The 138783-nt window shown below is 46.3% G+C and overlaps 31 protein-coding genes across 31 annotated transcripts in view; 14 read left to right on the forward strand and 17 right to left on the reverse strand.

Annotated features, from left to right (window-relative positions):
• The window catches only part of EV420DRAFT_1278684 (uncharacterized protein), a gene marked incomplete at both ends in the record, with an annotated part of 462 nt that extends 8 nt beyond the window's left edge, over window positions 1-454 (reverse strand). Inside the window, one exon of the mRNA XM_060468102.1 lies at window positions 1-454. This exon is cut by the window's left edge and continues 8 nt beyond it. Coding sequence (XP_060323956.1) covers window positions 1-454 — 454 coding nt within the window.
• Window positions 455-664: 210 nt separating this feature from the next.
• Window positions 665-1528, reverse strand: EV420DRAFT_1650053 (uncharacterized protein; the record flags this gene model as incomplete). The annotated part of the gene is made up of 1 exon (XM_060478398.1): window positions 665-1528. One exon carries the CDS (start codon window positions 1526-1528, stop codon window positions 665-667), a length of 864 nt encoding a protein of 287 aa, XP_060323957.1.
• A 7445-nt stretch (window positions 1529-8973) lies between these two features.
• On the reverse strand, window positions 8974-10593 carry EV420DRAFT_1119424 (uncharacterized protein). Its single transcript, XM_060465910.1, has 6 exons — window positions 10394-10593; window positions 9650-10335; window positions 9440-9591; window positions 9331-9392; window positions 9224-9284; window positions 8974-9165 (listed from the first exon to the last, which is right to left on the reverse strand). Exons 1-6 carry the CDS (start codon window positions 10470-10472, stop codon window positions 9135-9137), a joined length of 1071 nt encoding a protein of 356 aa, XP_060323958.1. The 5' UTR covers window positions 10473-10593; the 3' UTR covers window positions 8974-9134.
• A 2907-nt stretch (window positions 10594-13500) lies between these two features.
• On the reverse strand, window positions 13501-14525 carry EV420DRAFT_1485619 (uncharacterized protein; the record flags this gene model as incomplete). Its single annotated transcript, XM_060470257.1, has 4 exons — window positions 13501-13706; window positions 14165-14202; window positions 14334-14478; window positions 14513-14525. 4 exons carry the CDS (start codon window positions 14523-14525, stop codon window positions 13501-13503), a joined length of 402 nt encoding a protein of 133 aa, XP_060323959.1.
• A 1364-nt stretch (window positions 14526-15889) lies between these two features.
• On the reverse strand, window positions 15890-16129 carry EV420DRAFT_1214663 (uncharacterized protein; the record flags this gene model as incomplete). The annotated part of the gene is made up of 1 exon (XM_060466387.1): window positions 15890-16129. A coding segment is annotated over one exon (240 nt), but the record flags the coding sequence as incomplete, so codon positions are not given.
• Window positions 16130-19648: 3519 nt separating this feature from the next.
• On the forward strand, window positions 19649-20288 carry EV420DRAFT_1485621 (uncharacterized protein; the record flags this gene model as incomplete). The annotated part of the gene is made up of 5 exons (XM_060470258.1): window positions 19649-19669; window positions 19843-19875; window positions 19938-20029; window positions 20066-20177; window positions 20211-20288. 5 exons carry the CDS (start codon window positions 19649-19651, stop codon window positions 20286-20288), a joined length of 336 nt encoding a protein of 111 aa, XP_060323961.1.
• A 9461-nt stretch (window positions 20289-29749) lies between these two features.
• On the forward strand, window positions 29750-31336 carry EV420DRAFT_1341258 (Metalloprotease). Its single transcript, XM_060468936.1, has 8 exons — window positions 29750-30031; window positions 30088-30169; window positions 30228-30477; window positions 30526-30681; window positions 30734-30806; window positions 30858-30962; window positions 31015-31116; window positions 31175-31336. Exons 1-8 carry the CDS (start codon window positions 29765-29767, stop codon window positions 31211-31213), a joined length of 1074 nt encoding a protein of 357 aa, XP_060323962.1. The 5' UTR covers window positions 29750-29764; the 3' UTR covers window positions 31214-31336.
• A 237-nt stretch (window positions 31337-31573) lies between these two features.
• EV420DRAFT_1485623 (uncharacterized protein) lies at window positions 31574-32458 on the reverse strand (the record flags this gene model as incomplete). The annotated part of the gene is made up of 4 exons (XM_060470259.1): window positions 31574-31936; window positions 31988-32134; window positions 32178-32307; window positions 32355-32458. 4 exons carry the CDS (start codon window positions 32456-32458, stop codon window positions 31574-31576), a joined length of 744 nt encoding a protein of 247 aa, XP_060323963.1.
• Window positions 32459-35460: 3002 nt separating this feature from the next.
• EV420DRAFT_1580089 (uncharacterized protein) lies at window positions 35461-36337 on the forward strand. Its single transcript, XM_060474607.1, has 2 exons — window positions 35461-35705; window positions 35783-36337. The coding sequence occupies exons 1-2, from the start codon at window positions 35505-35507 to the stop codon at window positions 36329-36331; spliced, it is 750 nt and encodes a 249-aa protein (XP_060323964.1). The 5' UTR covers window positions 35461-35504; the 3' UTR covers window positions 36332-36337.
• Window positions 36338-36749: 412 nt separating this feature from the next.
• EV420DRAFT_1769013 (Metalloprotease) lies at window positions 36750-38211 on the reverse strand (the record flags this gene model as incomplete). The annotated part of the gene is made up of 8 exons (XM_060481000.1): window positions 36750-36791; window positions 36840-36941; window positions 36998-37099; window positions 37162-37240; window positions 37290-37423; window positions 37499-37755; window positions 37814-37895; window positions 37945-38211. 8 exons carry the CDS (start codon window positions 38209-38211, stop codon window positions 36750-36752), a joined length of 1065 nt encoding a protein of 354 aa, XP_060323965.1.
• Window positions 38212-41760: 3549 nt separating this feature from the next.
• On the forward strand, window positions 41761-42696 carry EV420DRAFT_1119769 (uncharacterized protein). The gene is made up of 6 exons (XM_060465911.1): window positions 41761-41885; window positions 41937-42139; window positions 42197-42278; window positions 42334-42357; window positions 42406-42525; window positions 42578-42696. Exons 1-5 carry the CDS (start codon window positions 41861-41863, stop codon window positions 42411-42413), a joined length of 342 nt encoding a protein of 113 aa, XP_060323966.1. The 5' UTR covers window positions 41761-41860; the 3' UTR covers window positions 42414-42525; window positions 42578-42696.
• A 3565-nt stretch (window positions 42697-46261) lies between these two features.
• EV420DRAFT_1485627 (uncharacterized protein) lies at window positions 46262-47320 on the forward strand (the record flags this gene model as incomplete). The annotated part of the gene is made up of 3 exons (XM_060470260.1): window positions 46262-46819; window positions 46866-47229; window positions 47271-47320. 3 exons carry the CDS (start codon window positions 46262-46264, stop codon window positions 47318-47320), a joined length of 972 nt encoding a protein of 323 aa, XP_060323967.1.
• Window positions 47321-48746: 1426 nt separating this feature from the next.
• On the reverse strand, window positions 48747-50298 carry EV420DRAFT_1650062 (Metalloprotease; the record flags this gene model as incomplete). The annotated part of the gene is made up of 8 exons (XM_060478399.1): window positions 48747-48788; window positions 48837-48938; window positions 48994-49095; window positions 49158-49236; window positions 49286-49441; window positions 49498-49750; window positions 49809-49890; window positions 49945-50298. 8 exons carry the CDS (start codon window positions 50296-50298, stop codon window positions 48747-48749), a joined length of 1170 nt encoding a protein of 389 aa, XP_060323968.1.
• A 2437-nt stretch (window positions 50299-52735) lies between these two features.
• On the reverse strand, window positions 52736-54832 carry EV420DRAFT_1730078 (ammonium transporter AmtB-like domain-containing protein; the record flags this gene model as incomplete). The annotated part of the gene is made up of 6 exons (XM_060479901.1): window positions 52736-53687; window positions 53734-53964; window positions 54014-54406; window positions 54460-54523; window positions 54572-54754; window positions 54827-54832. 6 exons carry the CDS (start codon window positions 54830-54832, stop codon window positions 53227-53229), a joined length of 1338 nt encoding a protein of 445 aa, XP_060323969.1. The 3' UTR covers window positions 52736-53226.
• Window positions 54833-59887: 5055 nt separating this feature from the next.
• On the forward strand, window positions 59888-61505 carry EV420DRAFT_1752502 (Metalloprotease; the record flags this gene model as incomplete). The annotated part of the gene is made up of 8 exons (XM_060480406.1): window positions 59888-60154; window positions 60209-60290; window positions 60349-60601; window positions 60658-60813; window positions 60863-60938; window positions 61001-61102; window positions 61158-61259; window positions 61308-61505. The coding sequence occupies 8 exons, from the start codon at window positions 59888-59890 to the stop codon at window positions 61347-61349; spliced, it is 1080 nt and encodes a 359-aa protein (XP_060323970.1). The 3' UTR covers window positions 61350-61505.
• A 1245-nt stretch (window positions 61506-62750) lies between these two features.
• On the reverse strand, window positions 62751-63796 carry EV420DRAFT_1315550 (uncharacterized protein). The gene is made up of 2 exons (XM_060468658.1): window positions 63492-63796; window positions 62751-63442 (listed from the first exon to the last, which is right to left on the reverse strand). Exons 1-2 carry the CDS (start codon window positions 63732-63734, stop codon window positions 62894-62896), a joined length of 792 nt encoding a protein of 263 aa, XP_060323971.1. The 5' UTR covers window positions 63735-63796; the 3' UTR covers window positions 62751-62893.
• Window positions 63797-67137: 3341 nt separating this feature from the next.
• On the forward strand, window positions 67138-69273 carry EV420DRAFT_1752505 (uncharacterized protein; the record flags this gene model as incomplete). The annotated part of the gene is made up of 9 exons (XM_060480407.1): window positions 67138-67371; window positions 68080-68108; window positions 68194-68295; window positions 68361-68379; window positions 68401-68613; window positions 68637-68726; window positions 68829-68861; window positions 68924-68995; window positions 69196-69273. 9 exons carry the CDS (start codon window positions 67138-67140, stop codon window positions 69271-69273), a joined length of 870 nt encoding a protein of 289 aa, XP_060323972.1.
• Window positions 69274-70858: 1585 nt separating this feature from the next.
• On the forward strand, window positions 70859-71256 carry EV420DRAFT_1650066 (uncharacterized protein; the record flags this gene model as incomplete). The annotated part of the gene is made up of 4 exons (XM_060478400.1): window positions 70859-70873; window positions 70936-71016; window positions 71068-71124; window positions 71185-71256. 4 exons carry the CDS (start codon window positions 70859-70861, stop codon window positions 71254-71256), a joined length of 225 nt encoding a protein of 74 aa, XP_060323973.1.
• Window positions 71257-71912: 656 nt separating this feature from the next.
• Window positions 71913-72709, reverse strand: EV420DRAFT_1485635 (uncharacterized protein; the record flags this gene model as incomplete). Its single annotated transcript, XM_060470261.1, has 5 exons — window positions 71913-71961; window positions 72018-72202; window positions 72330-72431; window positions 72536-72606; window positions 72655-72709. 5 exons carry the CDS (start codon window positions 72707-72709, stop codon window positions 71913-71915), a joined length of 462 nt encoding a protein of 153 aa, XP_060323974.1.
• Window positions 72710-78497: 5788 nt separating this feature from the next.
• EV420DRAFT_1650067 (uncharacterized protein) lies at window positions 78498-82706 on the forward strand (the record flags this gene model as incomplete). The annotated part of the gene is made up of 6 exons (XM_060478401.1): window positions 78498-78854; window positions 78951-79479; window positions 79759-80363; window positions 80415-80480; window positions 80637-81251; window positions 81612-82706. 6 exons carry the CDS (start codon window positions 78498-78500, stop codon window positions 82704-82706), a joined length of 3267 nt encoding a protein of 1088 aa, XP_060323975.1.
• A 5222-nt stretch (window positions 82707-87928) lies between these two features.
• On the forward strand, window positions 87929-90668 carry EV420DRAFT_1485637 (uncharacterized protein; the record flags this gene model as incomplete). Its single annotated transcript, XM_060470262.1, has 11 exons — window positions 87929-88232; window positions 88368-88472; window positions 88494-89157; window positions 89329-89584; window positions 89605-89642; window positions 89805-89828; window positions 89956-90087; window positions 90152-90245; window positions 90328-90340; window positions 90387-90444; window positions 90614-90668. The coding sequence occupies 11 exons, from the start codon at window positions 87929-87931 to the stop codon at window positions 90666-90668; spliced, it is 1743 nt and encodes a 580-aa protein (XP_060323976.1).
• A 2357-nt stretch (window positions 90669-93025) lies between these two features.
• On the forward strand, window positions 93026-94555 carry EV420DRAFT_1650070 (uncharacterized protein; the record flags this gene model as incomplete). The annotated part of the gene is made up of 3 exons (XM_060478402.1): window positions 93026-93766; window positions 94256-94334; window positions 94383-94555. 3 exons carry the CDS (start codon window positions 93026-93028, stop codon window positions 94553-94555), a joined length of 993 nt encoding a protein of 330 aa, XP_060323977.1.
• Window positions 94556-103671: 9116 nt separating this feature from the next.
• Window positions 103672-105126, reverse strand: EV420DRAFT_1485640 (uncharacterized protein; the record flags this gene model as incomplete). Its single annotated transcript, XM_060470263.1, has 6 exons — window positions 103672-103757; window positions 103941-104040; window positions 104090-104295; window positions 104327-104491; window positions 104592-104750; window positions 104832-105126. 6 exons carry the CDS (start codon window positions 105124-105126, stop codon window positions 103672-103674), a joined length of 1011 nt encoding a protein of 336 aa, XP_060323978.1.
• Window positions 105127-122117: 16991 nt separating this feature from the next.
• On the forward strand, window positions 122118-122976 carry EV420DRAFT_1485642 (uncharacterized protein; the record flags this gene model as incomplete). Its single annotated transcript, XM_060470264.1, has 3 exons — window positions 122118-122740; window positions 122789-122863; window positions 122916-122976. The coding sequence occupies 3 exons, from the start codon at window positions 122118-122120 to the stop codon at window positions 122974-122976; spliced, it is 759 nt and encodes a 252-aa protein (XP_060323979.1).
• Window positions 122977-124951: 1975 nt separating this feature from the next.
• On the reverse strand, window positions 124952-125247 carry EV420DRAFT_1650081 (uncharacterized protein; the record flags this gene model as incomplete). Its single annotated transcript, XM_060478403.1, has 2 exons — window positions 124952-125025; window positions 125079-125247. The coding sequence occupies 2 exons, from the start codon at window positions 125245-125247 to the stop codon at window positions 124952-124954; spliced, it is 243 nt and encodes an 80-aa protein (XP_060323980.1).
• Window positions 125248-125310: 63 nt separating this feature from the next.
• Window positions 125311-127345, reverse strand: EV420DRAFT_1650082 (uncharacterized protein; the record flags this gene model as incomplete). Its single annotated transcript, XM_060478404.1, has 9 exons — window positions 125311-125740; window positions 125791-125917; window positions 125972-125996; window positions 126051-126157; window positions 126206-126600; window positions 126648-126672; window positions 126793-126977; window positions 127033-127214; window positions 127268-127345. 9 exons carry the CDS (start codon window positions 127343-127345, stop codon window positions 125311-125313), a joined length of 1554 nt encoding a protein of 517 aa, XP_060323981.1.
• Window positions 127346-127423: 78 nt separating this feature from the next.
• EV420DRAFT_1650083 (uncharacterized protein) lies at window positions 127424-128314 on the reverse strand (the record flags this gene model as incomplete). The annotated part of the gene is made up of 3 exons (XM_060478405.1): window positions 127424-127633; window positions 127685-127897; window positions 127952-128314. 3 exons carry the CDS (start codon window positions 128312-128314, stop codon window positions 127424-127426), a joined length of 786 nt encoding a protein of 261 aa, XP_060323982.1.
• Window positions 128315-130361: 2047 nt separating this feature from the next.
• On the reverse strand, window positions 130362-131130 carry EV420DRAFT_1650085 (uncharacterized protein; the record flags this gene model as incomplete). Its single annotated transcript, XM_060478406.1, has 4 exons — window positions 130362-130833; window positions 130891-130971; window positions 131004-131067; window positions 131124-131130. The coding sequence occupies 4 exons, from the start codon at window positions 131128-131130 to the stop codon at window positions 130362-130364; spliced, it is 624 nt and encodes a 207-aa protein (XP_060323983.1).
• A 614-nt stretch (window positions 131131-131744) lies between these two features.
• EV420DRAFT_1730084 (uncharacterized protein) lies at window positions 131745-133153 on the forward strand (the record flags this gene model as incomplete). The annotated part of the gene is made up of 7 exons (XM_060479902.1): window positions 131745-131774; window positions 131821-132027; window positions 132078-132339; window positions 132631-132648; window positions 132691-132839; window positions 132863-133036; window positions 133078-133153. The coding sequence occupies 7 exons, from the start codon at window positions 131745-131747 to the stop codon at window positions 133117-133119; spliced, it is 882 nt and encodes a 293-aa protein (XP_060323984.1). The 3' UTR covers window positions 133120-133153.
• A 558-nt stretch (window positions 133154-133711) lies between these two features.
• Window positions 133712-134453, reverse strand: EV420DRAFT_1650087 (uncharacterized protein; the record flags this gene model as incomplete). Its single annotated transcript, XM_060478407.1, has 3 exons — window positions 133712-133835; window positions 133884-134331; window positions 134381-134453. The coding sequence occupies 3 exons, from the start codon at window positions 134451-134453 to the stop codon at window positions 133712-133714; spliced, it is 645 nt and encodes a 214-aa protein (XP_060323985.1).
• A 393-nt stretch (window positions 134454-134846) lies between these two features.
• On the forward strand, window positions 134847-136064 carry EV420DRAFT_1485646 (uncharacterized protein; the record flags this gene model as incomplete). Its single annotated transcript, XM_060470265.1, has 5 exons — window positions 134847-134973; window positions 135028-135126; window positions 135190-135485; window positions 135537-135895; window positions 135944-136064. 5 exons carry the CDS (start codon window positions 134847-134849, stop codon window positions 136062-136064), a joined length of 1002 nt encoding a protein of 333 aa, XP_060323986.1.
• Window positions 136065-138783: the final 2719 nt, after the last annotated feature.

Consider the following 138783-nt stretch of genomic DNA (forward strand, 5'->3'; position numbering starts at 1 on the left):
ATGTCATGATACAATCGATTGTGCTTACAGAGATATTGCACAAGTGCCAAACCTTTTTCTTCCAAATATAAAACAGCGTCTTCAAACAGGACTTTATGGATGGACGTGGACCTACGAAAATCACGCTAAGCATATCCTTTATATCGGACGGTGTTCTGGGCAACACGCTCACAGTGGAAACCAAATTAACATCATGAGCACAAGTGTTACCATAGAATACTTGAGGCTGCGCTGGATCAGGAGAACCATAAAGATGAGAAACATGAGCAGTACATCGATATATCGAACAAACCATCTCCTCCACCCATGTGATGTCCTTAAAGTAGGCAGGTAAGGCTCCATGGAACAGCTGATTCCTGATCGCATATTTGGGTAGACGCCTATCCTTCAGCTGATTCTCACAATAAACACACACATTAAACAGACCATCGACGCAACCAGATGGTTCCACCATGCAGCCACATAACATGGGATGCTCGACACATTCAGGTCAATGTTCAGCATCATCGACTGCCAATAGATCCAAATGGAACTTCTCAGCGAAAGTCTCATTCACTCCTGCAAACGGATAACACTTAACAGTTAAAGGCTCGCCCTTAACAAGATCCCTAGAACATACCGCACATGGAAAGGTGTCAGGCCAACATGTTTTCTCTCTAAAATCTCAAATACATCTGTTCTTGACATCCTGGGGCACAGGCAAAGGCCAACTCTCTTTTATATTGTGAAAGTGTGCTGCCAAATTATCAGTCTCCATGTTATGCTGTTCTGCCATCATATTTTGATGTCTTTCACGGCGACTGTGGACATGCATTGGAGGAAGTAATATGCAACATAACTGAACACCGTACTCTACCTCCAGAAGATCAAACAAGGCAGTTTGCGACTGAAGGTCCACAGAAGCTATGTAGTGATTAAGCATGTCGGCTATAAGGTATCCAGGGGTTGTGATACCGTCGTCCCATCTTTTCTGAAGGCTGTCTACCAAGAAATCTATATAATCATCTCTTGAAATCTTGCACCAACAGAGACACCTAGTGAAATGAAGCAAGTCGTTGATAGCCTTTAACATGGTATTGGTTATACGTGGTAATTGAATCCCTTTCTTTTTCACGAATGATGAGAAGTCCAACTCGAGATCACAGAAGAGATCATTCAGCTCACAAGTGTCAGGAGCGTATGACTGCAAGCCCTGATGCCAACGGATAATACCTGGGAACACACTATCACCAAACCGTATATGGAATAGTTCGAACACTGAAAACCGACGCCGATCACTTCTAGCAGAGGCACCAGCCAGCTGACTATGGAGGTCAAAAACGGTGGAATCAGGCATGACAGACACTTCAGAAGCGTACGCCATGAAAGAGGCAATTACCGTCTTAATCACTGAACTGCGTTTTCGTTCCGTTCGAGGTACGGGAACAACACTAACCATCTCCTCAACCATAGAACAATCCAGAGAGCCAGACAAATGGTGCTCGTTGGCATATATCCAAGAGGGATTGGTCTGTTCCCCAACAAACATTTTCTGGTCATAAGTCCAAGGATAGAATGTTGATGCCTCAATCTCGGATCTAGGAAGTTGAATACGTCGATCCAGAGCAAGGCTTTCCACAATGAACACATCACAATGATCATGACATCTCACTGTAAATGTCCGACCATGAATGGGTATGCATTCTCGGAACATCAGACACAACCATAGGCAAACACTAGTAGGTGTAGCAAAATGTGCACGCTGACTTGGGATTTTTGGTTCATATAAGGACTGTATTTTATCATTATATCCTACATACATAGTATCACAGGGTAATTTATCAAAAACAAACAGATGCATGACGCTACGATAGGTAAACAAATAAAGCAGAGCTGTAGCCTGAGGCTGATATGGATAAACCGCAGAGCAGGGCTGTGGAACAGACAGAAGTTGATGCAGGGCATCCGCAGAGCGTAAAAAACGAGCAGCAATAGGGACTGCAAGAGAAGCACAGACCCATAAAACGAAAAGATGATGAGGGAGAAGGGGAAAAAGCACGTCTGCCAGTGAATCGCTTTATAAGCATGCCATCAACAGTTTTCTGATGAGATCAGGATATAAAAAACCAATAGGGAGAAGTCGGAAAGACAGAGTTTTTCAGCCACAGTGGCAATCAATTTCAGCCACCCGGCATGCCAGCCGTAGCATGCCGCATGCTCGCCAATCACCGCAAATTAGCTAAGCCAACCCGGAGTATAGCCCCTGTCCAGACAGTTTGGCACTACTCACGACCAGTTACGGCTTTCTATAACCCTCTGTCATTTCCTCATTCTTCGGAAAGAATCGGGGACCAAACGATGAGCTCACAGGTACCAGGGGTGACCATATTCTCAGACCCAGTTGCTGCATTAGTCGTCGAGCTTGATGGCCGGGACATTGCCATGAGGACCGGGTCGAGGTTCTCCTCGGAGAAGCCAGCCATGCAGTAGCGTTACCAGAGTGGCAGAACAGTGGAAACAGCAGACGAAACCCAAAATCTTGCCTGCGGCGCGAAGGGGGTGAGAGTTAGACTAGGATTCCCAGTGTGTCACGTGAAGTCACACTTTTTGTGTGAATTGCCGGCCAGTTCACAACCGGATCAGTGTGAATTCCCCTATTTAGGTTCACTTAAGGTTTCTGGGTCTTATAATCATCAAGGATAGGAGTACTCGATCGTAACGGCATGATAGACTGTGTTGTGGAAGGAGGATGCGTCGAACCTCAGGTGCTGCAGATGCTCTGAACCGCGACTTACAGGTTTGAGTGTCTCTGGGGAGGATCCTGGTCCTTCGATCCAGGAATTGAAAAAGCCCTTGACTAGTATGCGCTCAGGGCAATTATACTTGCATATGTAGCTCCCCTGGCACTATGGGCAGACAGTCCTGCATCGCAGGAGTAAAATAATCACATCTGTTTTATGCCCCTTCGAAGTCATCCAACTCCGTGAGATGCGTTGGCCTAAGTAACCAACGATGTTCACAGCGGCATGGGTTCTTCGCGGTCTACGATGTTGACTTGTTTGTCAACAACGGCATAGAAAACATTGGCTGTTCCCTTGATAGGGACCATTTGCCAGTGCGACGACTACTACTACTACTACTACTTGCGTAAAACAAGTTTTAAACCCATCTTAGACAGGCGAGACCGTGACTGACACCGTGACACGACGCGATGTACGACGCGTCGATCACCGCGTGGTTGATTGTTCGCGAATGATCTAAATACAGTAAATCTCCCGTCACCACCTTCACCGCTGTCCAAGCACTTTTATGTCCCGTTGTGGTTCTTCATGGTCCAGTAGTCTAGGACAACCTCGTAAAGCCCAATTATTCTTTTCTTCTGATGGCGTCGCTGTTGAGCCATGTTTAAAAAAAACCTTTCACAGCAACGTGAGTATCTTATCTTGTTACGGAGAAACAGGGATAGATATATAATGTTTCTGTGTTTGTTGTATTGTTTTAACGCTTAACATTCCTCATTTTAGCCCATATCACACAGAAGCAGGCGATCCTCCCTCCAAGTATTCTGCTATTTACGAACGGACCGTTTATGCGTTGCTCGAGGTAGTCAAAAGATATTCTCCCTCTTCAGTTCTTTCTCACACAATATATTATCTTTGATACTTGCTGTAGGAGGGTCTTCACCGAAGAAGATCATAGGACACTTTCTTCCGATCTGCACCTTTAGCATCGGGCCGTATGACTTCGATTTTCATCCTCGGCGAAACCGAGATCCGGGCGCAGAATCCCGACCTTCATTACCACTCCCGGCCCGTGGAGGAGAAAGTTGTTTTCTCCGAGATTGGCTCTCTATGTTCGGTAACTGTTATGGATATTGGGTATCCACTGATTCGGTGCATGAGTCAACACATGCCCGAACTCAGCCTTCTCGGTCCTAGTAGTGACTCGCTCGTACTTTCTCTTACTTTCTCTATTCTTCGTATTGATACTGGAATATTATAGAACATTGTAGAATAATAATCACTCGAACATTTCCTTAGTATATAAACTTGTAGATAACATTGTATTAGAGATACTCAATCAATCTACCACTTTCAGGACACCTTCACTGCGTGAACCCTCAGTTACGCCTAGCGCTTACTGAACAACTCGTTGGATATGCCTAGCGCTTTCTGATACCAACCCGAAGGTTACGCTTAGCGCTTGCCTTCACCCATGGCCCGTAATAGCTTCGCGCTTACAGGCTTTCTATATTGGTAATTGCTTCGCGCTTGCTGATTTCCTTTATTTCGCAAACTGGACCACTCAGGTCTCCTCACGAACCCTCGCCGGAATCCAATATATTCCCTAACAACGTACATCATTCCTAATTAATCTTACCTCACTTCGATCACTACTCCTCGCCTCGTGCTCGCATCTCCGGATTTCGGCAGATCCATAACAGTAACCCTTTGTGCTCTTTGATGTAATCTTGTTTCATGTCCCGTGGTTACTCCGTATGATGAGGATACATATCATGGGTACGGTCCCTAATTCGATGATAAATAACTTACGCGAGATGAAAGTTGATATTTTTATCCTCAGCGACGTCCATGCCTGTAAGCACACCCGATTACATCGTTACATGGAGAATCTCATCCTCGGCAGACTCTCTTTGAGTAACAAGTCTGGTTCATAGGCACTGAACAGAATTTCATCGCGCTGTAAACATAGGAATAGCCTCCGCGCAATGCTCCACCTTCCCGTCACGCTCAGCCTCTCATCTCGGCTTCTGGTGGCTTTTCACTCGAAGTGCGACATCCCACTGACGAATAGTTGTCAAGCCGGAACAAAATCCTCTGACGTCAACGACCGTTGTATCTTCATCCCTGGGCGACAGTGGAGGACCGACATCATTAACATGTCTGTTGACTGCACGGTGTCAGCGCGAAGGAGACGGCCTTCGCCAGGAAAATAACCTGCGTGTGGTATTTATTATACCTTGGGGTGATAATCAAAGACAGATCCATTATTATCTGTGTTCCTGAATATTGAATATCGGTCTTCTTCCGGTCCATTACACCGGACCGGATGAATGGACCATCTAGACTCACCTCGTTCAACGGTGTACGATGTACCCTTAGTCTGTGCTACGGATTTATTCGCTATCCCACGTCAAGAATTATCTAGCGTTCTTCCTCCGCCACGAAACAATAACAACTTAACTCAGCCAGACTCAGCCCTGATTAATGATTCCAAGGCAGCTTCCGAATCTTTTAATAGCACGGTGGATATTCTAAATATATCCGCGATTCTTCAGGATCAGACAAGTTGTGCCAACATTCTGATAATGGTGAGTACGCGTGTATATACTGTTTTATATGGGAGAAACTTCCCTAAATCAGTTTCTTGCCGATGGATATGTTATCCGAAAGCAGTATGCTTGGGAGATGGTTGATTTATTAATTGCGCATTCATCTGATTGCGCATATATCCCAACTTCTGAAGCAGCATATATATCCACTTTCTGCGAGTGTGTTAGGAAGCCTGCCGCAGTTCAAGGCATAAGGACGGCTTCCGCGTGCCGTCTTTTTCCCTCGTGATCTTCGAAAAGAGCCCATTCTGAGGTCCGCTGTGATTTACGAATATTCCAAGTGGGTCATCTTGGGAGACCGATCGTTGCTTCGTGGGTTCCGGGTAACATCTTTACAAACTGTTTACAATTAAGTGAAAGCCAAAACCTTGACATGGACAGTCTGAGTATGGAGGCTTTGTCAATGAGAAATAAGCTTGGTAGTTCGTGGTAAACCAAGTTTTGGGACTTGTCAGATGCGAAGGGTACTACGGAGTCCTCGGAATCCTTTGTCTTGTGTAAACGGGCGGCGTCCTTAAGATCTTGTTACATGCCCGTAGAACCTTGTTTCTGACAAAGTGGAATCTTAATTCAGACCACTCTCCTCTCGCTGAAAATGGCATTAATGGTAAAATTGTAATCATCGTCTCTATTATGTGTACGACCCTCACCGTCTTGACAACTAATACCATCTTGATAGGGGTTAACAATAGCAAATAATCACCAACCTGAGAATCCGCAGCTGATGACCAGTCGTAATTCTTGTACGCAGTCTAGAGAGTACGTTCATCTTCATACTCTTTTTTATTCGAATTAATTTACGCTGAAAGAAAAAAGATGGCCACACGGCGCCTTGGACCAGATCTAGCCAAAGAGTTTACAAATCGTACTTCTCCCTATTATCTTCAGGGCCAAGGCCTGGACGTCAAACCTAGGCGCTTTCGCGTTATCCAGGAAATGACCGACTCCACATACGCCACGGCAACGTAGATCCCATTCGTTCCCCGTATTCGAGTTATTGGGAGGGAATTTCTGACATGTGCTCAACGCTGACCGTTTGCGGTTTTCTGTCGGTATGAGACGCTTCAGTCAACCCATATCTCTATGGTCTTCTCGAGCCGTCACCAGTAAATCTTGTGTCTTAAAAGCTCCGCGGTTGCGATCTACCGTAGAAATTCTTCAGAAGATTTATTCTCCGTCCTCAGTACGTACTAACCGATCTTCCAATTCTGCCGGATCTAAAAATAGTAGGTACTACACATGCTATTTGACGACTTTTCTTGGCGGCCTTCTAGTACCTGGGTCTCAGAGCCGTAGCCTCGACTCTCTGCATCCATTCGAAGCATTCCTAAGCTTCTTCATGGGTAATAGATTCAACATGAGTCCCTGGTCTCGGACAAGCTCGGGGTTTCCACAGTCACGATTATGAGACCCTTGTATTGTAATCTTCTGGAGCATAGTTACTTTTGCTTTTTCCAGTTTTAATTTTTTAATTCCAGGAAGAATAACTAATACTGTAGAGACTAGAATCATCCAGAGATGCATTTCCTGCCTTATCCTTCACTCGCAAAAGGTACTTGTTGCCGACAAATCCGAGCATCTTCTCGTGGTACTAATTTATCTCTGGAACTTTTCCCTTCGCAGCAAAAAGAACCGCTGCGTATCGAGAGTCTTGCTATGGAATGAACTCCTCTCCGTAGGCACCATGAACAGTTACTAGCTTCATCGCTAACTGAGAAGTTAGAACCTGGAATTCTTTCCGAAAAGATAGGATAGTTACTATCCATCTCTGTTCCATTCTGCACTGTGTGTTTCTCCAGACTGTGCGTCATCAATAGTCTGCATATGTTAACTAACCTCCAAGGTCATACGAACGGCATAAAGGGCCATTGGGTACGTAGACTACTGCGTTGTGCAGCACATTTAACGATCGATGTACCCGCTGTCTTGTTCATTGACATGTTTTCAGTGCATTCGCCTCGTGTTCCTCATTCTAGACACGGTTTTCTTTTCTCGTATTCTTTAGAAAGAGCTCGTTCCGACGACTGCGGTGATTTACGAGTATTTAAAGTTGGTCCTCTTGGTAAACCGTTGTTTCGTGGGTTACGGTAACCACCTTACAAGCTGTTCACAATTAGGTGAATGTTAAAACTGACATGGATAGTCTGAGTCGGGAGGCTTTGTGAATAAGAAAATAAGCCTGGTAGTATGTGTTAAACCAAGGCTTCGGATGTTAAGGGTACTACAGAATCCTAGGAATGGTGAGACTTGTATAAACGGGTGCCATAAGCTCCTGGCACACGCTTGTTTATAACGAAGTGGATTCTAGTGGAATTTTAATTCAGAATACTCTCCGGAATCTACACTCGCAGAAAAGAAGGGCATTACTGATAAAGTTGTACAATCGTCGTCTCTATTATGTGTACAAGTCTCATCGTCTCGACAACTAATGCCATCTAGACAGGTGCTAACAATAGCTCATGTACTAAAGAATCACCAACCTGAGAATCCGCAACCGATAACCCGTGGTAATTCTTGTGCGCAGTCGATTGTACCTCCATTCTCTATAATCTTTCTTTCGAACTGATATACTCTGAAAAAGGGAGGATAACCTCACGCTACCTTGAACGAGATCTATCCAAAAGACTTTACCAATCATATTTATTCTATGGCCTTCAATAGTCTTCATGCTCAAATTCTGGTCGTCAACTTTAGGTGCTTACCTGTTAGGCCTTCTAGTATGAGGAGTCTAGGAGTTGTAACCTCGACTTTCTGCATCTGTTCGAAGCACTTCTTCAATAGGTGATCAGAAAATTCAACACGAATTTCTAATCGGTGTTTCTGTTGTGAAGGTTGTTCATTGACATGTTTTCAGCGCATTCGTCTCGTGTTCCTCACATTGTATCGAGGCTTACTACAATTTTGTTCCTTGTCTTCCATCTAGACTGGTTCCCACGGTTTGTTTTTTCATGATTCGTCCGGGCAGATTGCATCAGGCGTCGTTGAATCCAATTGCCGCACGGGTGACGTGAGCTTCGCTCTCTCGGACATAACATTTAGCTGGAGCCTTACTAGTACTCGCTGTAGGGCAAATGTTTCGCGTCAAGCGTGACCATGGAAGAATCAGAAATTAAATTACCGTAAGCAATACACTTTTGCTTTATGCTATTTATCATGCATACCTCCTTCCTTCTTTCCTCAGCGCCTCGAACGCGTTTTGTAGGTGGTTGTAGGATACAATAATAATGAAACCCAATAGATTGATAACAAAAGAAGCGGGGATCATCTGAAGGAAGCCTATCACTCTTATCAATGAGGCGCGTTGTCATTGCACAGCTGGTTAATTCCTGTCAATGATGGGACATCAGTTGCAAAGTAATGAAACAGATATCACCGACAATGAGGCGAGTCGGAATGTGTTCGACCAAATAAATGTATCATGCTTGAACTCAGTGGATAATGAGGGAAAAAAAGATGTGACGGTAGGTGATCAATCCAAATAAGTTGTCGAAATTTCTCGGTCCGATTGCATGAAAAATAACCCATCCTATCGCTCGCTCGACTATCCGCAGAAGCTTGGCTCGGAGCCGAGAAGGTAAAGACTCGATGTCATCAAGGATCGAGCTAAGTAACTGAAATAGCGATTGTTGCAATGTCAAACAGCGAGAACTCATACTCCTTAGTAGCTTATCGTCCCCTGAAAGGAGCTCATGAAACGGGAAATGTGACGAACAGGATTAGCTGCAGAGCCTGAATGAAAGAAAAGTAAAGAGAATACATCTTTTCATTCTTTATTGCCACATTTACCTCACAAAACTCATGTTTATACATAGTCAGAGAAGAACGCGTGATTACTGTGTCAAAGTCGCATCAGTACGAAATAGAACCGAAGAAGGGAAAGAAGAGACGTACTCTGCATTCAAGTACGCCCTCGCGAGGTTCGACTTTGCGAGGGACTTGCACGCGGTCTCACCTACAAGCCATCAGCTGATGTAGGTAGGTACGAATGATCGGCATACCGTATGCGTAATCATCAGTTCCCAAAATCTCGGGGAAGTGCGTTCCCTCATGGATGATTGTGCTGTTTATTATCAGGAAAGAGTAATAAAATCGAAGAGTCGGACGTACTCAGCTCGACTGCCTGACCCGGTAGCAGGACACTCCCAGTAGTATCCGCACAAGTACACCTTGCCGTAAGTCAAAGGATAGACATATGCATACGTGTCCGAATCAGTACACGAGCAGTCGTATGTCCAAGAAGCGGGTTCCGAGACGAGGCCCTACTCACTACCGTCAGACTGGTCCGAGAAGGAAGTAAAAAGAAGGAAACAAGTATACCTCGAAAGCGCTCAAAGTACCCTTGTACCGGCCCGTCGCAAACGTGCCGTACCACGTCGTCTGGGTGGTCGAACCACTCGGGTTAGCCTCCAAGTGGTCAATGCTGGCCTGGGCTATGACAGAGCTATCGGAGATCGCCTGGGCATTAATACTCTGTCGGGACGAGGAGCATGAAGTGTAACTTGCACGCTTGCTGAGGGAGCGCGCACTAGAACGTCCATCGGAAGCTCCACCAAGGGAAGAGGATGAGAGCGTCGAAGAAGAGGAAAGTTGGCCGGAGAGCATGATAGAGGCGGGGGTGACGTGAGCGCCAATGGTCGTCAGGGTACCATCATCTTCCACGGCCTGGATGGTGGACAGAGGGGTGATGGTGTACCCACTTTCCCCGGTGTTGGTGAAGTTGTAGAAGTTTCCTAGCTCATGCGTAACGGAAACAGATTCTCCGGGCGCAAGAACGGTGAACGCGTGGTTGGCACCCTTCTTAGCGGCAACTGAAGGGATGTAGCGTACAGCGACACCCGTGAAGTCTGCAGAGATCCCAGCTGAGTTGACGACTGTGAAGGACTCCGTAGCCCATGAATTGAGAACGGTACGAGGGTCGTTGAGGAGCTTAACAGTTTCGTCGCCGTCGTTGACAATAGTCGTCACTACTTCGAGAGTAGAGACGTCCGAGATGCTCGCCGGGGCTGTCAAGGTCTGCTCGTCAGCGTAATGGAACGTGGAACGGCGGAAAAGGATACTGACCAGAGGTTGAGATGGTGAGAGACTTGATCGCAGAAGCGACGCTAGCGAAGGCTAAGAGTAGTGCAGGAAGGTGGAACATTGCGCTGACGCTGTTATTACCTCTGCAGAGGATGCTTTTATTCTACTCAATGACTTCGAGCCAAGCTTTTCGCCACAAGGCAGACTATCTGTCGCATGTGGGTGAAGACGTTCCTCCATGTGAGAACGGACCCCAGGTCTTAGTGTCGATAAGAGATGGCGTTGAGATCGGCGTTGTTGCGGGGAGAAGATTGAACGCTCATTCTTGCGTAAGAGAACCTGGTTATCGAAGCAAAACGGGAAGTCATCGAGGGGCTCGTCGCACAGGAAGGCCTACAGATATGTGTTTGGGAAGCAGGCCGGGTGTGTGAATAGTTGCCGGCGGCATACGTGTTGATATCACGAGACAGAACAGAGCTGAATTATGGAAAGTAGAACCTCTGGGATCATACGATAGGCACGCATGCTGCACGGCCTGGGCATGATGACGATTGTCGAGCTTTCTACAACCAGATCGCGTTATCGTTGATGATGAAAGCCCGAGAGCATGTGTATCAGTATCGAAGGCGTTGATGAAAAAAAATGTCGCCAGGGCATCTGAAGGCAACTCGAACATGGTGCGCATGATAAGTCGGTGATTAACGAAACCTAGGACTAATAAGTAGGATAAAGTATCGCCACTCCTTCCACAACGCAAGAGCGTGGAGATTTGAGTCATTCAAGGGACGAGAATGGCGTGACCGGCTAGCAGGTAGAACTTTCTGTGAGCTACGAAGTTTGGTCATTCTGTTAGCGACGATGATGATAGACAAATACCAGCAAAGCGCTCACACCATCGAAAGGACTGCCCATTCTTCTTCTTAAACGTCACTCCAACAACCAAATCTTGGATGAAGAGCCTGATAACACCTGGATGTCAAGCCAATTATTGCTTTCTTTCAGAATGTCATGGAGGTAACGTACATTTTGCACCAATGTTCCTAGGAGGGGCGACGACGTTCCTGACCACTCTGTATGTTTACAGAAACCAATAAGAGAAGTTGAAAATGACCGGTTAACCGGGACCGAGGCACATATATGCTGCGAAAACAAGGTTCGATGAGAAGATTGTCGGACGATAGACAAATTGAGGCATACGTAGTCATCTTGAGCAATAATGAGAGGGCGCACGCGATGATAGACCTTTCAAAAGCAATTTCTTGTTCATCCAGAACAAGATACCTGCACCAGGGCTTATCAGGACGTCGACAGTGAGTATGGAACAGCATCGTACGCAGCAGCCTTGGTCGAAATACGTTCTTTACAGCCCTCCGGTATCGAGGTAACAGAGGTATGGATTATCTCAACGCATGAGAGTGCACAGAGAAAGAAAAAGAAATATAGCGCCTAGGGACGCTTTTAGTGGGGGAGGGAGGAAAGATCATTTTCACTGTTTAGACTCGGAGGAGCATTTCGTTTACACGTCCAAACAAGACCAATCCATTAATACACGTGACTTACGCGCCGGGGACCCGGGACCAGGGTAGATGGGCATTAACTCGGGTTGTCGACGTGTGTACCATATCACTATGGTAAGGTTCCTCTCGCGAAAGGGGAACTGGTGGCTGATTTGCTTTCCCCGAATCTTACTTGACATACCGTGCGGTAAGTGACTCATCGCTCGACACTTTAGTACCGACTAACAGATAGTGGGAACACGATATTACCAATTACTGGCTGTGTCTCTTATCGGTGCTATCCCGATTCGCTAGTGATCTCTTATGACTAACCAACACTTGCTCCAATACCACGTTCGATAGTTACGTTTATCCATCTCGCGGCAACGACGAATCAGCCCAACGACTACGATGTACCGTGACAACGTATATACCGCGAACTTGGCTGGGAACGATATTCTTCTGTTACTGATGTTACTGATGACTTGTAGAAGTCTGATGATGCACGTATCAGACGTCCGATACGATAAAGCCGAACTTTGTGCTTACGATAAACACCAACGAAATTGAGAACGGCCCGTTTGTATTACCGAATGTACTAACACGACTTTCTGCTTCATTACAATGTCGCTAAGCTCGACCACACAATGACCCGACGTTTCAATATCCTGGATTAATTCAACACGAACCGTTCTAGCCCCGTAGAAAGTATCATCAGGACTTCCAGTCCACATCTCAATTATTTATACGGTCGTGTAATATCTCTTCCCAAGAACTATCAAAGTGCGCTACGATGCCTGCCATCTATTCCGCAGCCGTCGTTCAAAACACGGACACTGCTTCCGTATGTTATTCTTGCTCGCGCAATCTTTGGAGACGCCTGTTCGGACGTCCGGATGCTTCACATGTCCGAATATTCAACGTCAACATCATAAGTCGCTGGGAAAGATTAGCGTATCGTGGACGCCAAGGTACGGTCTTATAGGTTCTTCAACCTGATTCTCTCCTCCCCGTATTATGTGTACACCCTCACCGTCTTGGCGACCAATGTCACTTTGACAGGCGCTAACGACAACCCATTCCCGGAGGAATCATTGTCCTGAGAATCTGCAGGCGACAGCCAGTTATAACTCCGGTTTGTAATCGCGAGAATTTATGTCCATTCTAACCGTTATCTTCCAGATGCTGACGACTGTGAAGTCATAGAAGTGCTTCCCTTTTCTTCGCCTGCGGTGCATGTTCTTCTGGCGATTTCCGTATTTCATCTCCGAAGGCTTCGGGGGAAGGTGACCACACCCGCCTTTCACTAAATCCAGTCAAAACCTATACAGTTAGTGTGAATGTATCCTTCAGCTATGGGGGCTTCCGGGGTTATCTCGGGAAGACCGTCTGGATACAAGACACGCCACATGGAGTTTTAGAGTTTAGAAAACCGGCAGATATCAATGATCGAGGGACGTCAGAAACTTTATTCCGGCCACAAATTAGGAAAGGATTTTCGGTTCAAGTGCTAGCTTTTCGCAGATTTTTGTATGTATACCTGAGAGCTTTTCTTGCAACCTAAATTTTCGTAAACATTGCCTCGGTCAACATCACCTTCTATGCCGTGTCTAAGCAACTTGGCGGTTGCGATCTAACCAGGGTATCAAGTCTTTAACACAGTCCCATGCCAGCTTTAAGTTGCTTCGCATGCTGGCTACCGCGAGAACCGCATCTGCCATCGTCGATAATCTGGAGACGCTGTTTCCCTTCTTGATCTTGGCTTAGACGTGAGGTACGCGGTGCTATAAATGTCGAAGAGGGATTGCCTGCTATGGTGGTGTTCAGGACGATCTTTGAAACTGATTCTCTCTGGAAATCTGTTGATTAATTTCGGTGCTAAGGAATACGGCTGAAAATGCCTATCTGCGTTTCATCAACGGCATTTATGTCCGATCTGCGGTGGAAACAGTCCACCAGATGAGATACAAAGATCTCCAACTTTTCATATCAATTTTCACTGCATTATGGTGAGACGCATTACTATTCACATGGAGTACCAAGTGTGAGCTTCCCTTTGAACTTTGTTTGTACGTATCCGATACGGCATACATCATAGAATTATGTCCATCGGAGGTATCTTTCATTTCGTTGGTCTTGAAATTATGTCTACCCCAGATGATATAGACGTCATTGCGCGAGATCGCACTCATAAATATTAATATTCCACCGTAGTGCAAAGCGTTGGGTCACATGAATCACTTTTGATTTACGTGTCACTCATCCACTTTTGCGTTCCTTTTTCAATAGGGGAAGTAGCAAGAATACTGGCACTTACATACGCTCTTCAGCAATGTTTCCTTGCTGTTTCCGAGCCTGAAAGAAGTCCCAGAGACAAGGTTTTAGCTTTCCACGTCCGTGGGAAGTGTATCTTTATGGAGGATATTACCTATCGCGAAGATTCAGCGTCTCGCAGTTGTGGGTGCTCTTAATCTCGGACAACGAACTCCGAGCCGGAGGTTTCCGGTTGTGAGGCCTTCGCGCCTAGGATTACCATATATCTTTCATTTTTCACGGTAACATCTGCATGTGCGGCCTGGGATACTCCCGCGACGCATTTGAGGCGACCCCACGTTGCTCTTCCAAGGACACCTAGTGAAAAACGGGTGATCTCTAATTTTCATACGATGTCTGGACATTCTTGAGAGTAGTCTTACACTAGGTATGACATAACATAACTACAGAACAAATGACCTTTGTTTATATACATCATTGCTACCAGTTTCAACAGACCCTGACTGGATCTGGGGTATTTTCCGACGCCGTCGATCTCCGAGTCCCATCCTTCTTACCCCGGGACCCTGGATATCAATTACAACCAGCCTGCAGTCTAATCCAGGTCTTCAGCCATGGGATTCAGGTACTTATACCTCCGTATTGCGTAGAATCCAACAGCATCTACCCCACTAACTATCTTGGCTATGAACACATTTCCAGTTCGCCATTCTCGCATCCTTCACGATTCATCGAGACTTATAACTTTATTTCGTCTCTTTACCGTCTAGGTCGGTTCGCGCGTCTTCTTTCATGACTCGGCCGGGAGAGTCGTTGAAGGCATCGTCGAGTCTACGAGTCGTATGGGAAACGCCAGTACAGTTCTCTCGAAGAACGAGTCTTTTAATTGACATCCTACTTTGTGCAGGGTATGCAATTGGTCGTCATCAACCGTGACAAAGGGGGGAAAATAACCTTACCGTAAGCAATCCGCTGTCCTCCTACTGTTCCTGCCAACTGTGTATTCCCGTAGCGCCTCAAGCGTGTTTAAAGGTTTGCGATAGGACATGATGATGAGGAAAGCGGCTGACTTTGTCGCAAGGAACCTCGTAAAAATGCTCGCCATGTATTATCATACCTAACTTCTTGTATTACTGGCGTCGTATACCAATTAAATGTAGATCGCCCGCTCATGGCTTCCGGAAAATAAACACAATACACATCGTCGAGGTTAACGCCACACAATAACGGCATTGGCGTTCGATGAAAGCCAACAAGGGTGGAAACTGGAACTATCGCATCATCCACCGAGTCGTCTTTAGCTGTCTTATGCTCTCGGGTCCAGGATCGTTGTCTATGCTCTTACGAGATGTGACTACATTAAGAAGCAATATTCTATACTTTCGTCCAGAGCGTCCATCGAGGAATAGAACTTTAGTAAGAACTTATGTTTCGCCCTCGAAAGAGCCAAAGGCGGACTGCAAGTATCTCCGCTCTTTTTGGTATTAACGTCGGCGGTTGCTAATTATCAGAAGAGGGACACAACGTGCGCAGCTAATAATATTTGTAATAATGAGAGAAAGCTGGTGGATGGGTACAGCCCCGATGATCATTGACTAGCATTTGAGGGCCATCGCATGCGCGTGGCATATCCGAGTCCTACTCCATAGTCCTTCAGATCGTGGTATTCTGATCTCGCGAGTTTATCTGGGCTAATGCTTATACATCTATTCCTCACGTACAGGTATGCAACACACTCTCTACCATCAGGGAGCGTTTTCACATTTACATCTACTAATTGCCCCTCTAGTATGCACGACCTGTCATGAATAATTCCGTCATTGTACCATACCTTTTCGTGTTCGTCTGTGTACCTTGCAGTGAAATGGTGCACTCCATGATATATTGCCCCTGCCATAGCGTATGTGGCAGTATCTCCATCGACGATGGCATAGAACTTATCCTCCGCTGTGATGTCAACACCCTCGACCTGTACGGGGATTATGACAGGGCAACGCGTGAATGAAATTATGCCGTCGTCTTCTACGCATGCCTCATCGGTGTGGACTTCCTGATGCCGTGGTGATCTGCCGGGTGCAATACGTGGGTTGTATCAATTTCATTAGGCTCGTCTGCTGCTGCATCGATCGATTGTGCTGGATGCAGTGTTTGTGATTGGCTGAATCACGCCGGTAGGAGCATGGACAAATGCTTTCGTATCCCATTCGAATTTCGAGCAATCCATCGGCTGAAATGGATCTATGGATGACCATCTCAAAGACCTCTCCACACGCGGCGGCACGAAAGATGATCCAACTAACTGTGCACTGGAATCGCTCTGAGATCGTAACGTTTTTCACCGTGCACGGAAACAGATAAGATTCCGGGCCTGCCCACAAACCATCCCTCCCGCACCCCTCCGCTCCTCACCAATCACGAGAGGGCACACCCACCCCATCCATCTGTGCTAATAATAAATACGACCCTCCCTCCCCCCCTCATGCCCTCGCCCACAGACTATCCCGTCTCTGCGCCGACTCCCCTGGCACGCATCCTCCACTGCTCGTTCATGCCTGCAGTGCATGTATTAGCTGCATTCAAAGGATTGTTATCGAGGCAACGTACCTTTGTGTATGCTGCATGCGTTGCGCCATTCCATTCATTGCTCTTAGGATTCTACCTCACCCTCACCCTCACTGTAGTAATGAACATTGGCTTGATTTTTCACTACCTGAAATGGTATCGTTAGTCAAATACAAATAGAAACATTGGGGAAACTCTTACTCGGTACATTTATCTCACTATATCCGTAGTCTTATTGTTCTAAAGGTCATCGTTAGCATCAAGTCAACATGCAGGTAAGGGAACTTTAACGTACTTACCCAGAAATCTCACCACACCATCAACAGAATCTTGCGACGCACGAGTCAGCCGCGCAGGGAAAGCAGAACATAAATACATATACCGTGGTGCTCCCGAGGAACTCATAAACCCATCGATGCTGTTCGCTGGTAGACTCAGCGACCAAAGAGTGGTGAGGAAGAAGGATACGCACCATACTAGCATCTCCCAACGCGCTCCTTACACCCCCGCCGACCATTATCTAACCTAGCCAAAAGAAATCCATTGCTTAAAGTAAACCGCTGCTCTCAGTGTTGGATCTCACTTGCATCCCCGTGGTATTAGCAAATATTAACTTGATTTTTTCACTACCTGAACCATACCAATTAGCCAAAAGCATGTAGAAACGTCGAGTAAACACCCACTCGGTACATTTATCCTGGCTATATTCGCAGTCTTATGGGCGCCATTAGTATAAAGTCAATGCGTTGTCGAAAGTATCCTACCTTCCAATCCCAAAAATCCCATTACGCATTCAACCACAACCTGTAAAGACACGAGTCAGCTGCACAAGGAAAATAGAAAGCAAATATACGAACCATTGTCGCACCCCAACGAGTTCACCAACCCTCCCAAGCATACTCATTGATGCTGCTAAGCAGTCTAGCTCAGCAATGAAAGAGACGAGAGGATTAAGCATACGTACCATATAGTTAATGCCCCTCGACGCGCTCCTTATACCCTACCGAGACCTAGGCAAAAGAAACCTGACACTTCAAGTAATGCCTTGCGGCCGACGCCTGTTGCTGAGCTTGTTGCGCTCATCGCGTGTTGATCTGCCTTATCAATGCCTTACGGCCAGTGTAAGTGAAAGGTTAGGAGCGGAGGAGAGATGGTATGCCGTTGCATTGCTGAAGAGTCAGCCGGATGTCGAAGGCGGATAGGAGGGGGTGGACTTTAGAAGCAATGAGAAAAAAACAACGGAATCAAAAGCTAGCAGACACACCTTTACCCACGGGTATCCTACCATTAAAACATGTACGGACATCCTAGAGATAGAATAATTTCGTCAGTAAAGGCTTGAAGGGGTACGAATACGAAACGCTTACGTTGTTGATTTACCCCCAATCCTTATGCAAGGTGATCGAGCTCACAATCGTCAAGCTCGAGGCTCACTGCGGCAAGACTAGAAGCAAAGGATAAAAGATACACAAGAAATGCAATGCAATAGAGCTCACCACCGAGCTCGACGACGACGAGACGCCAGCCGACATCGTGGTCAAGATTCAAGAACCAACGTGGGATTCGATCAATAAACCTTGCCCAAACGAGCAAGGTTCACATCACGAGACCAAGTGAAGGAACGGCAAAAGCCGTGATGGACGATGCGAAAAATTCCCACGATGACCTCAGTAGTGGTGGATCGGCAAAGTCCGTGTTGACTGATGCGAAATTCCCACGGGGGTTTCCCGTCTACATAACGACCGATATCCTATATTCATAGGACTCGGAATCAATGATGATCGCAAGCGGCAAAACGGGTTCGTCCAAAAACGGGAGGCATGTGACCGTGACTGGGCGTGACTTTTCCCTTCTGGCACTCATCCGCCACATATGCCCTCGACATCATCCACGGTCTCGTTTTCAGACCCATGAAAACGGCAGCATTGCTCGTTATCCGCTTCCAGCTTGCAAAATACCCTGGAGTAGTCATCGACCCACCCGAGTTGGTAGCACGGCAGCATGCGCCACGCACGCACGTCATCGACTGCCGAGAATGGTTTCCTTAAGTTATTGGATGCTTGTCTTCTGTTCACTGTGCGAAAAATCTTTCGAGTGCTACGACGCGTAGCTCTTGATTTTTAGCTGCGTTCTGAATGTCGTTTCACTGTCGACCCATCGATTGCGGTCCGGTCTTCATTAGTCACTTGTTCACGACCATCTGTATGAAACATCTCAGCTTACCTTCTCTTGTTCTATGACTGGAAATCTGGATTGATTGGACATCTCAGCTGATACAGCTCAGCCATACGTGTCTTGATTTTCCGCCGAGCCGATCGCTGAATCTATCATCCATAAAGTCTTTTAATTAACTACTGCGCGTTTCGATGACAAGGAGGGCCCTGTTAACGTCTGATGTCCACGGCACGCATGTATTGACAAAAATCTGCTTTTGTGAGTCATATGCTCCCGTTGTGCTTGCAACATCTGAAGTTACCGTGTGGTATTGTAACTACTGTTACGCCTTTCCGTCAATAAAGATTGTCATATGACGAGAAGGAGCCGGATTTATTTCGTCATTGCCTAGCTTCCCTTCTGCGGTGAGTGAGGTCCTGGTTCAGAGCGGCTTCGTGCATCTACCGGCCCGTTTCTGACAGAAGCTCTTTCTAATCTGAACAGAATGCGCACTCAGGACCAAAATGTTGTGGGATTTACGTCTCTGGTAAGGTGATTCACCTATTTTCTCAGGAACAAGGCAGCACGGTAGATGAACCTCTTCCACATTTATTACTACGCTGTAAGCAGAGTACCACAGCATCGAATAACCTGGGCATCGATACCGATACTCGGATGCTGAATCAGCGATGGACTAAACGTGACGACAAAGAAATTTCTCGCACTACAAAGGGGACACAAGCGCTGTAACATTCCAGGGTGCCCGCCCTCGCCGATACCCCCCCCCGATGATCGCTATGATAATTCACAGATGCTGATCTTCTTGCGTACGGTATGTCTCGATGCTCTAGGCAGAGACTTGCTGTACCGCCGATCTTGTTCTCCGACACGGAAGCTGATGGCGCGCTACTGAAATCTCCGTTATACTCGGCAGCCGTGGTCAATACTATGGCGACAGCATCTTTGTGTTTTTTTTTTCTGTATGCTCCATCATTCTTTTAACAGTATACTGGAGCCGGTAGCGCCGGTCATATCAAAGTTAGTCGAAGAGCACGAGTATCTTTTTGTCCTGTCCACTCGCTCACAGATTCTAATGTCAGCTGGTGCCTCCTCCCATCACCGACTGTCAATCTGTCATTGGCCAACAAGGTGTGCACATAATAATATGGATTGCCCGTATGCGAAGGAACCTGTGAGTCCGGAAGAGGGTGATAACGACTCCGTACAGCTGCATCCTGCGCAATCGGGTCTCGAGACTCCCGTACATGATCTTGCCATTCAGCTACTTTTTCGCGATTGTGACGTTGCGCTTCCTTTTGCAGGTTCGCTCTCTTTCACTGGTGAGTACTTCATGAATCGTGTGTTTTCCGTAGTTTATCTCCAAAATGAGGAAGGTCGCCGCACTTCGCCTTCGACCCCATTGGGTTACCGATTTAGACGGCGCCTATTAACTATTCTCCCATAATACTCCCTCAACCGCGGGCGCCTCGTCACTATCCCGGAAATAAGATTGTGAATCTAGGTCATGACCTACGGATGCCATAGACCATTATCGTGTTCCTCACAGTGCTTAAAAACCACGCCTTCTTCATTTGCTTCTTGGCTCGTCCCTTTTTCACTCGTCTGAGATTTACAATCTTTTGCACAGCGACCCGGACGCCCGTAAAGTTCCTATAGTTCGCCATTGGACCTGTTTCATCTTATGCCTCGACTTCACGGAGATCTCATCAGGAACTCTTCAATGCGGCCCGCGTGTCAGTCTCTGAGTCCTTTCCGTACTAGGCTACGATTAAACTATTTTCCCTATCATCTCCAAAAGGCTGCCACTTTCGGGGGAGTCATGGTGACGCTTCAACCAGCGGAGGTACTATTATTGTTTGGAGCTATCCCAGACTAATTATCTATGCCAGGTACGAGGGAAAGAATCAAGCTACGCGTGTCTACCACTATTCTAACAGATTTTCATACTTCTAAACTTTGGCTGACTAGCACATTAGATGGTAGGCCAAAGCAATTCTATCGACATGCCTAAAGTAAGTGGTCTATAAGGTTTGGCAGGATGGCTATTATCAGTAATACGGGTATGATGCAGGACTGTTCATTCCCGTCATACTTCCCATGCATGTACATAGCATATACGGCATCGATACTATAGACTCCTTTATTGAACTAAGTAATCCGAAGTCCTCCTTCTGGCAGTCGAGATGAGCCACGGCCCTTCCACGAATATACGTCTAAGTGATGTGAGAAGAGCAACAAGGTTCATACAAGTTACGCTTTATCGATTGTTCGTTCTCGGCACCATCCACTATCCAGCCCTGCATTCCAGGTGGTTCTTACATGCCCGCACGATTGGACATACATCGAATGGGTTCTCTCATTCTAAGTTTTTAACTTTCCGCATCCGTGGACAAGATATACTTCATAAGATGCGAGGGTAACATCTGATGAGAGCATAGCCCGAATACTGAATAACGAACTCCGAGTGACAGAAATCTCTGACCATAACAATTATGAGACTCTCGGATTTGACATTGCCAGAATTCTTCGCACCTCAAATCTTCGTATCCGCGGAATAAATTGTGTGCGACTGTGGCTCCCAAAATGTCCTTGAACCGATCCCGCTTCAGTCTGTTCTGAATCTCTCATGCTTCCCTTCGGAACCGATCATCTATTATAAAAGAATGCATTATATACGCCACTTTAATTGCAAGAAGTATTGAACTATCTATACCTCTTTCCTGTCGCTAGTGGTTGTGGGAGGATGTACCCTCTTCGGTTGTGGCTGACTCGGACCGGTTCTGGGTCTTTGTTCTGCGCACTCAGAGTTCAAAATTCCCAGATCATTTGGGGTCCGTTACATACATGATACACCCTTTCTCATAATTCAACTGAGACAACAATAGTTTGAAGGTACTTAAACCAGCACATTGCGTAGACTCAGATATGCAGCTATCATTGCCCCATCGTAATTCTACATACCTACCTACCGGTTTTGCCTATGAACACGTTCTCAGTATGTCCTCTTTGCGTTCTTCACGGTGTATTCGAGACACATTTTTCATTTTCACTGTTTAGATTTGTTCACGCATCTTCTTCTACGGGTCGAGAGGACAACTCGTTAGAGGTGTCGTCGAGTCCACCAGCCGCACGAGCGACGTGAGCTCTGTTCTCTCGAGCATCTTTTTATTGTAGTCTTATCTGCTATAGGGTACTCAAATGGTTCTCATCAAGTGCGATAATGGGAGGACCATCACTCTACCGTTAGTAGCTCTCTTTCTCTTGAGTCTTTCGTTGCAACGACCCTCTAATGTCTCGTGACCATAGATCTACAAGCGTTTATTATGGCTAGTTGTAGGAAGTGATAGCAAGGAGACCAACTGGGGTCATGTCGTGTAAACCTATAACCACAATCAAAAGTGCTGCTCTGTATTTTGTACCTATATACACGGACACCGATATCACCGCATTTAAGCGTGGGATTTCTCATTATTAAAAAATGTCCAACCAGGACCAGCTTACGGATGTGCGTCTGTCGTAAAAACAGTGTACGAACTACATGAAGATATGGGACTAACTGAGTTCAGTTTCAAATAGCCATCCATCTAATACACGCATCAAAGTGTTTCGGCCAGCATGGTTCCCGGTACCTTTAGAAGATGTATAATTAGACTTCCCGGCTGGGATTTCTACGTCTCTGTGTTCGCGTTGCCGCCAAGCAGCTAGAAGTATCTGCTGATGCTAGTCCAATCAAATTGTACAGGCAACATCCCGTGGAAAGGTCTGACCCATGTCCGACTACTCCACCACTCATACAGAGTTATTTTGGATGATACAGCAGGATATCGACCCGAATTGTTTCTCCTTTAATATAACGCTCAAAGTAGCCTACCATCTAATAAATGGCGAATGGGAAAAAAAAACGATCATGCCTAATATTAGCAGGCTGAGAAACGTGCCAGGTATAGTTACTCTGACAAGTGATGTCCGTCGTAGTTGATTACGACAGAGCTGACGATACACGTCCTTCTTCATGAAACGGAGGTGTTGGAAACCGCCCGAGGGCATTCGGAGACACCGTTCTTGCGCGAAACCATTTAATACGGATAAAAATGGATGCCCGCATCGAAAGCCTCACACTGCAATGCACCGGAAGCTGTATCTTCAGCATGTTCGCCAGCGATTCAGATGCACGCAAAGCTCATTAAACCATATTCGTAGTGAACAACAGCATCCATAACTGTCCAAGCCGATTTATACCGCTAACACTTATCCAACAAGGCGAGTAGACAGTACTTAAATACCTGGCACAGTAGAAAATAACTTAATAGCTGGCTAAAGCTTTGATTCCATCGCATTATTCCGAGATAGCACAGGACAGAGCGTAAATATTGCCGAAGGAAGCAAAATTTGGTGATGAGAATACGTATTATTATTATTATTAATATCCTTACCTGTGTAGATCCCAGATGCAGATAGAGTCGCCCGCAGATTCGCGTAGCTCGTCCTTGCTCAATCGAGTCCTTCATGTGTACTGTGCTTCATCAGAGCATCTCGACTCTTCGCTAAGGATGAACGGCATGTACGTACCAGTCGTACTAACGTTGTCAAGGTAAGAATACGCCAAATGTACTGGGGAATTCTGGTTCGGAGGCCGGAGTGCAGTGATAATCAATGAACAGCTAGCCAGACGAAGGAAAGAGTAGCTACTACATGGTAGCACCGAATTCCATTTGCGGTTCCGAACACGACCAAGTTATCACACGTGACTGACCCAGTGTCCTAACCGACACGCGTCGCGCGACGCGTTTCAAACCCCTTGATGCCAACTTTCCTCCATAGTTCTGGCGTACTCTTGCGGCTGGGCGTACTTCCCCACTTGAAAGGACCTATATGACTGCATAGGGAGGGAGGAGGTCTGTGGATGTTGATGGGCAGTTCGGTAATACTTAGTTGTGCTGGAAAGGCTGGGGGAAGACACCTCAATTGCATACCTTCTGTCTGATTCTGGTATTTACATTACGATTAAACACCATAAAAGATGATATTCTGAAAATCAGAGCTTGTGGCCTTGATCAGGTGCGATTATGAATTTGAGTTTTCAAAACCCAACCATCTTTGGTCAGGGCAGAAAATGGAACACCTAGTGGAAGGCCAAGAAGGTCCATGAAGTCTTTCAAGGATATAGATGGATGATTAGAGACACGCGTATATTGGCCAGAGCCTGGCCCTGAAAGGCCGGGTCCACTCTCGCTCTTGGCGGGAGCTTAGAATTTGAGAACTGAACGTCGAGCCATAATCGACCAAAGCATATCAGCAATCAGACATTAGCTTTTATATTTTGAGACCTCGACCCTGGAAAGATCCCCACAGAGAACGACCATGCGTAGCTCAAACGTACCTCCTTCTCCGATATCGGATACATTTTCCCATCGTTCCCGTATGCGGGCACTCCGGAAATTGAAATGTCTCAGGGATCATGAAGACGTATATGATACAAAAAAAAGGAAACTTATTATGCCTCTATCGCTCTTTCGAGGGAGCATCAGTCAGTGCCGCTCGGTTGCATTAAAATTCGCCCTTGCACGTGCTGGTGTACAACTCAATTCCCCAGCCTGCCTCCTATTACATATACGCAGTCATGCTTTAGATTCAATGATCCCCGTCATATCCTGGAGAGCGCCCGGGAAATTGTCAGGTACCATAACGAAAGATGATCGGCCTTGCGATCTGTGCCGTGTTCTCATGCTTATATCGTCAAGATACGTAATTCCGCAGAGTCTACTTATCAGAGCAAATCGGTTTTTCAGGGATGAAAGTAAGTCCGCGTGTTCTACATACCGCGCGGATTTTTGCGTAGGATTCACATACAAGGCTTCCACTCCCATTAAGTCACGCGTCACGTATTAACTATGTCAGACACACTTTTGCCGAAGCGTAAGAGTCAAGTTTTTTCGGATATCAGGGTGGATAAAACTACGTGGTGGGCAGTAGCGAATATACGCAATCTCATGCCAAGAAGGTAGTTCATAGTACCAATTTATTTGCATCCGTGAGAGCGGAAATTTTATATTTCAGTTTCTTGTACGCTTTTTTCTCGGGTAATTCCGTTCGTGAGACAATAATTTCTCTCTAGCTGCCACTCAGATTGACAACGGACCACCTGCCCACGTTATGTTCCTCAAAGACTCGCCTCAGGCCACATTCGCTTTGCATTTATCCAATGAGTCTATCTATCTCCAGCAAAATAAAGACAACAAAATTTACGAGAACATGTCCATCTATTCTAATTATGGGAATGATCCCTTCAAAGCGGACCATTCTTGTCTTGTGAAGAATGTGTACTCACCTGGCGACGGACCCTGACGGACCCCGCCATATATCTCCCGAAGATTACATACTGTATGAGTACCCCGTCTCTCATAAAAAAAGTAGAAATAGCTCGTGGATATTTAAACGTTCGTGTTGCGTAGAGAATTAATCAGTTCACATCACCCTACCAATACTTCGTCTATGAACGTGCTTCTTGTGCGCTGCTTTTGTATCCTCCTTAACTATCTGGAATTAATGTAGCGATTTTTTCTTTACCATTTAGGTCGGCTCGCGTGTCTTCTTTTATGACTCGAACGGACGCCTCCTGAAAGGCGTCCTTCAGTCTACAAGTCACATAGCAGACGTGAGGTACCTTGTTCTCAAATAACAAATATTTCGATTGACAGTCTATAGGGTACGCAAATGCTTCTCATAAAGCGCGATGATGGAGGAACCGTAACCTTACCGTAAGTGATTCGGTGTTCGCTTTCTTAGCGAGAACTTACCGGACCCTTAAAACCGTAGATCTGCGAGCGTTTTTCGTGGTTAGTCCGTAGGGTATAATAATGAGAGTAACTTTCACTGTCTCGCGGATATCCATGCCAGGGGAAAAGATGTGTAATAATTCCATGCTTACAATCCTTGTTTGCGCTCTCAGGCAAGTCTTAATCTACCATTGCCATCGTGACAACGAGGGCATGTATTAGGAAGTTGAGCCTATGATAAAGCTGTGTATACTTCAGTACACTTTGAGATAAGAGCATCACCAACCAGGAGACAACGTCAATAAAACTCGGAGGCTACAAAGCGAGCTGTTTCCATCTCTTTCATTTGAGTCTGAAGCTGGAACACAAGTGATATTCTGGCCTATTATTCCTATTACATTTACTGAACCTAGACATTGTCCGCCATTCTGGGTGGATAGATGCTATATATCGCAGTAGTAGGGAGGTCTAGATGCTTGCTACGAAAAATCTAAAGAAAGGATCAGGAAAGACTGGCATAACAAAGGCTCATGTAGTGTTCGTATTATTGTGAGAATAGTGAATGTGAGTATAAATAAGCGCAGAAAAGCTTCTGTATGAGATGAATAATAGATATTCTCCTTACGCTACAGATCCCATCTACGGCCTACTAATTTCAGTAAGAACGCCTCTATAATCCTACCAGCGAGATTAGCATGTTATAGTTAGATCTATCGACTCGTAGATCCCGTTGTTATGAGCGGAAGGAAATCAAGGCGATTGAAGTATTCCTTCTTAGTTATGTGTTATACCCGACTAATTCAATCATAAATTGATCAACGGCTACTCAACTGTCTTAAAGTAGCCATTTTGTTTTTACCTCTCGAAGGCGAGGATTGTAACTTGCGAACAGGGTGTAAGCTGGGAATTACAAATTGAAGCCGAGAACGCGACGCGTCAGTCACGTGGTACAATTTTGATTGTTGTTGTTATTTTCCTTTCGTTACGATTGAAACTGTCGTTCTTTCTTCCTTACCATGACGTTCCTTAAGAATCAATCACATGGCGGTACCGTCATGCTCGTATATGAAAAGGGACGTCGTACTGGATGACCTTGTTCATATACGAGAGTAGGGAATCAACGACGATATAGTTGGTCGAGCGACACTTGACGAAGTTATTCTGATATCTGTGTACATTCATAAATGGGCCGTACTAGCTTGTGAAAAGGTTTGGAACACATGAAGCGCTGGATGTTTTGAGGTAGTTCGAGACGTAGCGATACTTTTCGAGGAAGGTGAGTGCGGGATTCTCTTGAAGGACATACCTTTACTGAACCTTGTCTTACCAGCATATTTAACACCTACAACTTTCCGGAAATGACTTCCCTGATCTTTATAGTCTGAACAAATTCTCTTCCCGGTGCCGTACATGAATGCAGTGTAAAATGTTGCCGTCACACTAAGGGTATTTCACTTCTGCTTGCTTCAAAAACCGCACGTCGCCGGCCCTGATACCAGGTTGCTTCAAGGTCAGAACGACTCATACACCGCCATCGGGAGGCGTTCCTCAAAGTGAAGTAATTATTGGAATAGCGCTCCTTCTCTGCACATATTCCTTGATAGATGGAAACCAAGCCTTTGTTATTCAACTCTGCCTCGATTCGGGCAGAGATGTCGATGCCATTTTCTTTATTTACAGTAACGTCTGATGAAACGCAAATTCTCCTTGCGTTTGACGGTCCCGTTGGGCTGGATGCGCGAAGTTGCTGCGTCCGTGATTCCTTCACTTCCTGAGATTCTTTTGTTCTTGTCTTTTTTGGATAAAGATAACGAGGTTATTCTTAGATTGCTCCTCACTACGGAAGGCTTCACTTTGAGGTACGGAACCATTAATTCGTATCGCTTTCTTACATAATGCGATATCTTCTATATTTACTACTTCGGAAGCCCTGCGAGATCAATCTCTTCCCGAGCTCTCATTTTTTCCCTTCAACTCGTAGGGGTTTAGTTTGGTGGTGATGTTCGTGATATAGGGCCTCACTGATCATGGCTGCTAACGGCGAAAATACTGGCCCTACATTTGAATGACGAGCGTGCCAGCCTGGTGAGATAGATCATTTTACGTGGATGTACATCTCGCCCGTTTACTCGGTTCTGATAGTTCGCATGGAAGTATCATCGCATATCATATTGGTGTCCATTCGGACGTTTGTTGACCTCAAAGATGTCCTTGGTAAGCAATTAGTAAGTGCTCCTTTGTTGTCTATCCCTAATAGTGGGTGATTATCGCCAGATGCGTGCTTTACTTTCAGTGCTAGACGTACCGGGACCGAAAGAATGCAGTGCTCTATCCCGTTCAGTTCGCCCTTGTACGCGTTATTCTGCCCTCACCTCGACATTAGGCTAACTGTATACGTCGCTCCCATGATCGTTACGATAGATATCTATGTTGTTTTTAAAGAATGACACGATACGTTGTTCCAGTGACTCTTCCGTGCATGTGTGTTGTGATGGCTCGACTAGAGCACTCTACAGCGTTGCCGCTGACAGAGGTTCGGCCTCTCTGAAAATGGCACAGCCGTTCGTTGGGTTACATCAAGGTGATGCTGTAAAAGCAATGAAATTTGAAACGTCAAATGGCTGACGAAACCTGTGTTGAATCACGGTTATCGTAACAGAGCCTTTAATATATTTGGCACTTTCCCAGTCTCATGTTGCCAATCTCGTGTTGTCATAATGAATGTCTCGCTCGAGACTTCAGATTAGCATTCGCATTTGCATTGCTGTGCCGCTTTTTAGTCATCTGGAGTCGTATTCCGAAGGTTGCATGAAAGTCACAAATTCACGGCTTACAGATGCATTTATCAGAGCTTGTGAGGTTAGCTGTCGGTCGATTTTGCTTAGCAAGGCAGATGTTCGTTTTGGTCGTTTTCTCCCTCTTCCACCATTTTATTCCATCTGTCTTAGGAGTGTGGCTTTTTTTCACACATTCTATACACCGACATGACGCCTCGGTTTGTTGCTATTAATACAGGGATAATCATTCTAAGAAGGAAACTTACGGAGCTCGATGGAATGGTGAGTTTGTCCCATCATCCTTCTCACGATCTTTGCGATGCTGATTGGTTGTCGGTTGCTAGACTGTAGCTGAATAAAATTTCGTGAAACTCTGAAGAATCATGTGCTGTCCATCTGTTCCTGTTTACGATTGTGAGTCTTCGACGTTGTCCTGATACAGTAGTGATTAACGTCTTCGCTTTCAACATAGTGCCGGAACATAAAACCTCGTGCTGCTATCTCTGCGTTTCAATTAACAATTTACTCGATCCTTGCAGTTTGTTCTCATGAGAATGGAGAATGACGTTTTCGGCCGTATGCATATCCGTCTTGGCGCTGAATGACCGGTGAGTTTCCTCGAATATTTCTGTCCGAGATATGTATGCTAACCCGTCCATGATCATTCCAGATTAACCACCAAAGTCCTAACAGTCGTCGTATTCCCGACTTTTGGCGAACTCCAAATTCTCCGTTCAAAGCCCTTATCAGTGACCATACCCTTCTTCCCACGTCGGCGCCAAAATTAGTACGTTCCCTCGTACTGATGTTCACACTATGGTATTCCGAACATGTGGAAGTGTACCTCGGATAACCTGTCCTGAGGGGAAATATCGGTTTTAACAAGCGTTGGAGCTCACTTAACAGGATAGAACCGCGTGTATTTGAGACCCGTTGTCTCTTCTCATAACGAGTCTCCGAGCGCCAAGACAACTGGCTACGGGTACATCGACCTCATTCTTATTCTGCGACAATTGAATGCATCATTCCCAAGGTGTTCGAGTTGCTGCTTTTTCGCTATCTTGATCCTCAAAGTCCCCTCAACTGGTATTTTCGATGGAGGAGGCGACAGCGCGAGTGCTATTTTTACCACCGAGGATGCCAGCTTGATTGCTAACGATTAATTCTAGCCAAGAACGTCCAAGACTTTGCGCTCTCTGAGGTGATTATCGATGCTCATCGCGCATGTGTTCCATTGTCACGATACCTTCAGCATCTTTTGCGTCCTTATGCTCTCGAGATAAGGACCCCTATATTTAAACAGCAGGAATCCTTACCTCAGTGGTCAGTCAAGTACTTCCTCGACTTCATACCATGCTCATTGCTTTGATTACTCTCTGCCTCGCCCTCTCTGCCTTTGCTAGTCCTTACAAGAGAGACGGTGGTCTTACCGTCTCACTGTCTGGACCAGCGATGAATGTCACTAGTGTCGATGACCTCAAGTTCACAGCGACTGTGGCCAATACTGGCTCAGAGTCGCTGAAGATCTTGAAGTATGGGACGATTTTGGACGACATCCTTCCGACGCGCTCCTTCACTATTACGAAGGACGGAGAGACCGTTCCGTTCACTGGGATCAAGGTAGCGTTTTCCTCCGTCTAATTTATGCATACGGTTTGTTCACCCATTTTATGCAGCTTACGGTTTCTTTGCAAAACATTGATGACTCGGCGTTTGCAGTCATTTCTCCTGGAGAGTCGGTTGCTGTGGAGCATGAGCGTAAGCGGGATACTTTCTCTGCATTTATAATGGCTAACAATATGTTCGTATTAAACAGTGTCAACGCTCTTCGACTTTGCCTCCGCTGGTCCGGGAACGTTCACCTTTACGCCTGTGACGACGTTCCAGATGGTCGGTGCCGAAGCTGGATTCATCAATGCGGTGAGCCTCGATAAGGTTTCAGTAACCTCCAGCTCGGTTGAAGTGCACGTCTCCGGAGACCTGGCGAAACGGGATCTTCCCGTCTTGGATGCTCGCGCTGTTGATATTTGCACCTCTACTTCCCAGAGGAGCTTTATCGACGCAAGGTCAGACTCTCACTGTGGATTACACAGCTCTCTGACATACATTTTCAGCTATACCGAGGCCAAATCCTTAGCTTCTATTGCGTCGTCTTACATTGCGACCAATGGCGCTAACTCTCTCTACACGGCTTATTATGGTGCTACCTCGACATCCACGATCCGCGGTGTGTTTAATAACGTCGCAAGCGAATCATCCAGCTCGAGGACGTAAGCCAGTCTTACCCGCCCCCCTTGTTCAGCCCTTCTCAAATTTAAGCAGATTGAGCTGCACGGATACGTTCCGCGCGTGTAGCAGCGGCGTTATCGCCTATACCGTCATCTCTACCACGAATGTAAGTATCAACTTACGGTTGCACTGGGAAAATCCACCTGATATTGTGCAGGTTTACTTCTGCAGTCTCTTCTTCAGTGAGGTTCCCAGTGCCAATCTCTGTCGTGGGACCAGCGTGGCGTCGCGGAATGTCCGGGGTGGGACTACTCTCCATGAGGTATGAGGGGGGTCCTGTTAATCCACACGGCTGATAGTGTCTGGGTTTTTAGCTGACGCATGCGACTTCTGGTACTGACGATGTCATTTATGGATGTGCGAACGACCAGGCGCTTTCTGATGCGAACCAGCGTAGGAATGCTGATAATTATAATGTACGTTGTCGTATGCGATTGATTGATATGTGACTCGTTCTGATCTTGTTTTTGGCAGTGTTTCTCGACCCAGGTGTACCAGAATACTCAGTGTTAGACTCGGAAGTGTTGTATGGAGACCGGAGATTTGTTGAATGGAGGCTCGAAGGATTCTTATACAGTATGTCTGACGTTAGAAAGACCTGCTGAACTAATAAATAACCTGCTTTTCCGTTTAACGAGATAACTCCTTGTACCACAAGAGCCTCCAAGCGGTTGTCTTGGCCAACCAAGGATACTCATTTTGGCAAGTTAGTAAAAGTGCGATATTAGTAATCTGCTCTTTGTATTCGACGACCAATACAAGAGTAACAGAGAACAAGGAGATCTATAGTCCGGACGAGAGGGATAATTATACTCAATAAAAACTAAAAAGTCGCAGGCACTGGATTGAAATCTGCACTTATCCGAGATCCCACTACCCATCCTCCTCCTCCGTACTATCATACCCACCCCCCGCAGCAGACATCGTAACCCTCATCACATCCTCCCAAATCGCCTTCCCCAGCACCGTCTGCCACCGCGGATCATCCATCGGGGCAAAATTCCCCTCTTCGTCTCCGTCTCCCACACCGAGGTCCCCCATTAGCTGTATGATTTCCTGGCTGGTGTAATCCTCCCTGACGTCGCCGTGGAGGATGTTCGCATGAATGGAGCTGTGGAAGTGGCACCGGAGGAACATCTCGAAATCAGTGTTGGGTGAGGGAGGGGGAGGAATGTGGGCAGGAAGAAGTCCCCGTGCGGATCCCATCTCGCGGAAGATGATGATGCGGTAGTCGTCCTGTGCATGTGGGAAGATTTTATCAAGGTTGACGAAGCGGGGAGAACGTACATCAATATCGACGCTGAAGGCGTTGTCGTTCCAGAACGGGATGAGATCTTTGTGCATCGGGAGTGCGTTTGAGGGGTTCGTCTCTAAGTACTCTGCGCTTAGGGCGCGGGTGTCGAGAGGGGAGCAGGTAGGAAATGCATTGGCGGGCTCGATCAGTTGAAGAATACCACAAGTGCAGAAAGGAACTCACCATATACGCGAAGTACGGCGGTATGATCCACGTTACTTGGGTTGATTCTTGGGGTAGGAGTCCAGCGAACAAACAGCGGTTTTGAATCGCGTTGTAAGACACGTGTTTGAATCGAAGGTGGGACGTGGAACTGGCCTCGGACAGGTTAGCAGTTGGAAACACTGGAGTAGCACTTACAACGGTGTGAGGATCCCTCGATAACACACCCGGGTTTCTCGATATGGATCTTTTGCATGGTCGTGAATGACTTCATTTGCACTAGGGAATGGATCCAGGGACATTTCGCCATCCACTCTGTAACGGAGAAAAAAAGAATGTAAGGATGGAGATAAAACAACCACTAGGGACGAATCAGGGAAGTACCAGCCGTAGTCTCCTGGGGCAAGAGGAATCTGTTGATAGCATGGGTATCTCAGGACCCGCAGGCAAGATACCGTATGACAAGACGCCACAACTTTGCACCTCCACACGGCAGAGGTAAAAATCTTCAAAAAGCGGCTGTATTATATCTTGCGTCCATCTTTTCAGAAGAGCGGCGTGACGGGTGTGAGGCGCTGGTTGATTCCTGGTCGATGAGCCTACTGGGGCGTAATGATGCTAAGACACGGCTTACCGGCGATGAGAAAGCTCGGGAATGTGTTAGACCAGATAAAGGTATCACGCTGGAGCTTCGAGGATATCGAGGATAAGATATGCGACGTTCGTTGCTTCATGGAAAGGATATAGACTTTCTGTCGTAGTCGAAGGTCGCCACTTTAATTTTAAATTGCATCCACAGCGAAAACAGTTCTCACAGTCATGTGATCGTTAAGTTACTCCCCCCGATCCCGATGCTCCAAAATTATACGTTCCTGGAGAAGTCAGGCGCATTCACAAATACTGGCGCCCCCAAACGGCCGCCAATGCGACCCACATTGGATGAAGAAGAAACCATGCTTGAAGACTGGCTGGGAGATCAGGACCTGGAGCGAGAGGAAGATCCCGGAGGTTGAAAAGTGGTAGAGGGAGGATGGAAATGCTGACGGACCCGGAGAACAACCAAGGAACTCGCTCCATGCACACAAACCCGTGCCCCATAGCCTGAGTTATGGTGGCGTCAACCCCCTGGATACCAAGGACTCAACACATAAAGACACGAGATATCTATACCATTAAAGGTCTGAAAATCCCCTTGTGTACCTACAGTAGCTACTGGGGCTGGCTATGAGCAAGCGCCGCCGCGTCTCTGTACATAGATTACGGGTTGCGGTTTCGAAATATAGATTTTAAATAAAAATAAATTAAGCTCCAAAATTATAATGTCACCGGTCTGAAATTCAAATTCTTTAAACAACGCGCCAGTCACGTGCCTCTTTTGATTGCGCTTATTTGAAAAATTTCACGCATTCCTTTCGCCCTTCCACCGATGTCTCTCGAAGGCATACCCCCACCAGTTTGCTCGAATACGAGAATTGTACCTGCAGTGTGCTGGGTATAAGTCCTTGATACTACTCTAGCTAGTATGCGCGACGTTGATCTTCCTCGGCGAACATGGCCTGATATTTGTGTACAGCCGAAAGTCTGGTCCGGGTTGGGAAGTGTTCGTCTATGGCAGCTTGAGATGTTGTGATGCCCTTTGAAGGAGAACATGGTGCGTTCCTCTAATTGCTAATACCCAAATGTCACCCTCATCGAACCTTGTTTTCTCAGCATATATCCTCGGTCGCTAACACCTTGCACTACGTCGCCCTGTGAACAGGCAATAGACAACCCTGATCGGGAAGACCGGCGCTCAGGATGACGGCAACATTTGAAGACCGCACCAGGGCATGAGCAGGTCGTTGCAAACTCGGACCTACTCTTCTCCGTCGTATATCGCGTCAATCTCGAGTCCTACAGTTGCTTGGCCACACCCCAAGTTTCACCGCATACTGCTCTTGCTCCAGACGTACCTCTGAAGCTACGCCGTGAGTCCCCTTCCGCACACCCTCATCTGATGAACCGCACATTCCCCTTGCATTTTGACAGCCCCGTTGGGCTGGATGCGCGAAATTGTTGCGTCCGTAATATATCTTCCTGAGATTATTACCCTGGCGTCTTTTCGGTATTTTCATAATTCGCTAACGAGGTTATTCTTAGATCTCTACTGCTTATAGGGAACGTATCGATATCAGAGATCGCTGAGCTTATATCTTTGTTGGCCCGCAACTCCACAACCTCTGGCGCCTGATAACTACTTTTTGAGGTAAATGCGCAATGCTTCGTTTTCTTGTTCTTTTCGCATGATGCAATAATCTTCTATATTTGCTACGTCAGAGGGTACTTACCCGATGAGACTATTTTTCCACCAAGATCTCTGATTCTTTTCCCTTTTCATCTTGTGTCGGTTGGGGTGTACCTTTTTACTGACGTTCGCGATATCGATGCAGGGCCTTACTTCCACCAATACCAAGCGCCAGTCTAGCTTCCTAGGTCCCCGTCGTCCATGAAGTCGTGAGCTTGCTACTTTTCGCTGATCGTTAGATACTTCACCCCGACGTACCAAAGTCGTCTTCTATTCCGAGTTCATTTCGTTTTGGATGCTGGAGCTGTTCCTTTACAGTTCGACCGACTATTTCGGTTGATATGCTATTTGATACGGTTGGTATCAATATTTTCTTTAGAAAAGAAATATCATCTTACTACTTTGTGGAATGATGCCGCGGTCAGGACTTGTGATCACACTCGGTTATTGGCCAACTTTCCCCGCCTTAACCGAATCAAGTCTCCAGTTATTGCATTGGCATTTGGATATGTGGTCCGCATCTACTGGCCGCTTCCTTTTCCTGAAAGCGAAAGTCGGCCTTAATTTCTCTCCCGGTACTCCTAACGTGAATGAGAGGCACCCGTCGGCCACACGAGCCTGTTTTTCAGGATCGCGTTTCAAGAAGGTCGAGTTTCCAGTGATGCGCTGCTGGTCCTCCTACTCGTGTGGTGACGACAGTCTTACCTATTACCGAGAGTACATCAGTGTTGGAAGTTAATGTTAAGGGTGCGCCGAGGGACCAGAACTCAGTACGCCAGAACGTGTAATCATCGACATGAATGCTAATGGATTGCTTGAAAGGATGGGGTGCTGGTTGGTATTGTCTCATTCCAGTCATCCTATCATCGTCTTTGCATCGTCTATTTAGTATTCAAAATCCTAATGGATCATTGAAGTAAGCCGTACCTAGGTCTAAGAGGAGAAAGAAATACGTACATCATTTGAAATTCAAAGATCAGCGCGGTACCGAAATGGACTCGGGTTCTTCTGTCTTTTCCTTGTCACCAACACCATCTCTTGGCCTCTTCAGTATAGCCACTCCCATGGACGGTCACCGAGCTTTCTCAGGTTTTGCTGTGGTTACTCACTGTCGAGACGACGGCGAGCGAGACACCAGATCCCACTCTGCGACTCAATCTAGTAGTGCTTCACTTGCAGTCCGTGCGGATCCAGTGATTCCATCGCGAGGCCCTCGGGCAGTCGTATTCCGCGCTGCCAAGGAAATTACTCGTATCTGCAGAGAGGTCGGGTTCACATATCTGCAGAGAGGTCGGGTTCACATCTGCGTATTCTCTTGCGATACATACTAATGAAGCAGTAGGACATCGACATTCTGGCGTCGTCGCATACTTGCGATGTAGAGGGGTTGAAGGAGTTCATTGTTGCTAAGAACCCGATGCATTTCTACCTCGTGAACGCTAAAACCCCTGGGGCTACGTGGAGGGTCCTTTGGTACCATGACCGTGGTGCAGATGGGGAATTGGAGAAAACTAAGGTTGATATCCTCAAACCTGGAGTGTTACAGCTCCCGATGATATTTTCCGAGGCCATCGTCGATAAGCAGGGCTTCCCAGTCGTTCCCATGTCTATCCTGCTGTTGCATAAACTACAGGGGTGGAAAGATAACATGGAATCTCAGGAACTTCGTCTTCGTCTTCAGCAAGACGCGGATGCGGGGGATATACGTTCATTATTGAGGATCGTTGTGAAGGGTATGAGTATGCAGGAACAGAAAAACTCGATGTATTGGAAACAGTTTGCGCTGGAACGGTTCAGTGAGGAATTCCGAGATGAGACGGAGCGTCGGGTGAGGTTGTTTTGTTTCATGTTTCCAGAGTATCGTGATATATGGCGAAGGCTAGGTTGGTAGACACACATACCAATTTTCTGTTCACTCTGTACTTCGTCAATATTCTCAGTAATCTGAGTATAACTAAATGTTTGGATGCAGGGGTGGACTGCTTATTGGTGATAGACACTCAACGGTCCAAAAATCCCGAACAAAAGGACGTTATGACTACTGAATGATAAACACGTGCCAGTCTCTATAAATCAAGAAATTCCTTTGGGGAAAGAGCACTTGCATGACAGCTGTTCTGGAATTGTAGAAATGTCACATCAAAACGCAACGCTCATATGTCACCAAAGTGAAGGTATTTAGGTAACTTTTCAGTCGAAGACACAAACATGTATTGATATAAACGAGTCTCTCAGATACGAACAACACTATTAAACGAAATTTCGAACTTCAATTGGGCGAAATCCTACGTCTGTAAGCAACGCCATTTCTAACTGCACTGAGTGGCCTTGTAAACCTCGTTTGCGAAACACTAGGAATAATGTCAGCATGAATTGCACATTAAATGAGTATGACATACGTTATAATTGTCGGCATTGACAGCTTGTTCAGCAGGAAGAAGCGCCCGGTCCGTAGCACAGCCATAGGCGACATCGATGGTAGCGGAAGTCGCATGAGTGAACTAGATAACAGAAACCATAAACTTGTCGATCAATGTACATCCAGAATAGCGCCTACCTCATGGAGCACAGTTCCGTCAGCAGTGATGGTGCCATCAACTGTACCGAAACAAAGACCACGACTGGAATCCAAGGAGTAAAAGGGATTGCAGAAGTAAATCTGGCACGAGCAAACGGTCCGTCAGATCCTGTCAAACATATGGCCATGGTGGAAATACGTACATCCGAATCAGGTAAGACAGTATACGCAATGATACCTGGCCGAAGTCCACATGAAAGGAGCGGATCCGTGCAGTCCATTCTGCAGAAATTTGAGAGGTTGAAAAAGAAGATAGATGGAAATGGCATACGTCCTTGTGTTAGATGATTCGTTTGCGATTCTATCAAATACCGCGCGAACCGTGTCTGTCGGCGTAGTTCCGAAGTAAGAATTATAGAGAGAATTAGTACCGTTCGCTGCAATATAAGAGGACGCCTGCCGCAGCTAATGCTTTCGACCCGGTATAGCTGAAGCATATGTGAGAGATGTGAATGCCAGAAATGAGGAACGCGTATATACCAACCTTGCATCGATAATGTGCGCTTTGGTACTGTTAGTACAGATATCAACCGCGCGAGTATTCAGGACAGGAAAAAGATCCCGTTTGGCCAAATCACCAGAGATGTTCACATCAACAGAGCTAGACGATACTGAAACCTGATCAAGGCTCGCCGCATCGGTGACTCTAGCTTCCGGGCTAGTGATATAGAAGGACGTCACAGGCGTGAACGTGAATGTTCCTGGACCAGCTAAAGCAAAGTCAAATAGCGCCGATACTGTGAAGCGAGAATATAGGATTAACAAAAATCAATAGGTAGGAAATGTGCTCCTTACAATCATGTTCCGCGGTAACCGATTGTCCAGGAGGAATGATTACAAAGGAAGAGTCATTAGTGTCCTTCAAAGACACCGAAATCTGCAGGAAATAAGTGAATCGGGGGAGAAAGTATACGGGGGAAAGCCACCTTGATCCCAGTGAACTCGACGGTTTGTCCATCCTTGGTGACGGTGAAAGATTGGGTTGGAAGAATGTCGTCCAAAATCGTCCCGTACTTCAAGATCTTCACCGAATTTGAGCCAGTGTTGGCTACAGTCGCGGTGAACTTGAGATCGTCGATACTGGTAATGTTGGAGGCTGGTCCAGACAAGGAGACGCTAAGACTAGCGTCTCTCTTGTAAGGACTGGCGAAAGCAGAGAGGGCGAGGGCGAGGGTAATGAAAGAAGTGAGCATATTTTATGAAGTCGAGAGAGTACTTCGCTGACGATTGAGGTGACACTCCTCCTACTTAAATATCATTTGGAAGCCATCGTATGAAGTCATCGTGACAACGGGGTACATGCGCGACTGACCTCGGCAATCGCTTCAAAAAGAGGCGTTCCTTGACTAGAATAAATTTGTATACATAACCAGTCAAGGTGTCAAAGAACACGCCGGTCGGAAACCGGACGTCTGTGCCATAATTATCAGTCAGCAAGTTCGAGATGTGAAAATAATTAATACCCATACTTTTGCCCTCTCGGCCAAGGCATGGCTTGAGGTCGCTTGAAGAACGAATAGATCGTTCGGTTGTACACACTTCCAGTCAAGGACACCTCGAACAATGTCTCGACTAGCAATTCTTCTCATGAAAGGCGGTAGTTCCGCACCTCTAGGAGCTTTGAAATCCTCGATGCGACTTCAACGGGAGGATGGACTAAGTTTAGCGCTATCCCCGGAAGGAGTGTCAGATGAATGATCAGGTCTTCGAAAGGGAAAGTAAAACCTAGAAATCATTTATACGCGGAACTCATGCAGTGACCGCTAGGATATCAGTTGTTAACCTGGCACGGTCGTGAGCAAGTTATTTCATATGCGAGGACAGAAATGCTCAAGAAAACCCGCGAGTTATTTAGAACTAAGGCGGATATGCATGCTGCTGATAACATCATAGTCCAGTCTCATGAGAACAAACTGAAAGGATAAGGGGAAAGGCTAAAATGATACTGTACCTCGAGGATCTCTGTTCCGGAACTATTAACGTTATTCACGTTCGCATCATGAGAATACCGAAGACTTACAAGTACAAATAAATGGACGGGGGGATGGCGTACGTCGCACGACTACTCCGTGTGTGTGGGCTGTCAGCTTAACAAACGGCCGCTGCTAATTATCCTTCTAACAAGAAATCCAGCATACATCTGGAGAGGAAGAATCCGGGAGTTCACCCTGGCTAGCCATTCACATTTCCACAAATATCGAGGCCCATAGAGTATTTCCCGTAACGGCTGCCTGTATTTGTGCCTCAAATGAGTGAAGAAGCCCGCGTTCCTCTTATCGATGGGATAACCTGTGTATAAAAGGTTTCAATGACCGGAGACAAACGGTCTTCTTTTCAAGTGCAAAAGCCGTCAATGAACAACTGCCAGCCTGTCAGAGGAAGCCTATACGTCGATGCGTGATCACACGAAGGTTGGAAGAACCAACGTATGTAGCACGAGTCAACGCCACGAAATCAGCAACTGAGTGAGCATGTGATCTTGAGAACGTTTCATCCTGTTTCATCCGTCCATCGGACCCGACCGTAACGTTTATCAAAGTCCAAAGTCCCTACCCTTCGTATGAAATAAAGACCCTCGCATATTCTATCCTCTATATTATCTGAACTTCAACGCGATGCATTTATCCAGTGGCTGAACACCTTTCCGACTTACTTTTTGAAATTCTTACCTCCGCCTTGTGGAAGTGCATACGTGTAGGGTCTTGACGTGAGGTATCCTGCCTAAGATTCGATCCAAATACGTGTCTTGTAAGTAGCGCTATAAAAGAGACTGTTTGTTTGCTGGACCACTACCCCAGAACCGATCGAGGATAATGTGGATGGTACCCCGTATTTGGCGTACTTGGTGAATCCTTTCTGTACTCAATAAGTATTCTTTGACTGAATCAGTATACCCACCAAGGCCTTCCCTACCAGGTCTCCTCGTGAGGCTGCCGGCCTCAGCTCAGAATAATTAGGGACAAACCCTTCGAATGCAGTTCTGATGTACGAGGATCCCTTTCCGTTCTTTACTAACAACGTGTCCAACTTCTCTCCAAGGATCGGCTTTGGCTCATTGTCTACACGTCTTCCCGTGAGCCAGATAGGAGACGTCCTTGCGTTGAAATTTGATTGTATGTAGAGACCGAAGAATGTACTCGTGAGCATGTGAACCCAGACATAGTCCTGTTCAGTGAAAAGACATAATGAGAGGAATGGATGATCTCACCCTGGTCAATAACGATTACCTGTACATCGAATACTTGGGTGAAAAAGCCCAAGTCCACGTTCCCGAAAGCGATGGGAGAAAGACCTTTATAGCGACCGCAGAAACGAACAATTACAACCTTCTTTCCGTTTCTGTTTCTAAGAGCAGTCTGACGAGAGATCTACCGTGATCGCACGTGAGATACATTCGACATTACTGTGTAAATTGGATTGATAAAGGACACAGAAATATACTTGGCGAAGGAGCCCGGGACATCCAGACTCGACGACGCGAAGACCTGGTGCGATTCATGAGGAGAATTGACACCATACCATTTATTCCAAGGTCATAGCTTCCCCTTTTGCTTCTTCTGCAGGACAGGGACTTCATCCTCTACAGTAACGGCATAACCTCTGATCCGGAGGAACCGGTGACTGCCCCCCACAGCTAGTGTATTTTTATTAGACTGTCATAAAGGGATATGGACACCAGAGATCTGGAAAAATGGGCGTTATGAGAATTGGTTGGGAAGCAAGAGATCGACGAGGACACGAGTGCATCGACAGCGTCAATGGGCAACAGGTGAGATAATTAGGGCGTGGAAGGAGACCGCAAGATGTCACATAATTTTATAGCGTAAGAATATGAAGTGGTCTTCCGGCAAAGAGAGAGTAGGAGTATCAAAGCATCGGAAGGGCTGACAGGCGACATTCCTGTCTCTGAAAAGAGCATGATCGCTTTGCGATACCAAGGAGACGCGTACACGCTCCAGCTCAGTGAACATCATAGGTTGGGTCTACAGAAATTCCGGCTTTATCCTGACGGAACTTTTAGCGCCAGAAGCGTGATTGAGAGCGTGGCAATGAAGATCGGACGAACCAAAATAGCGAGCGTCAACTCCTCCGGGCCGAATTTCCGCTTCCGGCATTCTCCGTGAGCCTATTTTCCCTTCTATCTTTACTCTCGTTGGTCTGTCCGTCCTCCTCTTCAATGGTTCCTTTCAGAGCTCAAGGAATACCGTTCTCGTAATGCGATGTCTTGGCTCATTTTCAGAGGCGAATATTCCTCTGTCGCTGAAAAGGCATGGCATACCTGGAGCATAGAGCATCTTCTCGTACTTCCTTTCCGGCTCTCGACGAGCTAGTACAGACTCAAGAAATTCGATCTGCAATACCGAGTACCCGGTATATGTTACTTCGGTTTTTCCCGGAAAATCATGCACCAGTAAGTTGGACGCCTTTTGCGCCCTATCATCTTCGTCCTGCCTTATCAGCCACGTCCGCTGCGGCTTGTCAATCATTTGATTTATCCCCGGTGGATGATAATGGTTACGATGACGGCAACCTTATCTATCATGCTCTCTTCAACAGCATTGCAGGTAATGCCCCGTTTATTCTCGCCAATGAAGAAACTCGCCGTTTCTCGTCGTGCAATGTCGTAACGAAATCTGCTTGATACTTGACAAGAGAGATCCTCATGCTCGATTCAAACTCCCCTTATCTTCAACGCGTTCCATATGATTCGCGTCTCCCCAGGGGCACGTCAAACCCTCGCCTGCGATAAAGAAGAAGCATCTTCTTCGATCAAAGAAGCCATTTTTATCTCTCTCTCATAGCAATTCTCATCCTCGTTTCTTTTCCTTTTACTTTTCTGCGATGGTGAACATCACCTACGATGCGTGTTCGTCTTCCTTCCTCCTTTTCTCACCTCCAAGCTAAGGTGGATGTATAGCAGGAACCATCACTGCTACGGATGCAAATGGAATCGTGTCGGTGTACAACAATGGTGATTTCACATGGACGCTCACCTGCACTGCGCTTGTCTGGCTTATGATCCCCGATCTGGGGTACATGTATTCTAGATTACTCAGACGGAAGAACGCGCTCAGCCAGATATACCTAAATCTTGTTTGCCTCACTGTTGTGTCCTTCCAAGTACGTCCCCCTCCCTATTCCAACCCTGTACCACACCTTGCTGACCCCTCCAACAAGTGGCTTTTCTGGGGCTACTCCCTCGCCTTTAGCGAAACCAGGGACAGTGGGGGGATTTCAGGGATACAATGCGTTTCTCCTTGTTTGTTTTGCCTCATAATTTGGGACTTGGCTGATGGTGCGTGATGGCGTCTTAGGGATGTGTATCCGAAGGATACCGTGTGCGTCCGCTATGTTTGTGCGTGTGAAGCATTCTGATGTTTTCAAAGCGTATTGAGGCTCATATGGGAAACCACCAATTCCCATGGGATAATTGGCGGGAGATGTGCTCTACGACTCCGGTAGATTATGATGGGCATCATTTCGATCATCCGGATAGTTGTGAATTGGTAAGTGATCCTCGTATGCGAGGTTTATTGATTGCTGAGGGTTGGGATTTAGTGGATCGTCACTCGTGCATGGGGTGTCTGGTTCTTCAACGATGAGAGTTGCTGATCCACCCTGCTTTGTATGTATCATCCTTATCTGACCGTGTTGTAGCCAACAATATTCATTGCGGCATTTCGCTGTATGATTATCTTCGTGGTGATTCCTTACGGAGAGTGTGTTTAAACCAAGAATCTCTGAAGTGAGCCCGGCTGAAGAATTCAAATGTGAGATATCTGAACTGGCCATATCTGCAAAAACGAGAAAGATGATGAAAGCGTCAAGCGACAATAGGGTCGGAGCAATTAGAAGAGGAGTTATAGCTAAATTGATCGTAACAACCACTCTGCATTCTCCTGAAAACACTGAAGACTTTACAAGTACAAAGTAAAAGACAAAACAACGGTAGTGCTTGACTTCTGCGGATGTGCTGGATGCCAGTTTTGAGGAGACCACGACCGGCGACCGTTACTAATCGGTTTCATGAAAAAACAGGATACGTCATGAAAGGAGCAATGGACGCTCTCACCTTGGTTAACCGTTCATTGCTCTATACATCTCAATGAGCATAGAGTACCTCCTGTAACATTGCTCAAGCTCGTGCTTGCGCCTCGAATGGGTGGAAGATTCTACGTTTCCTATAGGCGGGATAGCCTCTGTATAGTGACGAAAGACAAACGCACTTCTTTCTGACTGAAAATTGGCCGCCAATGAACGACTGAGAGGAATCGCTACAAAAATCGCTGTCTGTTGACTGGAACCATACCTTGAGAATCGACCGAGGTAACATGGATAGTACCCCCGTATTTCGCGTATACCAAAATAACAGGTTTTTTGGACTGAACAAGTATACCCGCCGAGGCCTTTCTTACCAGCTTAGGTCTTCGCGAAACCGCCAGCCCGACTTGACAAACTCGTCAAAGATGCGCGAGGATCTTATCCTGTTCTTTAATGACAGAAGCGCATATACGGTTGTTAACAAAGATGTACCCACGCTCTTCCCTCACATCAATGCATGCTTCGTCTCCGGGCATATGCATAAGTACATCTGCTATCTTCTTCAAGTTGCCTGCTTACAATGAAACCCAGCACGCTTCCGTCCACCGAACCCAGGGTCTTCGTACCTGGCTAGGTTCTCGTGGGTTATATGTTGGAGAATTGATAATCAATTAAGGCGCAATGCGAGAATATAAGTAAGTAGGGAAGACCACTCACCCACGATCTCTCGCCCTAGAGAACTCGTTGGACCCCACCCTAATCATGATGCATGCAACGCCAAGACCCCGGCCAAGTCTGCTCTATATTTTCAACTTGTGTGCTATAATGGCCTAGGTAAATATAAAAATTTGCGTACCTTTCTCTTGATGGAAAATAAGGTTAGAGCTCGCTGGGAAGGTACCGGCTTTCCGATCCGAATTAAACAACGCGTCAATCACGTGCCATGTTTGATTGCTCTTGTTTGAAAAATTTCACGCTTTCTCTCTTTCTTCCTTCCTTCGACGTTCCCCGAATGTATACCTCCACCAATCCACTAGAACTCGAGCCTGATTCGTACAGAGACGTGCCGACTGTGTGTCCTTGACTTAGACTCTGCTGGTGTGCGCGACATAGTCCTTCCTCGATGAAAACGGTCTGATGTTCGTGTTCAGGGTTAGACGTCGACCCTTCAGCTCTGACTCGAACCGCCTCTGGGATGGATGATGGACAATATGAAACAATGTGACTCCGTACACAGTAAGTGCCCGTAATCACCATCCCGGAAAACGTTGCCCTAATCCGACCTTATTTTATCAGCAGACGCATACCTCGTCCTGTGAATGGGCAACGGTTAATTATCGTCAGCAGTGTCGTCACGCAGGATGACGTATGACTTGAATATTGAACCATGGCATAATCAGGTTATTCATGTCGCGTCAAATCTCACCGCTGCTGGAGAACGCCGGAGCATGGATGTGCTGTGAAATGTTACAGAGGTGTGCCCTATATGCTCTTTTCGAAAGCTCTATCCGGTTAAATCTACGTTCAGTTATATTGGATGCAGAGTGACTCATGGATGCCGCCTTCCATGCACATTTCTGAAGCTTGTAGGCACGTTTCACGGCATATTGCTTTTATGCTCTTTCGATGTATACCGCCACACTGTAAGTCTCTCCTCCACACGTCATTTTCTGATGAACCGCACATTCCCCTTGCATTTTGACGGCCCCGTTGGGCTGGATGCGCGAAGCTTTGTTGCGTCCGTAATTATTTCTTTTCCTGAGATTGTTACCCCCGACTTGTGTTAGAATTTTCAGATTTCGCTGACGTCTTTGATGTCTATAGGGAACGTACGGATATTAGATATCACTCTGGGCTCATATTTTTGTTCGCTCGCCTCTCCAAGGTCTTCGCAGCAGACGTGAAAACTTCTTTTTGAGGTAAGTGTATGACGCTTCGCTTTCTTGTTCTCTACGCTGATGCAATATCTTCTATATTTGCTACTTCAGAGGGTGATTTACCCGATGAGACTATTTTTCCACCAAGATCTCTGGTTTCACTTCCCTTGGGGGTTGATTAATCGAGATTTGTGCCGAGGTTCGCGATGCAGTGCCTCAACACTTTGATTCTACGCCAGTTCTGAATAACAAGCGCTAGTCTGACCTCCATGGTACCTATCGTTCATAACGTAATGAGCTCGCTCCTTTATTGTCTATCTTGCTAATGCGAGGTTATCGTTAGACACGTCATCGCAAGTACCAGACCGGATACCTAGTAACGAAAACAGTAGCTTCTGGGAATACAAGGTTACTGTCATCACTCCGCGTACCAGAGCGATTGCTGTACTCTCCAGTATGCCCATATGTATATCTGGTCCTGTTTGTCGCTCAGGACAGCTGGGTGGGAAATAAATGAAGTAATACATTGTTACGGGTGCGGTGGCGATAAGGGTTGTTGATTCTCGCGGCCGACTACGTGTTATTGGCCGTCCTGCTCAATGATCACGAAAATCCTAACTATTCCCAACTCTGAGAGTACGCCAGAACGTGTGATTATCGACCTGAGCGTCAATGGATACTTGAAAGGATGGGATGCTGTTATTCCATTCTGGGCATGCTACCATCGTCTATTTAGTATTCCTAATGGATCCTTGGTGTTGGTGTTGGTGTTGGTGTTGTTGGAGTAAGCCGTATCTAGAGGCGAAAGAATCCGTACATCATTTGAAATTCAAAGATCGGCACAGTGCCGCAATTGACTCCGAGTCCTTGTTCCCTCGGTACCACCACTTCCTAGCCTCGTTCTCCAGTGCGAAAGACTCATATGGGCAGAAGAGTTACGGCAAACGTCCTTTATGAGGCCACAAAAGTAGTGCAAGCTCACTTTGGCCGCTGGGGAGTTCAATCAGCCGTTGGTGCTGATCTCGTGTGGTATGTCTTGCTAGATTTGCCTAGCACTATAAAGCAGGCACGTATACATTTTATCATAACGTATACAAGAGGTCACATCATCTGTCTTGCACTTTAGGGGAAAATAGACATTTACGTTCAGGGGCACGAGGGATCCCCACTTTCATTGGCACAGCGATTATCAACCGTCGACTCCAGATTTTCCATCTCGAGTGGGAAAGCGACCATGATAAAATTCACTCACACCCACTCTGATAATGCGTTCGAAGACTATGCGCTCCATAATCGGGTTTGCGGTATTGATCTCATCTCCGCCATGTGGCACCACCACTGCATCATGGTAAAAGACGTCGTATGTCTTCCTTTCAACATTCTTCTCCTCGAGCGCATGATGGCCTATCCAACAATATCCTCAACTGCCGAGCGTGAACGCCGGATGTTTCAAGATGTAGATGCTTCGAAAGCCTATCTGGCTTCGATATCGCCAGGCCAGGTTCCATCGCAGGACCAAGCCTCATTTGATATGCTTTTTGAGGGCTTATGTGTTACAGTCCCTTATGCGAAGGGGACTTTTGATGCCCTTCGTATTTTCCCGACGCGACCACCAGGGGCCGTGATTAACCTGACGACAACCGACAATAAGCGGGACACAAGACCCCAGTCTTCTCTGGCCTCAGCGCCTTTCCCACCGAAAGCTGGTGCTTCACCTTCAGTCTCGACACCAGCCGATCCGGTGATCCCAATGCAAGGTTTTCGGGCCGTCGTCTTTCGGGCTGCAAGAGAAGTTACTCGTATCTTCAGAGAGGAGGGGTTCACATTCGCAATCTTGGGGAGCACGGCTTGTTATCTCTACGGAAACAAACGTTTGCCAAATGTAAGATCTGTCGCATTCATCGATCGTGATACTGATGAAGCTGTAGGATGTCGACATTCTCATGTCCTCACACACCTGCGATATAGAGTCGCTGAAGGAATCCCTTGTCACTAAGAACCCGTCGCGTTTCTACCTCGTGAACGCCAAATCACCTAGGGCTACGTGGAAGGTCCTGTGGTACCACGATCATAGCGCAGATGGGAAATTGGAGAAAACGAAGGTCGATCTCCTCAAACCGGGGGTATTACAGCTTCCGATGATATTTTCGGAGGATATAGTGGATAAGCAGGGATTACCCGTCGTTCCTATGTCGATTCTACTTCTGCACAAACTGAAGGGGTGGGAGGATAACAGGGAGTCGACGGAGGAACGTCTTCAGAGCAAGCATGATGCGGATGTGGGAGATATAGGTTCGTTGTTGAATATCGTCGTGGATGGAATGAGTTCGCAGGAAAGGAAAAACTCGACGTATTGGAGGCGGTTTGCGTTGGAACGGTTTGATGAAGAATTCCGAGATGGGACGAGGCGTCGGGTGAGGTTGTTTTGTTTCATGTTTCCAGAGTATCGTGATGTGTGGCGAAAGCTAGGCTGGTTGACAAAAATACCTATTTCTGTTCACTCTGAAGTTCCGTATTTATAATATCGCTAAACTCTGGACGCAGAAGTTGTGATCTGTGAGTGAGAACTTCAATGTGATGAGACCTTTTGGGCCGTTCTGCGATTTCGGCTCTCGCCGTCAAGAATTCGAGGCTTGGAGCTTATATTGTGAAGAGAAAACCAAGAAACTGGGAAGCAGCATGGCGACACGGGTAATGAAACGGAATTCATGCACTGTTAAAGTTCATACATACAAGGGTACGTAGGTTCGGTCATGTCAATCATAGTCGTTGTATATAACGTCGGTGGTAGAAGAGGTACACATTCACGCCTCCTACAGTATGTGAACTACGTCTGTGGAGGACCGGCCTCGGGTGAACGAGTAAGACCTAGAATAAGAAGAGGTGCGATTCCTCGAGAACGAGCTGGCTGAGAGCTGACGTGCTTGGGCCTAGAGTTCAAAGAAGATGCCTGTTGCGGGGCAGTACAAGGAACGGACTGGCTAAGTGCTTGGTTATGTGGAACGAGGGAAGTATTCATCGCTTCGGAGGTAGAATGATTCATCGCTGCGGCGGTGGGATTGTAAGGAAATATATGCGTCTCTGATGGGCCGCCGTTACCGGCCTCGCCTAACAGCCTGAGAGAACAGGGTACATGTGTATCAAGTCTCAAGAACGAGGCCCTTAGTTAGCGCACTGGATGGAGAGGAATCTGTTGGAATCCTCGGTGTTGCGCAGGGTAGACTCCTGGCTGGTAAGGCCAGTTGGTATGAACTTGTTATTCCTAGGCTCCTACAGAGCCTGTATTTATACTACTTCACAATGTAATCTAGAATGTACTACAACTTTCTACTAGTCTCATGCTTACTCAGCAACTCTCGGCATGATGCCGGATTGCTCCTTCTAGAACTTTCCGGCAAAATCCCAACAGAATCTTATGTTGCCGCGCTACTCTTCGTCGACTCTCACAGATGCAACGTGTTGGCTACATGCTGTATTGTCCCTTCTATTCGGATAATCATGTGGGAAGTTCGATTCAATTGTCCAAACAAGACAGAAAGTGTCAATAATCTCAGATCTCGATCGGAACAAGGGCATTCTCCCATGACAACCGTTCTTCAATTTGAGTAATGCCAAATCCGAGGGCAATGCTCACCTGTTACCAGAGTGATGGTTCAGCCTTCGTCAAGCAAGACATACTTAAGCAACCTATCAGCGGAAAATACAAACATGTAATGATATGAACGAGCCTCTCATATATGAACAACACTATTAAACGCAATTTCGAACTTCAATTGGAAGAAATCCTACGTCGGTAAGCGACACTATTTCTAACTGCACATAGTGGCCTTGTAAACCTCGTTTGCGAAGCACTAGGAATAATTTCAGCATGAGTTTCACATTAAATGTGTATGACATACGTTATAATTGTCGGCATTCACAGCTTGTTCAGCAGGAAGAAGTTCCTGGTCGTCAGCGCAGCCATAGGCGACATCGATGGTTTGGGAAGTCGCATGAGTGAGCTAGATAACAGAACCATCAACTTGTCGATCAATGTAGATCCAGAATAGCTCCTACCTCATGGAGCATAACCCCGGCAGTAGTAGGCGTGTCGTCCACTGTACCGTAACAAAGACCCGGAGTGGAATCCAAGGTGAAAAAGAGATCGCAGAAGTAAATCTTGCACCAACAAACGGTCCGTCAGATCCTGTCAAACACATGCCCATGGTGGAAATACGTACATCCGACTCAGGTATGGTAGTATAGGCAGTAACACCGGGAACCTCAAGACAAACAAGGAGCGGATCAGTGCAGTCCATCCTGCAGGAATTTGAGAGGCATAAAACGAGGGTAGATGGAAATGACATACGTCCTTGTGTTAGATGCTTCGTTTGCGACTCTATCAAACACCGTGCGAACCGTGTCTGTCGGCGTAGTACTGAAGTAAGAAGTGTAAAGAGCATCTTCACCGTTCGATGCAATATAAGAGGACGCCGATGAAGCTATACTTTTCCCCCCGATATAGCTGAAGCATATGTGAGAGATGTGAATGCCAGAAATGAGTAACACATATACACCAACCTTGCATCGATAACGTTCGCTTTGGTATTGTCAGTACAGATATCAACTGCGCGAGTATTCAGGACAGGAAAAAGATCCCGCTTGGTCAAGTCACCAGAGATGTTCACATCGACAGAGCTAGACGACATCGAAACCTTATCAAGGCTCGCCGCATCGGTGACTCTAGCTTCCGGGCTAGTGATATAGAAGGACGTCACAGGCGTGAACATGAATGTTCCAGGGCCAGCTGAGGCAAAGTCAAACAGGGCCGATACTGTGAAGCGAGAATATAGGATTAGCAAAAATCACTAGAGGGGAAATGTACTCCTTACGATTATGTTCAGCAGTAACCGATTGTCCAGGAGGAATGACCGCAAAGACAGAGTCGTTAGTGCCCTTCAAAGAAACCGAAATCTGGAGGAAATACGTGAATCAAGGTCTGGAAAAAGTTTTACCGTAGCAAGCTACCTTGATCCCAGTGAAGTTAACGGTATCTCCGTCCTTGGTGACAGTGAAAGATTGGGTTGGAAGCATGTCATCCAAAATAGTTCCGTACTTCAAGATCTTCACCGACTCTGAGCCAGTGTTGGCCACAGTCGCTGTGAACTTGAGATCATCGATACTGGTGACATCGGATGCTGGTCCAGACAAGGAGACGGTAAGACCAGCGTCTCTCTTGTAAGGACTGGCGAATGCAGAGAGGGCGAGGGCGAGGCAATGAAAGAAGTGAGCATGGTAGGAAGTCGAGAGAATACTTGACTGACGATTGAGGTTGCACTCCTCCCACTTAAATATCATTTGGGGGGCATCGTATGAAGTCATCGTGACAATGGGGCACATGCACGACTGACCTCGGGCGGTGATGCTTCACAAAGAAGCGTTCCTTGGCTAGAATGAATTTAGATGCATAACCAGTCAAGGCAAAGAGTCAACGCCGGTTAGAAATCGGGAGTCTCAATTTCCGGATGTTAAACATAGTACCCATACTTTCTCCCTCTCTACTGAGACGGAACGGCTGAGGGGGGATTGAGAACAAATAAACCGTTCACTTGTATAGTCTGCGCTTACAGTCAAGGGAGTCCTGAAGAATGTCTCAATTAGTGACCTTTCTTATGCCAGATGCTAGTGCCCGACCTCTAGGCGCTTTGCAATCCTCAATGCGACATCAACGGGGGAATATACCACCTGTTTTTGGAAAGAGTGTCCGGTGAATGATCAAGTCTTCGAACGGAGAAATCAAACCTAGCAGAATCTGTACGCAGAGCGGATACCTACAGAACTTCAATTGGAGTTGTTAATCTGGACCGATCGTAAACTAGTCAGTTCACATATCAGGAAATCGATTCTCAAGAAAACCCACGAGTCATTTAGAGTTAATAAGGAAATGCATGCTCCTGATAATATCACGGTCAAGAATCATGAGAACAAACTGCAAGGATAAGGGAAACGGCTAAAAGACATACTGTACCTCGACGATAATCTGTTCCGGAACTAGACCTTAAGCTCTTTCGTACGAAGAGAACACCGAAGACTTACAATTACAAAGAAATGGACGGCGGGTTGGTGCTCGACTACACTGTGTGTGTTGGCTGTCAGCTTTGCGAACGACCGCTGCTAGTCAGCTTCCTGAAAAGAAATGTAGCATGCGTCTGGACTCGAGGCAGAAGCGGCGATTTCGATTTCACCCTGGGTATCCATTCAAATTTCCACAAATCTCGAGGCCCATAGAGTACTTGCTGTAACGACTGCCTGTGCTTGTGCCTTGAATGGATGAAAAAGTCTGCGTTCCTCTTATCGATGGGATAACCTAGGTTTTAATGACCGGAGACAAACAATCTTCTTTACAAGTGCAAACAGCTCGCCAATGAACACTCGCAAGCCCGTCAGAGGGAGCATACGAGTCGATGCATAATACACGAAGGTTGGAAGAACCAACTTAAATAGTACGGGCCAACGTCACAATATCAGCAACTGAACAAGCATGTGATCCTGGGATCCTTTCATCCGTCCATCGGACCCGACCGTCACCTTCGTCACAGTCCAATGTCCATACCCTTTGCATGAAACAAAGCTCCTCGCATATTCTATCCCCTATATCCTCTGAACTTCAATGCGATACATTTATCTGGTCGAACATCTTTCTGATTCACCTCGTCACAGGTAAGACGTCTTTCCATCACGCGTCGTCACCACTCTCAAAACACTGACACACCACCACCGACAGGAATCAATGAGAACCTCGCGCTTATAACAACCGCCCTTCAAGACATAATACATCACCTTTTGAAAAAATTTACCTCTGCTTTGTGGAAGCGCATACGGTGTGGAGTGTTGACGTACGGTATCCTGCCTACGGGACCTGAGATACCTATGCTATCAACATATATTCTCTCCTCGGGAGATTATGGCTGGTATTTCCCTTGGCCGTCCCCAATGCTTCCAAATTGACACCCGGGTCGTTTTTGTTTTCTTTCGCTACCGAGTGGAACCAGAAATGTTTGCTGATATATTCCATGGTGCCATTCAGATCGATGAAAAAGATATCCAGAGACCGGGAAATTTTATGGGGCATCTTCATAAACTTGGACTACAGTATTTAAAACCAAAGTTGACCTGTACGACGTGGATGTCGACTTCTAGTCTGATATCCCATAGTCAATCGAAGCACGCATCTTACAGCGTAATAAAAACCACTATTCATTGGCTGGATCCCTACCCCAAGAATCTGCCGAGGTAACGTGGATGGTACCCCCGCATTTTGTGTACTTGGTGAGTCTTTCCTGTACCCAATGAGTAATGGTATTCTTCGACTGAATCAGTGTGCCGGCCTTTTCTACCAGTTCTCTTCATGAAACCACCGGCCTGAGTCCAGACGACTTGACAACTCCATCAAACGTACAGTGATCTCTTTCAGTCCTTTAATAACAACGTCGATGTTAATGTACACTTCCCTCCCTGCATTGTAATCTCTCTCGTTGGTCTTCCCGCCATCCTGTTCCAGTCAGAACTCAAGGAATAATTGTCCTCGTATTGTGGTCGCTCATTTTCAGAGGCGGATGTTCCTCCGATGGTATAGTGTATCTTGTTCCCAATGAGCATAGACCTGTTTTGCTGAGGGTACGGTACGTTTCCTACAGCAACCGATATATGGCATGTCATTCATCATTCACAGAAATTCGCACACTAACAACACCAAGGCCTTCAATCCTACCTGCATGAGTAAACCCCTCAGACACAGTTCTGTACGCTTCCATCCCTGCTTTGTAATACTTCTCACACGTACTTGGCTACTAGTTTCGCGAGATGGGGTCGACACGAGGACTTGTTTCTTCCTCCCCATATGCCACACGAACACAAGATTAACTACTCCGAGCGAACGTTTTCCACGGCGATGTCAGGGAGGAGAGACATAATACGGCCGATGGAGGGAGATGAGGATATGGCGCCGAGGGTGTTGGGGAAGGTGATTTGGGAGATGCTATGTGAGGAATACGAGGAGGAGGATGGGTAGGATTCTTTCCTGTCAGAATGATATCGTTCGTAAAGCTAAAGCTCGACGAGTTTCGCAAGTTGTTTAGCGAACATGAGAGGTTAATAATTAATAGTGGAGCTGCATTCATATTCTACGATGCAATATTCTATTCTAAGAGGAATAAGTATAAGTAAGAAGGAAATCTAAAGTCTGAACGAGAGAGGGATAACTATACGCGATAAAACACCCCAAACTAATAGGCCGGCACTGCACTCACCTCAACCCCCTTCTCTCCCCAAATTCCCACTCTCACTATCAGTATCACCTCCTCTCTCAAACCCAACATAATCATACGCAAACTCTCCCATGTCATGATCATCTAGCCCGCTCACCTCCGCCTCCTCGGATCCACGTAACCGACACCCCGGGATCCAATGCATAACCCACAATATGATCGTAGTCATCACAAACGTATACGCCACACCCGTAACACTATCCGCAAGCTGGTATCCCAACTGGACGTAGTGGTGATCCATCCACCCCCCAGGTATCACGGCGATCCCATCGAAGGAGGCTATGGAGGCCTGTGCGAAGAGCCCAGTGAGGATATTCCCGAGTACGCCTCCGATCCCATGGGACGCCCAGATGTCGAGGGTGTCGTCGTACCCGAATGTGTGCTTGAGTTGGGTGGCAAAGTTGCAACATGTACCGGCGAGGACGCCGAAGAGAACCGCAGCGGCTAGGTGGGTGTGAGTGAGTGGGAGGGAGGGAAAGGGATGACTCACGCGCTCCGACGAACCCACATGCGGGTGTGATGGCGACTAGACCTGCAATAGCGCCAGAGCAGAACCCGATGGCGGACCATTTTCGCTCGAGGCGGTAGTCCCAGAGCATCCATGTCAGCCCGCCTACACTAGCAGCCAAGTTCGTCACAATGCATGCATGCGCAGCTCGGAGGTTCGCACTGAGAGCACTCCCGCCATTGAACCCGAACCATCCAAACCACAGAAACACGACTAGAAAAACATGATCAGACTCCGCAGCCGAAACCAAACAAGAACTCACCTCCAAGAATAACGTACGTAGTATTATGCGGCTTATACATAACCCCTTCCGTCCCCCACCCCTTCCTCTTCCCAAGATACACACTAATCGCCAGTGCCGCTGTCCCCGAGGAGATATGCACCGGCGTCCCACCCGCAAAATCCAGACCTCCCAACACGAAGGACCACCCATTCGCCGACCACGTCCAGCACGCAATGGGGTCGTACACCAGTGTCGACCATAGGAAGACGAATACGGGTACGGGGGCGAGCCTCCCGCGTTCGGCGAGAGCGCCGAGTGCGATCATGGGTGTGGCGGCGGCGAACATGAGTTGGTAGAGGCAGAAGACGAGGGCGGGGAGGCGGGTAGAGCCCATTGAAGGGGCGTCTCGCACGCCTTTCAGGCCGAAGTATTCTGCATGGAGGGAGGGGGTGAGAGGGAATGGAAGGAGGGTGTTGGGGACTTACTGAGGTCTCCGATGAATGCGCTCCCTGTTTCGCTAAAGGCGAGGGAGTAGCCCCAGAAGAACCACTAGCTGGAGGGGTCAGTGAGATATGGGACTAAGATATCGCGACGGACCTGAAAGGACACGACGGCAAGACAGACGAGACTCAAGTATATCTGACTGAGCGCGTTCTTCCGCCTGAGTAGACCAGAATACATGTATCCCAGCCCGGGGATCATAAGCCACACAAGCGCAGTGCAGGTGAGCGTCCATGCGATATCACCATTGTTGTACAGCGGATACGACTCCGTCTGTGTCTGTTGCGGTTATAGTTCCTGCTGTGCATCCGCATTAGCTTGGAGAAGAGGAGAGGAGAGAGGAAGACGAACACGCATCGTAGGTGATGTTCACCATCGCAGAAAGGTAAAAGAACTGAAAACTGAGGGTAGGAATTGCTGTCAGAGAGAGAGAGATAAAAATGGCTTCTTTGATCGATGAAGAAGCCTTCTTCTTTATCATAGGTGAAGGGCTTGGCGTACCCCTGGCGAGACGCGAATCATATGGAACACGTTGAAGATAAGGGGAGTTCGAATCGAACATGAGGATCTCTCTCGTCAAGTGTCAAGCGAATTTCGTTACAACGTAGCACAACAAGAAACGGCAGGTTTCTTCAGCGACAAGAACGAACAGGACATTAGGCTGCAATGCTGTCGAAGAGAGTGTGATAGATAAGGTTGCCGTCATCATTGCCATCCGCCGGAGATAAATCAAATGATCGACAGCCAGCCGCGGCGGACGTGGCTGATAAGGCAATACACGAAGATGATAGGGCTCAAAAACAAACAGATAACCGGTGAGTTATTCGATTGAATCGATATCCGTAGACCTGTAACCGATCGTCTTGAATGGGAGGCAAGCTCACGATCAAGACGACCTGTAAATCTGAGCTCAAATTTGGCTGATACATTTTCGCTTATTTCACACCTTCCTAAATAGAATTTGATACCTAATTGGGAACGGCTGAGAACCGCGTCGCGTTTACGTCAATACTTTATTCGCCCACAACAGAGGCATTTATTCATCCAACGAGGACACCAATTCATAAAAATATGTCTTCCAAACCAGCTCCAGCTTTCAGCGCTCGCTACCTAACTCATCTACTCTGTATTCTCTCTACCTAATCACACTCGGCAATGCAAACAAATATTTTCTCCGGCTAATTGTGTTCCTGCAACGTCGCTAACATGCGCGAGCTCAGAAAAAAAAGAATGTCCCTGAGATGCCACCGAGTCCAGTCTCATCAACATGGATCGCACGTCACGCACATGAATAAGTAATATTACAGGGCCCAGCCCAGTCTTATCTGAAAGTCACAAGGGAATTGTCATCTACGAAAAGGATAATAGCGAACAAGAAGGATGTAAGCATGGATTTAACGAGGTACCGGTAGAGTATCGAAGGTGATAACCGCAAGGAATGAATCAAATGAGAGCAGGCAGAAGGTAGCGCTGTTCCAGACATCCGAGAGCGGCGAGCATTTCAGTCTACAGTTGCAAAAATACAGCCATAGACGAAAATCAGAGAAGGCGTGAGGATTTTGTACAGTCATGGTAGCCAGGCGCGAAGAAAGCGTGTCACGATGATGAGCCACGCAGCACAGCCGTTCCAAATTAGGTATCAAATTCTATTTAGGAAGGTGTGAGATAAGCGAAAATGTATCAGCCAAATTTGAGCTCAGATTTACAGGTCGTCTTGATCGTGAGCTTCAAGACGATCGGTTACAGGTCTACGATATCCGACTTCTCGGCGTGCCCTGAAGTGTAAATGACGAAACAAGCCGTGTACCGGGGATTTAGCAGTGCGAGTTGTCTGTACCATCTCGTCGAGAGACGAAATGGCATACGAGAAGAGGCGTATGCTCGAAGTATTTCAGTGACAGAGGAGTATTCGCCTCTGAAAATGAGACACCGTAATGAGAGGACATTATGCTTTGAGTTCTAATGGCGAACCGTTGAAGAGGACGAGGACGGGCAGACCAATGAGAGAGACAAAAATAACGAGGCGAAGAAAAAAAAAGCACACGGGGAATCCCGGAATCGGGGATTCGGCCCGGAGAAGTTGACGCGTGCTATTTTGGTTCGTCCAATCTTCATCGCCACACTCTCAATCACGCATCTGGCGCTAAAAACTCCGTCAGGATAAAGCCGGAATTTCTGTAAGATCCAGCCTGTGATGTCCCCTGAGCTGGAGCGTGTACACATCGCCTCGGTATCGCAAAGCGATCTCGCCATTGTCAGAGACAACTAGCAGGAACGTAGCTTGTCAGCCTTCTCTCTCTTTGCCAGATGATTACTTTCCTCTGTGAACCTTCCTGGATATCGGATTTATGGATCGGCCTCTACGCACTAATTCTCTCACCTGCCATTCCCTATCGATGTGTTTGTGTCGCTCCCCAGTCCATTCTTTGTCCAAATCTCCGGTGTCGACTTTCTGCCCTCATCTCTTCGTGCCAGTCCTTGCACGTTGCACACGGGCCGCCCACCAGTCAAAGCTTGTGCCGTTACAGGAAGCGCATGTGAGCGGAAATGATGGAATGCCGCAGTCTCAGTTTTCCTCCCCATAAATCGCACCCGACCCTTTTTCTTCTTGGATCGGGCTGCTTCTCCAAGTATGTCTTCAGCATCTACCTTTATTACACAGTAACGTTGAACGTACCCTATGAAATTTCTTTGGGTTAGGTGCGATACCTACCACCAGTTCGCGTCCGATTGCACTTGGAAAGAAAAAGAAGGTTCGTTTTTTCAGTCGTTATAAAGGTGTTTATCCCTCCACTTTCGGGAACGTGGACTTTTTTACGCAAGTGTTCGATGTCAGAGAGGAAATCGGTACGGAAACTAACTCTATGACCAGGGTGAGATCATCCATTCGTCTCATGAGGTCTTTTCATTGAACAAGACTATATGTCTGGATTTTGCATACATTCTTCGGTCTCTGCATACAATCCAATTTCAACACAAGGACGTCTCTTATCCAGTCGAACGAGCACCGGAAGACGTCGGCCAAACAATCCTTGGAGAGAAGTTCAGTGTATGATGTGACTTCTACATTGTCAATAATATTTACGCTTTTCAAGGAATAGAGCCAGAGAGGCCTGGTGAACATCACGAACGCATCCTTTTACTTGAATGTGCCTTCACTCTCTCATTCTTTCCCCCAAATCACCAGTTCCTATTTGATTGAAATCCGCTCTTATGCGAGAAAGCACAAAAAAATCCTGCCCATCCTCGTCGTAGTCCTCACCCCCGCTGATGTCCTCTCGAATCTCCTTTACTAGCATAGTCAACCACCAGCCGCCAGTGCCATTGCATCCTCCTCGTCCTTCCCCAGAGTCGTACCCGTAGATATTCCTCTCTAATTATAGAAGATGTTCGCTGGGAGAGAGCTGTGGAGGTGTCCCTGTATCGAATTCGGTGTCACGTTTGTGTGGTGGCAGCATATGGGTAGGAAGGAGTGGGGCCGTCGTCGTGCCTCACGGAAGAAGATGACGTGGTAGTCGTCCTGGTAATAGATGAATAGGAAAATTAGGAGTTGCGGGGCAGGGAGGGAGGTGCGCATTAATATCGACGCTGGACGCGTTGTTATTAAAGAACAGGGACGAGGTCTGTGCATCGGAATGACATTTGAAAGGTTTTCCCCTAAGTCTTCTGGGCTGAGGAGACCTGGTAGGGAAGGCCTTGGTGGGTATACTGATTCAGTCGAAGAACACTATTCGGCATAGAAATGATTCACCAAGTACGCGAAATATGGGGTACCATCCACATTATCCTCGATCGATTCTGGGGGTAGTGGTCCAGCGAAAAAACAACGCGTGTTTCGATCGAATATGGGACATCAGACTCGGAGATGAATTCACATCGGCCTCGTACAGGTCGGCGTTGCTCTTGAATACTTTAGTATAAGTTCATGAAGGCTCCCGATAAACAGGTTCGATCACTGGATATGAATCTTTTACATGGATGATCGAGGTCATGATGAAACGTCGTAATAACGGTAATGAGGTGAGTCAGAAAGGTATTCCATCGAATAAAGGTATTGCGTTGAAGTTCAGAGGACACTGAGGATAGAATATGCGAGGGTCTTTCAAAGTGTTTCATGGAAAGGATATGGGCTTTGACCGAGGTTCCGAGAATGAAAGTTCGCAGGATCACATGCTCATTCAGTGGCTGATTCCGTGACGTTGACTTGTGTTACTTACTAATACCTTGATTCTTCCGATCTTCGTGTGATTACGCATCGACTTGGAGGCTATCGCTTGCAGGTTGGCGGTTGTTCACTGGCTGCCGATTTTCACTTAGAAAGAAGACTGTTTGTCTCCGGTCATTGAAACCTGAGTTATCCCATCGATAAGAGGAACGCGGACAGGCAGTCGTTACAGCAAGTACTCTACTGGCCTCGAGATGTGCGGAAGTATGAATGGATAACCAGGGTGAACTCCTCGATTCTTCCTCTCCAGACGTGTGCTGGATTTCTTGTCAGAAGGCTAATTAGCAGCGGTCGTTTGTTACGCTGACAGCCAGCGCACACGAAGTAGTCGTGCGCCATCCCTCCGTCCATTTATTTGTACTTGTAAGTCTTCGGTATTCTCATGATGCGAACGTGGATAACGTTAATTGTTCCGGAACAGATATCCTCGAGGTACAGTATCGTTTTAGCCTTTTCCCTTATCCTTTCAGTTTGTTCTCATGAGACTGGACTGTGATATTATCGGCAGCATGCATATCGGCCTTAACTCTAAATAACTTGCGGGTTTTCTTGACCATTTTTGTCCTCATTTATGAAATAACTCGCTCACGATCGCGCCAGGTTAACAACTGATATTCTATCGGTCACTGTATGAGTTCCGCGTATAAATGATTTCTAGGTTTTACTTGCCCTTTCGAAGATCTGATCATTTACCTGACACCCCTTCCGAGGATAGCGCTAAAATTAGTGCATCCTCCCGTTGAAGTCGCACTGAGGATTTCAAAGCTCCTAGAGGTGCGGAACTAACGTCTTTCATGATAAGAATTGCTAGTCGAGACATTGTTTAGGACGTCCTTGACTGGAAGCTCGTACAACTGAACGATTTATTCGTTCTTCAAGCGACCTCAGCCATGCCTTGGTAGAGAAGGCAAAAGTAGGGGTATTACTTAGTTTCACATCTCGAACATGGAGACTGATAATTATGGCACAGACGTCCGGTTTCCAACCGGCGTGTTCTTTGACACCTTGACTGGTTATGTATATAAATTTATTCTAGTCAAGGAACGCCTCTTTTTGAATCGATTGCCGAGGTCGGTCGCACAGGTACCCCGTTGTCACGATGACTTCATGCGATGGCATCCAAAGTATATTTAAGTGGGAGGAGTACAACCTCAATCGTCAGTCAAGTACACCCTCGACTTCATAATATGCTCACTTCTCTGATTACCCTCGCCCTCGCCCTCTCTGCGCTTGCCAGTCCTTACAAGAGAGACGCTGGTCTTAGTGTCTCCTTGTCTGGACCGGCCTCCAATATCACCAGTATTGACGATCTCAAGTTCACGGCGACCGTAGCCAACACTGGCTCAGAGTCGGTGAAGATCTTGAAGTATGGGACGATTTTGGACGACATTCTTCCAACCCAATCTTTCACTGTCACCAAGGATGGAGAAACCGTTGAGTTTACCGGGATCAAGGTAGATTGCCACAGTAAGACTTTTCCCGGACCCTGATTCATTTATTTCCTCCAGATTTCAGTCTCTTTGAAGGACACTAATGACTCCGCCTTTGCGGTCATTCCTCCTGGACAATCAGTTACTGCCAAACATGATTGTCAGTGATTGATTTTCTAACTGTCGATTTTTGCTAATCCTACATTCTCGCTTCACAGTATCAGCGCTGTTTGACTTTGCTTCAGCTGGTCCAGGAACATTCACCTTCACCCCTGTGACGTCCTTCTATATCACTAGCCCGGAAGCTAGGGTCACCGATGGGGCGAGCCTTGATGAGGTTTCAGTATCGTCTAGCTCTGTTGATGTCAAGATCTCTGGCGACTTGACCAAGCGGGATCTTTTTCCTGTCCTGAATACCCGGGCGGTTGATATCTGTACTAACAGTAGCAAGGCGCACATTATTGATGCAAGGTTGGTATATACGTGTTCCTCATTTCTGGCATTCACATCTCTAACATATGCTCCAGCTATACCGGGTCGAAAGCATTGGCTTCGGCGGCGTCCTCTTATATTGCAGCGAACGGTACTAATTCTCTCTATAATTCTTACTTCGGCACTTCGCCGACATCCACGGTTCGCGCGGTATTTGATAGAGTCGCAAACGAATCATCTAACACAAGGACGTATGCCATTTCCATCTATCTTCTTTTTCAACCTTTCAAATTCCTGCAGGATGGACTGCACGGATCCGATCTCTGCTTGTCAAACACAAGGTATCGCTGCCTATACTGCCCTCCCCATTGGCAATGTACGTGTTTCAACCATGGGCACGTAATTGACAGAATCTGATGGACCGTTTGTTGGTGCCAGATTTTCTTTTGCAATCTCTTTTTCACCTTGGCTTCTACTCCGCGTCTTTGTTCCGGTACAGTTGACGGCACCTATACTACTGACGGGCTTATGCTCCATGAGGTAGGAGCTATTCTGGATCTACATTGATCTACAAGTTGATGGTTCTGTTATCTAGCTCACTCATGCGACTTCCGCTACCATCGATGTCACCTATGGCTGTGCTAAAGACCGGGCACTTCTTCCTGTTGAACAAGCTGTCAATGCCGACAATTATAACGTATGTCATACGCATTTAATGTGCAATTCATGCTGAAATTATTCCTAGTGCTTCGCGAATGCAGTTTACAAGGCCACTATGTGCAGTTAGAAATAGTGTTGCTTACAGACATAGGATTTCGTCCAATTGATGTTCGAAATTTCGTTTAATGGTGTTCATATATGAGAGACCCGTTTATATCAATGCATGTTTGTGTTTTCCACTGACAGGTTACTTGAGTATATCTTGGTTAACAGAAGGCTGAACCATCACTCTGGTAACAGGCAAGCATTGCCCTTGGATTTGGCATTACCCAAATTCAAGAACGGTTTTCATCGGAGAATGCCCTTGCTCCGACCGCGATCTGAGATTATTGACACTTCTGTCTTGTTTGCACAGTTGGATGAAACTGGTCTCATGATTATCCGAATAGAAGGGCCAATACAGCATGTAGCCAACCACGTAGCATCCGTGAGAGTTGACGAAGAGTAGCATGGCAACATGCGATTTCTCTCCGTCCACGGCACTAGTCAAGCACCTCGTTCTTGAGACTTGATACACATGTACCCCGTCTCTCAGGCTGTTAGGCAAGGCTCGTAACGGCGGCCCGTCAGAGACGCATATATACTCGTCCTTTCCTCTTTCCTCATCATAGAAATCCGGATCCTCTCCGAGGTCAGTTGGAGCCACTGTCTTACTGACACAAATTATCCTCGTGTAGCGACGTGACTATGGATCTGAACCATGACCGCCACCGCCAGCAGTCTCTCTGCCCTGCCATGAATGGGCACGGGTACAGTACCCGCGTCGACTTATCCGTATCATAGTCACAATAACGCCCCCAGAACTCCGTTCCACCCCCCTTACCAGGGAGTTTATACGCACCCGCTGTGGCAGAACCACCGTTCAAGTTCTGCGTATCCAGTACACGCTTCCCACCCACAGCATCGTTCTCTCTCGAATGCGAATGGCGGTAACATTCAAGCTGCCCACCGCTCATCCACCACCCATCCATCTCGGAACGAGCCCAACAATGCTCTGGTTCCTTATAATCCCATCGTCGCAGCAAGAAATCGTGCTGGGTCCGAAGTGAGGAAAACTTCTTGCCTTGCCCATAACCAAACTCATAGCCAGTCCGTTCCTCACACTGTCCCACCACAACTTTCTTCTTCGAACGTTACTAGGCCTAACCAGCAAACCTGTCGCCGCAGGAATCGCGCGTCTTCCAGGGCGAGCTCCTTTTCTTCGTCTAGCTCTGACTCGTCTACCCGAGCCCGTACGCGGCCTTCCACAGATGTTGTTCACATCCCTGTAGGTGATGTGAACGTGTACCTCTTCTACCACCACCGGCATTAGATACGATGATTATGCTTGACATGACCGAATGATACGTACCTTTCTATGCATGAACTATATACTTAACAGTGCATGAATTCCGCTTCCCTACCCACGTCACCATGTTCCTTCCCGCATTCCTGGTTTTTCTCTTCACTCAATAAGACCGAAGCCTCTAAATCTTCAAGGCTGGGGACCGCAAACGCAGAACAGCCCTAAAAGTCTAATCATATTGAAGTTCCCTGACAGCTTCTGTGTCAAAATTTCAGCGAGGTTATAGATACGGAAGTACAGAGTGAACAGAAAATATGTAGCTGGTCCTACCAGCCTAGCTTCCGCCACATAGCACGATACTCTGGGAACCTCGAACAAAACAACCTCACCCGACGCTCGGTCCCATCCCGGAATTCCTGATCAAACCGTTCCATTGCAAACCGTTTCCAATACGTCGAGTTTTTCTTTTCCTGCATGCTCATTCCCTCCACGATGATCCTCAACAGTGAGCCTATATCTCCCACATCCGCATCATGCTTGTTCCGAAGTCGCTGCTCCGTCGACTCCATGTTATCCTTCCATCCCTTCAGTTTATGCAATAGCAGAATTGACATGGGAACGACCGGGAATCCCTGTTTATCGACGATAGCCTCGGAAAATATCATCGGGAGTTGTAACACTCCCGGTTTGAGGATGTCGACTTTGGTTTTCTCCACTTTCCCATCCACGTTGTGGTCGTGGTACCAAAAGACCTTCCAGGTAGCTCCGGGTGTTTTAGTGTCCGTGAGGTAAAAACGATCCGGATTCTTAGTGACGAAGAATTCCTTCAACAACTCTGGTTTGCAGGTATGTGATGACATCAAAATGTCGAGGTCCTATATACGCCATTGTCAAGATCCGCAATCAAGAGAGACAAGTACTCACATTCGGTAAACGGTCATTTCTGTAGAGATAGCACGCTGTACTTCCCAAGATCGCAAATGTGCATCCCTCCTTTGTAAAGATACGAGTGACTTCTCTCGCGGCACAGAATACGACAGCCCGAGGACCTCGAGTTGGAGTCACTGGAGTCGCAAGTGCAGTACTAGACTGGGATCTGGTGTCTTGTCCATCGCCTGGCCAATCGGCAATTATAGCCAAACCTGAGAAAGCTTGGTGTCCGTCCATAAGAGTGGCTGTTTTGAAGAGGCCAAGTGATGGTGAGTGTGACTGTTAGAAGGAAAGGAAAGCAGACCCCGAGCCCACTTCGGCACCGCGCTGATCTTTGAATTTCAAATGGTGATGTATGTATTCTTTGGCTTTTCTGGGTACGGCTTACTTCAAGAATCCATTAGGATTAATTCATTCGGCATAGGCGGGAATGGATATGTACATCCCTATTCCCCAACACCAGTTCGCAAGATAACACAACGTACCGGTACAAGTATTCCTCCTCTCTAAGAGGCGACTAAGTATTAGATACAACAAGCGAACCTGCGTATCCTGTAAGTAACAATGCATGACTTCCTTTTCCTTGCCCTCAACGCCGAACAGGACCAAATATTCTGGTATGTGGGGTACGTGGGGTGAAGTATCCGACGGTAATGTCGTATTCCCAGGTTACTTCAGCTTCCAGACGTAACCAATAGATGCTCGAAGAATCTGAGTCTGTGCACCCCCACTCATTGCCCGTGGCGCGTCACTGCAAACTCAACCTTCTGGAATAGCGAGCCCGAAAAACAGTCTCGTGTAGTTGACGGGTATTCTTCATTCACATCGGCAGTAGCGGGAGAGAAACGAAGCCGTCTTTCGCTCTCGGAAAAAGGTAGCGGTCAATGGATGCGGACTACATATCACAAAGAAGAGGAATGAAAAGCCGGCCATTGACGGAGTATAATCTCAAGTTCTGACAATTGCGTCGGTCCACGAATCAGCATCGATATTTCATTTCATTTCCAAAGAATTGTATCGATTACAGGTACAGTCAAATAAACGACTGAACCGCAAAAGTGCAGCCTCAATGTACCGGTTCGATACTAGATCTAATAACCTCGTATTAGCAAGATAGACGACAAATAAGCAGGCTTATCACCTTACAGACCACAGGCATTCTGCAGGTCAGACTGGCCCTTGGAGGGGCTGCCATCTAGCGTTTAGCAATCGTAGTGATTCGTAGTCTGGACGGAAGCGTGACCCTGACGTATGAATGTAAGCACATAGTTACACCCCGACCGAGAAAGGATAAGAAGGAAAGAGAATCAGAGATCTTGGTGGAAAAATAGTCTCATCGGGTAACTATGTTCACCCTCCGAAGTAGCAAATATAGAAGACATAACATCATGCGAGAAGAACAACAAAACGAAGCATTGCGCACTTACCTCAAAAAGAAGTTATCAGGTCAGCTGCGAAGAACCTGGGAGTCGCGAACCAACAAAGATGGGAGCCCAGAGCGATCTGTGAAATCGCTAGAATAACCTCGTCAGAAAAATCTGAAAATGTCGAAAAGACGCCAGGGTAATAATCTCAGGAGGATATATTACGGACGCAACAATTTCGCGCATCCAGCCCAACGGGGTCGTCAAAATGCAAGGGGAATGTGCGATTCATCAGAAGAGGGTGTGTGGAGGGGGAGACTTACATCGTAGTTGGGGGGGGGGACGTGCCGGGTAAAAGTGATATGCCGTGAAACTTGGAGCTTGGACAACAGGCATCGAAAGGCGATGTTCAAGAGTCAGTCCACGCCCAAGCTCAAACTAACTGAACGTAGAGTCAACCTGGTGTAGCTTTCGAAAAGAAATTATAGGGCGCACCTTGGTGCCATTTCATAGCATATCCATGTCCCGGTGTTTCTCAGCAACGGTGAGACTTGACGCGAAACACGACGGAAAAGTAGGTTTGAGTTGGCAACAACCCAATTAGTGCGTGTCTTCAAGCATGGGGTCATCCTGGTCCTCCGAACAGGGATTGGCCGTTGCCTATTCATAGGGCGAGGTCAGAGGTATTGCGACGGGGCATATATGCTGAGGAAGCAAGGCTCGATGAGGGCAACGCTTTCGGGATCGGTAATTACAGGCACTCACAGTATATGAAGTCACAACGTTTCACGTTCACCAGCATCCATCCCAGAGTCGCTCCGAGCTGAGGACATTCTGGCTATACATGAACATCAGACCACCTTTGGTCAGCGAAAAACAACGTCGCGCATACCAGCCGAGTCTTGGTCAAAGAGTTATACCCAGCACACCACACGTAGAGGCCAGTCCCGCATTCAAGCGGAGGTATCCGTTCGAGGAACGTCGGAGGAAGGAAGAAAGAGAAGGCGTTGAAATTGTCAAACAAGAGCAATCAATACCACACGTGACCAGCGCATGGCTTCGGGCCGTCCGACCCACGGTATGATATCTTCCAAGCGAGCTCTCACCTTATTTTCTACTAAAAGAAAGGTACGCAAATTTTTATATTGACCGAGGCCATCATAGCACACAAGTTATCAGTATATCGCAGACTGGGCCGGATTCTTGGCGTTTCATCATTCATGATGAGGATGGGTCCGCTGTTAGGACTCGACGGTGAGAAAGTAAGTGGTCTTCCCTGTCGATATCCTTGTGGTTCGCTTTGATTGATCATCAATCCCCCAGTAGGAACCCACACCAACCTAGCCAGGTATCAAGGTCCTGGGTCAGGCATGCACCTCCTTTGAGTTCAGTGAACGGAGATGTTCTCGGTTTAATCGGACACAGTGAGGAAGAGGTCAAAGTCCTAGATGGAGGCGTGTTCGCTTTCATCGGCCACAAGGAGAAACACGCGATTGAAGATTGTGGGTGCGCGTTTGTTAGTAACATACGCGCTCGCCATAATTCCCTTCCCAAGCGCTTTCCGCGCCATAAACCCATTCGTCCATTCAATCGTGTTCCGTTTTGATTGATCGAGATCATCGAAACAATCTAGCCAGTTCTTGCCAGCGTATACCTCGGTGAACGCAGGCAAGCTCGGTTTCACAGGCCACTGGGAGGAAGAAAATAGCTGATGTACTTAGGCTTAGAGACGAAACACAGAATTGATGATTGATCTTGATGTGAGAGGTGCGTGTGCGTGTGCGTGCGTGTTTGTCTCCGCGTCAGTTCTTCTCATATGTTATCTTATTCCCTTCCCAGGCGCTTCCGAGTCATAAAACCCATTCGTCCATTCGCCAAATCCAAACGGTGCTACCCATCTGTGCTTTCCTTGGGTTATTCCTGCCAACTTCACATTCCCGTAGCACCTTAAGTGTGTTTGAAGGTTTGTTGTGGGACATGACGATGAGGAGAGTGGCTGACATTGTCGCAAGGAAACCCATAAAAATGCACGTCATCTATTATGATACCCAATCTCTTGTAGTGTTGCCGTCGTATACCAATTAATTATATATCAGCCGCTCATGGCTTCCAGAAACTAAACATAATACGGATTGCTGTTGACTCCATACAAGAACGGTACTGGCGTTCGAGGAAGACCAACAAGAGTGGAAACCGGAACTACCGCATCGTCCACTGAGTCGTCTTTAGCTTTCTTAAGCTTTTGTGTCTAGGATCATTGTCTATGCTCTTGCGAGATGTGCCCATTTTATGAAGGAAAATTCTATACATCATCCAAGGTGGCCCTCGAGGAGTTAAAAAAAGCACAACGGTTAGGCACCGGCACGGAAAGCTTCGATAAGAAAGATATAATACGTATTATGTTTCGTTGTCCGAGCGTCTCCGCTCTTTCTGGTGTCGACATCGGCAGAGGCTGGTGGTGGGCATTACAGAGGAGGCTTTTTCAGGTCGCGGTTTGGACCGACTCCGAGGTCGGTTCAAGTTTGATATTCTCCACTAGGATTCATAAAATAAAGCTACATAAAGAGACTGAGTGGTGACATGTAATATCAGGTGGCCTCGATGACCGAGCGGCAAAACGGGCTCATCCAAAAACGGGAGGCATGTGACCGTGACTGGTCGTGACTCCGATCCTTTTTCCTTCTCAACGCTCATTCACCGCCCTCGACGCCATCCACGGTCTCGTTTTCAGACCCTCGGAATTAGCAGAATTATTCTATGTCACCTCGATCTTGCAAAATGCCATGGAGTACTCACTGAACCCACCCGAGTTGGTAGCACGGCCGCAGGCTGCGTCATTCACTGCTGAGAGTCGCTTTCTAGAGTTCTTTGATCTTTGTCCTCTATTCACTGTACGAAAAATCTTTTGAATACTGCAGCGCGTAACTCGTGATCTTTAGCTGGGTTCTGAAAGTTATTTCAATGCCTACTCATCGATTACGGTCCGGGCTTCATTGATCACTTGTTCATGAGCATCTCTATGAAACATCTCGGCTTACATTGCCTTGTTCTATGGCTGGAAAACTGGATTAATTGGCTATCTCCGCTGATACAGCTCAGCCATATGTGTCTTGATTTCCGCCGAGCCGATCGCTGAATCTATGATGCATAAAGTGTTCTAATTAACTACTGCGCGTTTCGATGACAAAGAGGGCCTTGTTAACGTCTGATGTCCACAGGATGCACGCATTGACAAAAATCTGCTTTTGTGAGTCATGTGCTCCCGTTGTGCTTCACAATCTGAAGTTACCGTGCGGTATTTTAATTGCTGTGACTCCTTTCCATCAATAAAGATTGTCAAATGATGACAAGGAGTCGGATTCATGTGGTCATTTCCCAGCTTCCCTTCTGTGGCAAGCTCGGTCCTGGTTCAGAGCGGCTTCGTGCATCTACCGGTCCGTTTCTGACAGAAGCTCTTTCTAATCTGACAGAATGCGCACTCAGAACCGAAATGTTGTAGGATTTACGTCTTTGATAAGGTGACTCACCTATTTTCCCAGGAACAAGGCAGCACGGTGGATGAACCTCTTCCACATTTATTACTACGCTGTAAACAGAGTACCACAGCATCGAATAATCTGGGGATCGATACCGATACTCTGATGCTGAATCAGCGGTGGACTAAACGCGAACCAAAGAAATTTCTCGCACTACAAAGGGGACACAAGCGCTGTAACATTCCAGGGTCCCCGCCTTCGCCGATACCCCGCCCGGTGATTGCCACGATAATTCTTAGATGCTGGTCTTCCTGCGTAGGATATGTCTCGATCCTCTAGGCAGATACTTGCTGTACCGCCGATCTTGTCCTCCGACACGGAAGCTGACGGTGCGCTACTGAATCTCCGTTATACTTGGCAACCGTCGTCAATACTATGGCGACAGCATCTTTACTGTAATTTTTCTGTATACTCCATCATTCTTTGAACAGTATACTGGAGCCGGTAGCACCAGTTATATCAAGGTTAGTCGAAGAGCACGAGTATCTTTTTGTCATGTCCACTCGCTTACAGATTCTAATGTCAGCTGGTGCCTCCTCCCATCACCGTCTGTCAAGCTGTCATTGGCCAACAAGGTGTACACATAACAAGATGGATTGTCCGTATGTGAAGGAACCTGTGATTTCGGAAGAGGGTGATAACCACTCGTACCGCTGCATCCTGCGCAATGAGGTCTCGAGACTCCGGTACATAATCTCGCCATTCAGCTACTTTTTCGCGATTGTGACGTCGTGTTCCCTCTTGCAGGTTCGCTCTCTTTGACTCGTCCGTATTTCATGAATCGTGTGTTTTCCATAGTTCATCTCCGAATTGAGGAAGGTCGCCGCACTTTGTCTTCGACCCCATTGGGTTACCGATTTAGACGGCGCCTATTAAATATTCTCCCATAATACTCCCTCAACCGTGGGCGCCACATCACTATCCCGGAAATAAATTTGTGAATCTAGGTCATGACCTACAGATGCCATAGACCTTTACCGTGTTCCTCACGGTACTAAAAAGCCACGCCTTCATTTGCTTGTTGGTTCGTCCTTATGTTCACTCGTCTGACATTTACGATCTTGTGCACAACGACCTGGATACCCGTAAACTTCCTATAGTTCGCCACTGGACCTGTTTCATCTTATGCCTCGACTTCGAGGAGACCTCATCAAGAACTCTTCCATGCGGCTCATGTGCCAGTCTCTCAGTCCTTCCCGTACTAGGCTACGATTAAATTATTTTTCCTATCGTCCCCAAATGTCTGCCACTTTCTGGGCAGTCATAGTGACGCTTCAACCAGCGGAGGTACTATTTTTGTTTGGGGTTATTCCGGACTAATTATCTATGCCGGGTACGAGGGAACGAATCAAGCTACGCGTGTCTACCAGTATCCTAATAGAGGTTCATACTTCTAAACTCTAGCTGACTGGCCCATCAAATGGTAGGCGAAAACAGTTCTATCGACCTGCCTAAAGTGGTCTCTAAGGTTTGGGAAGATGGATACTACCAGTAATACGCGCATAGAGTATCTAGTATGAGGCAGGAATTTTCATTCCCGTCATACGTCCCATGCATGTACATGGTATATACGGCATGGATCCTATAGAATCCTCTATTGAACTAATTATTCCGATGTCCTCCTTCTGGGGGTCGAGATGCACCACAGCCCTTCGACAAATTTATGTCTAAGCGACGTGAGAAGAGCAACGAGGTCCATACAAGTTACGCTTTGTCGATTTGGCCGTTCTCGGTACCATCCACTATCCGGCCCTGCATTCCAGGTGGTTCTTACATGCCCGCACGATTGGACATACATCGGATGGGTTCTCTCATTCAAAGTTTTTAACTTTCTGCATCCGTGGACAATGCATACTTCATAAGATGCGAGGGTAACATCTGATGAGAGCATAGTCCGGATACTGAATAACGAACTCCGAGTGACAGAGGTCTCTGACCATAACAATTATGAGACTCTCGGATTTGACGTTAACAAAATTCTTCGCACCTCAAATCTTCATATCCGTGGAATAAATTGTGTACGACCGTGGCTCCCCAAATGTCCTTGGACAGATCCCGCTTCAGTTTGTTCTGAATCTCTCGAGTCTCAGGCTTCCCTTCGGAACCGTCATCTATGTATAAAATGGATGTATGAATTGTATACGCCACGTTAATTGCAAGAAGTATTGAACTATCTATACCTCATTCCCGTCGCGAGTGGCTGTGGAAGGATGTACCCTCTTCACAAATCGTTGGTTGTGGCTGACTCGGACCGGTTCTGGGTCTTTGTTCTGCGCATGCCGAGTTCAAAATCCCCAGATCATTTGGGGTCCGTTACATACATGATACACCCTTTCTCATAATCCAACTGAGACAACAATGGTTTGAAGGTACTTAAACCAGCGCATTGCGTAGACCCAGATATGCAGCTATCATTGCCCCATCATAATTCTACCTACCTACCTACCTATCGGATTTTCCTATGGACGCGTTTCCAGTATGTCCTCTTTGCGTTCTTCACGGTCTATTCTAGACACATTTTTCATTTTCACTGTTTAGAGTGGTTCACGCATCTTCTTCTACGGGTCGAAAGGACAACTCGTTAGAGGTGTCGTCGAGTCCACCAGCCGCACGAGCGACGTGAGCTCCGTTCTCTCGAGCATCTTTTTATTGGAATCTTATCTGCTATAGGGTACTGAAATGGTTCTCATCAAGTGCGATAATGGGAAGACCATCACTCTGCCGTTAGTAGCTCTCTTTCTCTTGAGTCTTGGGTTGCAACGACCTTCTAATGTCTCGTGACCATAGATCTGCAAGTGTTTATTACGGCTAGTTGCAGGAAGTGACGACAAGGAGACCAACTGGGGTCATGTCGTGTAAACATATAACCACAATCAAAAGTGCTGTTCTCTATTTTGTACTTATATACACGGACACCGATATCACCGCACTTAAGTGTCAGATTGCTCATTATGGAAGAAATTTCGGGAAAGGACTGGCTTACGGACGAGCATTTGTCGCGGTAACAGTGTACGAACTACATGAAAATATGAGACTGCCTGAGTTCAGTTTCAAATAGCCATCCATTTAATACACGCACCCAAGTGTTTCGGCCAGCATGGTTTCAGGTACCTTTAGAAGATATATAATTAGACTTCCCGGCTGGGATTTCTACGTCTCTGTGTTCGCGTTGCCGCCAAGCAGCTACAATTATCTGCCGATGGGGGTCCAATCAGATTGTGCGAGCAACGTCCCATGGAAAGGGTCTGATCCATGTCTGACTACAGCGCCACTCATACAGAGTTAGTTTGGATGATACAGCAGGATATCGACCCAAGTGTTCATCCATGAACATAACGCTCAAAGCGGCCTATCATCTAGCAAATGGTCAGTGAAAAAAAAAGCGATCATGCCTAGTATTAGCAGGTTGAGAAACGTGCCAGGTATAGTTACTCTGACAAGTGATATTCGCCATATTTTATTATGACAGAAGTAATTAATAGATCGAAAGAAGTGTGAGAGGTTCGAGACACAAGTTAAGCATCCAAAGGGATGCCACTTCGGTTCTCCGAGTCGACAAGAGAACTGTCAGAGAGGTAAATGGGGTAGATCCGAAAATCTGTAGGGTTTCCCAAACGAACCTGGCTACCAAATGAATTGTCGGTCCGGTGAAGATCAGCTTCTTGAGAATCCTGCGCGGGTTCCCAGGGGTAATGTGTGAGAGAGGGAGGTTCGGAAATAGCGGGATCAGGTGGACGAAGGCCTTAGACCGTGCCACAACGACCGCGTTGTTACCGGCGCCCAACAGCAATGCATGCTCAGGTGTCTCGACATCATTTAGGCAAAAGCGACACAAAGAGTACTAGTTACTAGATGGAAGTACCGAATTTGATTTGCGGCCCCGAACACGACCCATCAGTTATCACATGTGACTGACGCGTGTCCTAACTGACACGCGTGGCGCGACGCGTTCCCAACCACTTGATGCCAAGTTCCTCCATAGTTCCAGCATACTCTTGCAGCCACACGTACGTCCCTCGCTCACTTGGGAGGACCTATATGGCTGTATAAGGAAGAAAGAGCTCTGTGAATACTGATGACCAGTTCAGTAGTACTTAGTTGTGCTGGAAAGGCTAGGGGAAGCCCCTCAATTGCTTACCTTCAGTCTGCATCTGGTATTTACATTACGATTGAACCCCATAAAACGTGATAGTTCGAAAATCAGAGCATCTGGCCATGATGAGTTGCGATTATAAATTTGAGTTATCAAATCCCAACCTGCTCCTGTCAGCACAGAAAATGGAACACCCAGTCGAAGGCCAAGAAGGTCCATGAAGTATATAAAGTATATAGATGGATTATTAGAGACACGCGTATATTGGCCAGAGTCTGGCCCTGAAAGGCCGGGTCCATTTCAGTCTCATCTTGACGGGGGCTTAGACTTTGAGACCTGAGGGTCGAGCCGTAATCCATGAAAGCATATCAACAATCAGACATTAACTTTTATATTTTAAGACCTCGACTGTAGAATGATTCACACAGAGAACGACCATGTGTAGCTCAAGCGTACCTCCGTCTCCGATATCAGATGCATTTTCCCATTGTTCCCGTATGTGAGCACTCCCCAAATCAGAATATCCCAAGGATCATGAAGCTGTATATGATACAAGAAACGTAATTCAGGAGAGTATACTTATCAGATTGAATTGTTTTTTCAGGGAGAAAGTAAGTCCGCATGTTCTGCATACTGCGGGAAGTTTTGCGTAGGATTTACATGCAAGACGTCTACTCGCATTAAGTCGTGGGCTACCTATGAACTATGTCAGATATACCTTCGCTAAATCTAGGAGTCGAGTTTTTTCGACTATTGGTCTGGATAAAACTACATGGTGCACAGTAGCCAATATACGCAATCTCATGCCAAGAAGATACTTCATAGTCAATTTATTTGTATCCGTGAGAGCGAAAATTACAGTTCATTATTTTGTGTACATTATCCTTTCGCGTGACTCCTTTTGCGAGAGCATTCTCTCCTCAGCGCCTCTCAAATTAAAAACCACATAGTCTTCCTCATAGACTCGCCTCAGTCAAAATTCAATTTACATCTATCCAATATCTATTTATCTACAACAAATCAAGAATGTAAAAGTTACGGGAAAATGTGGATCTATTCTAATTATGGGAATGATATCTCTTCAAAGTGGACCGTTCCTGTCTCATGGAGTGTGTACTCACCTGTAGACTGACCCTGACAGTCCCTGCCATATTTCTCCTGAATGTTACATACTGCATGAGTACCCCATCTATCTCATAATAAAAGTAAAAATGGTTCATGGGCATTTAAGCATTCATGTTGCATAGAAAAACAATCAGTTAACATTACCCCACCAATACTTCATCTATGAATGTGCTACTTGGTCACTTGTGCATTATCTTGGTATCCTCCTTAACCATCTAGAGTTAAAACTGCGCCTTTCTTCATCATTTAGGTCAGCTTGCATGTCTTCTTTTATGACTCAAACAAACGCCTCCTGAAAGGCATCGTTGAGTCTACAAGTCGCATGACAGACATGAGGTACCTTGCTCTCGAATAACACATATTTTGACCAATAGTCTATATGGTATGCAAATGCCTCTCATAAAGCGTGATGATGGAGGAACCATAACCTTACCATAAGTGATTCAATGTTCGCTTTCTTAGTGAGAATTTCCCCGACCCTTAACACCATAGATCTGCGAGTGTGTTTTGTGGTTAGTCGCAGGATGTAATAAAGAGACCAACTTGCAGTATTTTGTGGATAGCCATGCCAAGGAAAGATGTATGATAATTCCATGCTCACAATCCTTGTTTACGCTCTGAGGCGAGTCTTGATCTACCATTGCCATTGTGACAACGAAGGCATGCATTAGGAGGTTGAACCTCGTATAAACCCATCCATACCACAGTACACTTTGAGATAAGAGCGCCAATACCCAGCTGCCAACGTCGATAAAATCAGGAGGCTAAAAATAGAGCTTTTGCCATCTCTTTCATTCGAGTCTGAGGTCTGAAGCGCAAGTGATCTTCTGGTTTATTATTTGCTTAGCAATGCTTGCATTGATGTATTCCATTTACTGAGCCAGGTGTCGTCCTCCACTCTGGATGGATAGATGCGATATATGGCCGGAGTGGGGAAGCCTAGATACTAGCTACAAAAAATCCAATGAAGTGGATCTGTTATGGATATTGGGTATCCGTTGATTCGGTGCATGAGTCAACACATGCCCGTACTTGGCCTTCTCAGTCTTGATACTGACTCGCTCATACTTTCTGTTACTTTCTATATTCTTCGTATTGATACTAGAATATTATAGAACATTGTAGATTAATAATGACTCAAACCTTTCCTTAGTATATAAACTTGTAGATAACATTGCATTAAAAATCTTAGCCAATCTATCACTTTCAACTTACAAAAACAATCTACCATTTTCAGGACACCTTCACTGTGTGAACCCTCAGTTACGCCTAGCGCTTGCTGAACAACTCGTTTGATATGCCTAGCGCTTTCTGACACCAACCCGAAGGTTACGCTTAGCGCTTGCCTTCACCCACGGCCTGTAATAGCTTCGCGCTTACAGGCTTTCTATATCAGTAATTGCTCCATGCTTACTGGCTACTTCCCTCAGTAATTGCTTCGTGCTTACTGATTTCCTTTATTTCGCAAACCGGACCACTCAGGTCTCCTCACGAACCCTCGCTGGAATCCATTATATTCCCTAATGACGTACATCACTTCTAATTAATCTTACCTCACTTCGATCACCGCTTCTTGCCTTGTGCTCACATATCCGGATTTCGGCAGATCCATAACAGGATCAAGAAAGATGGCATTACAAATGTTCATGTAGTCATCATATTCTTCTGAGAATAGTGAATGCGAGCATGAAAAGTACCAACAAACTTCCATAGGAGATTGATAGTAGACCCTCTTTTTATGCTAGGTATCGAGAGAGAAAAATACGTGCATTGGCTTTCACGTAATGTTTTGAGGTCTAGTGGTGGAGTTCTCTTGGTTAACCCATGTATGACCTATTAATTTCAGTAAAGGACAGCTCTATGGCACTACAAGCGAGGTTATCATGTTATGGTTATGATATGGTGCTTGATTTTCCAATGTCCTCCATCGATTTGTAGATTCCAGCATTACGAGTGAAAGGAAATCAAGGCGATCAATCATCAAAGTATTCCTGTCATATGCAAACACTTCAATCGTAAGCTAAATATTGGCAACGCAACTGTCCCAAAATATTGGCCATTTTGTATTTACCCTGCGAAGGTGGAGGTGTGAATAGCCTGTAGGGAAGGAATTACAAATTGAAGCCAAGAACGCGATGGGTTGGCCCTTGTGTGGTATGATTTTGATGTTGTTTTCCTTTCATTATGCTTTGCCATTCCTTCTTCCCTACCATGATGTTCCTCAATCACATGCTGTAGGGCTTCACACCATACCATATATGGTATACGGCCATCAGCTCCAATCTGTCAACGGTGTACTGGCCATATGAGTACATCCGTCATGGCCATGTGTACAGCCATATGTAAAGAGCTGGGCTTGGTAGGCCAGACTAGCATAAAACTATACCATATAGTCATTAAAACATATCTAGCTTGTTTTCTGATAAACCTCAACATCGTCACCCTCATTGGAGAACCAGTTCTCACTATAAAGAAATGCCCCTAACAGGTGTACAATTGCATCATCAGTCCCAAGTACGCAAGAACACCTCTAAATTAGTCTGCAATGGCCTAGAAATAAATGGTAATGAAAGGTATTACTTTGTACTTGGCTTCTGAGCCCCGAGGGATAGCTGAATTTTACTCCCCAGCAATTCAGGGCTACATACTGTACACATGGCCATCAACAGCTGTCAATACAGGTGCTTCTCAAGCCCTCGATAGTACGGTATGGTACCCATATGATGGCACCCATACAACTGTATTATACGGTGACAGTGTGAAGCCCTAACATGCTGGTACCGGCACATTCATATATGAAAAATGATGTTGTATTGAATAGCCTTATTGCTATGCCAAGAGTAGAGAATTGATGCTGAGGTAATTGGTATGAACAATGCTACTCCCTCTACATCGAGGTAGTGCAAGACGTTGATGAGCCTCAAGGCTCTGTACGCTCAGAATTCGCGGATTTTAGCATTATAATAAATGCATTGTCCGCTTAGCGGACTTTCACTAAGTCAACAATTGCAATCACGGCAATACCCACTCTTACCGCCAACTATCCTTCCCAGCTCGTATTCCGTATCAATCTGCGCCACTTCATTAATGCCGCCAGGCACCTGATTGCAGATCTCACGGATTTAGGACCATCATTGATCGCCCAGCACAGCCATCGATGACATCAGCATCAAGCATCATTTAGAAGAATGCCACAGTCAAAGTACCAACTCCACGGCAAAAGACCTAATGCCGTGACCTTTCCACTCACTTTACTAAGGCTGTTACAACGCCAAGATAATGCTGCATGCATCTACTTCAGTGTACTACCTTCAGTGTACTTTGCCGCAGCAACACAGCAGCCCAAGAGTCCGTATGTCGGGGGAATTCTTTCTGATCACTAAGTCTATATGCGGTAAAACCGTGTGGGTGCTGTTACTTTAGAACTCTGGGAGCATGCATTTTGTATCGTTTCTTACCAATTGATGTACTAAGGACTTACTAAGGACTCGTTTCAAGTATTCTAATTTTATTCCGGACTTGTAGTATAAAAGCTAGTGTAGTAGTAGTTGCTAGACACAAGTTACTGGACACTAGCCATCATCCACATTATCGACCACCATTATCGCTTGTACTCGCTAGGAGATAGACAATAACAACATAGTCACTCCAAGTTATACTCTCTGTCACGGCTTTTCTTCTAACGGTATTGGGGTACGCTCATATTGCGCCAATACACGGAATTTGGTGTCCACAACTCGCTTTTATCTTTTAATCCGCCAGCATCATTTCACTTTCACCAGCCAGCATCATTTTCATCAGTTTTCACCTTCTACGTCGCCATCGTTTTACCCAGTTCAGTTCAGGATTGTTACATCCCCGTGTGGACTCAGATTAGGATCGTTATTGCCACCAGCAGCATCTGTCACGGAATTTCGGTCAACAGCTTCAGTATAGGATCATCAGTCACGGTATTTGGTATCTTGCCGTCAGTTTCAGTATAGGATAGTCTCCGTGTAGACTCAGGATTAGTATCAGTTTCGTTTTGCCGTCGTTAACCTCAGTATAGTTTCAGTATCAGTCCAGCCCAGTCCCAGCCATCGTTTTGCCATCACTAGTTCCCCCTCATATCATCGCCAGTTCGTCTTATCTTCGTTTTACCACCAGTTTCTCGTTTCTCGACTACAGTCTTTGTCTCTTGCCGTCACGGTATTTGCTATCTTGCCAATGGTATTGCTCTTTGACAGCATTTTCTCTAATTCCGTCAACATCGCCCATGGCTTTTACTAGTTAAATTGCCATCATTTCGTTCACGGTTTGCCGGTATTCCCAGTTATACCGGATTCCGTTCCTTCTCGTCTATCGAGACCCTTCCCAGCTTACAGCCAACGTTTTCTAGTACTCGATCATTAAGGGTACTACTTCGCTGACTGAAAAGTCGCAGTGTATACTTGCGTTCTTGAGGAATTCATCGCACGGAGGTGCACCGAAACACTCGCACAACAACAAAGCCTTTATTGCCGCTACACGCCATTTGCCATGAACTCCTCTAGAGTTTTGGTTTTTGCCATTGCCACAGAAGTTTAGGCTCATCAACGTATCAAAGTGTAAGGGATATGGATGCTCTCTGTTGATATCTATTTACCTATGCCTTCTGTCACATCTATTGTCCTTCCCTTTTTGTCGCATCGTCTCTTAATCTCTTACTTTCACCTTACTTGCTTGCATCTTGACTCTCTACTATCAATACACCCCGTTGGCATGCATAGTTCTTGGGTCAATAAGCCTGTAAGGTGTTGTATTCTTTACACTTTTTTACGCATCTTTCATTGTGTATTGTGCTGTGGAGAACCACAGTAGGCTAACAGTTACAGAACCAATTTTACCATGCTCCTACTCTTCAATGGCTTCCAAAACAGCCTCTGAAGGCTCTGCTGCCATGCAGCAACAACCCGTTCAATCTGAATCTCAGCACACATCTGAGGTTCCCCAGCAACTGCCAAGTAGTTTACCCCCTGTGGAGCATGCATCGTCACCACCAGCGATGGCTCTTGCTCCCGCATCTACCACTAGAGATGCAGATTCTGGACTGCCGACCTTAGCGCCAGCCCCTACTGTGCACTCGAATGTGCTATATCGACCATCAGGCATTATCACCATGCCTGAAGGTACTCCTGCCTCCAAAACATCAGTCATTGGACATCTTTGTCCAGCAATGTTTTCTGACTCTCGATCACCAGCACGTTCGATTGCCCCTTCGGTGACCAGGTCTCAGCATTCTGCAGGGAGTGGTATTTTGTCGATCCACCATGCCTCAGATGACATACTAGAGCAAGAGTTGGCTCACTGATGACAGCTACGAGCCATGGGTGCATACGACCAGTCCCCAGGCTCAGCGCCTCCAGCTTACACCAATGGAATTCCTGATGGGTTTCATTTCCCACAGGTATCCCCTCACCATCCTGCAAGTGAGCAGCTCCCAGAACTGTCACCCCCTGTCACCTCCCTCTTGATGTCGCACAACTCCCCAAGTGCTGAAACCCAAGGGGAGACTATGCCCAGCCTATTTCCTGAATCACCTGAGGCCACAACCGAGGACGTGAACCGATTTATTGAGGAACGTGTTCACATTGCCGCCCGATGTTATGAGGATGGTCTCCTCTCCATTTCTATGCAACGGCAGACAGTCAATGGTACTATATTTCATGGTATACCTAGACTAGCAATTAATAAGTTCTTTGCTACTAATTTGAACGCCTCTGGGCATTTCAACCCCATTCCGACTGATGTGAGACCCAAATTAGGTGATTACCACCACAGTATAGATGAGTACAGCATGAATATCAATGCCGCTGTCAATAACCTCAGTCTACCTCAACAAAAGGGTGAGTCAGGCTCTGATTATGCCTGACGCATCAATGCCCATGTCCGGCTTTCGACGCCGTTTATCAAGGGGGAATCCTCACCTACTCTCCCAACCTCTCATAGTTCAGAAACCCAAAAAACTGTTGATGCCTTGAATGAAGCTTGACGTGAAGTGTTCAATCGAGGCTTACTGCAACAGCTGCATGACGAAGATATGCTGTTATTTAGACAGACCACGGTCCCAGATCAAGGTGTTCAGATTGACATCTATGGAGATGCTACTCATCCAGACTTTCCAGGTATACGGATTTCGGTTCCACATATACATTCAGAGGTTTACCACCCTCTCCGAGCTCGATTTCCACCACCTGAAAATTCCTCTTGGCCGCTGCCTGGCCTTAACACCACTCATGTACCAGCAAGAGATCATCCCTCGGTATCGCGAGCCTCATCGCAGACTATAGTAGACTGCATTGAAGAACAAAACAAAGCTTTGATCTGTAAACTCAAGGGTGAGTTTGACAGCGATGCAGATGATGAAGATGAAGCTTCTCCAACTGCGAGACGAGAGAGGTATGCCCCCCCACATTGTCGACCAACACCTCAACACCCTAAGGTTGAGGATAGCGATTCATTTCATCAGTCTGGTGTTGGGAACTTGCACAACCAATCTGCTAGGCCAGTACCTGTGTCCAGGCCATGTTCCCATATTGCTAGCCATGAGACAAGGCCACAAAGACCAGTGCATGCCCCAGAACAACCTACTCGTGTAAGAGCAGCTGCACCAGATCCAAATCCAGGAGACGATGGGTCTTCCAGTGATTCGCATGGGTCTGCACCAGATCCTCCGAATTCACCACATATCCTTCACCCTGGTCTACCACCGTTGCCTTCACGTCGTCCTGTTCGCCAAGAGGGCAGTGATAGACCCTCAGTATGCTCAGCTTGGAATCAGGCTATGTCAGCATGTCCTCAGCCTGACAACTATGATCTCCGTGAACCTGCTAGCTACTTCGAGTCTGTATTGGATCATGACAGATCTAGGCATTGGAAACGACCACAAAATCCGATTCCATTATGAGAACCTGATTGTGCACCTACTCTGCACAACTCCCCGCATCCAGAGCATCATGCTAACCCAATTGTAAATGAAAATCCTATTTTCCCATGAAACCAGGGTGCAGGTCGTCCTCCTAACGATCCTCCTCATCTGCCACCACCTGGAGGACCAGGATCTCATCATAGTGGTTCCAGTAGCCAACATTCATCACACTCTGATAACCCACGAGCTCACGAACTGACTCCTGCTCATTTTCAGGAAGTCCGTTTCACATCTCAGGAACCTCATTTCAACAACGAGGAGATATTCGAGTATCTCCCTGTTATGAGGACTGAGGTCGAGATCATGCTGGCTATTTTCCAGTGCTATGAATGCCTCGTGAACCACAACCTCCTGCATGCACAACGAGGACTGGACTCTAATGTCCAGAAGACATCATTACAGAGTATTCCTCACCCCCAAAAATATGAGGGAGACTCGGACCTCATTGAATTCAATGAATGGATATTCTCCATCATTAGATGGATGAAGATCACGAATATATGTGGCCCTGTGTATACTGACAATGAATGGGGTGGCCAACAACTTTCTGCGATTGATATGCAGCATATGAGCACTCTTGCTACCTTTTTGGGGGGAGATGCCCATATGTGGTATAACAATGTGGTTGAGGATGCACCCGCGACTTATGCCAATAATGATAATGGGGATGATTTCCCTACTTTCATGGAGGTAATCAATGGTTTGTACTGTCAATTTATCCATGAATCATCATTATACACGGTTAATGAGCACTTCAAGCATGTTCAGTACAGCTTTGAGGGTGGTGTTCGCCAGCTCTTTGCTAGTCTATTATGATTTGCTAATATGATGCCCTCACCACCGGATGTCTACACATTCCGATGGCACTTAATGATTTCTCTACCTTCAAATATTCATCAGGAAATCACTCGCATGGGACTTACAGCTGAAGTTTCAACAGTGAATGATATCATGCAACATGCACTTGTTGTTGAAAAGGGTATACGTGCAGAGCGGTATTACAGTCAGCAAAGGCAAGACCATATTTCCCGACTCTGAAAATCATCAAAGGAGAATGCTAAGGCTGCAAAAAAGAAGCATTCCCCATCACCTTGCAAGTTCAAAAAGGTTCAGGGTGAGCACCATAGTACTCAACCCAACCCTGGCTATGAGAAATTTAAGCACATATGTGATCAGCCTAAGAAGGATCGCCCATCTTCAGGCCACAGATCATCATACCCTAGCCATTCCAAGGACAAGGGTAGATCAAAGTCCAAGATCCTTACATGCTATGCATGTGGGAAAGAAGGGCATTACTCCAATGATCCCTCATGCCCTGATTATGGAAAACGGAATTCCGGGGTGAAGATATTCCACATTGTCGATGACAATTCACCCACAAACTCAGCTTCTGACCATGAGTCCTCTGAAGAAGAGAGTCACTCAGATGTGGGAAACCCTCCAGATTGGACTCATTTCTCAGAAGATGAGCCTGGAAGCTCTTCTGGCCATCAATCTGCGAATATTTCAGAGACTGAAGACCCATATGGTGGAAGTCAGTATACTACTGATGAAGGTACAGCTGATAAGCATATGGGATTTATCTTCAATGAATTCAATGATGAAACAGATGCAATCGATAGCTCTGGGCCATCAGACCATGAATGCAACTCTAGGGCTTATAATTCCACTAGTAAAGACTCATCCTCAAATCTAGATGTGGACAGTGACAGGATGGAATCTCATGACGAGTATACCTTGGATTTCCCAGAATACCTTTGGGCTATTCAAACTGATCATGCGAGTGATGGCAAGATCAATGGGTATCGACTGACACTAGAGCCTACAAAAATTCACGTGCCTCAAACTGCTTCCCACCCAAAGCATACTGCAGTTGATAATCATTGCCTTGCAGCACTGGTTACTATTAATGGGTGTGAGGCTTTTACTCTCTTTGATTCAGGGAGTATGGCTGATGCTATCAGCCCCAACTTCACTTGCCTCTCAAAATTAAGCATATTCCAGTTGTGTAACGAGCATGCCGATGGAAACCCGACTTCCACTCAATCCAACAAACCACAGCCCGGAATCCTACGGATTCCGATTCCCAGTTTCTATTTCATATTCCATTTTATATTTCACTTCTCCATATTAATTTATCAATAGCCCAACATCGGTAGTGAACATGTCATCGGACCCCATCGGCTACCGACCGGTAGAATACATCCTCCGACAACCCTAGAATGTAGACCACTCCGAGTAGGAACTAGATCGGACTCCTAACTAGTATATAAGCCTTAGAATTACACTGTAGATACTCAGTTCGAATATCAACTTGGTTCAGCCCAATTTCTCTCTCTGACTCTAAGTCTAACTCTCGTTCTCCAGTCCACGGAACTCCGATCCGTTGGACTTATCTCTTACCTCGTCGCTGCCACTCCACGGACTTCCGTCCGTATCCATCTTAGGGCTTTGGCTCAGGGGTGACGTTGCTAATAGCTTCGCCTACGCCCGACGCATCCCGCGGCATTCCACTACGTGCACTTACCGCTGCAATCCTATTGGCACGATCCTAACAAGTTGACAAAACCCATCACACTTCAACTAGGAACAAAAGGAAGTCGTTCACATATTACCCATGGTTGTAATGCATCCTACAAGTTTGGAGGTAGTCATGCATCTATCTCAGGGGATGATTATTACTTTGATATAGTGAATGTGGACCGATATGACACTATTCTTGGTACTGTTTTCATGCGTAAGCATGGTATTTCACTTGATTTTGAGTACGATACAATTAGAATTCGGCGTATTCCTGCCCCTACTCTTTCTGAGGGGGAGGAAACCAAGGAAATGACTCGTAGATATGCAAAACACGTATCCAACAGAGTTCAATTTGATTCTGATGAGGAAGTAGAAATCAAACCTCACCCAAATAGACTCAAACAACAGGCCCCAGACACAAAAAACTCGAAAAGTTGAACCAACAGGGTTTCACAATCAAAGTTTAAATCAAAATGACTAGATGGCCAGCTAGTTAATGAAGCCCGATCCAATAAACCTGAACCTCCATGGTCACACTATGCACCAACCATAGAAGATATAACTGAAAATGAAGATGAAGACGGTGAACGGCCTGCAGCCTCACTAAACCATCAATTACCTGTATTGCTTACTCCGGAAGACTTCATGTCAACAGAGGATCTTTCCAAAATCATTGATGAGGCTCTTACGTTGGATCCTTCAAATCCAAAGGATAGGCAACAAATCCTCGAAGTCAATGAACTAGTACAGGAATTCACATGAGAATGGTTTCCAGAATCGCAAACCAAGGAAACTGAAGAATCCAATCCGAAGATCTCGATTGAAGAAGCAATCCGTGCAACTTCTGAGCTATACAGGAACAAAACGAAGGATATAACCTTGCCTTCAGTGAAAGATATCCCTCAACTGCGAGCTCGATGGATGGAATCATGCCATGATATTATGGGAGGTATCCCAGAGGAATTGCCTCCACTTCGAGCGGTAAATCATGAAATCCCTTTGATTAATGATAAAGCCAAGTACAATTATTACTTACCTCGATGCCCCGACTCAATGAAGGGTAAACTGGCTGAGAAGATTGCCCAGTATAAGAGGGCCTGCTGGTGGGAACCATGTGTCTCTACCCAAGCAGCTCCCATGTTATGCATCCCGAAAAAGGATGGCTCAGATATCCGAACCACAGTTGATTGTCGGAAACCCAATGAGAATACTGAACAAGATGTTACTCCATTCCCAGACCAGGATACTATCTGACTTGATGTTGCTCAGGCTAAACTCCGATCCAAGATTGACCTCTTGAATGCATATGAGCAAGTATGTATTGTTCCATCCGATGTATGGAAGACTGCTTTTGCGACCATATTTGGAACCTTCAAGAGCAATGTCATGCAGCAGGAGGACTGCAATGCCCCCTCCACATTTCAATGACTCATGACTTCGATTTTCCAAGACTATATTGGAGTCTTCATGCATGTATACCTGGATGACTTGTTCATTTACAGCAACAGTGTTGAGGAGCATGAACACCACCTCAGGCTCGTGTTTGATAAGCTTCGAGAAAATAAGTTATTCATGAAGGCAGAAAAGGTTCAGCTTTATGCTGAAAGAATGGATTGTCTCAGACATCTTATTGATGATAAGGGACTCCATGCTGATTCGGATAAGCTAGAGCGGATCCGAAAGTGGCGCCAACCATGACACTATAATGATATTGAGAAATTCCTCAGATTCATGAATTATCTCGCCCATTTCTTACCAGATGTGACTGCATATACAGCTCCTCTATCAGAGATGACAAAGAACGGACAGCCTTTCTACTGGCGTCCGCTTCATTCTGTCTCTTTCCAATCTATTAAGGACCTATGCTGTAAAGTACCTATCCCTCGTCCTATCGATGCAGCGGTCAAGGAACCCATCTGGGTTATCTGTGATGCTTCGATTTCAGGGGTGGGTGCTATGTATGGTCAGGGCCCAACATGGCAAACCTGTTGCCCTGCCGGTTTCATGTCAAAAAAGTTCACAGATAGCCAATGAAATTACCGTGTTTTCGAGACTGAAACCCTAGCGATGCTCAAGGCTCTCCTTAAATGGGAGGACAAACTTATTGGCTATTGCATTCATGTCGTTACAGACCACAAAGCTCTGGAATTCTTTAAGACTCAGCACCGATTATTGAGCCATCAAATGCGGTGGATGGAATATCTTTCTTGCTTTGATTTTGATATCACATATGTGAAGGGGGTATCCAACAAAGTTGCTGATGCCCTATCACGCTACTATGAATCTGATACACCAGAAGATCAACACCATCTATCTGAATTTGTTAATGCAGACATCCGCATAGATAAACTCGGCGAAGACCTGCCTTTAGGCCACAAGCAGGAGGCTGAAGACATGGTTGTTCGACTTGCAGCCATGGAACTTCGTTGGGAGTCCAATCGGCTCAAAGAGAAACATGAAACCTGAGACCTCGAAGCAGCAGAAATGGAAGATGCTAGGGAAATAGAGGTACCTGATCCGGTCCAACTACCAAAGATTAACCCAACTGTCATTGACTCTCGAGACAAGGGTAAGAACTTACAAACTGCTATGGACTCGGATTTGACCTTTGTGTCTGATATCAAGTCTTCATACACCTTGGATCTGATATTTTCGAAGATCCTTGAAGCTCCCAATGATCACCCTCGCTTTCTCATTGAAAAAGGCTTAATCTTGACGGAAAATTCACATAAGCCTGGAGAAAAACTACTATGCATCCTTAAATCACCTAAGGGATCATGTTCACTTTGTGGTGCTATCATTGAACAGGCCCATGAGGTTGTTGGCCACTATGAACCACAGCAAATGGCGGATTACATTCGTCATTGGTATTGGTGGCCGAAAATTTATGGGATGTGCGATTTCTTCTGCCTTACCTGTGAGACATGTAACAAGTCGAAAGGGAACTATAGAGCTCCCTCTGGGAAACTTCACTTGTTGCCAATACCAACACAACCATGGCAATCCATTGGGATAGATTTTATTGGCCCGCTTCCTGAAGTTAAAGGATATAATTACCTTTGGGTAGTTATCTGCTGATTGACATCTCAGGTTCATTTAATACCAGTACACACCTCCAATACAGCTATGGATTTGTCTGCGATATATCTCCGTGAGATCGTACGACTACACGGTCTCCCAGAATCAATAGTATCTGACCATGATCCTAAATTCACGTCAGTATGGTGGAAAGAACTTCACCGCTTACTCAGTGCAAAGCTCCTTATGTCTACCTCCTTTCATCTGCAGACTGACGGATCTACAGAGTGAGCTAATTGCTCTATTGGACAGATTTTCTGTACTGCGATACGTCCTGATCAGCATGATTGGTTGATCAAAGTACCTGTCGTCGAGTTTGCTCTTAATTCAAGTATGAATGCATCTATGGGGTTCGCACCCTTTGAGCTTGTTGGAGGATATATGCCTTCAATGATGCGAGAGATCTGATATGATAAACTCGTCCCACCTGGGATCCGTGCTTTTGCTATTCAAGCTATGCAGAACCTGTATGATGCTCATGATGCACTCATTGCCTCATGAGTATTCCAGACTCACGAAGCTAATAAGCATAGGATTCACGAACCTGATATCAAGGAGGGATCAAAGGTATACCTATCTATGAAGAATTTGAATCTTCCCAAAGCCAGAGAAATGAAACTCTTACCAAAATTCGTCGGCCCATATACTGTACTCATGGCAGACCATACATCATCAACCTATGAGCTAGACCTCCCTGAGGAACTCGTTAAACGTCATATTCACCCATGCTTTCATGTTAGCCTATTATGGCCCTATATTGAAAGCGACGCAGTTTTATTCCCAGAAAGAAAGAAGCCCGAACCTTATGATTTCGGTGCTCCTGATGATGCTGAGGAATTCATTGAGTGTATTGAAGGATATGAATGGAAGAATAACTCATTGTTTTTCCATGTATGCTGGGCTCTTGGTGATTTAACAGTTGAGCCATACTCTAAGTGCAAAGACCTCAAAGCACTTGATGATTTCCTAGCTGTTGCTGGGGTTTCAGACCCTAAGGACTTGCCAAAATTGTCAGCCAAGAAATCCAGGCCAAGGAAACAGCAGCAGACTGAAAATAAAACTGCAAACAATAAGGCAGGGCACCAACGCAGATGACACTAAAAAATCAAATTGCCCTGATCGTCAGGTACCCTATTTGGTGATAATACTGCTGGCACATCATATGACACTACCACAATTTCGAGGCAACACCACCAAATGTCGCGACAATGTCTGGTACTTGTCCACCATCTTTAGGATTGTGAAAATTTTTTTTACCTGTCAAAACGGCAGGCCATTGTTCTCAATTCACATTGTTCCAATTGCCTTAAGTAATGGCACCCCAACACAGCCAGCAACCCAATTCGCACTCCATGGCTGCTCCTGCTTCGACTCTTTTCAACCTCAACGCCAATTCTTCTCAGGGGGAGGAACAGGTATCCTTGCCCCCTCAAAACTCTTTCCACCCTTCGTATATGAGCAGCACTAGCCACCCCTTGCTGAACGGAATGCCTTTCTATACAGGTTATCCAAACTTCAACCTGACTCCATCGTTCTTCCTGTTCCCATTTGCCCATGGCAACCCAGCCTTTGCACCATCGAACCTAGGTGCATCTATGATGCTCCCAGCAGCGACAATGCATTCGATGGCTATGGAGGGAATCATTGACTCTGATCTTGCACCAGCCCTCTCCGATGACTTTACCAACCCCACATCATGCACTAGGGTGCATACTATTCCATAGATGGTGTCTGGACTCACAAAACACCGTAACCGCCCTGGGGAAATGGTTAACAGTACGACTCAGTCAGCTAAGCTTCCGAGTTCAGCTACTAATTCTGGATCTACTATCCCAGATGATCTCACTACAGCCCTCGAGTCGTTCACCCTCGACTCTGGAGACCCTGCTATCACCACAACAGCTACACCTATTGTCACAGATCGTGGTCCCCCTGATGAACTCACTCGGCTTCACCAAGAGAATGAATTACTCAAAACGAAGATGGAAGGCCTATCCGCCCTTCCCCGATCTATCTTGCCCTACGATGATTCCATCACCCGTGATCATCACCATTCTCACTCATCTCGAGGTATACGTGAATGTCACCCATACCCAGTAGTATCCCATGCACAAGGACCTCACCAATCATCTCCCCCAAGAGCAGATATACTGACTCACGAAATTCACTATGCATCACTCCCAGGATACGACCCTTCATGTACAGTTCCCGTTACTGCTGTCAACGCCATGTTGATGATTGATGCAGCTCATTCACCTAATAATTGGGTCATCGTCAACCAGATCTTGAATATGATCACTGCTACATGCTGTAAGCAGTCCATTAACATAGTTTGCAAATGGAACAGGCGCCATGCTCCGTATCCTAACATCACCGACGGCGAATGTACCCTTCAATCTCAGTGGAATCGTTGTCGTCCCTGCTGGTTGGGCCAGCCTCATGATACCAAGCCTCGATCTCAGGATGGCAACAATGGCCGAGATCTGCCCCCACTTCCTCCTCCTCCTGTAAAGGTGACTGTGCCTGATGAAACCTGTCTTGACCCCCAGTTATGGGCTAGCTTCATCTTCCTTCATGGCATGGAATGCCACAATACTGGTGTATCCGTCACGATGACCGGATCAGTCAACATCCGTACCCTTGCAGGGTATTTGTTATTCCAATCTATTGTCCCCAGTGCTGCAACCCGAGTTAATTGGCATGGTTTCGCCATTGTTCTTGCTAGTGTGCTTGTTCACCCGACACTGTACACAGACATTTGCCGGGATCATCATATCTCCATTGCAGACACGGAAAAGGTGTCCCCGTTCCTGCTCTCTCTTGTTGGCCAAGCCTCTCAGGCTGACATCATTACCCATCTTGCTAAGTGCGGCATCAAGTATACCTCTATCTGCTATGTCCAACCCTACAGCCATGAACTGCTGCTATCCACAGCCCGACGCTTCAAGGGCCCCCTCTGTACCCATGCCTATGAAGCCCTTGATAACTTTGCATGGTGTGTTGATCAATTTGATCTCCCTCATGATGTATCCATGTTCTGGGATAACTCCACCCCCTGAATCTACTGGACCATGCCCGTTGAATGGGACTTGACACCGATCCTCGAAGCACATCGCAGACATTTTCTTAATTACCCACTCATCCTGAAGGCTGCGGGCAAGGCTAGTGGGGGTAATCAGCTCTCTGGCAGTGATAACTCCAGTTCTGAAGCCCTTCTTCCCGTGACCAGAGATGCAGACATACCTATGACTGGAGATGGCAATGCTCCTGCAGCAGGTCCATCTGATTCTTCCTTGTCTATTGCTCCTACCACTTCCACATTAACTAAGGCTTCCATCACGATGACCCCATCTTCAGGCTCGACCCCAAACGTTGATGGTGAAGTTGATAAGCTTGATTCACCCGATCATGTTGATATCTTAGTATAATCCTGTACTACTAGGTGATTGAGCCTGTACACCCAATCTCCAGGGGGAGGGTGTAAGGGATATGGATGCTCTCTGTTGATATCTATTTACCTATGCCTTCTGTCACATCTATTGTCCTTCTCTTTTTGTCGCATCGTCTCTTAATCTCTTACTTTCACCTTACTTGCTTGCATCTTGACTCTCTACTATCAATACACCCTGTTGGCATGCGTAGTTCTTGGGTCAATAAGCCCGTAAGGTGTCGTATCCTTTACACAATGCCTCTTGAGGAATGTCGATGAAGATGTGAGTGTCAGTGCTCTCTCAAAGGACTTACCTTCACCAAACCTTGTCTTACCAGCATATTTGACACCTACCTTGTCCAGAAATGACTTTCCTAGTCTTCCTAATCCTAACCCATTCTCCCCTCAACACAATGCGGTGTGCAAGGTTGTGACACTGAGGCTATCTCGCTTCTTCTTGCTTCAATACTTGGAAACCGCTGGCTCTAAAATCAGGTAGTTTCAAAGTAAGAACGATTCTTACTCTGTCCTCTGGTGGTGTTCCTGACATTGAAATCAGTGCAAAGGCACTCCCTCTCATCACAGATTCCTTGATAGATGGAAACCAAGCCTTTGTTATTCAGCTCTGCCTCAATTGGGGCTGTGATGTTGAAGTGAGTTTCTTTCTTTACAGGAGTGTCTGATGGAAGGAAAATTCCTCTTGCATTTGATAGCTTCTTTGGGTTGGATGTGCAGAGTTTCCATGTCGGTGATTTTTTCACCTCCTGAGATGCCTTTGTTCTCATCATTTTCAGATAAAGCTAATGAGGTTATTATTAGATTGGTCCTCACTACAGAAGGCTTCATTGTGAGGTATGGAACCATTAATTTGTATTGCTTTCTTACATAATATGATATCTTCTATATTTACTACTTTGGAGAGGTTAAAGCTCCATGAGATCAATCTCTTTCTGAGTTCTCTCATCTACTTTCTTTCCTTCCACTCATATGGGTTAACTTTGTGCTGATGTTCATGATATAGGGCCTCACTGAGCATGGCTGCTAGGGGCAAAAATACTGGCCCTACGTTTCAATGACGAGTGTGCCAGCCTAACGTGGATGTATATCACATCTCACCCGTTTACTCAGTTCTGCTAATTTGCATGGAAGTATCACCACATATCATATTGGTGTCCATTCGGACATTTGTTGACCTCTAAGATGTCCTTGGTAAGCAATTAGTAAGTGCTCCTTTGTTGTCTATTCTAATAGTATGTAATTATTGCCAGATCCTTGCTTTACCTTTGGTCTGGGACAGAAAGAATGCAGTGCTCTATTCTGTTCAGTTTGTCCTTGTACACTTCATTCTGCCCTCACCTTGACAACTATAGATGTCACTCCCATAATCATCATGATAGGTATCTATGTTCTGACTTTTCATGGACTTCATTGCAATAAAAAACATCACAGACATTCGTGCTGTTGCAACAGTTTATTTATTTATTGACATCTACACTGTGTACACACCACCCATGTTGCAATGAATGTCTATAATAACCTGAAATAAAATCATGTTCTCCCCTAAACTATCTGTCCTGTTGCAACAAAGCACATGCCTCCCTTCTGTTGCAACATATTTACCCTTTGTTGCAACCACTGCCGCCTGTCACTTGGTCAGGTTGATGTAGGCAGGACTGTTCAACCCTTGTTATTACTTAATTTCAGTAACAGAAAACTCTAAAAATCCCTCTCACCTTGACTAAAATCCCACATTTCCTTCTGCCACTCATGAGGAGGTTCTGAGTTCTGTGTATACAGGTCTTGCTCTTATGCAGTCCTGAGGGTTTTAGTGGTGGTGCATTTTCATTAACTCTGAGGTTTCCCCATATATACATCATTGTACTTCAGCAAACTTGGCATGATCTGGCATTGATCACTATTTGGGCATCAATGCCCTTTTTGAGCCCACTTCTGCCATCTGCCTGTTTTCAATACTGTACCATTTTGATCAATTTGAACACAATCCATGGATTTTTTGGTTGAAAAAAATCTAAAAGAAATTGGAATACTGTATAATTACCACCAAGTGTTCGTAGAGCATTACACATTACACCTAGGGTTCAGTGGGCAAAGTGTTTATACAGGGTCCAACTGCTATATTTAGGCAGATGTGAGCCATGCAGCATCAAAAAATTGCTATATTTGTTATGCACAGGCAAGTTGGAGACCTCTTACAGTTATTGACAGGTCATTGCAACACCATCAGTCACTGAAACAGTTGATTTAGCCTCCTTCTCGCCAATTCCGCTGCCTGAAACTGTTGTATAATTGGAGACATAGATGTTATGTGTTATGAATTTTTAGTGATTTTTGGGGGATTTTAATGCTACTGCTGACCCCATGAAAAATCGAACAGTGACACAAATTTGGCAGGGGTTTGCCACGTGGTCATTTACCAGTCAATGAAACACCGTAAATTATGAATATCTCAATAATAGATGATTTGATCCACTTCATACTATGTATAGACATCACTGAGGAATATTGAAAATTTTGTGGCTACTTTATTTGAGGAAAAAAACGATGTGTGGTAGATGGGATAGAAAATATTTTTCGGCATTCCAATGACCGGTAAATAACTGTACCTGTTACAGTTTCCCAAAAGTGTTCAGTTCATGGATCACTATTACACATTACTGAACACTTGGTCATAATTATACAGTAATTGAGAAAAAATTAATTCCATTCCAGATTTTTTCATTCTGACACATGACATTCAAACTGAATGAAATAGTACAGTACTTCAATAGTCATTTGTTTTTTCTGAACATCTTGTGTCACTCAACCATTATTTGTATTATCATGTTTTAACAAATACTACTTTGACTCTCAAGCTCAAGATCTCAGATCTCAGTACTCAACTTTAACACACGACTCAGCTGCCACCAAAGTTCATCACTGTTGGTGGTCCTAATTTCCTCCAGACTGTCACACTCAATGTGGTAAAAGCTCTTGCTGTTACAAAGTCTCCCACAGTACAGAAGAGCACTGCCCAGCTCATCACAACCCTCTCCAAATCTACCAGAGAGATCTGATAGTATTGACTCTCAAGCAACCCAGACTTCAATTGCAAGAGTGGTGATACACCTTGTAAGGGGCGTACCAACCTATATAACAAGTAGCATCTATAAGTCCTTCATTTAGCTCTATTTGGCATCAGCTTCACTGATGCCCTATATAATCATAGCACAGCATTGATAAGCAGTAGTCTTTATCTTGTATACACCGCGTAGTTGATCAATATAACTTGGTCTAAGCTACAACGTGTACTTCAAGATTAAGTACTCCTACACTTTTTTAGCTTTTCCATTTACATTCACCAACTACCCCTACCCCTGAGCACCAAATTTTCAGGAAATTTCGCTTTTCCATGCTGCCACATCACACTGCAAACATGACAAAAACTCGAGCCAAGAATGGAAGCAAGAAAGGAACAGGCAACGTCAGATCGACTGAGCCTCAAGACAATGTAGAAGAACTGCCAAGGATCAACCTTACCACCTCAAGGCCACTGAAGGCAACCATGGAAGCGAAGAAGCCCACCCTTACATTCAAGACTGTACTGGCCACGGACTCCGAGAATATATGGGAAGGAGAAGTCGTGCAGGATGGTGAATTAGATGGCAAATACTCAATTGAGGACAATGACATGGAAACAGTGCCATATGATCCCAAGGCCATAATCGGCTCTCGCCAGCCCTCGATAGAACAACATGCAGAAGGCAAGGGCACCCCCATCCCACAGTTGGATGTCCCAGTATCATCTTCTGCATTGTACAACGGTGGCTACGTGCCAATCAACGGATTTTGCCCAAATCCTGCCTTTGGGAGCATACACAACTCACCAGTGACCCAGAAGACCCCAATACCAGTACCATCGGATAGCCCTAACTGGTGGAAACTGGCAACCTCACCTACTACAACGGTATGGACAGATGATGAAATGTCGGATGGGGACCATATCAACGAGCAGGTGAAAGTACCGGAACACAACATGGCCACCACGGAATCAGTGCCTGGATCCCCCAGCATACAAAAACAGATGCCCATACCACTACCAGAGGGTGATAATGCAGAAGTCGATGCACTGGAGGCCAAGCGAGCGGTGGAAGAATTCATTAAAGATCCTGCCAAGGTATGGGAGGCAATGAAAGAGCAATTAGCAGTGATGGGGTATGCACAGAGAGTGGTACTCAGACATGTGGTACACACTCAGACGACAAGAATATTCAAGACCCTGGGATTCACCAATGTTGATAAGAACTCAAACGAATATATACGATTGTACATGGATATCTGATGAAAAAATACAACAAGCTCGAACGTCTCATACACAAACGTCAGCTCTCTCCAGTAGAAAATGGCAGACAGCCCATGAAGCATCCACAGGACACCTGATCATACCAGAGTGAGAGGTGCAGGATCGATGCCAAGCTCGACGAGTTCCTCAAGGAAGATGTGGACTACCCAGGTTCGAGGCGTAGCAGCAGCAACCACAGAGACAGTGGCTGCAACAACATGCCTGGGGATCATGACCCCCACCACGTCTAGGAGGGGGAGGGAGCCCACACCAAGCAGGAACATAAGACAGCAGACTGAAGTGATAACACCAACACCACAACAGTTGCAGCATATACCCAAGGAGGACAAGAACGATGAGCTCCTTGACTCGTTCGACCAGAGGCAATTTGGGGGGATTATCCGTGATGATAGGGTATCACTTGAGGACTGCATCGCTGACCTTTCACTAGACCTCCCAGTGATGCCATTACAAAATGGTTCATACCCTGCTTGCATGCTGGAGAGACGCTCAATGGCCAACATACTCAATGGTGTCAGGCCAGGAGGGGAGAATGAGGGCAAGAATGACAAAGCCCTAAACTCAGTGCAGCAGGCACAACTCTTTGTGGAATGGAGGACATGACACCTACGACACCCCAGCAGATTACCCGCATGGCTGGATTGATTCCAACCAAATGAGGTCATGACTCAGATCGAACGTGACAACTCATTCAGAGGCATGCACAGGCCGGGGTTCACATATGACCCCAGAACAAATGTGATGTATGCCGACCAGGAAGTGGTTGAAGCAGCACGTGCCCTATTAGAAGGGCTAGAATATGGGCCTACCAACATGGACAGTCACCTGAACCCTAGGGGATTCCCCATGAATGTTCACAAAGTACAAGAATCCACCAACTTCATACACACATGCTGACAAGGATGGCAGAGCACCCTGTGCCTTCTAAGCGAGTTCCACTGCATTTCAGAAGCAGTAGCATTGCGTTACCATGACTTATCCATGCACGAGGTCATTGAGCACTTTGAACATGACAATAGACTGGCAGAGCTCAGATGAGGGATGCCCAGACCTTACTTTATCCCTCTCGACCCACGATACAGGTGCACGAGTAATACATCCATCATGAATGGGGCAGGATTAACATGCCCTGTCAACAGTACTTTGGATGACTGGTGCCAGTTTGCAGCACATCATTTCTGCCCTGGAGGCCTGAACCCAGTGAGGGGTTTAATCATGGACACATCTCACCGGGTGAACTATGCAAGCATATGGGGGATGCTATTTCTCCGTTTCCTACACCCCGACAACATGAACAACTACTACGCAAGATATTTCACTGGTATCGTGTTCAGACCGAGGTATTATGCAGACTATATTAGAAGATAGAACTGTGACAGACTGGAAGAATTACCCATCGTAATCACCCCCGGTGTCCCCACCCTACGTTGGATGATATTCAATGGGGCTGGAGAAAATCTGTCCAAACTCGACATGATACGCCACCTAGCTGCATGTGCCATCACACAAGAGATGCTCGACAATGCATACCCTTGTCATGAATTCACCCCTATTTTTTGCTTATCTTATCTTATCAGGGCAACTCGTCATTCGACTCTCATCATTATTCCTCATACCTGATCCGCATCATTCATGACCTGCTTGGTCACATGCACACATGGCATCACCTTGCGCCATAGACCACATCATTGGGACTCTGTCATGGGCTCTGCTTGTTACGGTTTATTCATTTCTTTTTCTTTTTTTCTTTCTTTCTTACATCTTTTTGCTTATGACATATGCTACTCTTGCACGATCTCAATGGACTCACTCTCACAGTACTATTATTAGGTTACTCAACATGTATTTAAGTAGAGCCTCAGCTGGTCTAAACCCCAGCTTCGGCTAAGGTTTAATCTACCCAACTCGAACTCCGTGTTTCGCATCTATCTAAGTTCGCTCCCGCTCATCCCATACATCCTTAGGCCTGCGAGTGTATCGATCCACTGAAGTGCGAGTGGCGATCCTCGTTTGATCTAGTTTGTAGAGTTGGTGGCTAACATTTAGCCGAAGCTTGACATACATTGCCCAGCGCCATGTCAGAGAACGAATGCTGCCCAACCATCTTAAAGTCATTATTTCTTCGCCAGACCAGAGAGGTCACCGCCATGTGCTCATGAGGATAGTTTCGTAACTATCAACACATCGCGGGTGGACCAACGGAAAGGTGTTCTCCAAACCCAAACTGTTAATTATCATCACCATCCTTCAGCTGGCCATGGTGGCAGTAATTGTGCTGCTTATCATAACCAGCTCCATACTCCCAGAACTCGTGGTCACTCTACTCATTGTGACTACTGGATTCTTCATCGACTAATCACGGATCACCCAGTGCCTATGCCGTTGGTGGAACTGTTACCTACAGTCGCAGTGGCATTTGGATTATTGGCAGGAGCACTCCTAGCACTTGCTCTTTGAGCAGTATACAGGTGCTGCACCAGAGCCAGAAGGGCCCAACTCCCATTCCATTACATCCCGCATCTTCCAATTCCGTACCCAACCGTTCCGTACCCGCAAATTCCAGTGCAACCGACACTGCACGATGGCAGACCCATCACACCCAGAGGATCAGCCTCAGATTCCAGGGAGTCTTCCCCAATACCCAGGGTATCCTCTGTCGACATCACAGACGCAAGAGGAGTCAATCTCGGAGATGGCCTCGTCTTCAACATACCAGGACCCGTCACTCCACCAGGAGTCTCAGGTCTCCCTTCCAGAAGCAGAGAAGAAGGAGGGCATATGGTCAAGGGCGAAGAAGGCGATGATGCCCTTACCGAGTTTGAAAGGATCCGCATCCAAGACCTCCTCGACGGCGTCCCGATGGAAGAAGGGGATGACACCTATACAGGAGGGGATGGGCAATCCTTGTTCGATCTTGACGCAGAAGCAGACACCGAAGAGTACTTCCACGGAGACGACCTTGCAGAAGACAGTGGAGAGCTCGGCCTTGGGGCCTCTGCCGCAACTACCACCAGTCCAGCTAGCGCAGACCCCTATAATGGAAGAATTGCGCCAGGCGGCGGAAGAGAGTGGCAGGGGATCCCTGTGGCGTGGTACCCCCACACAAGTTGGGTCTTCACCCGGGAAGAGGCTTCTGTGGCCGGAGTATCAACCCAAGCTGCAGGGCCCGAGGACACCCCCGTCCCGTGGAACGTTACCCTCCCTGCCAAAACTGAGCAGCATATCTGGGACACCATTGAGTTGTACAACCCGGATACTGAGGAAACTCACCCCGATTCAACATCCGATGACATTGGAGGAAGTACCCCCTCCGATGAATTCCCTGGAGTCCCCTCTTTCGCCCCGTCAGTCGCACCAAGAGCGTTCGCTGCCCCCATCCCCTTCAACCAGCGACTGTTGACTGAAGAGTACCACGTGCTTGTCGAGTCCAACTTCGACCCTAGAGCTGCCAGGGTCACCCCAGAAGGAGAGGCCAGAATGGACAGAGCAAGAACGAGCAGTGCACGTACCCGAAACACCGAACGTCAGGCCATACAGGACCTCCCGTACCAACTTCCCCTCAAGCCCGACGCCACCGACGATGAGGCCCGTCGAAGAATTCGGAGCAGCAGAGCTTCAACTTCATGAAGCATCACATAGAACAAATGACCTCGAGCGCCTCGAAGAGGCGAGAGAGGACTTCTTCTTTGAGGTCCTCGATGAGGACTGCTCTGACCTTTCCGAGTGGAGGAGAAGGCAAGCCCAAGAGCAGAGAAGACAACGAGAGGGAGGAGGACCCACCTGGGCAACCAGGACCAGTCGACAGTGGAATGCCGAAGAGGCTGCCAAATTCCGCCATCGCTGGGGAAGTAATGAGACAAGTGAAGGTGGTTCTCACTAGGTCGGTACAGTATGTGCCGGCCGTGATGGCAATCCTCGAGTGGGAAACGCTGTACAAGATCATGGCAGAAGACATGGTTCAAGATCCTCAATGGCTGTTCACAGAGGCAGGAGAAGACTACGTCGATGCCAGGCATGCTGGAGACCTATATCTGATGCAGAATATTGTCGAGGTAGATGCCTGGCATCGGGCCGCAAAGGTATGGAACATGTGTAACCTGGATGATCCACGACCCAGGTGCGCACCCTACCAACAACCCATGCCCATGTCCAACCCGCTGGCAGGAACGAGGCTCAAGGCAGGAGGAGGAGGAGGAGATGATGGATGGGCCAACGATGCGGAAGCTGGACCCTTGAATCCTGACAAAGGAAAGGGATCTACTGTTCCCCTGCTGCAGCCACCTGTAGGGCCACTGCCCCCGGCACCATCAAGGCCCGAAGGATACCCATCCCCGGGGAACAACCCAAGACTCCAGTCGCTACCAAGACCCCCGAATCCTCCAATACCCCCAGTACCGCCTCCACCACTGGACCCCATCCCTCCATGGCAACTCGCCCCAGGAGCGGTGAACAATCCCTGGAATGATGTAAAACCCAAGCTAATCACGCAACCCGAATACTTCACTGGGGTATCCTCAGATATTACTCGCTACCTCCATCATTGTGAGCTTTACTTCCAGGTATTCCCCATGTACTACACCCTCAACTCAGCCGGGCAGAATCCTTATCGGATTACGTTCGCTCAGTCATACTTACAAGGAGACGCACAGAAATGGTGGAACGACCAGTATTACCGATACCGCGATGAGCAGGGACACTGGAGATTGCCATCATGGCAGGAATTCACCGAGGATCTCATGACGAGGTTCCGAGAAGTAGCAGAACTTGCAATATGGGAGCCAACATGTGTGCGTCCGTGAAGGGACATCAGGAGTACCACGGGGTTGAGAGAGGATAAGTATGGATCAACTGTGGAGGTTACAACACAGAGCACAAGCACCCATGGCCAGGGCAGAACACAGGGCAGCGAGCCCTCCTCCACCCCCTCATTGAACAGTGACCAAATGCTGCCTAAGGGTCCTTCTTGGCCCGGTGACCAAATGCCTCCACAAGGTCAAGACCAAGCATTCCGAGTAATGGTCGAAGAAGTCCCTGATGAAGAGGCCTACCTTCTCTCCGACATTCTGGTCACGCATAGAGGAAGGTCCCATTCCATTCATGCTGACACTCTCACCAACCGCCGGGAAATCGTTGACAATTACTATGAACCCTTTGGAGCTCATTGGAGGTGGCGAGCACTCAGGCTATCTACAAATGACTCCACGGCTCACGCCACCCTGAACGGGTGGGTCCATCCCGCTCGCAAAGGAGAGGTAACCACGGAGTTGATAGATGCGCTCAAGGAGCAGCCAGAGACCTCATCAGAGGCACGAGACAAGTGGGAGTGGCTAGAGGATTTGAAGAAACCACCTATGTATATCTGAGGGAGAAAGGGGCATAATGTGTCCATAAACCTTCAATTAGAAACCCTTGACACGAAAGACACCCATGCTGTCAAGGCGCTAGTGGATAGCGGCTGCACCAGGAGTGCCATTGATTGGACCTGGGCCCGAGATCATGGGATCAGAGTCCGGAAGGCGGCCCAACCCACTCTGGTCTATAATGCAGATGGAACCTGCAACAAAGGAGGAGATATCACTGAGTATGCCAACGTGCGCCTGTGCATCGGAGACCACTCAGAAAGGATCGATTTGGCAGTCATGGACCTGGGAAGCACCCCCATATTCCTTGGGCATGACTGGTTGCAAAAACACAACCCCCTTATAGACTGGAAGACGGGATCGATTATGCTGGCCAGATGTGGATGTCGAAAGATACCATTTTCACTTCCTGACGAGGATCCATCTGCCCGGTGGGGTGAGGAATATGAGGAAGGAGACACAATTTTGGTGGTGGACTTTGAGGAGGCATTTCAAGTTCGGGCCATGGGGACAAAGGCCAACGAACTGGCTGCCAAAGCCCACGCACAAAAGAAGGAGCAATCCTTCGAAGAAATCATACCAGAAGAGTACTGGGAGTTTCAGGACGTCTTTGCAAAAGAGAACTTTGATGAATTACCACCCTGCAAACTGTGGGATCATGCCATTGAATTAATCCCAAATGCGAATGCCAGTCTAGATTGTAAAATCTACCCACTTAACCCGACAGAGCAGGAGGAGCTCGATAAATTCCTGGATGAAAACTTATCCAGTGGAAGAATTCGATCCTCAAAATCCCCCATGGCCTCTCCGTTCTTTTTTGTAAAAAAGAAGGATGGGAAACTTAGACCGGTCCAGGACTATCACAAGCTTAATGAAATGACGATTAAAAACCGTTATCCCTTGCCATTGATAGGGGAGCTCATGGACAAGCTCAAAGGGGCCAAATACTTCACCAAGCTGGATGTAAGGTGGGGGTACAATAATGTTCATATCAAAAAGGGAGACGAGTGGAAAGTGGCCTTCAGGACTAATCGAGGGCTGTACGAACCCCTGGTGATGTTTTTCAGTCTCACCAACTCACCTGCGACCTTTCAATGGATGATGAATGATATATTCAAAGATCTAATAGTCGCCGGGGAAGTCACCGTGTACCTGGACGACATTCTCATTGCATCCAAGACAAGGGCAGAGCACAAACAAATCGTTCGAAAGGTCTTGCGCATACTCCATGAGCACAAATTATTTCTCAAAGCAGAAAAATGCAAATTCGAAGTGGAAGAGACAGAGTATTTGGGGGTGATAATCAGCGAGGGAAAGATCCGAATGGACCCCGTGAAAATTGCCGGCTTACTGGAGTGGCCTACTCCTAGAAAGAAACAGGAGCTACAATCCTTCCTAGGATTCTGTAACTTCTATTGACAATTCATAAGGGACTACAGCAAACACATGAAGCCCCTTACAACCATAACCGGGAAGACAGAGTGGACGTGGGGAAAGGTGCAACAGGCCGCCTTCAGCAAGCTCAAAGACCTGTTTCAGGAGGATGTAGTTCTAGCGATACCCCTGGATCGGGGAAAATTCAGGGTAGAGGCGGACTCAAGTGAAGGAGCAGTTGGGGTGGTGCTCTCCCAACAGCAGGATGATAAATGGAGACCCGTAGCATTCCTTTCCAAGTCCCTATCAGCCACCGAGCGAAACTACGAAATTTATGACAAAGAGCTCTTAGCGATCATGATAGCCCTGGATGAATGGAGGCATTATCTGATGGGGGCTCGGGAGGACTTTGAAATATGGACAGATCACTCCAACCTCCAATACTTCTGCAAGCCCCAGAAGCTTAATCGTTGACAGGCGAGATGGGTCATGGAATTGGCTGAATACCAGTTCACCTTACATCACAAGCCGGGGGCACAAAATCGAAAAGCGGACTTATTATCTAGGAGGGTTGATCATGACCAGGGAAAGGAGGACAATTGGGATATCGTTGTGCTCAAAGCAGAGCATTTTCGAGCCCTCGTCCTTCCTACCGCAGAGCAGTTGCATGAAAAAATCAAGTTAGCCACACATGACGTGAGGAAGTGGGATAGAGGGATCTCCAACTCCCTCAATCACGAGAAAGGGATCACCAGAGAAGAGGGCCTACTGCTCTATGATGGATGAATATATATTCCAGTGGACCGACAACTCCGGGGGGAGATCATAGCCCTTAAACACGACCATGTCACAGCGGGGCATCCGGGAATCGAGAAAACCAAAGAGCTCATACTACGAGACTACTGGTGGCCACGGATGTGCCGGGATGTAGAAGCATACGTGAAAGGCTGTGAGACTTGCCAATGGACCAAAGCGGATCGGAGGCCCAAATGGGCCCCTCTTCATCCAAATGAAGTACCTACCAGACCCTGGACTCACATCTCCGTGGATATGATCACCAAACTCCCAAACTCCAAAGGGTATGACTCGATCCTGGTCATCGTCGATCGGTTTTCAAAAACCATTATCCCGATCGCTTGTACCGAAGAACTCACCTCGTTAGGTTTCGCCAAAATCCTATGGGATCACGTTTACGTACCCTATGGAGTTCTACCAGAAAAGGTTATCTTGGACAGAGGAGCAATATTTGTATCCAAATTTATGAAAGAATTCTACGCTCTTCTCAACATCACCGGTAACTCATCCATGGCATATCACCCTCAGACAGACGGACAGACGGAGAGGGTCAACCAGGAGATAGAAAATTATCTCCGGATTTTCGTAGGATATAGACAAGACGACTGGAGTGAATGGCTGCCTTTGGCTGCCTTCACCCACAATAATTGAAAACACTCAGCGACAGGGTTCTCCCTGTACAAGGTGGTCTTTGGAAGGGACGGGCAAGTAATCACTACTGCCCAACGTCCCGGGAATGTACCTGCCACTTCCAAATTGGTAGAGGGGATTCAAGAGGTTCAGGAGAAGACGAAGAAATCGCTCGAGAAGGCTGCCGAAACAATGAAACGTAGCTACGATAATGGGAAAAGGCCGTCAATTGAGTACCAGCCAGGGTGATAAAGTCTGGCTGGATACCACCAACCTTCGACTTCCTCGACCAGCATGCAAACTCAACGATCAACGGGTCGGACCGTTCGAAATAGTAGCAAAAAAGGGGGCATCCTCATATGAATTAAAACTTCCATCCAAGTGGAAGATTTATAATCGATTCAATGAAGCCCTACTTATGCCATACCAATCCCCTGGGTTCCCAAACCAGCCACAACCAGAGAGGCCACCTCCGGAGTTAATTGACGACAAAGAAGAATACGAGATAGAGGAGATAGTCGATGAAAAGGATAAAGTAGTCGGCCAGGGACGAAATCACAGGACCATAACTGAATACCTGGTCAAATGGAAAGGTTATTCTACAGAAGAAAACTCCTGGGTAAAAAGGTCCGACATGGCCAATGCAGAAGCCCTAGTAAACAAATATGAGGCTCGTATACAAAAGGTCCAATGGAAGGTTCTACCTAACAGAAAGATGGTCGGTATTGATGACAAGATACTGTCCAATAACCTCGCCTTATTCCATGACCTGGACACTCCATGTTTAACTGATATCGTTACTGTTCCATCTTCCCAATGCACATGCTCTCGACACTCAGAAGACATCAATGTGGTCGGAGACGCACATGCATCAGACGGAATGCCCATGGGGCACAAACCAGGCCCCACATCAACAACCTCATCTTTCCAATGACTAATCATGGAAGTCTCTCAGGCCATGGATGAAGCACTTCAAAAGAAGAATGAACAGTACAAGCGAGAACACCTGGACGAAGCATATGAACCGTCTCGACCAAAACCTAGAGAAAATGCGGACCCTCGCTTTAATGATCCCAGAGTGAGAGATTCCTACCTTCGCTGCTGAGCCAGGGAAATTGAGGACTCAAGAAGAGAGGGGAGACCCTACCATAATCCTCCTATCCTCTTCGACCCTCCGTTGGATGATGAGGAGTCGGACGTAAACTTCCTCCAATGAGTCATTGAAAATTGGGATGATGATGACGAGAACAACCTCGACTTTCCTAACGGTATCGAGTCAGTCAGCGGTTTGGGATACGAGTCTGACGGATCATTCAGGACGAATGAATCTTAAGGGAGGGGTAATGTTACGGTTTATTTATTTCTTTTTCTTTTTTTCTTTCTTTCTTACATCTTTTTGCTTATGACATATGCTACTCTTGCACGATCTCAATGGACTCACTCTCACAGTACTATTATTAGGTTACTCAACATGTATTTAAGTAGAGCCTCAGCTGGTCTAAACCCCAGCTTCGGCTAAGGTTTAATCTACCCAACTCGAACTCCGTGTTTCGCATCTATCTAAGTTCGCTCCCGCTCATCCCATACATCCTTAGGCCTGTGAGTGTATCGATCCACCGAAGTGCGAGTGGCAATCCTCGTTTGATCTAGTTTGTAGAGTTGGTGGCTAACATCTGCTGCCATACATTGTGAGAGGTAGCGCCATACGGATGCTACCCTTCTTACTCGCAGGAGCGGTTCTCACATCACCACACTCACACCGCATCACCGGAGCATTGCCACAACACAACCATCAGTCACACCTGATTGGTCCCTGAATCACCACTCACACGCATGATCTGTTTGATGGCCCATAGATCTGATCACACAACTATGGGCCTGACCCTCCTTTACCCAGTCACGCTTCTTTAGGTCGACTCTGATCACACCCTAGGATAGATAAGCCGCCACGTATACTCCTCAGAGGATGGCACCATACGAACGCCAGTCTTCTTATTTGCAGGGAGGCTTCTCCTAGGATGACAGGGATCCACATATGCTCGTCCAAGGATAGCACCATCCCTCTGACTCGCAAATACGCTTCTACCATATCAAGCACCATACAGGTGCTTGCCTTCTCACTCGCAGGAGAGCTTCTCCTATACCAAGTCCCATACGACCAGAAGACAGCAATGCATTGGGACACTGTACACCGAGACGTAGGAGTGGTACATACTAGTAAATACCACAATGTATTTAAACGAGCCTTGCTGTGGTCTTACACCCCAGCTTCGGCTAAAGTTATACACTCCTAACTTTTCACGCAGAAACTCCCTGCTTCCAATACTAAGGACTATCGTTTCTGACCTAGTGATTGCAACGCCCTCTTCACAACTGACAACTGAATCACCGAACGCGAGTGACAGTTTAGAGGCAAATGTTGTTCAATCCAAGTTAGTGCGTTACAACCCTTGGGCGATGGTATGGATCGACCAACATACCAGCATACATTTTCGTGCTCACTACCAGGATTTGGAGGAGCAATGCCAAGAATGAATCAGATGATATGGCAAACCATGCATTGCAGACGACTTCCGAGGATGGTGGTTGCCAGATGTGGGAGACACCCACTGCATACGAGCACTGCTCTTCTACGAGCGCTACAAACATCAACCAAGTAGTAGAGTAACAACTCAGGAAAACCAATACACACTGCTGAGAGGGGAGAGCGGTATATTTACATGGTTGAATGAATTTCTGCCCACCGCCCTGAGATCGATAGCCACCCCTAATGGCACCCCAACGGTTGCGAGTCACACAGATGACATCACTGATGAGGATTCTAATATGATCCTGCCTGAATCGCATGAGTCGTCCATTCAAATCGCAAACACCAGCTCGGAGCCCATGCTTAACGGCATGGCTGATGAAGAGCACATGCGGGACAATTCTGTGGATGACGGTAGCATGGCATCGGACTTGATCAATGGCCTGGACAAGACACACATTGCACCAAGAGCTAGGAGCAAGTGACATGTTTTAGACTGATGACTCGGTCTGGTCAGGGGGGGGGGGTGTAAGGGGCGTACTGACCTATATAACGAGTAGCATCTATAAGTCCTTCATTTAGCTCTATTTGGCATCAGCTTCACCGATGCCCTATATAATCATAGCACAGCATTGATAAGCAGTAGTCTTTATCTTGTATACATCACGTAGTTGATCAATATAACTTGGTCTAAGCTACAACATGTACTTCAAGATTAAGTACTCCTACACACCTGGTATCAGGCTACTCATAGATTTTGCAATTTTGTATCAATTTATGCAGTCTACAGGTGGTACAGAGAGCTACAGTGGAGGCTTCGCACTGGTAGCTAAATACTACATAAAGAGAGAGAGTATGGCAGTATAGAATGGTCTTAGAAATGACATCTCGACAAGTCAATTCTACCAACCTTCAATATGCCAAGCTAAGCCCTATCTAAAACACAACTATTACAGTCAGATCTCAGGGACTTGTCTGTATGAAGCACAAAACCCAAGAAGCTGAAGAACAGAATGAACTAGATGCCTCATGGAAAGAACCTATCAAGAAGAATTGCTAAGTCAAGAAACAGATCAGATTTCAAGATGAACTCAGTCTATGAAAGAAATAACCTTGGAAGAATGAATAGCCCCATTGGGTACCGAGATAGCTCACCTAGATCATGCAGTGATCAACAGAATATAATCTCAGGCCTGTGGTCAATCATAATTGGTGGTGACATCCTCAAGATCCTGCGCAAACTGCAGTATTCAATACAAATAGTGTGCGGCAAGCCTTGCAGATGGTAGAAGGAGCTCCCATGGACCAGTAGGGCACTCCTCAGTGACAGAGTAACCTGGAGCTGTCTCGTCAAACTGAATAGAAACTATTGAATGGCATGATCCTTGTAGAATAGTGACTCACCATTTGTATTAATCCCAAAGCTCGTACCATAATTACTGTAGATACAGGCTCCTATACATAGAACAAGAATCATATAAATTAGCAGTGACTAGATGCATAATGGCAGAAAAGCATTCCCCCCACATTTGTGCTAGTAGCCTGTATAGCTACCTAATCATTCACTGGTTTTATTGCATATCCTCGACTGAAGTGAATTAAGTTACCAAAGTCAATCTGTAAGGGCAACTACAGTAATCTAGAAGAGTTGAGTAGGAAGAAGATCCATCCCCATGTTTGTGCCTTGCTAGTTAATTGAAACTGTTCTGCAGACAAAGGCCTCATGCTCTCTCTCCAAGTTAAGTGATCTAGATGTGCTGCATCAACCCTAAGCCAAAAGACATTATCTAGTTGAAGTGAAATAAGCCCTAGAACACTTTAAGTTCGAACGATTGTTGAGTACAAGGTACTCTAGAGTCTGTGTACTCTTTGCAAGTCTCGTACTTGAAGTCAGAACCTGTGTGTTCTATGTTGAGTCTGTGTACTCTAGAGTGATTTTGTGTTCTTTGTAGGCCTCTGAGTCTTTGGTTATTTGATTGATTGAAGTGTCTGCTAGAAGCTCTTCTAAACGACGTTGAAATGAGTATAACTTGCTCACCTATACCTTATGAAACAAGTTCATAAAACCCTGCTATCACGGACTAGCATACTTTGTGTAAAAACACACCTAGAACAGAATTGAAGTTGCTTTTTGAACAAAACCCAATTGATTATCAAGATCTAAGTGTATCACAAGTGCTTCCATTGTACTCACCCTCAAACTTATAAACATTGGTGATAGTGTGTGTGTGTGTATGTAATTTAGTATCTAAAATTTATGATCTAGACACTTGTCACATTTTGCATGCTGCCCATTACCAAGCACATCAGCTGGAGCTGTTCAATATGGTGGAGGTCCAATGGAGGCACACAATGAATGGCTAGTCAATTTCAATGAGGACACCCAGACCTGTGATCTCTCAGAGTAATTCAATGAGTTCAAGAGCTACTGCAGGCATGAATGTGTCCTTTTTTGCAGGAGGCATACCAAACTTCATGTCAACCATTTGTTAGTGACTGATTTGAATAAACAAGATCAAACAACAATGTGTGACTTGTGTTTGGCCAATCACATGTGAAGTTTGCAAGTAGGTTCCAGTAGTGTGCATGCTTAGTGGATTGAGAATGAGTTCAGACTAAGATATTGGGTGAATAAACTTTAGTTTGAGACTGAGGCTTAAGGCCATCAGTCATGCTACTTATATACATGTTTGGCTATGCTAATAATAGGTACAAGAACCACTATACATGAGGCGACCACAAGTAGAACAGAAGATACAAGATGATAGTTGTGAGCTGCAGTGAAAGACCCAAGGCCACACAATGTGAACATGTCTGATGATAGGAAGGAAATTAGTAAGTCTGGGCATTAAGATAGGGGATTAGATGAAGATAGATGCTGCTGATAAGATAAGATAGCAGGAAATCATAATATTACCCCTCCTGTTAAGGCAGTCATCCTGACTGCATGTAAACTAGGGTTTGTGAAGAATTCTTTGACTGTGTTGGCAAGGTCTGGGTCAAATTCTGAGGGGATGGACAAGGTATCTGACCACTCATCTACCAATTCTGGTTGTGCTGGGAAGTTTGGATCCCACCAAGTGGCAGGTGGTGACATGATGTACAAGATATGTATAAAGTTCTTGATTACCTCACAAGCATTATCAAGTTTGAGCTCATTGACCCACAAGTTTTCCTCCCTTGAAGACCCTTTCCACTTGACTAGGTATTCAATAACTGTCCTTCTCTGTCAGCCCCTCCCAACTGTTCACTCTCTTTGATCCACAACCTCCTCCACTTCATACTCTTCCTGACCGTCTATGAGGTCTGAGGGTGGTGGTTGTGGTTGTTCCTGATTTGGGAACTCCAGCAGATGATACAGGGTGAGCAGAACTTCATTGACCTGATCATGGATCTTCCAGGTGGTGGGGAGTTTTAACTTGTAGGCTGAGGTGCCATGCTTGGAAAGCATCTCAAAAGGACCAACTCATTTGTTGCCAAGTTTCTTCATTGGTCAGGGAAGGTGCAAATTGGTTGAGTCTAGCCATACCTTGTCACCTGACTGATACTCAACTGCATCTCTCCAGTGTCTGTCATACTCCCTCTTCATTGTTTCCACAGCTTTTTCCAATACCTTCACTGTCTGTTCATGGACCTTCTGTATCACTTCTACAAATTCTGTTACCATGGGTACCACTCCTTCCTTGATTGTAATTAGTGTGACTTGAGGGTGTTGCTCATAATTGACTTTATTGGGTGTAAAGTCTCGCATGGTTCCTGACCCAGGTGCACCCAGACACATCACAGCAGGTCCTGCAACCATTGTTGTACTACCCATAACCCCAACCTGCACCCATGTCTCAAGTGACCCGGTGATACGCTGTCTATGCGTTCACACCTAGATTTTGCGATTTTATAACAATACTGTTGCAGGTCTATCCTATACTAGTCGTATATCAAGGGCTATAGTTGAGACTTCGGACTGATAGTCAAGTTAGCATGCTACTAGTCAAGTCAGGACTTAGGAATGATACCACTAGTGGGTCAGCCCTACCAGCCGACCGGACTAGCACCTCCAAAGCTAGTATGACTTAGTAAAATATGGTCACTAGTAAAGAATACAGCTGCTAGTGCCCAAACAAGAAGTAAGAACCCACACAGATCTTGACTATTCAGTCGCGAGTGGACCGATTTGGGCATGAATGCCTAAGTCAGGATGACTAGTCATGTGAGCACTTCTGAAAGGACTTAGAAATGAACCAGTAAAGGCATAACCCTTAGCCCAGATCTGGCTAGGGTGATACAGATCTCATACAATCAGCACTAGTATAGCTGGGCTGCGCCCTGATCACGATTGAGCAGTTGCTACAGGCACGGTGACATGCGTGCAATGCGTTCACACATGTAATTTTGCGAATTCTAGGAATGCAAACGTATGTGTGCCCCGTGAATAATCTTAGAGTGCATGTAAGGCATAGAGCGCTACACACTGAGGCAGAAAGCACTATAATAAAAATAATATGAGTAGAGCGCATGGCTTAGACTTAGAGCGGCACACTTGTGTCATTTAAGTGTGCAGTCTCAGTGCTTATACACACACACTGTGCCCTCCTCTACAGTGTATCACTCAATTAAATTCACTGAAGATAATATATTGAAGGTGCTTCGCGCTACATTGATCTATGATGCGTGAACCCTGCCGATCAGGCAATCACCGAGAAACATCATCCTGAATGAAGAATCAACAAGTCCGAATACTCTAAGGAGTTCTCGGCCGGAGAGAAATAAAACCCGCTGCCCATATGAAATATTAAACTAGAAATGGTTGCATGGCAACCAATAAAATAAAACTCGCTCACTAGATAAGTTGCGTGGCTCTGTAATTAAATCCGTGGAGCCAATAAGAAGACACATGCCACATGGCACGATGAGGCTAGGCCTTGCCAAGTGGAGAAAACAGCGGTAGCACGCGCACCGACACGGAGTGCTGAGTAAAATAATGATTACTATCACTACGGCTGATGCGGCATGCAAGAGAAGGGAGTCCGAGGTGGAGTGTTGTCTATTTTCAGTATTTACATTTCATATAGTTAATGGTAAATATAAGAGCGGTAGTTACAGGTAGTTAGCAAGTTTCTCAGACCCCTGCAGTTGTACTATGAAGCAGCGTGCTTAGTGTACGACGAAAGGATTTTATTTGAAGCTTCGAGCGAGAGAATATTATTGAACTTAGAATTATTTTGAACACTTTGAGAGCTTGCAAGGCATGCCTTCCTCGAGCGCACTTGATTTGTTCGAGTAAAGTACAGTAATTGATTGCGCTCTACTTAGAGAATATTGTATTGTGATAACTTGAATGTGCATTTGTGTTTTTGGAACTTGTTTGTGAATTCTGAGTTATTGCAAGTGGCAGAGGTTCAAACCCTTTGGCTTGTCAGTAATCTCTGAGGTTTTTTTTGGTTTATTCCCGAGTGGCATAGGTTCAAACCCTGTGGCTTGTGGACGTGTTTTCTGTGTTTGTGTATCTCTGGATCGCATAGGTTAGAACCCTGTGGATCTATGAACGGGTTTTGAAGTGTTTTCTGCTTGGAGCACAAGGCTTTAAGTCGTGTTAAGTGTATTGTGAAACGTTGTGGACACTTGTGTGTTGCGCATGACGTATTTTGAGGGTTATACGTTCTTGTAGAACATTTGGGGGCTTGCGAAATTATACTTTTGCCTTGAGGCTGAGCGATTCTGTCGCTCACCTCCTGTTCCAAAAGCATTTGGACTTAGAAGATTATTATATTGCTAAGCGTGCTATATTATATTGTAACGTGCAAGGATTCTTTCAATACTACTGCTATTGTGTGCTTGTATCGCACATCACCCCTGAACTACTGAGGGTTTGTGTGTGTGTGAGTGTGAGTGTGGGTGTGTTAGTGTTATATATGCTAGTGCATTTCTAGCTTGGCATGCACAGAGCCTCTTCAATGGTTACCCGACTATTCATATAGCTGTGTCACTAGTGGAGCACCGCTGGGCAAAGGGTGTGGAAACGACCCAATAGCAGAGTCCCTCGACCCGCTATCCGACAGAAAGAACAGGCTAGACCAACTATTGCGTGATAATTCACCATAATTCATGACTAGCCAAGATATCCTTACCAATATTACCCCTAAAGAATCTATTTATATTTATTCTGTACCTGTCTCTGTAGTATATAAGTAGTAGAAGGGGCAGCCTCGCACGGCAGGCAAGCCATCCCCGTGATTGTGACCTACTAGTCCATATTCTAGTGCCCCAATTAAAGGCTTTTGTGCTTAACCTCGACGAAGTGTCTACTAGTCGCTTAGTCACCTATAGTATTGAATGAATTGAAGTGTCTTAAAGTTGCTATTCCATCTTGGAGTGACTCAGAGCATTTCGAAGTTAGTTAAAGTATTTTCTCGGAGTTAAAGTATTTGTTCTTAGGCCAAGAGTGCCACTAGTCAAGCCTAGGGTGCTGCTAGTCAAGTGTAGACTGCTTGTGAGACCCAGTATTTGGCCCAGAGTGCCACTAGTTTCGAAGTATCAGAGTTAGACTGAGCATAGTTGCTCAACCCAAGTCACTATTCATCCAATCGTGTCTTGAAACCCCACTAGCATGAGTATTACATCTTGTGTAGCTCACTAGTACCAAATATATGTTTTTAAACAACCTTTCCCTGATTTGTTGAAGTCTGCAGAGTGCTTCTATCATACTCGAAACACCCGAACTCAATAATATTGGTGATTAGTGTAGAGTAGTAGAGGGTTTTGGTGTTGTGGTGTTCATATCCATTCACTAGCCTTTTGTCACTCGCCGTTACCGAGCACATCACCGGGTGCCGTGGGTGCAGGTTACAGGTCCATCCCAAGTCCATGCAGTAAAATATTAATACTTGAACTGTAAACTACAAACTTCATGCAAATCCAAAATTCTTACCAATATACTATGCACACTGCACAGATATGAGACAAGATACTATAAAATGAGGGAATAAACACATACTGGAATAAAAAATTTTCGTGAGATGAGCATAAGTTATTTGTACATGAAAGAAAAAGTCTAATGAAATACACAAACACCATACCTAACTCCTTACTGAATCAATTACTGGCCAAACATTGATGGTCTCCCAACCAGGTCTTGTGGGAGGAAATTCTGGAGGCAGCATGGCTTCAGGAGATGGGGGTGGCAGCAGTGACAGCACAGCAGGAGTTGCCCAGATCTCCAGGACTATACTTGGACTTGTAGCTACAAAGATGGCACCTGATGGCTCTGCAAGATTTCGATTCCAAAAAGATGAGTTTCAAAACTGAACATAAAACCATCAAAGATCATGTCAAAATATTCTGATGTGGGAATGACTTACAGGTAGTCAAACTGACATCACAGCAACATTGCTAGCTGGATGTCGATACATTGTCTTGGAGCAAAATTCAGTGCTGAGATGATATGCAGCAGATCGTTCAAGTCAAAAACTAGCTAGATTGATGAGACAAATGTCAGTAATACTTTGAATAGAAGTGCCACAATGAAAACCTACTGTTTGATGGATACCTTCATCCCTGTGGGACAGCTTCACAAGGCTTGACATTGAGATCTCGAACAAGGCAGAAAGGAAGCAAAATAGCTTCAGCAGCAACTTACCATGGGTACCTGATGACTGCTCCACAAGGCTTTGACCTCCAAAAATTGGAGATCAAAACTGTTAACAAAACCATCAAATCTCGCATCAAAAAATTCTAAGACAGTGCTTACCTTGCTCCCTAGATGATGATACATCATCTTGGAGCAAAAATCTTCTGTCTGCACCCACCAGACTTTGCTCAGACTCAATGCACATGCCAGAAGCTCATATTCCCACTCTTATCCTTTCAGCATGTCCTCAGTGATGATGAAGAACATGGCATGGTCAGTGAATGAGCCAGTGTGCTCGCACAATGTACCTGCAGGTAGTCCAGCTCGCCAGACAATGATGTCATCTCAGGGCAAAAATCTGTCCTCCACATCAGCCCAACCTCTTTACTCAGACTCGATGCCCTCTTTGCCATTTAGCACATCCTCAGAGACAGGGAGGTCAATGAATGAAGTTGCACTCATCGCAGGGCTTGGATCAGATCTGGGGGATGTCAGGAAGGCTGTATCAATGATGGAGGGATATACTACTTACAACAAGCTCCATGACTGCCTACATCAATGAGCTAGGAATGGTATATTCTGCAGCACTAAGACATGGGTCAATTGTCAAAAACAATTCACAAAAAGTAGATAGATCCATACCATACATCTTGCAGCAATCTCCATACATTCTTTGCACTCAGGGAAGTCCCAGAGGCCAACATCAACATCAAATTTCTATGGTGGAATGAGATGAAAAAGGACAGTTCAAGCTGTGAACGCACAGCAAAAGTGGGAGAGGAAGGGATAGGTGCCCCAGATAGGACCCACATGGTTGTTATACCCCAAATACCCTGCACATGGACTCATGATGCAACCTCATGGGAACTACAGATGTGAAGCTTTCTTCCTTCTTTCCTTTAGCAAGGAAGGTGGGCAGCATAGAGAAAGGAAAGCTGTTGCCTTCATTCTGCTTGTGACAGTTATGCATCATGTCTGCCAAGCACCAATTTCCTAACTAGAGGCTAGTATATCACCTGTTTCCACTCTTTTCTTCCAAGCTCATCATTGTCTGCATCTAGAATAAAATTGGATTTCTATGCTTTTTTATTGCTTTCTTGTGTGAACTCAAGAAGGCATGAGAAATGCCCATCAAACTGCTGGTTATTAACTCATGCACATTTTGACTGCTCATTGTTGCCAGTGCCATGTAGACCATGGATAGTGATTCTTCCAACTTCTCTCAAGTCTAATTCCTATGCCTGCATGAAGGACACTTGATGGTAGAGGAGAACAATTGCCAGAGGACAAGTGGGTGCACACTACATGTATGTCATTATTGTATGCTTCTCATTCGATACTACCTTGCTCACTCATATGTAGGAACTGCAGGTCTTTGTTCACAACAGCAAGGAATGTGCCTACAGCACTTACAATTACCATCTTGACAATGGGTTCAAACATGCAAGCTACCAAAGCAGTGTTGATGATGTGTGGGGCAATGTGAACCATGAACTGGCATGGTAGGCACAAATTTCATCTCATCGCCACTTACTGAAATTCATTGTCCTTCAACTTTGTCTTCATGCAAGTTTGTTTTTGTTTTCTGGTGGGTGCTGACCAGTTTTTAAAGGTTGACCTTGTCTTCTCAAGCTATCTTCCACTGATTCTATTCACCATGGTTCAACCAACACCCATGAACTCATGCAACAAGAAAGCACCCCAACCAAAACCCAACAAGTCTCAATCAAAGGTGGCATCCCACAAATGCAAGCAAGGGATGATGAAGATGATGTGACTCCTGATTTGGCTGAAGATAATGATGCATCGAATGGTCCCTCTGCCCCAAAATGAAACCAAGTAACTGACAACACTTCTGGGACATCTTTGCAGGAGTCCATCCAGGTATCAGACAATGACTCAGGTGGTGGAGACAAGCTCAATCATGAGAACAATGAGGAATTGAAGCTGGCTTTGGAGAGGAGACTGGGTGGGTGATAATATTATAGATTTGATATCACTCTGACAGATTACTAGCGAAAATGCGATGCAAGTGGTCTGCAGCTGTTTACAATCATTTTCTTCCTGAACCTGTTGTCTTGTGGAATGCCAAGACCTGTCAGTGGCAGCAATGTAACCTCGCCCTGAATATGAGCAAGACTACTAAAGGACAATCACACGAGAAGATATGAGGAACGACGTATATTCGAAGGAATGAAAAAGGGTAGTCGACTACGTGGCAGGGAGAAAAGGGATGATGGTGGTAAAAGGTGAAGAAAGGAAGGTAACGAACATTGCTATATATGTGAGTACGTGACGTGTGGTGAACTACGACGTGATCAGAGTGATCTAGTGAGTAAGTGGTATGTCGTAAGCAGCATGCTTACACTCTCCCCCAGTCAAGAAAAAGTCCCAGTCTTCAGAGAAAATTAAGGAAAGAAAAATCAACATCAACTGGTGGGTGCATGAAAACCCAGTGGGAAAAAGCTACCGCACGAACTAGTCCATGCCATGATCCTTCTGCCAAATGTTGAGGGCTTCGCAATTGTCGAGTGAGCTGCCAGTGAGCCAGCGGTCTTCTTCAGGTCCGTAACCTCGCCAGTGTACCAGGTATTGATATCCTCATCCTCAGCGGTGTTGGTCAATAATGTGCTCGATATAGAATTCTTCGACGCCATCATTGGTGACTATGGGTCCAGGTGGTTGATGTTTGTGCAATGGGAACAGAGCGGGATCGTTTTCTATGAATCATTTTAATTCGGAGGAGTGGAAGGTCGGAAAAATATTGGGTGAGTTCGGCATTTCTATGGTATAAGAGGAAAGGGCAGGATTAGCATGTATCACAACATAAGGGCCATCATAACAGGGCATAAACTTAGCGACACAATTCTTATCCCCAGCCTTGAAGTCTCTGCATCGGTGGAAGGTGTTGAGCATGACCTTGTCGCCTACGTCGAACTTGCAGTCTTGCCACGATGTTTGTTCACATGATGTGCTTGGTTAGTCTTGGCCTTGATGAGGTTATCGTGTGCTTGAGCTGTGTCATTCATGAGCTGTTCGATGATCTTGGCGGCGTCTAAGGTTGCCTGCATGCCGTCAATAAGTTGAGCTGGTATGAAAGGAGGGAGTATCCGGGGGGAGCGCCCCATTCTGAGTTGGAAACCTGAGAAACCAGTTGATGTGTTAACCGTATTCATGATATTGAAGCGAATGAGTGGCATGGCATGGACCCAGCCTTTTTGGTTCCATTCGACGTGATATCTGACTGCTTGGTTTCCTGTTTTATTGGATTGTTCAGAGGCGCCATCTGTTTCAGGGTGGAAGGAAGACGACAGATTGAGGTGTACTCTGGTGAGTTTGTGTAGGGCATGCCAGAACTTTGAGACAAATAGTTTGTCTCTGTCCGATACGATGTCAGTTGGTAGTCCATTCTTGCAGTACCAGTTATCAAAAAAGAGTGTGGCTAACTTCTCTGCTGTAATGTCGGTGCATGTAGGAATGAGCCTGATATCTGAACCCAAATGGTCAGTGATCATGAGGAGGCAGTTGTATCCTTCATCTTCAGGTAGTGGGCCGATGAAGTCCATGGCTATGCTGTTTCCGCATTCATCAGGTATTGGGAGTGGGTGTAAGGGTCCTGCAGGTTTTGTTGTGCTAGATTTGTTGCGTTGGCAAGGTACGCAACCTGGGATGAAAGATTGTTCTAGATCTCGTCGCATATTCGGCCAGCAGAAGGAATCCCGTAAGGTGGCATAAGATTTGTCAGCTCCGAAGTGTCCCAGAGTTTCGTGAGCAAGGCAAAATAGATCTTCTCATATAGAGCCTACTTGTGGAACCAATAAACGGTCTCCAATGTACCAAAGTCCATTTATTTCCTTGACGTCAGGCAGTATGGATTCACCTGAAACGAACTTGGTGCAGAATTCGTCGTGTGCGTATCCTGAACAGATGGTGTCAAGCATCTTCATGTCTGAGGAGATTGACAGCATAGCATTGACTGAGTTCATAGTGTTCTGGGCGAGCCAGTCCTTCCAGGATGATATTTCCTCCGGGTCAGAATCCGTGACAGGCGATTCGTCAGGTGGAAGTCAGGATAAGGCATCTGCAGCGCAATTGTCTTCACCTCTGATGTAACTGATCGTCATCTCGAATTGTGACATGACTTCAAGCCATCGGGCTTGACAACGGGAGAGATCCTTTTGGCCTTCAAAATTCTCCAGGGTATGGTGATCGGTGTAGACTTCGATGTGTGAGCCGAGTAAGTCTGATCTCCATTTCTTAAGTCCATGGATGATGGCAAGGAGCTCTTTCTCGTGTACTGGGTAATTCAGCTGGGCTCCTGTGAGTTGCATTGAGTCATAAGCTACAGGTCATGCTGTTTCCCAGGTAGGTCCCCAAGAGAGAATAGCACCTGTTCTAAAATCACTGGCGTCGCACGTCAGGAAAATTTTGTTTTCACCTGGGTCAGTGTGATTGATGACTGTTAAGCAGGCACTGTTAGATACAAGTTCTTTGATACTGTCGAAAGCATCCTGATGTTCTTTGGTCCATTCTGGGAATTTCTTCTCTGCAAGGTCTGTCGTCAACGGGGAGAGAATCTGAGTGTGATCCACCAGGTTCAGTAGAAAAGATGCAAGGTATCTCATCAGACCTAGGAATTGCCGTACATGAGAGGCCATCATGGGGTGGGGCCATTCTCGGATGCGGCTAACCTTTGATTCCTCAACCTCAATACCTCGTCGCGATATGCGATGTCCTAAGAAACTCAATTCTAGCAGGAAGAACTCGGATTTCTTTGGATTGCAGTAAAGAGCATCGGCATGGAGGGCATCAAGCACTTGGCGTACATGGAGCATGTGCTCCTCGACCGAGTTAGACCATATAATAATGTCATCAAGGTATATGTGACAGATCTTCCCAATCAGATGTCGGAGAGCGTGATTCACATGGCGTTGGTGTATTGCCGGTGCGTTCTTCATGCCCTGAGGCATAACAAGCCATTCATATAAACCAAAAGGAGTGTTCACGGCGGTATATGGAATACTGGCTTCATCCATCCTGGTGTGAAAAAAACTGTCTGTCATATCCAGTTTACTCCAGATTTTGCCTTGACCAGCGTCAGCTAGAATATCATCAATACATGGAAGAGGATATCTGTCAGAGACCATGTTCACATTCAACGTCCTGTAGTCATTGACCCAACAAGGCAGTACTGTCCTATCAGTCTTTGGGATCAGGAAGGATGGCGACGAGTAAGGCAATGAAGATGGGCATATGCGGCCGGCATCAATGTTCTTCTCGATGAGTGTTTGCCATGCTTCCCAGAATTTATGTGGGCAGGAATAAGAACAGGATGTAATCACTTTATCTGCATTCTTCAGCTTAATTTTACAAGTTGTGTGCATCGGTAGTGAATCTGCATGTGGCAATGGCTGGAACACATCCTTGTATTCTTCTTTAATCTCATTGTGCAAGGATTTCAGGTGATCAAGAAAAGCTAGACGCTCTATATTCATATGTAGTGCAGCAATAACATCGGAATTACAAAGTTTTTCATAAGCGGGATCAATTAAAACTGCAAGGGAAGTCTCGTCTGTCGACAGGTGGTAGAAGGGAAGAGCATGAGAATCGGTATGGTTGCTATGAGCTATTTGAGCATGTACAGTCGCAAAAGGGACTGGATTAGGGCGGGGAACAGGTAATGTAGGGTGTAAAAGGTCAAAATTAGCCTGCTTGGCTATAACGGTACGGGCGTGATGGTCTACTACAATTTGGTTGGCTTTGAGGAAGGGTAGGCCGAGAATCACATCTGAACATAGGCTGGGAGCAATGATAGCATGGACGGTGTGAGAGGACCAGGCATTGGATATATCATGGGGTTTGAGTTTGACCCATTCAGTTAATTTGCAGGCAGGAGATGGGGAATCAGATACTGCAACACCAATTTCTATAGGTTCTGGTAGCGGGCAACGTTTCAAATGTAGATGGTCAACAAGTTGCAGGCGAATGAGGACTAGGTGTGCACCATCGTCTACTAAGGCAGTAATATTAGTACGGGGTGTCAACATGCTAGGATCACGATTATCGAGGGCACAATTCCACAGGAGATGCGGGACAGCAAAGGGGACAGGAGGAGGTTTACTCACAGCTTCAGAGTCAATCGAAAGGTTGGCATCAGCCTCAGTTCCATCCATGTTGGTAGCATTGAGTACACTGGAGTCGTTGGCCAGAACTGCTGCAGCGACTGGCCAAGCCATGGTGGCAAGGACCTGTGTGGTGGCTGCTGGGGTGGGTGTCGATACCGAGGTAGGTGCAGCTGGTGCTGGAGCAGGCGTCAATGTCGATGCAGCATTGTTCATTACAACAGCAATCATGAACAAGGGAAGACCTTTTGCCTTATCTGCACGATGGTGGATGACCCATTCTGGTGTACGACATTCATATCCTGTGGCTGGTGGCAGGCATCCTTTACATTTCCCATAACCTTGCTCCTCTTTAGGGATATCGATGTCCTGACAAGCGAAACAACCATCATTTGCTGCCAACACGGCACGTTCATCATCCTCCAAACGGCTCTGATACTTGTACGTGAAGGGTGTGTTTGACGATGAGGTGGGTGGGGCTGAGTTCATGCGACGAGGCAGGAAACAATAATTGTTGTGAGCAGGCTGGTTCGTTGGAGAGCAGGTGCAGGAGCTGTGGTCATCTCAGAGTTTGCGAGGTTAGGTCGCTTGTTATGGGCAGCCATCGTTGCCTCCACTATGTCTTCGAGTTCCTTGCATTTATGGTGCAACTCGTCGTCCTGGACCATGACCAACTTGATCCATGCATCGAGGTCATTACATTCCCAGATTTCAGGTATGTTGCAAATGGCATCCTGTAGGGGCTTCGATATACAACCGCACAAGTTAGAGAGGAAAACGTTGTCGACAATGAATTCGGTATAACCCGATAGAAGGCCATTACGACTGCAGAGGTTCTCAATCCAATCAATAAAAATAGTGCCCAGAGCCATCATTTCTTGCCAAATCTCATTCACTAGGTCCTTCTTCCAAGTCGTCGGCAAAAAATGGTCTTAGAAGGCAGCCATGAAGTCCTTGAAGGGTAGTTGGATCAAGTGTTGTTCATTCTGCTTGAACCAAGTGACAGCCGCTAGGTTGTCAGAAAGACCATCTACGAAATTGGATAGGATATCGGGTAACGTGATGCCCTTCTGCATCTGTCAGCGCACATAGGCTATGCCAACGTCTGCATAGTGGCTCATCATTTCAGGATCTCGAAGATGTCCACATCCAAGCGTCGGTGGTGCTCTACCTCCGTGTGATTGTACACAAGCAGGTTGATCAGCAGAAGGAATGTTGGAGGACATGGTACTGGGGCTGGTTATTTTCATGGGTATGGGGCTGGAAGAGTAATAATCTGAGGAAGAGTCCAAGACATGATTTTTGGATGGAGGCTTTGGCTTTTGTTGCAGAGCTGGAGATGGGGTCCTTGATGTCCTGGAGTTCTGTCTGTCTGGAGAGGCGAAGGATACTGATGACGGCAAGGTGGTTAAGGTAGACATGGACAGGAAGGTGGTAAGGGCTGGTAAGGGCGGGCCTGCGACGCTTGCTAACGTCGGTGGGCTGCCAGCTGGGGTGGTGAAATCTCCTTCATCTTCTTCTGGTACCATGTCCGGAACTTCAAAGGGTACGGATACTGAGCAAGATCGGCGAGTGCGAGATGAGGATGGAGGAACAATGCAACCTGATGTTAATCTATGGTCAGCGGGCAAATTTATCGAGCCTGAAGAAGCGACTCAACCTGGCAACAGGGTGGTAACGGGCACAGGCATAGACTGGCAAGAACCAATAGGCATGCTGGCAACTGGTAGTGGACGATAGTCGACACATCGACCTACGTCCTGAGGGTGATAAGGCGGGAACAGGGAATACGAAGTTCGTTCGTAAAAAAAAAAAAAGTGTAACCTCGCCCTGAATATGAGCGAGACCACTAAAGGACAATCACACGAGAAGATACGAGGAATGACATATATTCGAAGGGATGAAAAAGGGTAGTCAACTACGTGGCAGGGAGAAAGGGGATGATGGTGGTAAAAGGTGAAGAAAGGAAGGTAACGAACATTGCTATATATGTGAGTACATGACGTGTGGTGAACTATAATGTGATCGGAGTGATCTAGTGAGTAAGTGGTACGTTGTAAGCAGCATGCTTACAAGCAAGTCTTTATTTGCAAGTAGTACATGCTTTTACCCAACCTGTTGAGCAGCTTGAGCTTCATACTAACTCTGTTACAGTGATACCAACACCAAAGTCCACCATGCCTTTCATGATGTTAGCCACCAACTCGACAAACAATGTCAAACAAGAAAATGCCACTCGCACTTTGGTGAATTGCTCATGATGTAGGCAATGCTGGTCTGATGAGCCAGTAACTAGACTTAGATAGTCGCAGAGTGAGGAGCTTTGAGTTGGGTAGATTAAACCTTAGCCAAAGCTGGGGTTTGGGCCAGCTGAGGCTCTACTTAAATACACTTTTGGTATGCTAATAATAGTACACTACTGAATGGTAACCATGCGTGAAACAAAGAGAATCGTATGATGTCCATGTGTCACACCTACAATGCGAGAGTCAAGCGTTGACAATGTGTGAACTGTCTGAGCGCTTGGATGCTCTGATAAGATAAAGACAAGCGCTGAGAAGTTAAAAATAGAAAAATCATAACATTACCCCCTCTTTAAGACTCATTCATCCCAAATGATCCGTCTGACTCATACTCAGATTCATCCACCTCACTTTCACTATCACTGTTCCAATTTTCGACCACTTTTTGTAGATGTTCGACATCGCTTTCGTCGTCAGAGGGGGGATCCAATAGAATGGGTGGCTCTTTGAACAGCCTTCCTTCTGCTTGGGACTCTTGGATCTCCTGTTTGTACCTCTTCAAGAACAAGTTGCAGACTCTGACTTTTCATGGGTTTTGTTGCAACCCAAGAACATCTTAGACGTTCAGCCTGTTGCAACGCGTTACAACGCAATAATTTCGTGTATTTATCAATAGTTACAATATATGTAAGCTACTTCTACATGTTGCAACGCGTTGTAACGCGAAATTTATTGTATGTAACTTAGAGAGAGAAAACCTTCAATCCCATACCTGCTTCTTGTTGCAACACTACCCGTCCGTTGCAACATCTCATTTTCGGCTTGCAATACAGTCCGACACAACCACCGCCGTGGGTAAATTGAGTTCGCTTGGGCACAAGCAGCAACGTCTGACCGCCGTGATCACTGCCAATCACATAATACCTCTAAAAGAGGCCTGTAACAGCCGCTCACCTAATCTACAATCGCGCCCTTCCTTGTGCCACCAAGCCAAGATGTGGCAACAATGAATAGAATGAGGGCGGCCTCATCGAGAGATGACTTCGAAGGGGTAGACGTCTCTTGAGTTGCAGACAGTAGAGGATATGACGAGCGACTCCTTGTCGCTCGTCGCTTAGTAGTGGTAGAGGTGGCCAACGAAGGTAGGAGGTTGTGGTCAAGACAAAGCCCCTACGCGTCGGTGGCTTTTCAATTAAGAACAGGGGTTGCACTGCCACCACGTGGACCGTGCCTGGACTGTCTCTAATTCCACGTCCATCAAGTCAATTCGTCAATTACAGCTGTTTGCATAGAGCTTGACAGTTGCATGTGTTTTACGCGAGAGAAGAGAGTGATTCTGACTTCGTCATAAACCTTGGTTTAGGGACTTTAAGACGCACTAGTGGCTGGTTTATGGCTATTTCGGCGATCTCGGTGGCCCATTTGTGCGCTCGAAGCTCCCAAGACACGGTTTATGACGAAGTCCAAACCTTCTTTCTTCATCCATGAAAATGCCCCTGACTGTCAAGCTGTATGCAAACGGCTGTAATCAATTTTGCCAAAATCTGGACATTATATTGTTCCATGCTATGACGCCTGTATCGCCATCCAAGTCTCTCCCACTCAGCCCTGAGAAAGACGCCAGTGTCAAGTCATTGCCGTCCAAGGCCAAGTCCCCCAATCACCGACCTTCTCCGCGTAAAGAGGTTTCTCTGGCCAGAGAGCATGAGGAGATTGACTGGCTGAAGGGCATGCGACTACAGCGACAACCAACTCCGCAACCCGAACGGGATCCTGAGGGGAATCCAACAAAATCGCCTGATGGAGGAGTTCTGCCACCCATTGCGGAAGAGCTTTGTAATGAGGATAGCCCGCTAACACCCATGGCAGAAGAATTTGTGCTACCTGTTGTGGAAGAACCTATCGTAGAGAACCCTTTAGCACCCATCATCGTGGAAGAGTTATTTGAACCTGCACCTCCTGTGAGGACAGCAGTAAAGGCGAAGAGAGCTCGAGGTCGCCTCAAGAAGACCGCGCAAGCTGGTAACGAGCAATCCAAAGAGACGGGAGGAAGTATAAAACAGAAAAGTCCGGATTCTGGCCATTCAAAGGAGCTGACTACAAAGCGTATCAAGTGAGTACATTTATTGTGCAGATTTGTTATGACTGACAATGTGGTAAGGCACAATGCCGAGCTGCCTATCCATCCAAGACGTAGCGCAAGACGAGAAGAAATGGCGAAGCCCAAGGAACCAAGGTACGCTCTGAACGATGTGTGCCTCAAACAGAGCTGACATAGATTTCTGTAGCAAGACTGTCAATTACACGCAATGCAAAGGGGCTAGAGGATGGGTATATGTTGATGAGTAGATGGGTCGCAAAATTTAGGAGTTGAGCGGTGTGTTGCAATGCTTGTCCGTTTCAAGGGAGCAGAGGGTCAGAAAACGGGGTGTTACAACAGTGTTGCAACGGATGCGTTGCAACATGTAGATTAGACAGCTTCAGAAGACAATCATATATATTAGGAGTCTATAACGTCCACATTGTGCAAATTCTCCTGGTAGATACAGTGCAGATCAATTTACACATTCTATTGTAGTTCTGTACAGTTGAAGCACTTTGCCAAAATCACATGCCAGCATGCTAAAATCGTGCTGCAGCCATACCCGGTCACTACTTCCCACGCTTCAGACATTGATTCCGCACCTCCTTGCTCGTCATCACCCGATTCTGCGCCCTTTCATCCACTTTAGGTACAGATCTAGGATCGTACTACTGTGATGGGATCTCAAATTTTTGTGCAGCTGTACTACTGGCTCATGGTAAAATATGTAATTCAACAGTTCGCAATCTCTTTAGCCACCGATTCGTCCGGGAAGAGCGGGGGACTGACACACTGTCACTGGGTCTCTTTTTGCTTTTGCTATACCCCTATTCAGTGGAAGCATCTTTCTATACCCTTCTATGCTATTCAGTTGCGATATCAATAACTGTTGGGTACATCTCAATATTCTTATCGCACTAACATACAGTAAGGAACAATTAATACCAAAAATTTCCAGCTTGTCATTTGCCATTATGAATATGCTCGCGATAAGTATGCCGTTCGCAGTGCATGTTGCTTAGCTCAGCTCTATGGCATCAACAATATACAGATTGAATAGATGCATCGTCGATCATCGTACGTGCTTCTTCACTGCATACAGTTGATTCTACGGGAATGTACAAAGTCGATGTCACGAGAATGTACAAAGTTGATGTCATGAGAATGTACAAAGTCGGTTCCACGGGAATGTACAAAGTCGACTCCATGGGAATGTACAAAAGTCAAACGCACAATGAGTGAATCCTTATCCTCTTGCTCTCATCGCCTACCTATAATAGCACTCCCTCCTGCGTTGAATATGTCTCTGGAGTTAGACCTATTTCACTATCACCGGTATAATCGAATTGGAGATGGTTCTCTGTAAGTTGGTTTCCTTCATACTTGCATCCTAAGCTTAACAATAATCTCGAACAGAAGCATTATCGGAGTCTTCGCAGCTTCATCAGAGTACGAATATGCCATCTGACTGTATTATTCTCCAGAGCAGCGCCTCTGGCTTGCCGAGTTTGGCCCGGACTTCGAACGTGCCGTATATGCAGACACAGTGCTGTGTTTCCTTGGCAGGCTATATGAAGAATACTTTTTTTTGTGGCTGGAGGATGTTTCAGGAGTGTTCATGGGAAGAAGCCCAGATAAGGAGCAGCGAAAAATTGTTTGTCGTCCCTTCTATCTTGATTCCTTTGCCAAACCCAATCTACAGGAGAATTTTACACTCTTTATTATGGGTCTGAAGCAATTGTGGCTTTATAGTCATCGGGGCCCGCATAGTTGGAGCCGCAGTGCAATCATCAATGTGCTCGATGACCTAGAGAACATGGTCACCTGTGAGTTCCAAAAGATCCGTCACGTTTTTGGTCATCCCCATGTTATCGTGCTGTCCCACTATACTCCTATTGAAGTCGATCGTGATGAGTAGTTATTGATGTACTGATCTCGATATATCACAACCCGACTCTTATCATATTGTAACCTGACTTGACATTAGAAAAACTACGTACTATGTACTTCGCTGTTAGTACGGCCATCGAGATCTGTAGTTGCTATGCTATGTGTCAACGAATTCATGTCCAGAGTAGTCTGGACGTTGTGCCATTTAGCTTTGCATCCATTTGTAGCTCGCTCCATAGTGCTGCTTGCCTGAAAGCATAAGCTCTTGCACCAGGGAGCAATCTCAACTCGGCTCACTTGGTCCACAGCTGGGAATAGTATGTAAAAGTAGCCTGGACACGACGCAACTCCTCAGTCAATAACGCGCATTCTTCTTGCCACCGTTGAGCTCAGTGCCCAAGACTTGCACCACTCAATTCTCAACACTATCAAAGAACGGGCTCAGTAAGAACCCAGATTTGAGCGAACAGACACTTACCTTCCTGGAGACCTTTATCTCCACCTAGGAGATTGGTTTTCCAAATCCATGCCAGATTGCGATGTCCCTCTGAAGTCGACTCATTGTACTGATCAAGACCTCGAACATCTTCATCCTTTAGAGGGCGGAGAATCCCCTGCCATTCATACTGGTTTAACTTCACGGACATCGATGCCAATGCTGTGTAGATTCATTGATATCTTGAAACGTCGGCAGCAATCTTGTCTTCTACTCAGTGAAATAAGGTATTTGCTTTAGTGCCGTAGCGCTGTCCTCGGGAAAAGTGTTGTCGCCACGTCGTGAGATAAGATTTTAGAAGAAGATGATCACGTAGCACAGCCAAGGCATCATTAGCCTGAGCAAGACGGAGACACCACTCATTGTTGACGATAGTGCTCTGGGTCAATGCATCAATAGCATTGAGCCTGAGGGTGGTAGAAGGGAGATATAGAGGAATCTTTGAAGGCCGCACAGCTGCTCCAACCATGCGGCGATCATCATCCTGTGCATGTAGAAGTGTGGTCCTAGGCATGTATACCTTCTGCACATCAATCCATGCTTCGATTTTGCGGCTGATACGGTTCTCCTGGGCTTGAACTTTGGTGCGTTGTAGATCTGTTGAATGTGGACCAAGGGCATCGATATCATATTGCAGTCGCACCCTGTCAAAATAGTCAGGGACGGCATTCCATCAGATGATACGGAAACATACTGGGCCTCTTCTAGCTGTAATCCTTGTGCAATTAACTCGCTGGGGCTAACATCATGCCGAATTTCTACAGCAGAAACATTCTTTTCTTCTCTTGCGAGCTCCAGACGCACAGCATTTTCAGTCACAGCTAAATGGTACAAGTGAGAATCAGATATTGATGATGTCATGCAGGCAGACTTACAGCGCAAAGTCAGTGCAAAGGGATTCTGCTGTGTTCAATCGGTTTCCCATAAAAGGACCATTTGTCTCCATGAGTCGACAGATTCTGAATGCTCGACCCACAAAGCATCCTCGTATCCTATAAACTCTTCGACATGCTCGATACGGGCTTTGACCGCCTCCTTCAGCCGATCACAAAGCGTATCCGCTGAAAACCAGAGGTTAGCTGATTCCATTTGTTAAAAGAATTACATACCTAGAATGATGATTTTTCTCCAGTTGTAATCTCCAAAATGGTCATCCAAAGTGTCTCGATGAGCACCTGGACCCATCTCTTTGGTACTCGCTGCTAAAGCATTGGTAGCAGCCCAACCACATTCAGGAGCCTCGCCGTTGGTGCGACCAACTCCAGCAGAGAAATTGAAGGAAAAGTTGTCACGGCATTTCAAAACGTGGGCTGGCAGATGGAATTTTGGCACAAGGTAAAGGATATTCCGCTCTGATTGCATCGGTCGTAGTGATTCGGGATACTGGGAAATTCGAGCGAAAAACTTTTTATGCCACTGACATGCAATGTCATATGATATCACCAACTCAGGAGGCGTGTCATCCGATAAGGTTGATAAAACGAAATAGTCCATATTGAGATATCTGATAATATGTTCAGAATTGAACACGATTTCTCATAAAATCCATACCTTTCGCCTTTCTGGAGGTCTCCGACTGACATAGGACGTTTCATATCATGTCATCCACAGACAACAGCACCAACCCCTGTTGCTGTGGCACCGTGTCCACCTCTACTATTTGCAAGCTTGACGGCATCATGATTGTTACACGTACTCTTTTCTTCCTCGGGAATGACCTTTCCAAATGTATCAAGGTGACTACGAAAAGCGGTTTCTTCAACAAAGTAAGCATATCCGAGATTGAGGCCCAGGTCGGATTCGTTGCTAGAGACGTTCAGTTGACGGAGCCGGAAATTTGCATCTATAGCCAAAAACAAGCGGTACAACCAGCGAGGAGCTCTGGAGGGAAAAGTCAGGACCTGAGAACTATGAGTAAACTTGTAATGAGACGCACAGATTCTTGTTCCAGTCTGGAGGTAAGTTGATGCTTGGTTGAGGGCATGCAGGGCAATGAAGAGCGAGTTCACCCTGTTTAGTGCCTTGTATACCACTCGATTCGTGCCCACGCCCAAATCGTTTCAAAGCACGAATGTGCCGCCACTCTCGCATGACCCGAAGAAAAGCCTGGTAGCGGTCCTGACTCCTATAAGCAACTTTTCATGTGATAATAGGTGATGAAGAAGCCTTACTGGAGGTGCGTACATCCCGGAGTTATCGGTCAAGCGAACTAATGTGTGATAGAACTCGTATGCAGATACCTTTGACATGAACGAAAGAAGTTGAAAGAAGTGAAGCATGCGAAACGTGAAAGCAGTATGTGGGTATATCGTTGTCACAGGAAACAGTCATCGACGAAGTAACTGAGTATGGTGTAAGATTCCTTGGGTACAGTTGCAAAACGCCATGTTAACCATGTGGATGCCATCTATGTCAATGACAATAAAATCTGGAATGATTGCAGGAAAGAGACATGATGTCCCGTGTTTATGGCCCAGTTCAAACTTAAGCCCGAGTTGGGCAAGCATCGTTCTGCAGAAGAATGAAGAGCACCACTCCTATCCACATCTCATCAAAATCATTAGATACATTGATCCTTATTGACGCACCTCGATTTTATGCAGGGGCAAGCCTTGGTGCCCAGCGACAATGCAAGTGTGACAAAGGCGCCAAGTATCCACACAGGAGAGACAGCGAAATAGGCCTAAGTCAGTCTGGCAAGCCTCGCATGCATCCTTGTCCTCCGTTTCAAATGCGTCGAGTTTCAAAATCTCGTCGAGGAACTCTGAGCGTAGCTGAGACCAGACGAGGAGTGGATGATCCTGGTGAGTAACATTAGTTAGACTTCGAGACGCTATGGTAGATATTAGACCTACACCAAGCGGCCTAGAAGCGCGAGTGGCACTCCCAGTCTCTTCCTCTTCACCACCCTGAACCTTGGCAGATGGAGCGTAATCGGGATCCAAAAACGATCCTGAAGACAGCTCTGCGATAGATGGGTACAGGTCCTTGTCCATTACAGGGTGCTGAGATTCAAGAGCAGGAAGCGTCAAAGTTCTATGACGCATACTGGAGCGAACTCGTACACCGTCCTGTCCTTCCTTCATCTTTGTGCTGAAATGAGTGTGTTGATAATGCTCAACAGCAGGAGCAGGGGGCTGACGCTCAGTGCCATCACTGACAACCAAGCTTCGCGCAGGGGTGTGCTTTCCGTGTTTCTTGGGATTGTAGTTCCACATATTCCGTGAGAGGGAGAGAGGGAGATGGGTGCCAATGTCACATCATTTGGGTTAAATATTACTTCGCCATCCTAACAGAGGTTACGAAAAAGAGAGGCGTTGTTATTTGGACGAAACATGTGAAATAGTGATCCTTTGGAGCCGCAAGTGCTCCACGAGTGACAGTATATACAAAACACTTCGTAGTTGAGACAAGGCTCGTTTTGGACAATCAAAGGCTTTGGTAAATAACACGACACTGTGTGAGCTAACTAGCATCAGGACGCCTCTTTGGCTTCGGTACTCGATCACTTCGTCTCATACCGGATACCTGTGTCTTGGAGGCTGCATTATCTACACGATCTACACGTAAGGAGAGAAGTGCTTGTCCTGCTTGCTTTCTGCGACCCTCAGCATAGAAGGGATCCCACAACGCCAGCGTCTGAACAATCTTGAGAAGATCCTATGGTGAATATGGTGAGTCTATTGATTTGCGCCATGACAGAAGAACTTACTCTTTGGCGACAGCGGTTCCAGTGGCAAACCCCCGCAGCGTCATTCGGGTCAGGAGCCCACAGTTCCGGGTACCAACGGTTTATCCAAAGTACCCATATATGAGTCTGAAACTGTGCGAAGAGTCTCAGATTCTCCTTCGCAAGAGCTTTCACCCTGCGATATTCTGGCAAAAAAGGTCTCAAAAATTCCCTTTTCTCCTGAGAGCGAAGCATATGCTGCATATCTAATATCGACATAAGAGACCTCACCATCTTATAGCCGAAGGTACCCACCTGTTCTGCCGATAACGATATCCTGTGAGCGATGGCGTTTTCATTTCTTCTCTTGAGCTTATAAGGATTTGTTGACTTGCAACAAAGTACAAAGTCTTGATTAGACTGTATACAGTCCGAAATTTTGCAAAGCGAAACGAGCCCAAATTACATGACAGGCTACAGCTGTCAGTTATCTGTTGCCTTTTACGACACAGTACAATTTTTTCGAGCTGACTTTGTACAGTCCCGTAACGCAGCTCCTTCCTTCCACGACACAGTACAAAGTCTTTTGGACTGACTTTGTACAGTCCCGTAGCGGTGCTCCCTTCCTTCTACGACAAAGTACAAATTCCTCAGTTGACTCTGTACAGTCTCGTAAGGCTGATCCTTTTTTTTATGACAGCGCGCAAATCCTGCGGCCTCAAGTATCCCCTACTCCAAAGTAGTCCCTCGTGCCAGCTGTCACTTGGCATTCGCACCTCGTTTCAACCCCCCCTCATTCCAGTTATTGCCATGGTTTCATGACGCATCTTTCAAATGGAACAGGAACACTGAGCAGCTCACAATGCTAGTAGTCGACGAAGTTATCAGAAGTAAGAAACATAATTATATGAGCTCTGAGCTGTAAATTGAAGCCCTCTTTCCAGGCATCGTCATGTCATCAATCAGCATCGACGCGAGACATACCAAGCTGCTGAAAAGCCTAAAAATCAGGTACCAAGGTATGTGAGATAATAACTCTTTTGGTCTGGTTCTTATCCGTACGCTTCCAGCTGTTTGGAACCTTTGATTCGGCGGGCGGCACAACATATTGATATTGAGGTTAACTTGGGAGAAACGCACATACAGTATGTCTCTTGAACGTGCTCTTACTAGAGCTTATTAACAGATTTTGGCTTCAGACGCAGCTCAAATCTAGCAGAAGCACTCGACCAACTAGAACGACTACAGCAGCGATTCAACATGCTAACAGGAAACGAACCACGCCGCTTTGTTGACAAGATCTACCATGCGTACATTGATACCATCGGACCTACACGACTCAGGGGATGCTGACGTGTGATCGAGAATGCTCTCACTCGACTTTCCCACTTCAAGAAGTTGGGATATGAGTATGAGCATATTGTTCTGAATAGTGCAGGGGTAGGAAAAGATATGGAGCGGGTGCAGAGCGTGTTGAGACCCATTCATCAGTTGATATTTTGGCTCGAAGACTTGTTATGCGAGGCGATGAACAGTTTGGAGGATTTGCAAGCGAAGTACACTAACAAAGAAATATCCTTTTGTAGTGATGATAGTTAACTAATAGTATCCCTTTGCCACGCCAGCCGCTTCACGTTGTATGTACACAGTAAGCTCCCTGGACCATCAATCGTGCAATGCCAAAAATCTTCCACCCACTTGATGACCTTGTTGATAGGACCACCTGCTTGTACCAGTGAATTATGCCTCACGCTCAAACCTTCGACTTCAAGAGATTGATCTTGAATTGTCGTATAAGCGTCCTGGAGCTCATACAGGTCTTGCAATGGGTCCACAAAGATGCTGATTTGTCCTTGGCATTTTGAGTTCGACTTGAAGTAAGCTCTCAAGAGTGACTCCGCATATTGACCAATAGATGTGCCCTGAATGAAGGAATTAAATTTGTCTTGAAGGGCTCTTGCCTCTGCGCTCAGTTTGGGGAATATGTCGGTGGGCGGTATAGGTGGTACGGGGGCGGCATTGTTAGACAAAGGCAAGGTTCTAACTTGGTATGTTAGGTATTTTCTCCTGCATGTGCACCATTAATGTATTTCCCAAGGACTTCGTCAATACGGCGTTCCCTACCTTGTTTGAATTTCAAGTGCATTAGTCTTTCCGACTCTAGTAATGCGCTTGACATTCACGACGGCAAGCTCTTTGCTAGAGCTGCCAGAAGGTGAGAGTGAACACTGGGGTACTGGGTCTTGCGAAGCTCTGGCGTCGTAGGCAGCTTTGCGCTGGAGTCGGATTTGGTGCCTGTTTCTGCATAATTGTATCGCATTTAGTTGAGTTTTCACGACAGAAGTGTCAATACATACCTTTCATAGTAGCATTTGCTTTTCTCGCACACTGAATGATGCTTTGATTCAGTTGTGTGATATTTTTTGGGTGGTGCCATGCAATGAGAGAAAGTGGGTGTCGGTGACAGTATTCTATAACGCATTCTTACCACTTTCACTCTTTCGTCTGATAGTCTTACCATATCATATACTGACCTTGTATCTCTTCCTCTCAGTTCTAAATGACCTTCAAGATATCATGAATGTATTAAAGAAGGTTCAGTCCTTCTACTGAAATATATGTTTGTAAAGTATACCTTTGGTGCATCTATACTAGCACTCTCCCCCACGGTATTCAAATGAGTGTTATGGCATAAGAGCGACTGGGAATTGTCGACCACTTGTTCGTTCTAGAGAACATTTTCATTATCTACGGCCTATGTCAGTATTTTCATGGTAGTAAATTCATTATTGCTAGTTGTCTCTCTGGAACTTCGCCTTCTCTCCTGTCATCCCAGTTGAAAAATTTCCCATGGACATCGCATATATAAGGGCCTGCATTCCTGGTAAAATACACCTTCTCACTACCTTTTGCCTTCTATTTGGTGTGAACCACTTCTCGCTTTTCCGATATCTCTACTGAGTTGTATGGTAGAGTCAATGCATGACCTAATAGACCATGGCACGGCGGTGGGTTTCTTCATCTATAACATGAGAACCTGCTCATCGATTGTAGTATCATCGTACGCACCTTGACCTTCCCAAACAACGGCTGCTCGAGCGATACCGTCTGACTTATTTCGATTCAATACATGATGGCCATTCCGAGCTGTGGTGGCAAGGGTTCATAGAAATCTACACCGAAGAATATCCATGCACCGTGCTGGATCGACGCTTTACTTCGCAGGCTCGCTACGAAGAGAGCGTTCGCTTGTTGCGAGAGGTACGTATCTTCCAGCCCAGGTTGTTTAGAGAGGCTAATGGTGAAGGCAGGTATTAGAACAGTGGATGGATGTGCGTGGAGGGAGGATTGCCAAGCTTACTGCTTACTATAGCACTGACCACCGGGACACCAAACATGGCTCCAATACCTCTTGCCCCACAGATGTCTTAGAGACGAACAGTTCGGTTCATAGCGAGAGGGAAGATCCTCAGAGCGACGGTATTCAGCATGCTACCACTGGTCGCATTCTGCAGTGGAGGGCCAGGGTTGCTGAGGCGGCGGCAACGGCGTATGACACAGGGCATATGATGGGTCTGATAGATAGAAAGCCTTAGTTGCTGTATGCGCCTAGCGATGGGAGAAAGGACCAGTGCCGACTTCTATAACAATTCGTATTTTCGAAATATTTTCCAGTGACTATAGCATACGTGGTAGAATAGCTCCTCATACCATCGACCCCCAAGATGCAGCAGATGGAATTGGTACCTGTACGGTACGAGACTTTACAAAGTCAGCATGTGCAAAGTGACATAAAAGAAGCTTGCCAGCACGAGAATGTACAGAGTAGCATATTCATGACTCACAAGACCAGATATCGCGTAGTTAATGCGTGCGGCATTGGTACGTACACAACCGTATTTTCGGGTGATACACGCAGCCTAGCTAGGAGAAAGATCCAAGACAATCAGCATCCTGACGCATTGAAGGAGCAAGGTCCACGCATCGCCTTCTTCCCATATATTACGTTCATTCACCTGGAGGGTAAGAACTTTCGCTCAATAACAGACACCCGATCCTTGGATGCTCGTAAGGTCTGTGAAATCTTTGGTGATAGTGTTCTGGTCCTCTGTCAAGAGCTGCAGGGAATGACGCGATGAGCACAAGATCAAGACATGTGTCACGAGAGTTAATTCACATTGTATCCCACCGACGCAGCCCAGATGCATCCCTGTCGGCCGATGATAGCTGCTTTGGCGATCCTGCCATTACCGACAAGGCTGGTATGAATGTGTGCTGCCGGGCGTCATCATTACTGTCTTTGCTGCATAGAAAAGTAAACGAGTAGGAACATTGCGCCAGGACATTATCTAAGGAGGAGAAAGCGGGATAGAGAGAAAGAAACACTTAATGGAGAGATAAGCCTTCTATGGGCTATAAACAGTGACATCAGCTTTTAAACGAAGGGGCAGGAATTTTTGAACAGAACTTCTCAGCACTGAAGGGGAACTCAGGCAACTTCGTGTCTCACTAAGCTGAGGCCGTGTCGCAGGCACCATTTTTTAAACTCCGGTAACATGCCGAACATCGACTGAAGACCACAAAGTGTAACAAGTTCCGCAGGTATCTCATAAAGCCACTGCAAATAAAAAAAAGTTAGATACATTATCCCTTCCAGACTGATAGACATGCATCAAAATTGGTGATTACACGGTGTTTTTTGGCCAACTGCTATCATATTCATAGCAAGCATGTACAGATGACAATAAATAGAACAGTAAATGAGCAGATCTTTAATGAGTGTGTGGATCGATGGGATTGAAAAGAGATAAGTAAATGAGTGGACACTATTGTATGTATGAATCAGTGGTATATAAGGAAATAGGCACTACTCCCGATGATGATTGACATGAGAAACACAACAGTAAAAGACCAAGAAATATCGAGAATGAACGGCGACTTGGAATCAAAGAATTTCCACGGCACTGGCAGCAAGTGCCTCATCAAATGCAGCCTGGGCTGCGGCACGAGTTCCACAATGAAAGAAGCATGCCCACCCGACACCGGTGACTAAGTTACTTACATTTTGCCTGCAAGAAGGTCAATAGAGGTTCAATGTTAAGGAAGAAGCAACGTACCACCCGCGGTAAACACCAATGGAACGGCCTTTCAAAACGACGTACCACGGCCCATCAGGACCCACCGTGACAGCTATGAACGCTGACTGAGGTGGAACGGGAGCAGGAGCAGCAGGAGCGATGGGAGTGACGGGAGCCTGGATGACGGAAGCCTGGGTGACGGGAGCAGCAGCATGAGACGAATGAGCTGCTGATGCAGGAGCTGCAGCATGAGTGTGAATGTAGGGTTGAGGTGCGGTCATGGTAGGGGCACTGGGCACTCGGTCGGAAGCAGGCAGGACTGGGTGGCCTCCAGACCTCGAGCTTGGAAACGGGATGCCAACCATTGTCGGGACTGCTGAAACAGGGACGATGTTTGGGAAGGCGCAATTGCTGCAGTGGACGGTGAGCAGTGGGCCTGCCGCCATATCTGCTGAAGCACGAGCATGCGAAGCGGGCTCGATGGCAGCTGTACAGAAAGTTAGCAATGGAACCGATGTAGGACTAGATGAACTTACCATCCATAATCGGAACAGAGATGCTGAGTGCCGAGAGAGCTGCTGCGAGTTGTTCAAGAGAGAATTGGGTCATTGTTTTGTTAGGTGTTGGTGGGTAATTTGAAGGAAAAGAACTGGATGGTTAACATTGGGTTAGTTGGAGAGCTTTTATATGACCAAGGGTAGGGAACTTTACAAAGTTGAGAGAGCCACTTTGTAAATTCTCATTGACAGCTCGTACGCGACTTTGTACATTCTCGCATTTTTGACAATTTGTACATTGCCGTGTTGTTGACACTTTGTACGTCGCCATGTACCCGATGTTCGCACTGATTACGCAAAATAAAATTATGTGCCTGTATTTTTTTCATTTCGAAACCTATTCCCACCGTCATACAAGTTCACATCATACAAAAACCGACTCACCATATGTGAAAGCGATAACTCTGGAAACAAAACTGATGTTTAACAATACAGATTCCATATGATGGCAAAAGAACCGAAGAACTCCAAGCCGAAAGGCGTACGATACGCCCGAGTTTCTGTCCCTGAAATACCAAAATGGACTGTGAAAGCCAATCACGATCTTCCTGACGACTTGTACTATGGCGGTGGTACGTGAATATTGCCTTCGTTTGAGAATGAGAGCTGAAGATCCTTCGTTGTAGGGAAAGAATTTTCTTTCCGTAAACCAGTATGGTTAAACAATGTGGGGCATGGAGCTTGGGACGACGAGGAACCGGGCCCCAATGAGAAAAACCTAACTAGTAGGTGGACTTCTTGGCCTATGACCCAATATCTCTGGCGCCGTCAACTGGCTCATATGTTAGCTTCAGAGGCAGGCCAGGGAGAGGCGCATAAGTTCCTTGGAATGATGGCGAACCTCTTTATGCACCGCTGGCCGCCAGTATGGGAATTAATGTTTATAGACTATACTGGACGTGCCAGAAAGTTAGCTCTTCACCTTATCGGCATCATGGATTCTCCCGATGGCACGCCTTTTCCAAGAATGGATAAAGGGTTTCTCAATCTTGGCCCAGATTTAGCTCTCAACGGATGTGAGCTGGTCCTTCTTACGCAGGAGCAGAGGGATACATTCGGTCAGGTACTAGAGAAACTGTGCGTTGTGAGTTTCCAACAGTCTCCATTCCATTGTGTTCTAAGCACCATATATTAGCGACTGAGACAATGGTTTCCCAATAACAAAAAGGGACTGACTAGCAGCAGGGGCCTCAAAGCTATACTGAAAACGGATGTTGAGAAGACACGCCCTCCCCAGGCGATGCACATTTACTCGTGTAAGCTCTACGCTGAACGGTGTCTCCGTGAAAAAGTCATAGCTGAAGTGGCAAGGACTGGAGAGTCTCCCAATAATATTGCCGTTATCTCTCAGATGACAAATGTGGAGTGGAAGAAGGAGGCACCAGAGGTCAGGGCTGAGACCATGAGCATACAGTCGGAGCAGAGGAAGCTGGTTGAGGCAGTGAAAGCTCATCACTATGACAAGATTAATTTTCCTCCTGGGCAGAAAAAACAGTAAGTTATTGTATTCATGTTGACGATATGATTCTTACTGCGGTATAGGGCGATCGAATCATTGGGAGGGAAATTTAAGAAGATGTTCAAACTGTTTCAGGCCATAACGGGTTGGGGATTCGTCATCGTTGGTGCTGGAATTGACCCCGGTAGTCCACAGCATAGTTGACAAGATACAGGCCTGATTATAGCACAGCTGGGAGTATGGGACGGATCTTGCATCTGGTGAAACGTTCTTTGACAATTTCGACAGAGACGCAGCCGTAGGTCTGGTACCGGTGATGAGCCTAAACTTCCGTGGCAACGGCAAAAACCAAAACTCTAGAGGAGTTCACGGCAAATGGCGCGTAGCGGCAATAAAGGCTTTGTTGTTGTGCGAGTGTTTCAGTGCACCTCCGTGCGATGAATTCCTCAAGAATGCAAGTATACACTGCGACTTTTCAGTCAGCGAAGTAGTACCCTTAACGATCGAGTACTAGAAAACATTGGCTGTAAGCCGGGAAGGGTCTCGATAGACGAGAAGGAACGGAATCTGGTATAACTGGGAATACCGGCAAACCGTGAACGAAGTGACGGCAATTTAACTAGTAAAAGCCGTGGGCGATGTTGATGGAATTAGAGAAAATGCTGTCAAAGAGCAATACCGTTGGCAAGATAACAAATACCGTGATGGCAAGAGACGAAGACTGTAGTCGAGAAACGAGAAACTGGCGGTAAAACGAAGATAAGACGACTGGCGATGATATGAGGGGGAACTAGTGACGGCAAAATGATGGCTGGGACTGGGCTGGACTGAGACTGAAACTATACTGAGGTTAACGATGGCAAAACGAAACTGATACTAATCCTGAGTCTACACGGAGACTATCCTATACTGAAACTGACGGCAAGATACCAAATACCGTGACTGATGATCCTATACTGAAGCTGTTGACTGAAATTCCGTGACAGATGCTGCTGGCGGCAATAACGATCCTAATCTGAGTCCACACGGGGACGTAACGATCCTGAACTGAACTGGGTAAAACGATGGCGACGTAGAAGGTGAAAACTGATGAAAACGATCCTGGCTGGTGAAAGTGAAACTGATGCTGGCGGATTAAAAGATAAAAGCGAGTTGTGGACACCAAATTCCGTGTATTGGCGCAATATGAGCGTACACCAATACCAGTTAGAAGAAAAGCCGTGACAGAGAGTATAACTTGGAGTGACTATGTTGTTATTGTCTATCTCCTAGCGAGTACAAGCGATAACGGTGGTCGATAATGTGGATGATGGCTAGTGTCCAGTAACTTGTGTCTAGCAACTACTACTACACTAGCTTTTATACTACAAGTCCGGAATAATTTTAGAATACTTGAAACGAGTCCTTAGTAAGTCCTTAGTACATCAATTGGTAAGAAATGATACAAAACGCGTGCTCCCAGAGTTCTAAAGTAACAGCACCCACACGGTTTTACCGCGTATAGTCTTAGTGATCAGAAAGAATTCCCCCGACATACGGACTCTTGGGCTGCTGTGTTGCTGCGGCAAAGTACACTGAAGGTAGTACACTGAAGTAGATGCGTGCGGCATTATCTTGGCATTGTAACAGCCTTAGTAAAGCTGGTGAAAAGGTCACGGTATTAAGTCTTTTGCCGTGGAATCGGTAGTTTGGCTGCGGCATTCTATTAAGTGACGCTTGATGCTGATGTCAGCGATGGCTGTGCTGAGCGATCAATGATGGTCCTAATTCCGTGAGATCTGCAATCAGGTGCCTGGCGGCATTAATGAAGTGGCGCATATTGATGCGGAATACGAGCTGGGAAGGATAGTTGGCGGTAAAAGTGGGTATTGCCGTGATTGCAATCGTTGACTTAGTGAAAGTCCACTAAGTGGACAAGGCATTTATTATAATGCTTAAAATCCGCGAATTCTGAGCGTACAGAGCCTTGAGGCTCATCACCGGGAGGTTTGGTGGGGGACAAACACCAATCTGACGCATACTACGGCAGCCCTCTGCTCGCTCATATGCGAAATACGGAACGTACGTCGTACTTTACTTGATTCCACTGTTTCCGAGTTCTGATTGTGGGTGTATACAGGAGTGAAAGCACAGCAACAGAAGCCTCAGGAACCCGTTGCATCATCATCATCCATGGATGTTGATCCTGTAGCACGTGATGTTCCAAAAGTGGCACCAGGCAATAACAATTCAAACTTGCCTCCTGTGAACAATCTCCTGCCTGACGAGCCCCTTCCTGGCGAGCCCCCTCAGGAAACATCATCTTCGGACACCGTGGATGGGCCCTTGCCTGACGAGCCCCTTCCTAATGAGCCTCCTCAGGGAACGTCATCTGCGGATGAGCCCCTTCCCCTTCTCTCGTCGAATCAAACCCCAGACTTTCCCGTTCCATCAGGTTCTGAGATGGACGTAGACTCGCTCCTTGCCGCTTGGAGTAGCGGCCAATTATCTATGCCTAACGCAAATTCCACGTACTATCAATCCTCTCAAAATAACTCAGTATCCCAAAACGGCACCCTGTTCTTTCAATCCCCTCAAGGAAGCCCGGTATATGACGATTATGCCCTTCTTCAGCTTCTACAAGACAACTCGTTCCCCATTACTAATGAGTTTCAACCTAATATACTGGCACCATCGAGTAGCAATGACGTTTGGTCAGATTCCTTCTCCTGGGACAATTATGACCATACTTCACCTGACCTTTCCTTGCCCAATCCCACATATTCGAACTACAATTCATCCCAAACCGAATCTAGCATGTCTTCCATGGCATTTGCTTTGTCATTATCTCTTTCATCCGTTGCGCAACCCTCCTTTCCCTCCGCCGAATCTAGTATGTCTTCTATGGCATCTACTTCGTCATCCTCCATTGCGCCATCCTCCT

This window comes from Desarmillaria tabescens, assembly GCF_030435595.1.
Source record: "Desarmillaria tabescens strain CCBAS 213 chromosome Unknown EV420scaffold_70, whole genome shotgun sequence".
Taxonomy (NCBI): Eukaryota; Fungi; Basidiomycota; class Agaricomycetes; order Agaricales; family Physalacriaceae; genus Desarmillaria; species Desarmillaria tabescens.

Bases quoted from the DNA above. Each gene is read 5' to 3' on its own strand.
- EV420DRAFT_1119424 (XM_060465910.1), bottom strand. From the start codon at position 10,472: ATGTTCCACCTTCCTGCACTACTCTTAGCCTTCGCTAGCGTCGCTTCT. The intron at 10,336-10,393 runs GTCAGTATCCTT...AGACCTTGACAG, and splicing joins TCTCACCATCTCAACCTCTG to CCCCGGCGAGCATCTCGGAC. The intron at 9,592-9,649 runs GTATACTTGTTT...GGTAGTGAGTAG, and splicing joins GTACTTTGAGCGCTTTCGAG to GGCCTCGTCTCGGAACCCGC.
- EV420DRAFT_1341258 (XM_060468936.1), top strand. From the start codon at position 29,765: ATGCTCATTGCTTTGATTACTCTCTGCCTCGCCCTCTCTGCCTTTGCT. The intron at 30,682-30,733 runs GTAAGCCAGTCT...AAATTTAAGCAG, and splicing joins GAATCATCCAGCTCGAGGAC to ATTGAGCTGCACGGATACGT. The intron at 30,807-30,857 runs GTAAGTATCAAC...GATATTGTGCAG, and splicing joins CCGTCATCTCTACCACGAAT to GTTTACTTCTGCAGTCTCTT.
- EV420DRAFT_1580089 (XM_060474607.1), top strand. From the start codon at position 35,505: ATGGACGGTCACCGAGCTTTCTCAGGTTTTGCTGTGGTTACTCACTGT. The intron at 35,706-35,782 runs GTCGGGTTCACA...ATGAAGCAGTAG, and splicing joins TTACTCGTATCTGCAGAGAG to GACATCGACATTCTGGCGTC.
- EV420DRAFT_1119769 (XM_060465911.1), top strand. From the start codon at position 41,861: ATGGTGAACATCACCTACGATGCGT. The intron at 41,886-41,936 runs GTTCGTCTTCCT...GTGGATGTATAG, and splicing joins GAACATCACCTACGATGCGT to CAGGAACCATCACTGCTACG. The intron at 42,140-42,196 runs GTACGTCCCCCT...CCCTCCAACAAG, and splicing joins TCACTGTTGTGTCCTTCCAA to TGGCTTTTCTGGGGCTACTC.
- EV420DRAFT_1315550 (XM_060468658.1), bottom strand. From the start codon at position 63,734: ATGGACGGACACCAAGCTTTCTCAGGTTTGGCTATAATTGCCGATTGG. The intron at 63,443-63,491 runs GTGAGTACTTGT...TGGCGTATATAG, and splicing joins GAAATGACCGTTTACCGAAT to GACCTCGACATTTTGATGTC.